Here is a 137,298-nt window from a genome sequence, read left to right as displayed (position 1 = left end):
GTTCCCTGAGGAGCACCCAGTACTGTGGACAGTGTGTAAACATATGTTTTAAGTGTTAACAGTGTGACTTTTCCCCCAAAAGAACAAATCGTGACATGTGAATCCTGCAAACTGCACACTTTCCAGTGGGATTTTTAAAAGTACTCAGCGTCCTGCCACAAAGGAACCTGACTGGTACCACTGCGGGAGGAGCTCAGCTGAGTTTTAGCCCTTTTGAATTTCTCATTTTTTAGTACTGTAGATCTGTAGGCTGAACTACACATTTTTTCCCATACAAACAATTCTCAACAAACAGCCAAACACAATTAGCCCAGGGAACTGACCTTGTTTTTATGATCTCTCTGATTTATAATGTCACAACTAATAATGTACTGGGTTCTAAGCCCCGGCCATTGTTCCGTTCAGTTGATAAAGTATCATCGGCTTGTAATGGTCATTGTTCTAATATCACACTGGGCACAATAACGCTACTGTTCCCTGTCTGCCGCTCCCTGGCCTCTCTGTAAAGTTAAGCTTTATGTAATATGCATGTGGTGAAGCTAATGGTAATATTCTTTGAATGCTGCCTTCGTTTTCAGGTTTTCAGAATACTTGACTGACATTCATGAATTTAACCTCTTAGTGACCTGTTAATTATAACACATAAAATAATACTCATTCTAGAGATGAGGAAATTGGAGGATATAAAACTAGACGTGACTGCATATGACGGCACTCTGAATTTACTGTGCAGCACACTATTAATCCACAAATTTTAAAAGACTTTAGAAGATCTCTCTCTTTTTATAGCACAGGAAACTAAGACAAAATATGCACTTGTTTAGTAATACACAAAAGACCTGTGATAGAACCAAAACTAGACTCGACTAGTGCACTGTTACTCTGCAGCTATCAAGCTGCTGATAAAGCAGAAAGGAAAATGTGTTTTTCCTGGAGTTAGTAGCATATGCGGTATTCGTTCAGTATCAGTACCAGTAGGTATGCAGCATAAAGCTTGACATGGATGAACTGAGCACGTACCCCGTTTCCTAGACAGACTGTGTAGCTTCTGCTCAACTCAGTGCTGCCATAACTAGATTGGTGTTGGAAACTGCAGTATAGGTGCACCCTGTATCAGTGACAAAGCCAGAGGCAGGATGAATCCAAGATTACTGATTAGCAAGCTGCTGTATGATTTCATTTTGGTATCAGTAAGGAGAAAGCAGGCAGTGAATTATCAGTGGTTTCACCCAATTTTCAGTTAAGCCACTCACACCACAAAAATGTTGTTGTTTTTATTTCATATTCAGATGTGAATATTGAGATGTAATGTAACTTTTTGCAGCTTCTCAAGTGATGTTCCAGGTGGTGTTCTTGAAAACTAGCGATTGCGTGCTATGGTTTGGAGATACAGCCTCTGTTTGTTTTTAAACTAGCTGTTGTTTTGTTTGCTAAATAATTACAACTTGCTGTCTTTTTTTACAAAACCTATTGGTGCTTGGTTGTATTCGCATTTGAAAACGGGCTGGACAGCCCAGTTTTCGTTTTGTTTGGCAAATAAAGTGCACAGCCCTGCTTCCTACCTTGCAGAGATGATGAATTATTTTTCACTGGGTTGCTGGAAACTAAAAATGTATTAGGCCATAAAAGCAAATTTTGTCTCAGCATTTAATATTTTGGTCTTTCAGCAGATTTTGTTGTTCTCCTTAGATTGAAAAAATGGTTTACTCACTGATTAGGTACAGGAGAAGCAGCAGTTGACTAATCACTTGATTAGTATGGCATGTCTGATATTTCATGTACTAATTCACACTAAATAGCAGTCTTTTCTATTGGTGTATTAGATCATGATAATTTACTTAAGTCAGCAGCAGTACCTGACCCAAACACAGCAAATCTTAATTGGCGACAAACTAAATCTATAGTTCAAAAATATTTATTAAATAATTTGTTTGAATAATTTACGAACAAACTTCATTTATGGATGGCTAGTGAACTTTCTCAGCTGAGCTTTCTTCTGTTATTCAACATTAGCAAATTAGGTCAAGTTGTCATGGTTTCATAGATACTTGCATATATAAACCCTGAAACACAAAACTTCAAATAGGCTCATAGAAAGGACAGGCATATTAAGTTGGATAGAAATTACAGTTGACTTATGGCACCCATAAGACACTAATGGTCTAACAGCTAAGACTGGTTTGCCTTCCTGAAAGACCTCAGCCTTTCAGATTCAGTAGAGGAATCATTAGGGAAAGTAAATAACCAGAATTTTACCAGCCCGGAATACCAGTCTGCTTCTGGTCTGATTGTGACCAAATAAACACAAAGCTGTCTAAGATTTAGTAGGCTTTTGACATTAGATGAAATAATAAATATATCCTATAGTTCGTGGTGATTTTTTTAAACATATTTTAACAATATAAAATTCTAATGAACATCTGCCATCCACAGTGTACTTGGATGCTAAGGCACAAAAATAGACCTGAAAAATGGTCCCAACTTCAGAGAGCTGATGACCAATGCTAAATGTATTTGTCACTTTTTTATAACTGACCAGCTATTATTATTTGCGTTTGAAAAGGTGTTTATCAGATGTTTCTGTAGAGATACGATAAAAGACAGCCCTCTACACAGCATTTAGTCTTGGAATCTAATCTGACAATCAGTTGGGCACATGATTAACGTCAGCTGATAAATAGTTGGGCACATGATTTGCTTGAATCAAACGTTAGCTAAATACAGAGTGTCATCATAGGTGAAAATAGGTAGAGGAGAGAGTAGACAGCAGTAACAAATGTATGTTGGCATTTTTTTTGCATGTTTTCTGTAAGTACAGAGTGTTTGCTGAAACGGAACGAGCAAGTCAGTTCGATGCCCTCCTAGGCATTACTGTGAATTTGGCCTTTCATCTTCAAAGTACTTTCCAAACATTTATTAATTATCTTTACAACATTCCCTGAGACTAGTAGATAAATATCACCCTGCTTATGAGAAACTGGAACATAAAGGTGGAGTCATTTGTTCGTGGCCACATGGTGAGTCAGCAGTGAATCTAAGATATGCAGAAGTGCCTGGCACCCAGCCTGTTGGTCAGTCGCTGGGATTTAGTCTCTTTCTCAGTCCTTTCTTCCTGTGTGCCAAAGCCTTGCTTTTTTTTCCCTTGCTTTCTTCCCATTTGTCTTCTACTTCCCACAGGCCCCACTGGAGATCAGATCATGTCCATGCTGGCAGGTACAGTCTTGAATTTTCTTTCTTCCCCCATCCTTTCCTACTTAAGTAAATGTCCAGCCTTCTTGTTTTCTTAGGTTCTGTCTTTGGCCTGAGCATTTTAGAGAAAGTAATAAACCTTGAATTGAATGTATCTTGCATTTGTTAATTTGATATATCAGAGCATAATTCTATAATTTTACTAATTAAATGGCTGTACCTAACAAAGCTGAATCACAATAATGAATCTCATGTCTTGAATTAGTTAATGAAATGTCTTCCTTTAAATCTCTTAAGTCTAGGCACCTACACAAAATGTTAAGGAACTGAACCACTTTATTCCAAACAGTGATTCCCACAGCCAATTTCCTCGTATTTTATTATCTAAGGAATAATAATTGTGAAGACAAGCATGGTCCCCCAGACAATTTGGAATGATTCTCACCTTCCTAGTGAGTAGCTCCTTCAGTTACTACTACAACCTGCTATTCACTACAACAGCACAAGCTCATGTATTGTAGAACCCTCGTTTTCTCCTTTCAGACTGCCTTCGAAAAATCAGTCAGGACAAGTTCCTCATGAAGACTCCATCCAAGGGTTCTGATGGCTCCAAGCAATCATCCTGGAGCAAGTTATGTAAGGTCAAACTCGGGCCATCCAAATTGCAACTAAGTGATAGTGTTTCGATTGGTTGGCTGTAGGCTTTTCCAGTGGAAAATGCTGGACACAAAGACTGAAGAATAATTTGGGAAAACTGAATGTGGCTCTCAATCTCCCCAAACCTCAGTTCTTCCACAGTGTAGCTGTAATACCTAGTGCAGAAGCACTGCTGAGTCTCAACGTAGAAATATTGGCAAAGTACTCTTAGGATAACATACAAACCAAAAATTTACCATATTAATAAACACATGCTGTCCTAAAGATTTAGCATGTCTTCAACAGCCTCAGTAAGGTTTTTAGAGAGTAAGAGTTTGATCTGTTTTTCTAAATTTAGACATCTGTTATCATCTGAGATGACAGAGGGTATGCTGTCTGCCACCCAGTTAATACACCAGAAGAACACAGGTCTCTTACAGGACCTATGTTGTATTTGCCGTTTGGGTGTTTCAGATACACAGGGGTCTCTCAAACTAGATGCCTATGTTTAGGCAGCTTATTTTGGCCCTGCGTAGCATGTAGTCACTGTGCAGTTTTTTTAGCTAAATTAATCACCTTTTTGAAACTTGTTATGCACAACAGCATAAACAAAATACTTGTTTTGCAACAGGCGGTACGAAATCGATTGCTGACAGTAAGAATGTGGTCAAAACAGAAAGACTACAGTAGAAAGGAATTCACAAATGAAAAACCTGTGCTCCTCAGGATGGATGTGAATATTGCGTAAATAGACATTAGTTAGAGGTTTAATTGTGTCAATGTTTTCTTTAATAATTATATGTTACAACAACTCTTCTGTGAGTTCACAAGGTTAAATACATCACAACAATGCTTCTGACCATGTCTGACATCCAGAATTGCACCTTCACTTAAGAAACATCCTCTGCCTGTTTATCCTATATAATTTCCCAACCACTTTGGAGCCCTATACTTAATTGACTTTGGCATGGACTCTCATCCTGAAAACACTTGGAAGCATGTGCATAATAAATACTTGACTATTTCTACTGAATACAGCAATGGGCAATTATGTGTTTTTATAGGACTGAAGACATAATTAGTGACCAGCCCATAGATTTAAAAGACTACTTACTTGAAATTTACCTTGAAAAGCAACTTAAGGCAGTCTCTCTTGCAGTGAAGCAAGAGCCCTGCCTCAGCCCCAATTGAGGTCAGGAAAAAAAAAATCAATATACTGTATTAAGAGACAATTTGAAATCCATTGATCTTGCCGTTGCTTTACGTTTTCCATGTGCAAGTGTAGTTTAAGAATATAGCTAATATACAGCTGTTATTTCTAGTACCAGTAATATACAGACTTTGTTACATTTTTTTCTTCTCATAGTTATTTGAAGTTGTTTGAAAATATTTGCTCTTTTTCCTGACACTGATATGGCAGGGAAGGATTCTTGCTAACTCACGTTTGACTCACATGCCAGGCTTCATATGACCAGGACCCCCATGATGTTGCTAACTTTCCATATCAGTTCCCTTAATTTATTAATGTTTGATCTCCTGATGTGCAAAATCTTAAAGAGCTGGTTGTGTTTATTATATTAATTTAACCTTGATTTAAATTGACTTGAATCATGAGCACTGAATGCAGACTTATTTTTTATGAGCAGTTCTTCTGTACTGTCTAGTTATTTACAACCCTTCCCCAAATTCAAATCAACATTGCCTTTTCAAACAAACAGGATCAGTTTTTGACCATTTCTTCTTCACATACACTGACTCTACTTGGTGAATCTGTAATGGGATTTATTTACAGTTCCCCCAGAAAAGAGGTCTACAGCCTCCAGTTTGAGAAATTGAGTGCCGAAGGTGATAAAGTTTCCATGATCATAGAATAATTTAGGTTGGAAGGGACCTCTGGAGGTCACCTAGTCCAATGCCCTGTTCAAAGTAGGTCCCAGAGCGTGTTACTGAGGGACTTGTCCAGTTGTGTATTGGACACCCCCACGATGTTCCAACTTGTGTCTGTTGCCTCTCGTCCTGTTACTGTGCACCTCCGAGAAGAGTCTGGCTCCACCTTCTCTGTATCCTCTGACAGTATGAAGATGTGCCCTGAGCCTTCTGTTCTCTAGTGTGAACAGGCCCTTCTTCCTCAGCCTCTCCTCTTACATGGTGTGCTCCAGCCCCCAACCATCTTGGTGGCCCTTTGCTGAACTCACTCCAATATGTCAATGTCTTTCTTGTCCAGAGGAATCAAAAACTGGTCACGGTACTCTAGATGCAGTCTCACAGGTGCCAAATGGGGGAAAGGATCAATTCGCTGGGCCTGCTGACTACGCTCTTGTTAAGCTTAGGATGCAGTTGGCTGCCTATGCTGCAAGGACACACTGCTTCATGTTCAACTTGTTGAACGTGATTCATGTTCAACTTGTTGTCCACCAGGTCTCCTTGTTGAACTTGATTCATGTTCAGCTTGTTGTCCACCAGGCCTCCCTGATCCATTTCTTCAAAGCTGCTTCTTACATAGCTGTCCCCCAGCCTATACTGTTGAATGGAGTTATTCCATCCCAGATATAAGACTTTGCATTTGCTTCTGATGAACTTTTTCTTGAAACATTGACCACACTTGTTTTTCAAATTTTCAGTGGGCTGAGACTTGATTTTCCTAATTGTTTAAATGTATCACAATTTGGGCCATTGACCATAATTGTTCCATGAAATATTGTACTTTAGCCAGCTATCTTGGTTAGGATAACAGGTCATTCCATCCATTTGGGAGTGCTAGCCATAATGATAGGGTGGAGAAGTATTATAGCAAGGTAACAGCAAGCTATCAGTCATATTTGTGTTTTCTTGTTAGTTTGATTTAAGCTAATGAGCAGATTTGTGCTTAAGATACTGAAAAAAAAGAGCTCTGCAAATACCGTAAGCCACATTTTCAGCTCTGATAGAGCAGTGCTTGCACAAAGCTGAAACTGAGGGCTAAGACCACCGTTGTGGCCAAAGACTCTCTCTTTGAAAAACATCCCGAGGCAGAGGGATTTGTGTCTTGTCACTGAGCACAGCTGCATAAATATGCCGGTGCCAACAAATTCCACGTACCATTTTGGATATTGGGGGGGTCTCCCCAGCAGTATCTCTGTAATATGATTCAGGCCACAGGTGTCATTAATGGAACAGAGAGGGAGTGCTTCCCTTGGTATTACTTTAACTTTCACTTCAGATAGATTAGAAAATTAACATAACAATATTAATATGAATGTTCTTGTTAGAGCCACTATAAAAGAAATTTTAGAGCAAACTTACGTTTTCAGGTTTTCTTCTTAATTTTTCAATTACTTATTAATGCTAAACACCTTTTAAGAAAAGAGCCTGAAGATGGACAAAGTTTTCTATGGGACCAGCTTTACCTGAGTGAAACAATAGTTAGCTGATGTTTATTAGTGTAGTGAAGTCTTATACCATCAGTGACAAGAAGGTATCGGGTCGAGTCCGATGGGTAAACTACTCTTTGAAAGCTAAGGCTAGAATTTACGAGAATTGAAAGCGAAGTAATTGCAGAATGATGGCTAATTACTAGATGAGTTATTATGAATAATCAATACAGCATTAACAACAAAAGATTATATTAATGATATTGCAAAAGAGGAAAAGACTGGCTTATTAATTCTTAATAAGATATGGCAACTTAGTTAATCACTGTCTAACATCAAGTACAGTGAGATGGTATGTGAGGTTTTTCTCATACCTATAAATGCATGCCGGAATCATCTATGCAGGTTTTGCTAAAGATGTATTTGGCTAACTCTCATGCTCCAGTGCAGATTCCTGTTCACATAGGGTGCTATATATGGCTGAAGGGCTTCACCCATATTCATTCATCTGCAAAACTGATGCCAACAAAATTGATGGCTGTTGAGGTGGATGTTATCTGTATAACTGCAGAACAGTTCAAATTAATTATTTTATTTGCTGACATATACTTATTTCATCACGTAATTCAAAGCACTTCTTGTACTTTATGCTTTGCCTTCCAAAAATTACTTTAAAGTTGTGGCTAATGTGAACATAAGTGAACATTGGTCTCCAGAGACAAACATGTTTTTATAAAGACTGTTCTGGGAGACACCCAGAAACACAAATTGATAGTGCAACTGAAGCTGTTCTAAGGGATTTCCCTTTTCCTGCTGTGGGATCACTGATACTACAGGTTGTTCAGTTCAAACTAATGGCAGGTCAAAAGAGGCTTTTATTCCCTGGTTCACTTCTATTCCAAAAAGTCTTTCAAAATTGTCTGAAATCTAGAATTTTTTTTTTTTTTAACTAAACATGTGCCTGAAGTTAAAAATGTGCTTTTAAGTATTTTCTTGGCATAGAATCAGAATAAAATATTGCAGAAGGGTGAACAGAGATGTCAAAATCCAACTGGCTTAACAAGGTCAACCATAATCTTCTACAGGAGTTGTTCAAGAAACAAATGCCTTCTACTTATAACAGGGTTTCTTTTTTAAGGGATACAAATACTGTCCGACTTGCTTTCACGTTTGTTTTTATTGTATGTATCAAAATTCCTGAACATTGAATTAAGAAATAAAGGCAAAATTCATAGGTATTAGAAGGCTGTAGGGAAAATAACAAATCCCAATGGTTTCATATTGCATACTAAAATACAGACAGGAAACAAAATACTGTTTATTAAGCATTGTTGTATTGTTCGGTAACAGAACAATGACACCCTGTAGGAGACAAACTGCAGTAAGTCTAATGAAGAAAACAAACATAATGAGCTTAAATTGCAGATAGGCTGTTATCTTACCCTCCAGACTCATTTCAGTCTCTTCCTCAACACACAGTGTTCCAATTCAAGTCAGTAATTCCCACTCTTGTGAATGAATGTTCAGTATGATACAGGGCGTTTGCAGACCTGCTACTGTTGACATTTGAGTGTGAAACATCCACTTGTTCCTAGTAGATGTGTTGTTTTTCCTTTCTTTTAATTACTTTTTTTCTCATTTGCTACAAGATGCTTTCCTTATTTGTGTTGTAGGTACAGTGTTTTCTTACGACTGAGAAAGATCGGACAAAAGGAGTCTCTTGAAACAAGTTGTCACACATAACGTAGGATTTTAAGCAAGTGGTTTTGCTCACTGGTTAGGCCCTCACTTTTCAGTTACAAACATCTTAGTTTGGGCACGTGAGCACAGAGCTGGTTCAGCCACCAGAGCTGGAGTTTTGTGTAAGCTAAATAATTCTAGCCTCTCTAAATAAACCTCTGAATTCTGGATTTGCTAGAGGTTCTGGATGGTTTTCCTACAGAAGTTTGTCCCAGGAGTCTAGCTCTGGTAATGAAAATGATGATTGTTTCAGGTTAAAATGACTGCAGTCTGTCATCTAGCCCTGAGGGACAGGAGCTGTCACTTTGAAGTCTAAAACAAATCCAATAGGAGCATAACACTATGAGTCTTAGAGAAAGTGGGAGGGAGTAGACGTTTACTTAATGAGGGTTAGTATGTATAGATATTCAGATTGCTTACACGTAAGTGAAATGAACAGTTTTGGGGTAAAAAGCATCTCTTTTGAAAGGAAGCAGGAATCATAAAAAACATGGGAGACTTTTCTCCACCCCATCTCTGTCTGTTTCCCTGTGCAAGTGCATTGCAAACTCTGAACTCTTGAGTGCCAGCTGGTACGGAGATGGTAGTTCTGATAGTTGAATGTGTGGAGTTACGAGCAACAAAGCCACAGCTTTCCATGCCTCAGTCATAGCAGGGGTCAGTTCAGTAAAGGCTTCTGTGCTTCACCAGTCAAAAGATGGCAAATTATATATATATTCTTTCCAGTTTTGCTAGGCCTTGTGTAAGGTAAATGAGTAAAAAACCACTTTGCACACCAAGAGGGGCATCTTAATGAAGAATGGTAACATCATGATAATTAAACTCCATGAAACCTCTCAGCTGAATGTAAGATCTGAGCTTACATGAGAGGTCTCACTATTATTCACACCTCTTTGGTTAAACCATGATGTCATTTGTGGGTATTATTTTGTAAAATTGCTATTGCTCTAGATTCAGAAGCTCTATTACAAGCACAGTGCTTATAGAACCTGCCACTGATGTGGGCAGTTGTTTAAAGCCAAAATATATCCTCTTTTATTTTTCAAGACATGTCTTTCCTGGAAGTGTATCTTTGAATGTTCTTGGCATCATAGTCATGTGCTTACAAATAATGGAAAAATTTTCAGTTGTTTACATCTTGTAGTTGAATTGTTGCCCTCGTTGCCAGACAAGTTAAATAGAACTTTTTTCGTTTATAGGCAGCTGCCTCATTAGAAACGTTTTGAAGGATGTTTCTGTCTTTTGAATGAAATTAAAGTATTTTTAGATTTTAATATGAAACTTAAAAATCCAAAAACCTAATCCAGTAGTTACATTTCTTCACTCAAATAATAACTAGAGAGACGACGTTGATCATAAATTTTTAATAAAGCATAAGGAATTTATCCACTGAAAAACTTTGGCTAGGAAGACTACAACATAAATACGTCTTGTTAATTCCTGTGCATCTCCAGTGAGAGGCTGTAAAGAATTAAGAGATTTCTATTAAGAATAAAATGCCTTTGTGACAGCTACAATAGCAGTAAATAAAAATTCCAAAAGGGTTTTCCTTACATGAAAAAAGAAACAAAACAAAGATAAATTGTGCTATCTAATAATCTGGAAAAGCAGTAATAAAAGAAATGACTAAGCCTTCCCATAGGAAAAGCACAGATGTAGGTAAGAACAGGAAACATCAAGTTATTAAGTAGGAGGCTAGGGCTGGCCTTGCAATAGAAGAGGCTATAGGGTTGCCCACAAACACGGATATTCCAGAGTGGCGGAAAGCCAGGGTTATCTGCATAGCAAAGTTGGCTTGCTGTTGTGGTCAACACTTGGTCAACACTTGCTAACATAATCCAGGGCTTCTGCACATACTGGTTGCTCTTGTAAAGGAAGACGCAAATCCTGTTGAAACTCTTTACCTCTGAAAATTCAGAAGCTATTATTTCCAAATGTAAACATCGATATGGAAGCAGACTTTCTGAATCTAAAGACATCTTTTGGCACCTATGTTCAGGCAAAAGAAGGATCTTGTGTCTCCAAAATCCCACTTTTGTGTCTCCACTTCCACGCTGCCAGTGACAATTAGTCAGACCTGGGCTCAAGTCCACAGCTGGTATGCTGTCCCATTATGTAAATTATTGCTGTAAGACTGCTGAGTCGGGTCTATACCAAGTAAAACTGGTAACTCCTCTCATACAGCTTCTAGCTATTAAACACCTCCCTAAATACATCTGAAATCTGTAAATATTGTGGTGAAAAGACTCCGGTGAGCCAACCAACCTGAAACAAGAGCTGCCTCTTTAAAAATATTCACAAGGGCTTCACAAAGCAATCTAATAGAATCTGGATTTACTGGAGTATTAGTAAAAATATTTGGGACTTTTTTAGCAGCATCTTAGATGTAAAAATCAAAGTGCTCGAGCTACTGTATTAGGTTTAACATCGGTCTTGTAAGGAATGTTCTGTTACTCCCTGTTTGACAGGGAAAGAAACCTGAGCACAGACTTATTTTAATAAGCATCTGGGGATAGGTCATGCAGCAAAGTGGTGGCAAATTCAGCAGACGAACTATGGATTTCCCCTACCCGCCAACTCCACTGCTTTTGGAAGTAGACAAATGCTTCATAAATCAGCTATGGCCTTTTAGCTGTATGTCTAGGACCTCTGGACATTCAGCAGGCAAACTGTTAGGAAAGGTGCTGTTGCTGCCTTCAGATACACCATTCTGGATGGTCGCTACTTGTACCTATTGGTGCAGGTTGACTCTACATCACATGCGCCGTGACTCTGGTATGTCTGGGACATGCATGACCTACAGCATGTGAACTGCATGGCTTATTTGCACGATGCAAATTGTTTGCGTCAGACATTGTGCACTCTGGACAGGCTGACTTTATTGTGTGCAGATCAACTTTACATTGCATGCAATACAACCTTTCACTGACATCCGATAAATTCAAGATCTCACGGACACATTGGATTCACTGTGTATACGCTGGACAGACTATCCATACTTCTGTCTGAGAAATCTCAGAGAGATATGAGAACTATTGCTTTTTAAATTTCAAAGGACGGTAGGTACGTTTTCTTCCCCTTTTCTCATGCCTTAAACATCACAAAAAAGACTCATTGCCCAATAGGAAAAAAATAATGAGGAGGATGATTTCAGCTATATAATCCAAGGCACGCGTGTAAAGCACTGCAAGTATTCCATCAGAAATGGTTATTTAAACTATAATTCATCCAAGTTGTTCCCTAGTAACAAAAAAAGGTCTCACCAGCAGTGCTTTTTCTGGTAACTGTTCCTAGTGTTACTGTATGGAGAGTAAATCTCTTCAGGATCCAGTACCTACAGACTAGCTCAGACCCCAGATCCATCTAGTCCAGTAACCAAACTGTAACAGTGGCCAGAAATGCCACCAGGGACAGGGGTGGAAAAGACGCAAGTCAAATGTGTTGGCCTGCGCGGACCGCTGCAGGCATCTCACAGTGCTTCTCCAGATTGCGTGCCGCCTTACTGCCCAAGATACGAGTAACTTAGACGCTAATCAGAGCCTTACTTCAGAAGAAACCCAAATTATTCAGTGCATCTACTTGCGGAATAGACTGTACAGGTGCAAGCACTGACAGTTAATAGACTTAAAACCAACTAAGTGTCAGTTGATTTTGATATACTGTAGGTTCTTTATTTAATATGGGCTAATAGTGTTTAAAAGGTTAAGTTTTAGGAAAAAGAATTCTCTTTTTATCTGTTAGTAAAGAAGAATACAGTTTAAGCAGTAAGGCTTTATAAGACGAGCCATCAAGAAAATTTCCTCTACTTTTGATGCCAATCTGAGAAAAGATTTTGTGCATTTTCTAAGGAACATACCGCAAGAAGAAACACTTAACTCACCTAGCATAACCAATCCCATTAAAATAGTAATTTTCAGCTTCCTATGTTTATATGAATTTTTATTTCTGTATTACTTTTTCCCAAGGTAGAGTTCCCATTATGCAAAGGATAACCCATGATTCATACATAGAAAGTCATCTAATTAATACAAGAAATACTTTGAACAAGATCACAGGAGTGGCAGAACCAGAACAGGTTATTGGTCTGTTACGTCAGGCATTTGTTTCTGGGGTGGCCTATATACTTGGGAGAAAAAAAAACCAAACCAACCAAAAGGAATTTTACACATATAGGAGGGAACTTTGCCGTGTTACACAATGAAAAAATTATCTCAGCCCTGGCAACCAAGAGCAATCATTATGTTTTCTGAAGCACAAGGGCAGATACTTCTTCATTATTTTCATAGTATCCTGAAGAAACTAGCCTACTGTATGTTTTGACTGGTTTTTAAGTTCTATAAAAATGTAGGTTTTGCTGGTGGTCAATACCAAAAATAGGTCACATGGGGTGCAAAAAACGTATTTACGGTAGGGACCGGATACTTGATCTGAAGCAGACAGCTTGAGCCAGCGCCAAATGAGTGAATGCTGCACCATCGTCAGAACAGAAGGTTCTTTCAGTTCGGTAGCTTAAATTTTGGTACTGTTTTGGTTTTTTTGAAAGCTGTGAAGTGGGAGCACTGTCATTTCCAGGTGTTTAAGCCATAGTCTTGTGACATTTGGTGCTGACCTTAGAACCCCACCTTCTCGATGTATTTGAATATTGAAGAATTTCACATTTTCCAGAAGGTCATAAAACAAGGCGGCAATACAAGAGAGGCAACCCAAACGAAGATGGCTCATGGCCCACCATACCGAAAGCACGTTGTGACGATTTTTAAGCGGGGCCGTGGTTGCTTGGGTCCCGGTACCTGACCGCATGCAGCCGGGGCGGCTGCGGAGGCCGGCGGGGAGGCGGCCCGTCGCGGCCGCGGGGCTGCGCGGCAGCCGCGCCCCGGGAGCGCCGCTGCCGGCGGGCCGGGGCGCGGGCGGTGGCGGGCCGGGGGCTGCCCCCGGGGCGGGCCGGGGCGGGCGGGGGCGGGTCCCGGAGCCCGCAGCCGCCTAGAAAGGGCGGTGCGCGGCGCAGCGCCCAGCCCGAAGCGTCCGCGCCGCCGGCAGTGGCAGCCCCGCAGACCGAGCCGGGCGGCGCTCGGCCCCTCCGCGGCGGAGCGTCCCCAGCCGCCCGCGGCGCATAAGGCTAAGGCTTTCCGACTTCAGCTACAGTGCTAGCTAAGTCGGGGAAGGCAACACGGAGCGAAGCCGCGCGTCCCCCCGCCTCCTCTCGGCATCGGGCTCTGGCAGCGGCTGAGCGGGCCAGCATGGCGCGGGGAGCGGAGCCGGCGGGCGAGCGGCGGTGCTGCGGTCAGTGCGCGGCGGCGGAGGCGGCGGCCGGGCCGCCTCTCGCTCGGTTGCCGGGCGCGGAGTGGGCGCGGGCGAGCGGGGCGCGGGGCGAGCGAGCCAGAGGCCCCGCCGGGGCCGTTGCGCGGTGCCGCCCGCGGGTGGTGGGCCCCGGGCACGGTGGCCGCCGCCCCGAAGCGCGGCGTGTCCCGGCGGCGGCTTCGCTCTGAAAACCGCGTTGGGTTCCTCCCCGGGAGCGAACGGTACCCCGTGTGCACCGAAATGTGGTGGATGTGCCCGAATCTCCTTTAGCATTTGTTTCTTATTTCTCATTTAGGATCTGTGGTTGCCTATTTTACATCCGCAAAGTTTCTTCTTTATCTTGGACATGCACTGTCCACTTGGGTAAGTAAAATATTGGCCTGGTAGGAATAGGATTTTATTAATCTAGCTATGACTTACCTGGACGTTATTGGTACTTCCCCAAAAATCTTCACAAAATAGCACGCCACCACAAAGACAGAGGTCTCATCGCAACACCTTGCTGTTAAAAGTCTTCATAATCTTTACATGATATGTTGCAGTAGATTCAGTTTTCATTAGTGCAGAGTAGTGCGGTACTCAGTTTCCTGAGGGCCTGGTTCTGTACCTTTTTATGCTTTTAAGTAACTACAGAACCAGTGAGACCCCTTATAGAGCAAGTTCTGAGTGAAAGAAATGGAGCATAGTCCGTAGCAGAATGAAAGACAGTCCATTGCAACGTGTATATTGACCTGTATACTTGCTACACTTACTAATGGGAAATACTCCACGGTTACAACAGACCCATTACTGCCACTCATTAGCAAACCTGTTGAGAGTGTCAGGAGATGGCTCTTTCTCTGTCAAAATGTTTGCCTTCTGAAATGCTTCCCTTTTGTACTGAGGTAACTTACTACACCAGTTTTTAATCACTTGAAAGATACTAACAAATCTTAAAATGTGCACTAAAAATAGACAATCTGGGTTTATTCCATATAATAAAATCAAGAATATATGTATCTTATAATATAATCTTAAGTCTTCATCCAATGGCTTGATTCAAAAAGAAGTGGAAAGTTTCCTCCCTAATATTCCCTGTTTTGTCTTTAGTCCTGTGTTTGGACTGGTTTAATGTGTGCTTGTATAGCATTGAACAAATGGCTGATATACAGTTACAAGATTGCATGCCTAACTCTGGCAGCTCCTCGCTTTCACTAACCTGAAAGGTCATATCGACGTTTCTGTTAACAGAAGAAGGCTTGGAGTGGTACCAAACACTTGTTTGGAGAAGTGCAATGTTTTAGCAATTTTTGCGTTAGGAAGAGAGTGTCCAGCAGGTCGAGGGAGGTTATCCTCCCCCTCTACTCTGGCGAGGCCGCATCTGGAGTACTGTGTCCAGTTCTGGGCTCCGTGGTTCAAAAAGACAAGGAACTACTGGAGAGAGTCCAGCGGAGGGCTGATAAGGGGACTGGAGCATCTCTCTTATGAGGAAAGGCTGAGAGAGCTGGGTCTGTTTAGCTTGGAGAAGAGGAGACTGAGAGGGGATCTTACTAATGCTTACAAATATCTTAAGGGTGATCTCCAGAGGTCCCTTCCAACCGCAACCGTTCTGTCATTAATATTACTGAAGGAGCTGGGTGGTGATGTTTCTGTTTGGCTCACTGCTTTTCAGAGGCCAGGGTTGTTACCTGCAACAGCTTTGGTCCGTAATGCCCACAAAGTGCCGAAGTGACAATTCAGCCAGTCCTGCTTACTCCTCCCTGACGAGTGCTTCAAAGCTCGGCAGTGGGACTGCTCTCAGAGTACATGAGTAAAGGTGACAAAGCAGAGTTTGAAAACAATGGTGTCGCACACTTTAACAAACATTAGACTGCAAGACGTCTACTCAGGTGTTTAGCAATATTAATAGTATACTCCTTATTCCAGTATGTTTTCTTTTGTGCTGGAAGTCTTGACTCAACAAACCCCCAACCAAACCTGCTGAAACAACAGAAATATAGTTTATTTTGACAGAATGGAGCGCAGGACTGCACCTTTTCTATCTCCTAAGCTTTAGTGTTCCTGTAGTCTGAATGTTTTTGCTAACGGGAACAATAAACAAGCACTTTAATCTTCAGGCCTCAAAGTAATGTATCATCTTTGTTCTAAAATGGCTATGTCCACAATATAAAACCTGATAGAAACGTGGTTTTGCTGTAATTGAGAGAGCTAATTTGGTTTCTGTGTTACTAAGCCATTCCCAAATACAGAGAGAAGCTGTAAATGATTAAATGTGTCATGTCTCCACAAATGTTCAGATTTGAACAAAGTCTAGACTATGTCTTAGGCTCTTGTTCAGTAGAGCATTTGAATGTGTGCTTGGCCTCGGTCATCTTAATAGGCTGGATTGCACTGCTGAACTGGAGTCTTAGACTGTATGCTGCTGCCTTTATGTTTTTAATTCCTTGTTGTCTATCACTTGGCAGTAAAGAAAGGACAAAGTGACATTGGGTTTGCCTTGTTGGTGCCAGACCTAACGCTTGCCAGGAGGTCAGCTGCAGCTTCCCAGCCTTATCTCTGCCGCTCGGACCTCAGGAGGCCCGTCAGTAGGTGGTAGCCTGGCTACTGCTTAGCTTGCGGGCTTCAGTTCTGAAATGGGATTGTATACATTCAGTCTGAGATGATTACAAGGGTAATTATAATGACAGAAGAGCAAGAACCGTCTTTAAAAGGATGGTGAGGCTAAACAGCTGTAGTTATTTATTTAAAAGAGTTGAAATATACACAGTTTGAGACATTTTAAAGTGGGATTAAGTATATATGATCAAGGCTTTGCCCACTTCTGAAGGCAATATTTACTGTTTAAATTTCAGTAGATCTTAGCTTGAAATTACATAACTGCTCCAAACCTCAGTAATTCACTACTATTGTTCTTCTGTGACACTAATTTATCTTTGCTTGCTCTTTATGGTTTTTAATTCTTGAAAGAAACTCATGCTTCTAGGTTGGAACAGCTTTAGTTACCCCAAAAATTATCTGCGTGGATTGGCCTGATCAAAATACTCTGGGTAAATGTGTTGGATAAGATTGAACAGGGTTCGGAAGCTCCTTAAATGAATTGTATAGCGAAATCATGATCTTACTGGAGTCAAAGGAGTCTTCCTGTGAGTTTCAAGTGAGATCAGTTTTCTCGCTCTGACAGTAGTGGCTGCCACTGACTTTCACTATTTTTTTTTAAAATGCCTTTTTCATCTTGTCAGAATTCAGTTACTGAAACATCTCTGCATAAAGAAAAAAAAAAAAACAAAACACTAAACTTCTGTTATGAAATTTTAATGTGAAAATACTCTTTTGCCTTATTTTTCTAGCTTAATAAACAGTTACCCAGGCTAATTGAAATTTAGTTAATCCACCTGCATATATTTTAAGTGAAATTCAGTAAAGAGGTACCTCAGGTCATATTAAGTGAATGCTAGACTTTGGAAATTCTATCCCTGTGTTTTCATTGCAGGAATACTTTCTATATACTTCTACTAACTGTGGAATACAAGTGGAACATATTTTACAGAGGACTTTAGGTGTCTCTGGAGAGTGAAAATTGGTTTATTATATTCGAGAGGGCACATCTAAGCTTATATTTTATGCTTATATTTGCATTTTTTTCATCGGTTTTAGTTAGAAAAAATACAAAATATCCAGAGTTTTTCCTTGAACAGGTGAAATTTTGTTCTCACATGATTGGTATGTAATTATTTTTCTGCCTATGGTTAAGGAAACAAATATGAATGTTTACACATTACAATGTTTAAAGAAACCTCCTTCAGAGAACTTCAGTAACATTAAAAGGCAAATTCTTTTTGTGTGTGTATGCTACATTGAAGACTTTTATCAAACTGCAGTTATTTTGACCCTCCATATAGCATGCTTTTTATGTATCTTTTGATTGCTGTGGTATATGATATGTTAGATTTGGCAGGCTTTGCTTTTTAAAAATGCTTTTATGTTACACCTCCCCCAGCCCTTTAGAATATTTGAGGTCCTTAGAAATTTGCACTATTTGCTGTATGACATAGCAATTGCTTATTTAACATAAGGCAGCAGAATAAAACAGTTTCATGTTTGGTTTATAAAAGACTAACATTAGTGACCCTTACTAAACAAACTGTGTGCCCTAGAATAGTATGAGTGATTTCTGTTCATCTGCTTTGTTATTGATTGCATAAAGCATTTTCTGTAGTGCATTTCTTGCAATGTTTAAAAATAAAGTGAGATATGATTCCTATCATGTGACAACATAAAAATGTCGATGTATTCATTAGCAAGCCACAGGTCTGTTTGGTAGCAAACCTAAAAATATTTTCAATAGTATGAAAATTACTTCACTTGTGGACATGTTTAGTGTTTTGGGCTTTTTTTTTTTTTTTTACCTGTAATAAGTGGTATCAGAACATGAAAATTTTGTATTCTAAGCACTAGGTTAAATTAGCAATAGGCTAAGTAGGTTGAGCTAGCAGTGGGTTTACAGTAGGTTAAACTAGCTGTGATATTCTACCTCTTAGTAATATGTCAATGCTTAACATTATTAAAAAGAGCTTAAGTCCATTGACTTCAGCAACTTCAGTTAACATTTAGGACACCACCTTCCTTAATTTACCCATGTCTTTCTCGAATTGTATTGTCACTTGCTTTGACTTGACTGGCTCTTGTGTTTTAAAGCAGCATTTAAGCTTTGATCATTTAAGAGCAAATTGCCATCTTGAAAAGTTATTTAAATAGTATCGTTATCAATAAATCTGTTGTTATTGTTTGATCTGTGCTGGAGAATCTGTCAGCTTTCTGAGGCTTGTTGGATGGTAACAGACTTTGTTCTGTAGTATTATAATAGAAAATATCTGGGATTTTTGATGTGGTATTACAAGCCATAATGTTGCACTTGATTAGGACAGGTTATCCTAGTGATACTGCAATAAAATCAATGGTGATAGGATGTAGTCATTAAAAAAAACCAACAAAAACCCGAAACCCCCAAAGCCAACCAACCAAAAACCCACACGCCACCCCTTCATGTGTAACAAACCTTTCTTTTAATACAGACTTTTGTCAGGGCATTAGTAAAATAGTCAACTTGTGTGCTTGCAAAGTGCAAATAGTAATGTTGCGTATGTACTCTCTGTTACTCTTGAAGGGAGATCGTATGTGGCATTTTGCTGTGTCTGTGTTCCTGGTTGAACTGTATGGAAACAGCTTGCTCCTGACTGCAGTCTATGGATTGGTTGTGGCGGGATCAGTTCTTCTCCTGGGAGCCATTATTGGAGACTGGGTGGACAAGAACGCCAGGCTCAAAGGTTAGATGCCTAGAGCTGGTTATTTGCTTAAGGATGGATCAAATTAATGTAAAAAAGATAAAGCTGTTAGAGTCAACTCCTCAAGTCAAATATGAGCACGAGGCTTGCTCGGTTTTGTTAAGAGGGATAGTGTTTTAGGGTGGTAATGATTAGACAAAGATAGTGTCAAAGACAGGAGGAAAACAGTTTTATGTCACAATATGTCCACTACTCAGGCTAAACCTGTACGAGACGTTCAGATGTGCAGAAATGCAAAAGGTAAAAAACACAGCTGCAAGGACTACAGACCAAGGTCTTTATAGTCTAATACTAACATACACTTGCATTATTTGTTGTCTTCTGTCTGGATACAAACATCTTCCACTTAAGTGTAAATATGTACTGCATTTGATTAGCCATATTTTAAATATGTATGCTCTAGTCTGTTTTATAAATAACATGACATCAAGTTCTTCATACACATTTTTACTTTCCAAGAGTTTACCAAATAGCATCACTTCCATGGTATGCTGAAGATGAATTTTAGAGACTCAAGCTAAGTCTTGTTTTTACCCCTTTAAAAATAATGTCAGCATTTAAACAGGTACAGTTTGGGTTTTGATTGAGAAAAGACCTACTTGGGGTGTAAATTAAGAGCTATGAATTGTTAAGAGCTACGAAGTTACATCGGACATTAATTTCTTTCTCTAAGACAATGGAAGATTCAAAATCTAATATGAAGTATAGTTTTACCACTTATACTTTGGGGAGAGAATAGGAAAATACAAATTTTTTAGAGAATCTGTGCATGTTCCTTAATTATAACCTCCTTAAGCTTATAGTTAGCTCATTCTTAAGTTCATAACTGTTGTTCTCTGTTTTGATTTAAAACAGTGGCCCAGACATCCTTGGTTGTACAGAATGCATCTGTCATCCTGTGTGGTATTCTCCTGATGATTGTCTTCTTGTTTAAGACACAGCTTTTGACCTTATACCATGGATGGCTTCTTGTGAGTGCTTGAACTTGTTAACAAGGAATTAACTTACAAAGAAACTGTGGGGAGCATGGGAGACAGATGAATTTTTATTTTTCTCTAGTCTGTTTAGACATTCCTGTGAGCTAAAACTGGCAAATGAAACTTTGAGCTATTGGGGTAAACAGAGGTGATTGTTTTCTGTCAGGAATTGTAAAGTAGACTTGGTCTTGTTTTGTCTGAAGAGTATCACTAAAATGTATGGATTCAAATGTAAAAGTGTCTTTTCTGGTTGTACAGGGTAGAAGTGGAGATCTCCCTTCATCAATTTGCTCACGTTGTAACTTTTTCCCCCCATTTCTCTAGACGATGTGCTATATCCTGGTTATCACAATAGCAAATATTGCCAATTTGGCCAGCACTGCCACAGCGATCACAATTCAAAGGGACTGGATTGTTGTGGTTGCAGGGGAAGACAGAAGCAAGCTGGCAGGTGAATGATGTTGCCTTTTTACTACCTTAAATATCTTACTTTCCAAGCTTGATTTCAGGCTAGAGGTTCACAGACGTCACTACATCTTTGAGTTCCAGATATTAGGAGAAAACAGCAGGTAAAAAGGGCAGCTTTTATTTTCCTCTTCCCTGCTCTGGGATATGCTTACTGAGATTAGAAATTACTGTTGTGATTACAATTCAGTTAGGCATCCCTAAAGTTGTTTTGTCCTCCTTTTAGCCCTACTGCAGCTTTGTCAGGAAAACTTTATTCTTGCTGAACAAATAAACATACACCACACTCTTAAATCAAATAACCAGTGCTTAATAGAAAAGCTATTTAACTTCCAGGCACTTAAAGCCAAGTGTTGCAACACTTTATTTTTAGGTCCCTGGAATGAAACGGAAAACTGTTGCGTAACTGGGCTCCTCACATAGGGATCAAAGAAAGAGGTACATGAGAATGAAGTCCAGAACAGTAAAGGAGGTGGATCAGGAAACTGCCCGTAGGAAATGCTGTGCATGCAGATATATTTGAAATCTTGCAGTTCTTCAGCATTAGATGTCTTAACTCAGAGCTATGAAGACTTTTCTTCAGTTGGAACTGAAAGCTCTGTATTCCTTTGCCATCTGATACCTTTTGGTATTAGACTACAGACTTCATCTTCTTTTTTGCCTAGTAAATATTTTTCCTTCTTTTTCCCCTTTCTTGCACAGTGGCATGGCATTATTAGGAGAGAGAATGAGTTCCCATTCAGATTCTACCCCAGCTTGGTCATGACACTACTTGGATTTGAGAGATTGTTTGGGCTCCTCCCCAAGGATGCATTGAACCTGATTCTTCTTTGCTGGGTGGTACTCCTAGCTGCAAGGCCATTCACCCCAAGGGACGTATGATTGATCTTTGGCTATGCTGCTGCTCTGATTGTAACAGACAGTGTGGGAAGCAGCATTTTTTGTGATGAACTTGGGCAGGCTATGTGGGCTCTGAATCAACCCTATAAGGGGACTTAAGCCCTCCCAGATAGAGGAACTGATACTGAAGTGCAAACAAGGCACAGAGCAGTTTAACATTGCCAAGATATTTATAGCTCACTAAAGTAACTCTGGGACTAAAGTTTTAAGTCTGACACTTGGGGAGTTTAGATACCTTCAGGCCCAGACAGCATTTCAGCTTCTGAACTCTGCTTTTATATGAAGCTGCCTAAATTGTCCATAAAGTTCAGTTTACATGCCAGAGTCCTTTTAGGGATTTGAATCCTATATTGCAGATTTATTCTTGATGTTTATCTCCAATGAAGGAATCTTATTTCCTATCTCATCGAGGAGAGGTTAGTTCTTAAGTAGATGCATTAAAAGTGTCTTGCTTTCATTTCCCAGTACAGAAATTTTCCACCATAGTCTTTTATTTTGACCTTGCAGTGCCTTTCTAGGACATGCCTTTTGTAGAGCGACAGTACAGGTTAACTTTCATTATACATGTGAATCACAAGTAGAAGAATATCATCTATTCTTAAAAGCTTTGAAGTTCTAATGGTTCTCATTAACCTTTCTTCTTGTGTCAGATCTTATTCAGCAAATGATTTCCCTAGTCCCTGTACTACTTACTATGCATGAGATAAGGTACAGACCACACCTGCAGGGAACTTCTGCATGGGAGGCAGTCCTACCTCTGTACTGCTTCATGATCTCAGACAGAATGATGACCGCTTACATTTGGTACTGAAAAATCAGGCAAGAGGTTACTCTAAATTCTCATGCAACTTAATTTAAAAACAAAAAACCACTGAACTAAGCACCTTAGTTCAACAGATCTATCTAAAGGATCTCTTCTAGGCTGAATAGGTTTATGTGTTTAATCATAATGTAATTTGGAGACTGTTGAAGTTCCTTAACTTAAAAAATTAAATGCCAGCATTGACTTTGCAGCAAATACTGTTGTCCATCTCTGCACTGTTACCTTTCTTCAAAAGTGAGCCTTAGTTAGGTAAGTTAATGGAATAGGGAAATAAAAAATTTCCTTGGCTTCCTCTTCTTCACTGTCCTTGATTCATTTTTCCATTCGCTCTTACTTTGTACCTTTCCTGAGTGGAAATATTAGCCTTCTTCAAATAACTCAAAAACCAAAGCTTAATTCTTGGAATTTCTAAAGCCAAAGATAATGCAAGTGTTTAACTTGCTCATCTTAGTTAACCATCAGTCAAATAGTTCATATTGAATTGACTTTGAATTCTAAATAGAATAACGTAAACAGTTCTTTGAATGGAAAGGAGGAATTCTCTGCAGATTCAGAAAAGCAGCTTCATACTGGTATACAGTTTCACTTGCCCTTTAAAAGGTCTAATTTCATAATAGGGCTCTAAATTGGGTTTGGGATGTACTTCTAAGCAGCTTGAAGCCCTTATGTGCAAAACCATTGAGCGTCTAGCAACTTTTAGGGGTGGGATAATGGCACCATTAATTGGAAACTTACAGGAGCCCAGAGGGTGTAATGACACTAAAGCTGGTTAGATTGGGGGGGGGTGAGTCATCCCCTACCAGCAAATGGAAGATGTATTCATGCTAAGAATGGTCTGCGTGTTTTGACCATAAACATCAAAGTGTGGAACAGAAAGGAGTGAGGACTTTGCTCAATAAGTTCTGAGAATGGTTGATGGCAGTTGTAGGCAATGTGACTCTATAAGGAAATTTTAAAGCCATTTCAAAGGTCTGCCGCTATCACAATGGGTACTGTGGTCACCAGTTATTAGAAGTAAATGGAGGAGATTAAGAAATAGTCACCAGTTATTAGAAGTAAATGGAGGAGATTAAGAAATACAGGGTCCAGTATTGGGAGATAGTAGTTGCTAAAATTATCTTTACAGGGAAGAATTCCGCCATATGAGATCCCTCTTAATGTCTGGAGTTGTGCATGCCAGGTTTGAATGTTACAGAGATAGATAGGCTTAGGAGTCCATAACGTCACTAGGATGTAAGGGTAATCTGGTCTCATGACTAACAGTTTTACCTGCAGGAGTACACTTCCACTGTAAACCCAGCATGTGAAACCTGAAAGACCTCATGCAGGCACAAGTGGCAGGGGTAGGAATTTGGCTTACGAACACCTTGGTTGGTCCCAGTAAACTTAAACATTGGAACACTCTAAAGGTGCCTCTGGTTAGCAGTCTTTAACTCCTGCTCCTTCTGGAACCACTTACAGTTGGAGCAAGACTTCGTAGCTTGATGTGTATACATGTCCAATCCACAATTATGTTACTGAATATTTCACTGTAAGTGTTCAGCAATTACTTCATATCATCAAATAATTTCTGACAGATATGAATGCCACAATAAGAAGAATTGATCAGTTGACCAATATCTTGGCCCCAATGGCAGTTGGTCAGATAATGACATTTGGCTCACCGATGATTGGCTGTGGATTCATTTCTGGCTGGAACCTGATGTCGATGTGTGTGGAATATCTGCTGCTCTGGAAGGTTTATCAGAAAACCCCTACTCTGGCTCTCAAATCTGCAAAAGTTGAAGAATCGGAACTGAAACAGCTGAATGTAAAGAAAGGTATTGAAAACACAAAAGGAACTGTTCAGATTCACGGTATATTCACTGTATCAGTCAAACTGAAGTGTTGACTTTTGTCTTCCACAGATGCTGCTTTTAGGCTGTATAGCTTTCTACTCAGTAGCTTGAAGGTTTCAGGTTTTGGATATAGATACCAGAGACTCTCATCTCAGTAACAATACTTTGCGCAGCTATTTGAGGAATCCCATAAAGTGCAGCCAAAGAATGAATTGTCTCCTCTTAATTAATCCTTTAGAGTAAGTCTGCCCTGTTACTTAGGGCTGATTGCGAGGAATGCTCCTATCCATCTATACCATAGCTAATAAGGTGCCCTTTGCTCTGTAGTGTCTACAAGCAGAACAGCCTATGGAGGACTCTTTCTTGCTAACTCATCTCTACTTATGCATAGTATTAATAGGCTTTCAGGAGGCTGTAGAATAGGTGGCAATATTTCCAGTCTGGCATGCTTCAGTGAGTTCCACATACTGCAGGAAATGGTGGAGAAAAAATCTGCTTTGACCTGCTCTGCTTCCTTGACCAAGCTGAACAACTGGGATTTGCAGTGTAATGACTATAAGCAACCTTAAAATTGATATTAACATTACTTTAGATAGTCTTAATATCAGAAATTAAAATTGTTTCAGAAGCAGACTTTTTATTATGAAGTAGTTGAAATGTCAGATACTGGAATACAAAACTTAAGCATTTTCCCATTTTTAAGATAGCAGTATGTGAATATTCCTGAAAGCTCAAGCTGTGGGCTCCCAGCTACAACATGTTGTGTTTGGTTTTGTTTTTTTTTTTTTTAAAGGAAGATTATAAAGAATTCCTGTTCCTTTTTTTTTTTTAAAGCTAGCTACCAATCTGTTCTTTGCTCAATATATAGTGAGATAGGAGGCTGCTATTAAAAGTGCTGAAGAGACATATCTTCTTCCCAGTCAGCAGATCCATTGTGGTAATAGCTGGTCCAGTAAGCTGTTGGACTAGGCTAATGGCAGCCTAGGGGAGGGGAGCAAGATAAAGAGCTTAGAAGGCTCTATGGCTTTGAAACTGACTCTTGAATGCTCCTGAAGAATGAAGCATTTAGCAAATGTCAATATGTAGGAAACATCTCTTAATCTTTGCTCTTGCAGTATTCTGATTTCAGTAGAAGACTTGCATTTTTAAAAGTTGCAGAAACGTCATGTGTCTCGCTGTGCGTGGAGTTTGTTTCAAACTTGACAGTGTAAAAACAGTGCTCCAGCATCCAAACTTTTGTGTAGTTTCTATCCACATTAATCTATATACTGCTGTGGGGTTTTCAGATTTTTGTTTGTGGCCAGTGGAAGTGCCTTTCTCCCATATTAGAGTGAAAATGGAATTGTAGAAAAGCATGGTCTGAGTTTTTTTTTTAAGTCAAGTTTTGAAAGCTTTTGGCTTCGGTAGGCTTCAGCAAGCCTCTCTGCCTTGGTTCTTCTGCCACGATATGAGATATTGACAGATGTTTAAGTATTCTCTACTTTCTGTGGTTAGTGCATTTAAACATATAAGGCTATGTTAGAATGCCAGCTAACGTGGCCATTCATTAAGCAAATAATTTCTTTATGGAAATGGAGCATTCAGTCACAAGTCTATGGAAAAGAAGCAGGATATGCTTCTTCCTACCACAGTTTAATTAAATAAACAGGAGTTTAAATTGATAGGGATTAACTTGATTTGATCTTACTATACAGGTGGGATTTAAGGACACTTTAAAACATTTAAGTAATCGGAGGAAGGTTGATTGCAGAATTTAACTGATGCACTTCTGCAGCAGTGAACTTACTAACTGCAAACAATTGTCTTGCAGTTTACACCCTGCACTTTCCAGGCAGGAGTGTATCTAACAGTTACATTTCTGTTTACAGAGAGTGACGTGAAACCCACTGAAGGAGTGCAGTTAATTGTTGAGAAAGATGTGACTGGCTTTGAGCCCCAACAGGAGAAGGAAGTGAGCTGCGCTGCCCGGATTGCTGAACCTTTCATCACGTTTCGTGATGGATGGGTTGCATACTACAACCAGCCAGTGTTTCTTGCAGGCATGGGTCTTGCATTTCTGTATATGACTGTTCTGGGCTTTGATTGTATTACTACAGGCTATGCATACACTCAGGGTTTGAGTGGCTCTGTGCTAAGCCTTCTGATGGGTGCCTCAGCAGTCACCGGCATCATGGGAACAGTAGCTTTCACTTGGCTTCGTCGCAAATGTGGTCTGGTTCGCACGGGCCTTATTTCTGGAGTTGCTCAATTTGCTTGTCTGGTCTTATGTGCCATCTCCGTATTCATGCCTGGAAGTCCTCTGGATTTGACTGTTTCCCCATTTGCTGACATCAGTGCCAGGCTGTTTGAAAGTGAACCATTACCTACTATAGCATCTCCAGAAGATAAGCCTGAAATGGTTTTTGCAACTGGAATGCCCATCTTGTTAAACGGGTCTACTACTTCTGCTAACAGCGACCCAGAGATGAGTCCTGAGCCTGTGCCTTTAATCTCTGTTAGTCTCCTGTTTGCAGGAGTCATTGCTGCTAGAGTTGGTGAGTATTATGTCTCTATTAAAATTTGATCTATTGACTGCTTTTAATTCTAGAAATTACAGCGCCTGTCAACTAAATACAAATTTGAGTTGAGAATTGTAGGCTACAGTTGAAGTGTTGTATCACATTTCTAAGGCTAATTTGTTACACTTCACATAAAAATGAAATGATCTTGCAGTAGTATCGCCAGTGCAGAGACTGCAGTACTAATTTCTTGCGTATCATATATCACTAGTAGGAAAAAAGTTACCACATTTGGAGATGAATGTAACTTGTTTTTTTGGAATGCTCATCTCTAAATGATCTTCCTTCACAACCAAATAAAACCATTTGTTAATAGGAAACAGACCTAAACAGATCTGCTATGAAAACCTTCGAACTTAGCAGTTTACTGAACTAATCCATTTATTAAATAAATTGTCTAACCTTTAAACTTGTGACCAGTAAAGGGGTTTAGAACAGAAACTTTGATTTGGATGACAGCTTAATTTTTTTGAGGAATTGCTGGTTAGTGTAGTATTAGTATCTGTCAACAGAAGAGGCAGTCAAACACATACATGTAATGAACAGTAATTCTCATCTGTAGAATTTTTGTACTCTTAATTTCTGCAACTTTTGCTGAATTTTGGAGGAAGAAAATACTTGATTCACATGTATTAAGTTTGTTTGCAAGATAAACTTCTAAAACTGAATCATTAATGGACTAAAACAGTGAAGAAGCTTGTGTCAACTGAGACTGCTGTAAATTATGTATTCTGCATAGTTTAAAACATGTTTGATTTTTTTGCAAACATGCAAAATTTAGCAGTTGTAGCTAATGTATGCTGTAAATAGCTGTAAAACAGCTATTTAAATAAGGAACAGATGAACAAAACATTACCTTGATAGATGTGTTGAAGCAAGATGTCACAGGCAAGTTAATGTGTCAAGCTTGTGTGTACTATTTCAGGAAATATTAGTAAAGGGAAAGTAAATAGCTCTTGACTGTCAGTGTGAAATATGTTCTAGCCTGACAAGAGGGTAGCTTGTCCTGCGCGTTTTTGGTAGAAGTGAGTGTTTGCAAGTATGAATTGAGTCGTGCCAGTAATGAAAGCTTACCATGAGAAGCCCAGTTGTATGGATAACTTTTTTCTCTCCATAGGCCTTTGGTCCTTTGATTTGACTGTCACACAGCTGCTCCAAGAAAATGTGGTAGAATCGGAAAGAGGCATCATAAACGGTGTCCAAAACTCCATGAATTATCTTCTTGATTTGCTGCACTTCATCATGGTCATCTTGGCCCCAAACCCTGAAGCTTTTGGCTTATTGGTGCTTATCTCTGTGTCTTTTGTTGCAATGGGCCACATAATGTACTTCAGATTTGCCCAAAAAAGCTTGGGAAGACAACTTTTTGTTTGTTGCACTCCTGATCCCAAAGCAGTTTCTGACAGTTCACCACCTGGTAATACATCTACTGTCTGAAAGGATCCACTTCTCTTACTAACTTGCTACACAAATATCATGGTTAAACACATATACTGCCTTTTGTGGCCCTGTCTAAGGTGTTTCTGTAGAGTTGAATGCATAACTTGGCTGTTTGAGGAAGCTGTCCCAAGACAGCTAAAATTCATCTTACAGTGACCCTGTAAAAATGTTTCATGTTCGGCAGAGGACAACCTAGTTGATCCTGACAGCTGGTGTTTCAAAGGATCCCCACAAGTCATACATCTAGTATCTGATCACAAAAGTAATGTTGAATTCCTGTCGCTTACCCCCACAGTGATACTGTTTAGTGGTTATACATACTCAATTTGTTCATGAATTCCAAACAATTCTTGTGCTCATTGAGCAAAATCAGGGTTTTCTTAGTTGTTTCAGGATAACTTGATGTACAGTATTTGGTTTTGTGATTTTTTTTCCCTGTTTTTCCCTTACATGAACAGTTCTGCCCCGCTATCTTCTCAAATTGGTATGAACATCCTTCTTGGATTCCTGAAGTGGACTTCTAAGTTCCGATGTTTTCGCAGAACACCTTTTTAGTATTCTATCTGTTTTTGTTTAACTTTACAGAAACACCTTTTCTATTTTTTTGCATGTTTCCTTACAAATTAGATGAGTGTTAGGTACAAGATATTGTATTACACTTCTGTTGCACTTCATAAAGTAAAACATAGTCTCATTTTAGCAGAAGCTATTGATGTAACATTATAAAGCATCGCTTTTTTAATGGCAAATGACAGGTCTGTTCAGGTTAGATGTAGCAGGAAGTGCTAAGGTCAGGAGTACTGGTACAGAAAGATAGTTTAGGGCTAACTTAGTTTTTGCCTCAAAGTGCAAGCAGCTTTAGTTTATTTTTGAATGCTATTGTTTGCAGAAACCCAATGAAAGCCTGATGTATTGGAAAAGTATTAGTATTCCAGGCAAAAGAAGTCAAAAAGGGGATTACTTGCATTTATCTGCTTTACACGTATGTGAATTTTGATTTAGTTTGTTCTAAAATACCGCTAAAACAATGAGATGTTGGACTGTGTGGCCCTCTAAAGCATCTTCAGAGCAATGAAGAATGATATATCCCTCTGATCTTCAAGAAGTTCTTGCTTTTTTTTAACCCTGCACGTGTACTAACACAGTACTTCCATAGTCATTAACCCCATGTGCACTTTTGTGGAAACTAGTCTATGCACTTTGCTTTCTCAGTAGAGTTGAACCTGGTGGTGTTCTCAGGTTTCCTGTGGCGTGACAGTATGACTTCTAAACTTAAATCTTTGTAAAATGTTTGTTTGCAAAAGAAGTAGTATGCAAAAACAGACGTCAGCAACTTGTGAAAGGTATCCTCTGTAACTTTTAAGTTTGTTTTTTTTTATTTTAGGTACTGTCCTTCACACAGTCATCTATGTTGCCAGATTTCAACCCTGGAATGTAAGTGTGAACTCCATTGACATTAAAGGCATTACACCAGGGCTGAATCTAGGCCATTCATCTTAAAATTTGTAACGATTATATTGTATATCGAACTAAATAGAATGTAAAAAAACCTCTAGTGGCTTTTGTCTCGGATACAATCTTTCGTAAAAGGAGTGCGAGTGAATGAATGGGAATCCCATGTACAATCCAATGTACTTGTAGCCCTCAGTATTCAATAACTGGATGTAACAATTTTTCTCCTCTAATGGACCAAACCTAATCATTACTGCTATGTTACTGAAAGTTTCTCAGGGATGTTTTCACTAGGTTTCTAAGTGTTTATACTTTGACCAAGCTTTTGGGTTTTGTTTTGATATAATAAAGTAAAATATGTAAATTAGAGTAGTTTTAAAGTTTGTGACTCAATCCTGGGTGTAACTTCTTAAGGAAAAGGGAATTTTGCCATCAGCAGAACTTAAGTCAGAAGACAATAAAACAAGCTTATCTAGATTTGTAGAATAAATATGCCCAAAGGATAGCCTATATAGTATAAGTACACTAGTAAATAGAATACTTCTGATTTGCCAAATACGTGTTCTCATGTGTATCTAATCTAAATTGGGACCAGATTTTAATATTGCTGAATATAAATAAAGGTAGCCCACATGTCCGTGAATGCCTCTATGCTGCACTTTGATGGACATCTGAATGCCACTGCATATATTGGACTCACTGGCCATCAGGGAAAGAAAGCTGAAAATGCACCTTCTTGTGGGCTGCCTATAGCCTACGGAACCCAGTGTGCCTAAAGCTTAATGCTGTAGCACTAAGCACCAGGCATCCCAGAGAGGATGTACTACTGAAGTCTAGAGAGCTCCAAAAACATAGCAGAGCTGGGAGCATACCATGTTCCCATCTGTTCCCAAAGTCTTTTTTTTTTTTTCTTCCCAAGAACAATGTAGTCTTATTTGAATTGAGTAGCAATTTGTTTCATAAGTAGTTCCACTAGATAGTGCAGTCTGGATCTCAAGCCAAAAAAGTAGTATTGGGAGGGGGCTGGACCTTTGTATTTCGTACACATAATGTTGCTAGGATTCATATGTGTAGATAGACAGCTGGAAGGCAAGACAATCCTAAAAGAGAAAGAAGATAGGTGGATGCTAGCTTTAAGAGGAATAAGGATGTCTAAATTGGAAATCTAGTATGTATTGGTCTGAGTCAGATGTCAAAAAATGTATGCTGCTTGAGCACAACCCATGTGTGTATAAGTCTTTAAGATGTACACAGACACCTGTACTGACTAGTGCTTTGAAGCAATGTGGAGCCTGAAGTCTTACGTAGCAGGACTTTCATTAAGTAAGCATTTTTGGCCTTGTATTTATTTATTATTTTTAAATGTATCCAACTTGGATGAAAACTGCCCTTAAAATGTACGCACTAGAAATCAATCTTACCAGAATAGCATATTTTATTATACAACCTTATGCTGGACATAGTATTGATTTATGTATTACTGTTGTTAAAGCTAATGAATAAATTTGCATAAAAATTTATTTGTCCTGTATTACTCAGTTTGTGGGCATCTCGATGTGCTATGTTTAACATGGATCCTGTAGATGAAGGTTTTCCATGCTAATGGGATGGAAACTGCCATGAAGCACAAACAAATAGCATTGAGGAGGAAGCAAACAACAAGTGTGGTAAAAGACATTCAATAACCCTATAGCTCTGTCCTTAGAGAACTGATTTTTCTTTACCATCCACAGTGGTAACTTAAGACACAATAATGGAAGTTGTGGTCTTACAACCTCAGCCCAGGACCAGCATTGGTGATGTAGCAGTTTTGTGTATTGGCTTGCTGAGCAACAGAAAGCAAATGATTTTACCTTCTCAGTCATCTTTTTACCATACTGAATCTGAGATGATGGCCTTCTGTGGCAGCAACCTGTAGGTGAGAACACGAGGTATAAGAGTGGTCACAAATAAATGTGATACTTTTAATATTCTGGGTTTAGTCTTGAGAAGTGCTTCAACTGAGTATTTTATACAGGACTGCTTCTTGTTACATGTATTTAAGATATGCTTGCTTGATGAATTGATCTTTGGAAGAATGCCGTGCTCATTCACTACGATTTCCCTGAACTGATTCCCCTTTGAACTAGAGGTTTTCCTAGAAAAGTACCTTTGTGGGGTGTCCCCAGTTATGTTATTACCATGTTATTCCCCTATGGGAATTAGAATTAGTAGTAGTAATAATTAGTTTTTCCCATGCGGGAATTAGAATGTGGTGAGGTAAAACTACAGGCTTTGTTGCGTGTATCCGATTTGGTAGCATCAGGGTAAGTGTTGTGCCTCTTTAATAGGAGCTACCAGAATGTCAATGCTAAAGTCGGATTACCAGTTTTCATTTTTATGAATGTTTACCTCCTTCACTGCCACTTACTTAGAAAAGTGTTAGAATACTGACTTGAAAACGTAGTTACACTGATCCACCCCTGTAGGTATAACAAAAAAGAATTGTGAATGGTATTGTGTAGTATACTTAATGGATGAAGAACACTTTTTGACTGAAGAAGGCTCTTCACAATTTACCATTTGATGGTTTCACTGGTTTCCCTTATTCAGGTGTTCACATTTTGGCAAGTTCGGAGTTTTCTAAGACCCTGTGGAATTCAATGCTCAGCAACCAAAGGTAGAATGATTGAAGATACCTACCAGTCTTTACTTGCTTGTTGCACTACTTTGCTTACTAGGTAGTTGAGATATCCACCCTGCCTGTAGAAGGCAACATATATTGCATGTTAGATATTTTATTATTTTTCTCTGGAATAGTTAATTGCTTTTATTTTCCAAAGTTTTCTTAAACTGAGCGCTGATGATCGGGGATTGAAAATTGAATCTTGATAAAGGAAAAAGGATAGAGTGAACACAGTCCCTTCAATTTAAACTATTTTCTGTTTCTTTCATGAGAAAACTGTCTCTCAGAAATTCCAAAAGAATAAGTAGGTTCATATTTAGTAGTTTTAAAATACTACGGTTACTGTTGTCTTTGCTTCTACAAAGTATATGGTGTATATGTCCCAGGCTCGCAGAGCTACCTCATTTCCTTCATCAGTTGGCTGAGTGTTCCCTCAGTGGTCACTGTCAAAGATTGCATCTTTTCATGTCAGAGTGTTACGCTCCTCTCCCGCTGGACAGAGGCTTCTTTCAGAGCTTCCTACACAACTAGTTTTCGAAGCATGTATTTAAACTCTTAATCTACAAAGGATCACAATTTGCGGGTAAAGCTTCATAAAGAAACCAAACATTCTGTAACAGAAATGAACAGGCAATTCCAGACTCATTTAAAACAATAATTTCTACTGCTTTTTAGTATTAAAAACCAGCAGATATTACTGAGTCAATGCCAAGTCATAGGCTCTTCTCAACTTTGAAACAATACAAGATTACAAGCAAACCTGAATAATTCAGAGTAAAGATTATTTCTGCTAGAGAAGAATGCAACTAACAGATCTAGCTTTTTTTAAATCTGGCACTGTGGAGATAATAATGCTTTATCATCTGCCTCAAGATTGACCTATTTTCAGGTTCTCCAGGGATATATTGTGCCGTACGCTACATTCACATCTTTCTCAAGTACTTGGTACTAGAGAAGCTAGTAGTAAATATTAGAGTAATAGTCCTTATTATCTTGCCCTTTGTACTCACACGTTCTTTTTCCTGCTTGTGAGTGCTGTTAACTGCATGGTGTAATAATCACTGTAGGATTAAAAGTATTTTATTCCTGGAGTAAGACTATGCCTCTAGCTTCTGCTTGAAATAAGGCAGACTATATTTTGCAAGTCTGAAGGGCAGAAAAAAATTAACAAGGATGTTTGCTTAAAGGCTTGCAAAGTGCACGGACAAAGTGCACACAGTTCAATAATGCTCTTTCAAATACTTCAGCTTGTCCTTGTGCAGGTCAATATTTCTTTCTAGTTAAACTTTATTGCATTTGGTCACAAGAGAAGCATGCAGCCATGTGCTTTCTGCTCTTATTCGAGGTATAGAGTGATGGAGCAATCTGTTTTCACACATGCAGAGTTAAGAGTTCTTAATCCTTTGTAAATGCACGGGAAGTTACTTAACTTATGTTTAGAAAATCTGATTCTCCTCCTTTGGCAGGTAAGGGAAAGAGAATGTACAGTAGATGCTGCTGTTAGAACTTCAGGATGTATCTAAGCATAATTCATTAAGGCCTAAAACCCCCCCAAAATAGCAAAACACTTGTTAAAGCTGTACAGGTTGGCTCAGAAACCGCACCCACTTTGTTCATGGTAAGCCATTGTCCACTTCAGTCAGGAGAAAGGCAATATACAGGATATCCGTATCCCAATGACACCATACCAGACTCTGAAAATAAGTTCTTCCTCGAGCAGCAGAACTAACGAAGCATGGTTTTCTCAATCTACGTGTCCTCGGTCCCTACACACCCACAACTGCAATAACGGTAGCTCCTATTCCTGTCTTGTGTAACCCTAGCTCTTCCATGAGGTCTCCTCGCAGCGCTCCCCTCTCCCCAGTTTTACCAGCAAAGCAGAGCACGTGCTCTGCCTGATCCTCAGGAGCGATGCATGTGCCGTGGGCCCGTGAGCGCCCGGGGACTGATGCGCCAGCTGACAGGACAAACAGCACACACGAGCCTTGTGCTCATGCCAAAGGCTTTTCCCTCTGAGAAGGGAAACAGTTTCAGGCTCCTCTACCCAGCTGCTGATTCTCACAAAACTGTTAATCTTTGAGACCTTTCTTTTTCATTATATTTAGATGGAATTAACCAAGTGGTTCAAAAGATGTTTGCCAGGAAGTGATGGAGGTGGTAGAGAACAGTGTGATTGCGTAAGTCCCGTGTCCTTAGAAAAAATGGGTAAAAATGCGTTATGCCTGTAATGTGATGTGTGATCTGGCTGTATGTCTATTGCCAAGAGCACATCTTAACAAACTGATAAAGTGGTCCAGAAAAAAATAAGATGAAATCCAATGTAGACAAGTGCAAGGCACTACGTTTAGGCAGGACCAGCTGGCTGCTCAAATACTGGATAGGGAACACCTATCTGTTTTTGTAGAAAAGAATTGTGAGGTTAGCACAACAAAGGCAAAACACAAATAACACAAAAAAATAAATGGAAACAGGTCTATAGCATGTATGACTCATTAATTGAATCATACAGGCTGCTGTTCTCTTTGGAATTGGGAAAAATTGAGTACTGCAGCCCATTTTTCCTTCATGTCTGTCTTGAACAGCAGGGCTAATTGGGGAGAAACCAGAAGAGTGCAACAGTTGTAATCAGAGCTGTAGGAAATGAGACAAGAGTGAAAGAATTAGGGTCATTTGGAGACTGAGATGTGATGTGCTAATGATACCTGACTATGTAAAAGGGGATGGGAATAACGTGTAATCTTGCTTGAGAAGACAAGCATTAACAAAGTCAGATTACAGCATGCTTGAAACCCTGGAAGTTGTGGAGTTTCTAATCCTGAATATCTTCAAGGGCAGGTACCATTTTTCCAGCTCTGTTTTTCTCCAATTGCATGTAATTTATTTCTGCAGTTCTTCCAGTTCGGTATTTCCTCTAGAACCACTGCTGAGAGAGTAGACTAGTTCACACTGACTTTTCACACCAGCTAACCACCAGTTAATTGCCCTCCCGAGATCTGTCCAATGGATAGCTCGTCCATCAATAAATATATCTCTTCATTTAATGTCTTAATGTTTGCTTTAAGTTTATAAGCAACCTCTGAATTCCCTATTACAAGCTGTTCTGCATGATTATTAAAGTGTTCAGGCATCTTTTATAAGAAAGCTTTTCTCCTGAGTACTGTCAAAACTCCACAATTACCAGTCAGATTGCACAGAGCAATGATGCAGCAGATCTTCAAAGGGGCGCTGCTGAAGACAGAAAGCTGAAATACGTGGTTGAAAGAACAAGATGGTCAGTGTGAGAATCCTCTTTAATCTTAGAAAGTACAAGTAAAGCAGCTTCAGCACCTTGTCATCTAAGGATCCTTTTTAAGTAGGACACCTAAAGTGAAGAAAACACACAGTCCTCACATTAACATTTTCAATACAGTTCGAACCATTTCAGGTATCTTATACTAAAAGACTCAAACTGATGCCTCTTGATTAATGTTCCTATAATTTCAGCAGAGAGTCTTCTTTAACTAAACAAGGTCTTCTGAATTATTTAGCATGACAGTTAGGAATATTAGGTTTTCCCTCAAGTTATTTTGGTACAGCAGTACAAATATTCCTGTTTTCATTAAGCAGACTTGCCAAAAGTGTTGTCCAAAATGCTCACACGTAATATTCCTGTGCAGAGCCTGCCTGCATTTTATGTACACATATCCTATCCAGTCTGCTTCTTTGAGCTCTTTTAGCTGTCTGTAGCCTGCTGATTTAACTACGAGCTGCAGACCTTAACTTGGAGAATCTGGACCGTGTGTTTTCTGTGGCTGCTCCTAGAAAGGCACATTCTGGTACTAAAACTGCTGAAAAGGTAAATGCAATGTTTGAATTCCTTTATTTCTGGAACCTTCCTTCCCCTGGCTGACCACATGAGACATAAGAACTGACAGGGAGTTATAAAAATATGTGGTCTGTCCAGCTGAGAAAGAGGGAGAAGGAGTTGTCCATGTCAGCAATATTTGTTCAGCTGCTACTGGAGTAAGGCCAGTCAAAGTTACTGTTTACAGTATGAAGTGTGCTGCAGTCCATTTATCTTCTACAGATAACAAAACAAGAAAAAGAGTCCATTCTTTGGGACAGTTATGGCAAAAGTTTCAGAGGAATAAGAATTATTTACTTGAAACTTTAGGAGCTTTTTTTTTTAAAATTTGCTTGGCTGCAATATACTGGTCCATGTCATCCTGTAGTGACCTTGGCGTTGTTCAGCTGTGCCCGAAAGGAGCAAACTGCGACACAGCCAGGAACCAGAGAAACACTAAACAGCCTGTCTGAGCTGCAGAGCTTCCTTGGTGGATGTCAGAGCACAGGCAACTTCATCCATGCAACATTTTCTTTCAAGAGGTTTTCGAATGAGCTGACAGAGCTGCTTCGCAGAAATCCACTGCAAATTTCAGTAGCGTAACCTCAAGGCATTAGTAGACTGAGTGGATGGCATCGGGAACAAACTCCCCTGCAACCCCTGCACACTGTGGGCCCTTTGGAATACAACCGGTTCCTGGAGAGAAACACACAAAATAGTACTAGAAGTAGTATATGCCCATGGAAGGAATGTAAGAAAAAAATTAAATGTTTCTCCCGGGAGAAAAGTTTTGTACAAGAAAGTCTCCTGAATGTCTTTTGAAAAGTTTCTTCCCCATCTGAAATACCAAGAAACTTTATATGTATCGGGAAGCCTTTATTTACTTATTTTTAAGACAGAATATTTCTCTTATTAGATGTCCTCTTATAAAGCAACAGCCATTTTTGTCGTGCACACTTCAAGGACCTTTAACTTCCAGCTTTTTTGCTGCCTTTGCTGTCCCAGGATAGCCTTTCTAGGGATTTTCAGTTGTGAAAGAAGTAGAGTCGTGCTCTGGCTCTTTTGTTGTCTATTATTTTGCTTGCTTTAATTAGTGCCTGAAGCTGGCAGATGATAGCACTAGCCTCCGTACAAAATCCACAATATCTACAAAAGCATAGAATATGGCTCATCTCCTTTAATTCCTTCCTCTGAAGCTGTGTCATTAGGCCCATACGTAGCTGAAAGAGGGAAAAGAAACAGTTCTCCCTCTTCTTGTTTCCTCTGTTTCTTTACTTCTGTGTGACCACGTGGGCACAAGGAGGAACAAATTTTCTGAATAGAGGAATTCAGTGACTAGAGGAATCAGACCTGAGGATGTCTAATCTTTGGATTCACAGCAAAAGCAGCCTGATTAGACAAAAACAGTTTTGTGTTTTTTTTTTCCTTAAGGTGAATGCTTAGGTATGTCCTCCCTCCACAAATAATGAATTCTTATCCAGTTCTGCTTTGCTAACTGAGACTAGATTTTCAGTAACAAAATGGTAACTTGACTTATTTACTTGGGTTATGAACATGGGTTACCAGTTCAAGTTCAGGGCTATAGAGGAACGTACAGTTTCATTTTATCTGCTTAGCTGTGCTAAAATCTAAATGTTGTCTTATCTAAATGGAACAGAGCAAACAGAAGAGACCAAGGCTGATAGCTGGATGTTCAGCAGAAAGCCGTAACTTCAGACTGCTTTTTTCTTTCCCATGTTGCATCTGCTGTCTAGTTGGCATTGCCCACTCGGACATAGGTTAGATGAGTATCAGAGCACGGAAGCAGAAGTGCTAGAAGATCATATTAATAACCTCAATGTTTTCTGGCAATTTTAAGTCCTCTTAAATGTGATAAAGGAATTGAAGTAGAGATCAGCATTCTCCTTAACCCTAGCCACGTACCTCCACATCCACAGAGCTCCAAACTATGGAAGTTGCACCTGTGTGTTCAGGATAGGTGCTGATTTCTGGGTCTGTACATTTCCCATGCATCACCTATTTGCTGAAGATAATTTTGTGTTCATTGACAAATTTGACACCAGAAAAGAGCGATCTAGAGGAGCTGCCCAATCAGTGGCACTTCAGCAGGGTTATCAGTGGTTTTCATGGACTAAGCTTTAGGGTGCAGGCCTTACTTGTAGCCTAGTGCCAGACAAGATGACCAAGGCAGCAGCAACTTTCATTTTTGTAGTTTACTGAATGTGTGCAGCATTACTTGGGATCATACTGAAGCATTACTTGAGGCCATTCTGTGCAGAGCTCCACGGGCTGCTATTATAAATTCCCAGAACCTTCACCTTTGGAAAAGGCAACAAGCAAATGTTGTACCGAATTAATAAAGATATATGTTCAGAGAATGATTTCTTGATGACCATTTTGGTCTGCTAATTCGCTTCATTAAAACACAGAATCACTAACAAAAAATTGCAGTTCTGATCCTCCTGCCAAATAAAACGCTATCAGTATGTTATCCTGCTTCTTATTAGATAAATTAAAACCAACTTAATCATAGTATCTCATTGCCTGTGAAAACTGTTACTGAGTAAAAGCTTAAGCAATAAAATAGGTAGGAATAGCTCACCTCAGTAGTATTGACTGCAATTCTTTCAATGCATTTTTATTCACCTAACTTTGCTTACATCTACGAATAACACTTAAAAAAAAAAGGGAAAGACCAGTTTCTCAAGACCATCCTGAGGAAGTGATACAAGGCATTATTAAATGTGGTTGAGGATGAGTCAGCAATTCTTATCTTGCATCATGCTAAATAAATTATAGCAGAAGTTTGGCTATGATCACAAAACAATAGGATGGGGAAAGTAAACTAATTCTGGAAGCCTTAAGTACAAACGTCTGTTAGAAATGGAAAAGACAGTTCTGACTGGGTTTCACAGGGCAGCGAAGTATGGCTGATAGCAAGAGAGGCATGGGAGAAAGCAGTTTCTTGTAACGGAGTATTTCTCCAGCGCCTGTAGAAGGGTGCATCGGAGAGCTCGGACTGGGATGATACAAGTGTATAAAACATTGAGGAAGCGGGAAGTATGGCAGCCCACCAGGAGCGTGTGACACAGGACACACCGCAGAATGAGATTCATTGGTTTCACATGATTACCTCGTTTCTAGTCATTATTTAAATCCCTGCACCCTTCGGACATTTGATTTATTCAGTGGACGTTCCCATCTTTCCCTGCTCGCTTACCCTGAAGCATCGCTTGTCACACTACGGTAAACCACCTCTAGATCTTACTCCTGCCTCTGAAGTTATCTGGAGTGAGACAGCTCTGTGCCATCCTAATAATACTGACTGAAGGTTAATTAATACAGGTCATTTGTGTCTTGGGCTTGGTGAATGCAGGGGACCGCCATTTCTGGACTCTGATAGTCTCAGTCATTTGCTGTTAAAATCTAAAAAAGTAGGACCGAGAAGCAAAACGTGTTTGTGGATTTCAGGAAGAAGAGCAACCTATCAGGCAGAGACCAGGAGGAATTACCTAATTACAGCTGTGCGGGAGAGTTCAGTGAATTACTTCTGAACTTCTGAGAAATACATAGCACAAAGGTAACTGTAATTGTCATGTGTTGAGGGTCCATTCTGTATAGCAGAAATATATAGCACCAAGTACCTATAACCCCCTGTGCAGTGTGGATACAGCAGACGGCCTGTGCCAGGCAGCTTTGCTAAAGCAGCAAATTAACTCAGCATGTCTCGTCAATGGACCTCATGTGTTCAACCTCCCACAATTTAAAGTTCCGTAAAGGAAACTCTGGAAATACCATCCTCTGCTTTCTGAGTAAACTGCCCTCCACGGAGACTGGAGCGACAGGCTGCCCACACTTCCTGCCTAGAGATTATTTTGCTCTTCAAAGGTGGATTTTATTTGCAAGAAAAATTACATGGTTATCTGTAAGTTACAGACAAAATGCAAGAGCTGCAACTTCAAGTGGCTGTGTCACCACAGACATTTTTCCTACCCCTCCTGTAATGAAAAGTGCATGAGAATGTTTCATTATGTGATACCCAAACTCTTGTATAAAGGTTACAGGGTAGATGGTTAAAGGGTAATATACTTTCTCTTCTTTTAAAAAACAGCAATGTGTTTTAAATGGTCAGATATTACACGGATGGCAGTCAGCCACTGCAGAGAGGTCAAGTCAACCAAAGGGGTGGGAAGTAACACTCCCAGATTGAGCAGAGAAAACTGCAATAATATTTCTTCCCTTCTTCAGCTTCTCTCTACAATTTCTCAGTGCCTGTCCACTGGCAGCTCTGATGAAGGGGCTGCTCTGCATGCCCTCTCTCTCCAGCAGGGCTAACGCTCCCAGGGTGAGGCCAGCAGTAGCCATGCTGCATCAGGGCCAAAGCAAGAGGCCCTGCACACCGGCACAGGGGCCAGAAAGAGGATGAAACTTGTGCTGCTGGAAGAGGGGTGCCCAGCCACCTTGGATGGACTTTGCCAAGTCCATACCAGCAGCCTGCGCTGCACCCTTTCTGCTGATAAACCCAGGACTTCAGTCCAGGGCTCCATCACACCAGGGCAGAAGGAATAAGGGAGGAGGTAATGAGGCACCCAGAGAAACTCAGAGGGCAACTCTTGTCTCTCCTTCTGCCCATGAGACGCCGAAGGCTGGGAGACAGTCATTACAAAGCCTATTAAAGACCATAATTAACTCCAGCTGGAGCTTTTGAACTCAACTTTTTAAAACCTCTCCCTCCTTGTTAAGGCCATTAAACAGCCACCCTTTCTATGACCTCAGAGAGAAGTACTTTCCTCATATTAATTCAGTCTTCCTTAAATGATCAAGAAAGGCTCTTTTCTTCTTCTCACCTTAGGCCTAAGAAATAACTTATGGACCATGTTCTGAGAACATTGCAGTCTCATCAGAGAGGACTACAGCTAAGAGAGGAGTGATACCTACTACCCATCAATGCTATGTAAAAAGGCAAGTAAAGTTTCTTCTAAGGTGTCTCAAACTCGGAAAGCTCACAGAATGCCTTGAAAATGTTTTGGAGACTTTCTTGTTCTGCTAAAAGCTAATGTTGTGAAAAGAAGAACTACTGTAAGAGAAAACATACTTGCTATTCTCTTTCTCTCAAGGAGGCAGAAAAGTTAGGAGAACGCTTGCTTCTTCATCCTTTGTGATCAGCAGCTCTTCAGCAGGCTTTCAACAACAGGGACCATTAATAGCTTGCATGTGCTTTGCCAAATGAAACACTATTTTCGGTATGAGCCTAAGGGCATGATTCAGCAGTTTCCTAGCCAGCAAGTAGTTCAAACCTATCCCAGAGTATTTTAAGACTTGCTATCATGTGTTTCTTAGTAACAGCTTTCCTCTCTCACTTTATCTGTGATTATATGGTAAATCTATTAATGTATCACTCATTAATAAGTGTAGGAGCACATTAGGTTATTTGACTCAGTCAAATGGATACAGTGATCACTAAAGGTATTTCTATTGAATATAACTATCTGTGGCACTCTATAAGATACTTTAATTCTTTTGAGAAAATTAAGTTTGAACTAAAGAGACCTGAAACCCATGAAATATAACCATGGCAGGGTCAACTTGTTTGTGTTGTCCCATGCTACTTTTATGCCACTTTGCACACAGGTAGGAGGATTAGTAATCTTCTCAAGGCTGCTAATACAGAGGAAGCAACTTGTATGTATTTCCTGGATTGGGGTTCTGGTTGCAGTTACTCATTTGACATTGACAACAAAAATATACAATGACCACAGGTCAGCTGTAAGGCTAGAAATTTGAACTGACAGCGTATGTGTGAACATAAGCATAATGAAAAAGATGGGATTCAACTATCTTAAAATATGGGATGTGTGTGTGAGACGCTGTTTAATCTGCAGTCAGGTGTGCGTTACTGTAATTGGCATGCATTGAGGGTTCATTCTGTGTAGCAGAAATACAGCATCATGAGCAGCAAGCAATGTTCTTGCTGCCTTTGCCATAAAAATCTTGATTAGAACTAAAAAGGAAACAAAACTCATGTGATGGACACTTCAGCAATTTATAAATCCCCTTTCTTTATTCACACAGGAATGCTTTGCACAGATCCCCTCTCCCCACTGCCCTGCCATCTTGCTGGGTAGCTGGCTAATGCCATGTGCAGGAGCACTTTCTCCTTCAGCTTCCCTGGAAAGAAGACTAATATGGTGCTTTACTGTTGGAAAGCACTTTGGCCTCCTTGCTACAGTAGCTCACTTGTCCTATAAACTCAGCTTTCACAGCTCCCCCTCAATTTTTCAGACAGAAAATAGGATGCAGCACATCTGATGCCCCCTGACATGCCCACTCCATTCCTTGCACAGAGAGGAAAAGCCTGTGTGTAAGATGCTGCCCCTGGGAGCTTCTACAATCTACAGAGTTGAGAGGTGGCCTGGGCCCAACAAGTGGCCTTCCAGCTCCCCACAGAAGTGACGCAGCAGGGACTGCCCAGCCCGTTTGTAAAGGGCAATTTCCAGTATCTGTGAAATGAAACATGTTCTTCTGGAGGAAAATTTCATGGTATTTCCTTTGCAGGGAGGGGCAGGGAACGAAAGGCAGAAAGAATCCAAGCTGATAGCACAGTGCCCACTGAGAAAGCAAAGAATAATCAGCCCAGTTCTCAGTGGAATTCAGTGATTCCTGTTGTTCCTATGGGAGTTAGGCACCTAAATGCCTTTGCAGATTCAGTTCATGATCTAGAACTAAAGTAAAGTTTCCATCTGGGCAATAAAACTAGATATTGGTTCAGTTACTGAACTGGGGAAAAACATTTCTTGAGAAGGGGAAAAAAAAAAAAAAAGAACCAACATGGGTCTCACTCAACCTCAAACACTTGAATGTTCTTGGCAAAACCAACAAAAAATTAACAACAAAAGAACACACACTCCAAAATATATTTTGGGAAAGCCAAAATATTGAGCTTTATCCAAAGAATGACTTAAAAAACAACATTCTCTAAACAAAAGTAACTCTACAAAGTAGAACATTAAAATGTTTTTAAATGTCAAACCCCAAACAACTTGTTTGTTTTTTTTCACTCAAGTGAAGAGGAAGATCTATTTATTTTGGTTGAAGCTGTTCTGTGACTTAAATGAAATTCACAACAAAGCTTCCTTAATGCTATAGTCCCAGCCTGCTGATTTGTATTTTGGGGGGTACAAGATATAAGAAAATGAAATGGTAAGAATGAATGTTACGTCACGTCAAAGCACCAGAATAGCAACAAACCAAAGAATTAAGAAAACAACCCCCCTCCAAGAATAAATCAGTTGTCCTTTGGCAAAGGTAACTTAGGAAAATGGCTGTTGAAGGTTTTGCGGCTCCTATGTTCACTCAGCTGTTCACAGGCAAGATTAAACGCTTTGGCAGTGAAATGCAAATGTGAGGCATGTCACGTGAGGTTTTTCTCTTGGCTATTTCTGGCAAAGCAGGGCCCTTTAGGTCAAGAGATGAATAAAGCTACCCTATCGGTCAATATGGGGAGGGGGGGGAAGTGTTTATGAGAAGGTATGTTAAAAGAAATCCGTAGTAGCTGGATACCATAGTGAAAGCTGACCTGTAACTACTGGCTTAACACAGTATGAATTAGTAACTTACAAGGCTTTTTTTTTCTGGATTCCTACAGAGTTTACATTTTTGTAAGCAAGTAAAGCCAAATGAAAATATGAAAGCCTTACAGACCTCTGGGCTTGTCAGCCACTATGTAAGGCAAAGTTCAGCCCTCTGCTCTCTGTCGCTGAGGTTCTTGGCAGGCGTGACAAAGCTTTCCTCCTACTACTGCTGGAGCCTTGCCACGGCTGTTTTGAATGTCTCCTTATTTTAGTCTCTGAGAAGCTGACAGAGGACATTTGACATTATACCTGCATCTTTTTTGTGAGGAAAAAACTAAAATTGACTCTTGAAACTGCTGTATTCATGCCTTGAGAAATTCTTGAAGTGTTTGGAACTTCCAATCAAGTTTCAAACAGATGCTTCTATTAAACAGAAATTGGTGCCAAACCAGAGCACTAGTAAAGGTAACGATTTTACAATATCTTGCACTTATTTTAGATTCTTTTAGCAAAGGTGCTCGTGAAATTCCTAGGCAGTGACAGACTTTACTTTCTGTTTTGTTTTGGTTGGGTTTTTTTTTTTTTTGGTTGGTTTTTTTTTTGTTGGTGTGGGTTGTTTTTGTTTTTCCTCCATGTAAGAAAGTCCCTTACCAACACACATCATGCTTCTGGATGAAGATATGACTTGCTTTTACCTACTTTAGTTTTATTCTTCTATGTAAAACATCATGCTACTCAAACTGTACGTGCAGGTGGTTCTATATGCCTGGAAAACCAAATACCCTTTGAAAGCAGGTTCTGAAATAACTTCACCTGGATAACACTGTTTAACGAAAACAGAGAGAAATCTCTACAGGACCTTCCATCATTTAAAAGATAAAACAATATTGCCCTTACCACTCATCTTTCATTTCAGATTCTGAAAATGTTTATTATTAGAATAAGGCAGATATTAACACAAAGGTTGGATGGCACAAATCTGATAAGGCTATTGATTTGAGGCCTAAACCTTTATTTTTCAAGTAAACTTTCATTTTAAACTATTGCAGCGAGCACTTTACACAAATAGATTCCCTGCATGGACTATTGCCTTTAGGAATGAGAAGGAACTAAAAGCATTGCTTGGCTTACTAGTAAAGTATTATTAGAATGACAATTATAGCTGATCACAGAATAACAGTCCCTTTTTCTGACTGCAGACTGTGATTCTTTACTGACATGAGTAGAAGTTCTGCTCACAGGGTAAGGAAATGTGTGTTGTCTACTATAAGACAGGTTTATTACTACTAATATATATTAAATCACAAACCTGAATTCTGATTATCAAGTCACAAAACAGCTGTTGCAGAACACAGTAACGTATCTCCTTAAGTAGGAAACAATTTGTTGCTTTGAGGTAAAATAGTAATAATCCAGTTGTTAGGATTTTTAAATTTTTTGCAAGTTCAAGTTTCTCTTTTAAATTAGGCTTCACATACAAGGAATAATAGGGAACAATCACTAGAATGATCTAAGCTTTATGAACCTAATGGCTCTCCAACTCAAATAATTATTTCTGTCTTTCCCTGTAATAGTGCTTATTATCGGTTCTGTTTCCTGAGTCAGAGAAGCCAGGAAAACTACACAGTTTAAGTTGAGAGATTACAAGTGAAAAATATGCATAGAAGAATTTTTTCTTCAAAACAGCCTAGGGTCTGTTGACTGGCTGATATGTAGGAGTGGACACAAGAAAAAAAAATTATCTGCAATAACCACCACTCTAAAAGAAGCTCTCATGTTTTGAGAACAGATTATTAATCACCCATTGCAGAAAAGCAACAAAAAATTCTCAGATTCTGAAAAACTTCTGCTTAATGACTACCAACAAGGTGGAAATTTCAGCTGTCCTGCTCTGTAACAGAGTGAATACAAAGGTTCTCTATAAACTAGCAGTCAACCAACTTAAAGGTTATGTTAACATTCAAACCTGCTGATCATCTTTAGCTTGATATCCTAGCTTGAGCTTGTTCCTCCCCTGAGCTTCCACCTAAGTAACAGCACTTTAAAAGGATTCGTTAAGAAAAGGCACAGAGCTCCTGTCCACACCTTCACCATTTTCCCCTCTGTCCTCCCTGGAGCACTGCACCTCGAAACACAGCGTGACACAGGGCTCCGTTCTTATGCCACAGTCGTGTCATAGTGTATCTATTACTGGAATTTTTTAAGCTACTTTTGATGGAAAATCAGTAGTCTTCATTATATATTGTTAGGCTTCAAATACTAATTTATTGACAAAATAGTGGAAATACTTCCTTAGAGAGATGCGGGGTACAGTAAAGCATTTCTATGCACACTAAAAAGATGTGGATATGAGGTCAGCGATGTATAAAGTACCATCTGTAGTGTACCAAGTCTATGCTTAATTGAATACAATGAACTTCAACTCAGCCATGAAATATATGTCTTCTATGCAGCCACTGATATGGAAGAAACGTTGTGCTGAAGAGCAGATTCATCTCCTTGTTCAGAGGCTGTGAATAGCAAGGATGCATTAGCCATTGAGGACCCTGCTCCAGTGCATATTGAACATCAGCAAGGCTTACCGTGACTTTTAATACAAGGATCTGTCAACTACAAAACATTACGTCCATGTGAACCAGAAAATTCATGTGGTACCCCTTACCTCAGGATCACTTGTTAGAATATTTGCTATTATTTCTGTACTTAGAAAGACAAGTCATGTTTCTCAGCACAGATATAGCAAATGTACTCATGCTGATACTTGACATTTGGGAGTTTCATTTCCTTGAAGCTCTTCTCTTTCCTCTGTCCTTGGAAAAACAGAAATGCAATTAGGAAGTCAAATTGCTGTCTATTGGTTATCTATGGAAAATTGGCACATTCCTCACATGATCTTTATTTTTGCCTTGAAAAGAGCTAATGTGCTCTTTTGCCTTGCATATGGTCTGGAATGAACCTCTAGCTCCTGTTACATTCTTTCAGAGAAGTTACTTTTTTTTTTCTAGCGTGGGCTAGAAATTAAAAAAAAGACAAGCTTAAAATTGAAGATAAATATTTTATGAGTTGTAAATATATGTCTAATATTAGTTTCAAGTCATTTCAGATGCTAGGATAAGAAGGGATTTTCAAAGGACACTTTAATTAGGAAGTGGTTTTGTAGAATTGGTATTATAAGCCAAAAGTTATTTGTCACATCATAGAGACACTTGCCAGAAACGCAGGGATGACAGGCAGCACCTACGAAATGGCTGCATATTGCTAAGAGGCACTGAGCAGAAAGACGTTGCAAAGATATTCAGATACTTTGAGAGGTGCTTGATGAAAACTTAACTAGAACAGGATAAAATCCAGTAACGTATGTAAAAGCATATAGTCTGTCTGCCTATAAAGCTGTAAGAATGCATTTTCTTACGTGTCATCTGCTAAAGTTAGTCAGGTGTTGTTTCTGCCTTTTGGTGAATGAAAGTTATTTTTCATTCAATTTATACTGCAGCATCAGAAATGCAATTTTAAAGTAAGTCCTGAAAATACTTGGGCCTCTACAGACAGGCAAAGTGGGTTTCTCAGCTAAGTTTTGGTGGTCCTCTCTGCTGGAGAACTACATGTTCAAGGGAAAACGGGTTATGCTATATCAGCTTTTGCTATTTAGTACCAAAACTATAATATGTGCACCATGCATAAGAGTGTGTCCTCGTGTAAGCATACATGTGCTATCAAACTCTAAATGTGCCAAAATTTGAGATTTCGGAAGGGGAAGTTTCTTCAAAAAGGAAACCTTAGCTGTAAATAGTCTATTTTAATAGATCAAAACCTGAATTTAGTGCATTCTGATTCTAGCAATAAGCATGCTCTCTGATTTGCCCTTGGGAGCAATCACATTCATTGTGCTCATGACATGAAAAAATATACAAGAAATAATACTTCTGAGGTTTCACATCCTTACACAATGTAATCAGAAGACCCAGGAGTAGATGTCTGAGCAATGATAGGAGTACTGTGGAGTCGTTTGTTTCCCATGGAAATAATTTGTGACTTCCCACTCTTTACTGCCACGCATCTTCAAAGCGCAAAACCAGCTTGTGTTTTGAGCAGAACAATTATTTGCTTTACATCAAAGTTTTATGTAGTTCTTAATTCAAACTAGGTTTCAAAGGAGTAAAATTAATGCAGGTCTGTGTAACACATGGGTGGTGATGTGTTTTCCGCTCCTAGTACACTTTCTATTGATAGATCTCGGTATACTTTACAAACATTAATAATTCAGCTGCTTGCCAGAAAGAAAATATGGTTTGCTGTTTCAGAATAAGGACAGCTGCTAATTATTGCTAATTCCTTCTACTTTTGCAAAGAATTATAGAAGCAGTCATCGCGACACCTTACCTGCTGTATGACTATAGTGTGATTCTAGTCTGATGTATCTCCAAGTATTTCAGTTTTAAGTATCTGGGTGGTCTAGTCCTATATAGTATAATTTTGCCTCTTGGGATCGTACCCTTGTTGCTGCTTGCATTGTTCCTATGGGTAAGAGTTTAATAAAAACAACCAGCCTGTTGTCTCATGCGTAATGGATTAAGCTGCTGTCTGAACAGGTTGTTTAACATCACGCTTATGGTGTAACTAAAATACTTGGAAAAAAATGAATTAAAACCAGAAATGGGATTACTCATATTATAAAAATCTACATGTTCTGCATATTGTACTGTAAAAGTCTATCAATATAGACAACCGTTGAACATAGACAAGGTTCCATGGTAATCCCAATTTTTTGATCCAAGTCTTAGTCAATATTTATTTCATCCTCAAAATAAGAGTTCAGTGTTAACTAGTAAAAAATATGGACACTAATATTACTACCTTTGTGCTGATTGAATCACAGAATAGCTCAAAGTCTTGTCTTTGATCACTTGTGTAGCTGTACAGCGTTTGCCACTGTGGTGGTGTGACCCTCCTGTGCTGTGGGACTCTTAATTCCGTCGGTGAAAACTGCTGGTTCTGCAGATTATTTGCAGAAAGCCAGTTGTGAACGTTTTGCTTTTGAAATTCACACTCAGTCCGAAAGCTGGGTGAGCTAAATGTTGCTTCTGTTTCCTGAAAAGGTTAAAATGGCTTCAATTTTGTAATGCATTAACACTGAATGATCCATTAGAGCCATTATGTTTGCAGTTCTTTCAAGAAGCTCTATGCCTCCATAGGGAAAGAGATGAGGGTAGTTGTTTTTCAGTATTAGTATTTACCTCTATTATAACCCTTTATTAAAACGCTATTTAACTTGACGTTTTTTTAATGGGGTTGGGTCCTGGTTAGGTTCAAGAACAAAACTAAGACAAAAATCGTTTTCTTTCATACTCTAGTTCCTTGTGGTCAGGAGCTGAGGTAGCAAAAGTATTTTGCTTTCCAGGCTGCCGTTACACTGGTAACAGCAACAGCAGAGATGTACGCTATTGCAGATAAATAACTTTGTTTTCCTGACTGTGTAGCTTAGATGGGCAAAGGCTCCTCTCCGAACAGGGAAACCTCACCCCCCAGCCCCAAACCTCCATCTCAGGCAGAATCCTAGTCAGGTGTAACACCTAAATATCTCCTCTTAGTGTCTAACTACTTGTTATGTGGTGCTGTTAATATTTCTATTTTATATTTTTACTTTAAACCTCAATTTTTTTTTTCTACTTACAGACCCTCAATTCTTTAGCAAGATGCGTTTCTTTCCAGGCCAGTCCAAGAGAGGAGTTTTAGAAAGAGAAATAAAAATGAAGTCTAAGGAGTCCGATTTAGACATTGTGCTTTCTTCTTATCTCTTCAGTTGCCCTTAGACATCTCGGCCTGCCTTCAGACTGACTTTTGTGTTCAGACTGCCATACTTGCTGGAGTCAAATCCAAGGGGAATAACATGAACTCCATTAAGCCCGATGCATAGTCCGATTCTCCCATGTGTCAAACTCCTTAGTGGCTCTGTTTGTCTGAGGGCTAATTTCATAGTAAGGGTCAGAAAAACTCGAAAATTAAAATTGTTTCAGGCAACCAGAGCCTAATGGAAGTCATCACTCCCTTGTTCTCCTTCAGCAGTGAACGGGGTGAATTTGCATGTTCTGCCTTTTTTTTTTTTTTTTTTTTTTCTCCTTTCCTCCCAGACAATGTATTTTCTGTCAGGATGGTTATGTGGTGTGGCTGAGGGTAGAAGAGCTGTTTCCATGCCCAGCCATATGAACATATCTCGTCTCATGAAGGAAGTCAGCTCTCAGGAACTAGAGGAAGGAAATACTTTTCCTGTTTCATATTCGCTCCAAAGACTGCAAAGCAATTTATGTGATTAATCTAACCAAGTTGCCGTTTGTCAGTATGAAAAGAGGTGTGTACGTTGCTAATCTCTGAATGTCTTTCCTCTTTGGAATTCAAGCATGGTATAAAATCCTTGGTATAGGCATATTTTTTAATAGGAAAAATGGTATGTTTTTCCTTCAGTCATATAGTTGGCCATGAGTTCACAAATGGAAAATAAAAGTACTCAGTGAGAGGCATACTTCATGCGTTCTCCATCTCAGATATTTTATAGTTCTTTTCTAAAAAAAGATTTTTGTCTGGAACAAAAGCTGCGCTTTGAGACAGTCTAAAAAATGCTTCAGTGGAGTGAGGCCACACAGCGCAAGGTATACTTTGTGGGAAGTAAATGATTAAGGGTTGGTTTTGTTTCTTGTTTTGGTTCTTTCTGTGGCCCTGGAGGTCTTTGTGGGAATATATTCCAGTGAAACTACAAAACCAGTTCCCTTACTTTATCTGCTGGGTGGTTCGTTCTTTGGCAAATACTTAAAATAAATAGTGTATGAAAACTTAAAGGAAGACCTGAAAAACATGTTAAAAACCGGACATGAGAGCACTAAAATGAAGACAGTGCATTACTCAATAGTTGTTTTGTAGTTTGTGGTTAGTCCAACTGTCCTTTCGCTGCACAACTGTGAAGATTGCTAAGCATGAAAGATCCCCTTTTGTAAACGATCCAAGCCACAACATATTTGCTGTGTCAGCTTTCTCATGGGTTTAGGTACTGGTAGCAGGAGAGAAGTGCTGTGACTTGTGACTGGTTCAATGACCAGATGTTTCTGAAGTAACAGTTAAGGAATAAAAATGACCCTTAAATCATGTGATTTTGATCTGGAGAATATATTCTTGGGATTAAGGCAAAGTTTGGAGTGGTTTTCAGCTTTGATTTACTGAAAGAAAAATTATTTCACATGGAAAAACAAATTTTAAAAAAAGTGAGAAATTAAAACCCACAAAATATTAAAGTAGACTCTAAACTGCTTTGGTGTACTGTCCTCAGTAATATTATTTTTCCTATGTGAGATCAGCATTCTTAGTGTAAATAGTTGTGGATCATGCTTTTAGCTTTAATCTTTGGGATCTATCAGGCCTCAAAACTGTCTAATTTCACATGATAATTTGATTCTGGCACTATTTTTATATTTTCTGAGTCTGTGATCATAAACTGGGATTGCTTTAGTTTCTCCAGAGGTGAAAAATGTTTATATTGAAGCATCACCAGTGTATTTGGAAGCATCGCTGGTTTTTTGGGTTGGTTTTTTTTTTTTTTTTTTTTTTTTTTTTTTGAAAAATAGGCACCTCCAACTGGATATGCAGTAAGAGGCCTTTGTCACCCAGTACAAGATGCCTCTTTTGTTACACGTATCCCTAATCCTTTACATAAATATGGAATAACTTTTTTTTTTCCCCATCTTTCTTAAAAGGCTGTAGGTTTAAAAGCTTTTCAACAGTGTGATACGTGAAACAAGTTTCTCAGCAGGATCCTTAACTTTTTCTAGCAGAGCAGCCTCAGATTGTGCTGATGGTTTCCCAACTGATCCCAAGAAACAAGCCTTTAGTAAGTCCCTGGCGCAAACTGAGACTTTTCAGACAGGGTTGTTTTTTGTTGGTTTTTTTAATCATTCATAACTGCTTATGTTTCACAAATACCTTGATGGCTGAAATATTGTCTAGTGACGTCTCGCACTAGCTTCCTGAAGGATTCAGAAAGTTGATATCAAATTACACTATTTCAGCGCCATGGAGCAAGAGTCCTCATCCTTTTGGTGGCAACCTCACTTTCGGGTTTGTGGACGCATGATATCATTTCTGGGTATGAGCCCTCTCTTAGAATTAAATGGTTTGGGTCTCCTGCTGCATTTACAGGTCTTAGCTCCTTGTTTAGGAACTACTGCAGTAGATAACCACTTTTGCTGCGTGAGTATGTTCGATAATGTGTGTTACTTGGCGACAGTGCAACCCAGGGACATGAGGTAATCTATATCTTTCATGACTCTGAGAACTGGCTCTAGATGTTACCACACCACGATTCATTCCATATGCATAGAGATAGGGAGGTATATTTGTAACAGAAAATGTGAAAAAGCATCTATAGATATGCATTGTTATTTCAAAGCTGTAAATTCTTTTAAGCCACGCAACCTTAGGAAATACAAAGATACAAAGTACAAATATAATTACATGCCTGATTACCTTGAATTGTTGTTATACACTACAAGCGTGAACCAAGAAAGATCATGTATATGTTTGTTCAGTTGAGACTTTTGCTTAGCAAAAGGGTACTATCTGCCCAGCTTTTCCATCTGATTGACCTCGTGGGCTTCAATGGCATTTGTTTGTAATCTTAAGCATGGATGCGAATATGCACAAGTAGCTGAATTGCTGTCCATGTAAGCTTTCTTTTTTGGTAGATCTGGGAACTCGGGTCTTCAGGGAGATAAAGAATGTCATTAAACTTAATAGACTGGTAGCACATGCTTAATCTTTTGGAACCTCTTCAATTGATGTGGTGTTGGAAAACCAGAAGCTCATTCAGAACATGTGGTGCCTACCTCCTTGACGTAAAGTTTCTGCCTCCTCTCCTACCTCCATTTCCTGCTTTCTGAAGGGCTATAGAAGTCTTTGATTTTTGTCAATGTGTATATAAGTAATTTCTAATACATCTGAATTGTCCCAATAAACTAAATTAGTCTAACTTTATGTGCTCTAACTCATGTGGAAGGACTGGGTCTTTTAGTTTGTAACTTTAATATCATTAAAGTTCTGAACAGAGGAAGACTAAGAAAGATTTAGATCTTATTTGGATTGGTAAAAATCAACACACGAGAACAGCATCTGCAATTGTGGGAACAACTTTAAATGTCTGGCAAGGTGAATAGTTTCTCTGACTAGATTTAGTTAATTAGCAGTGTCTCTCAGTCTACTGCTGTGCGTTCCCTGCACGTACAGCTTTGTGTCTAAAGCCAAGGCTTAATTTGGGTGGAATTATTTAGTGCACTAAACTACCATCGTTACAAGCTAAATTTGATTAGAATTACTTTCTTTTTGTCCTTTTAAATAATAGTATCTGCTCCAGCATTTTAGAAAAATTAAACCAAACAAATCATAAATGTTCTGTGTATATCATCTGGTTCTGATTACCTACTTTATTTTATAAAAAGCAGTGGAACTTATTCAGCAAATAAGCGTACAGTCCAGAAACATGGTATTGATTAAAGAGATACATGTTTTGGACTTGCCTGCCATAGAGTTCAGTGGATTCTGGGCATATTGGTGCATTGCAGAGAGTTCCCTGATTTCTCTTGTTAGCACACAGTTGGGAGTTGATATTGCTTAAGCTACGGACAAGGCGAAATGCTGAAAGGAAACAGATTCTTTGCTGTGGAACAGTGCGCTGTATTGTATTTATGGAGTGCTTAACGGATCCTTTTACATTAATTGCAATTTCCATAGAAGAAAGTCAGAAATAAGTGGCTAAAGTATTATAGGAATATAAATTATTACAGGCATGGAATTTAAGGTAAATAAATAGAAGATAGTTTCCTAGTAAATTCTTCTGGCTAAGATGTTCAGAAAAGTAGATGAATTAAAAAAACAAGTAGTCCTAAAAGTTGCATTTCCTCTTTCAAAATGACCAGTTGTTTTCAGAGTGCAACAATGTATGCTATTGAAAGAGTTTAATGGAACAAGTGGTTAGTAAAATCCGTTCAACCAGTGGTATCTGACATCCCAGGAATGACACTTGATAAAAGATATGTTAGGAAATTCTTGTCTTGTTCTACGGAATATACCATTGATATATCAAATTCCTTTAATGATGTACTATGCACGTCTAAAATGTGTACTTCTTTTCCCTTCATCTTTTCATTTGCTCTAGTTGAGCACGGCCGTGGGCTAGTATTATACTAGTAATGAGTGCTGCGTTTCCTTTGAACCATTCTTGGGGCTACAGACAGTGTCTGCATACCTTCTCTAAGCTATTGGGTAGGACTTGTCATGTTTCTCTAAAGAGAATATGCTGTAAATACTAACATCTGCTCATGTATCTATTGGATCTATCAGTAGACTTGCAGGAGGTGGAGTAATGGAGCAAGCCAGAGACACAGCTGTCAGGTTACTTCTACAAGATTTTTCCTCTCTTTTCTCTTGAAAGAGCAGAATTGTAACTGAACTGTGTCCTCTGGAAACTTGAGGCTGAAGGTAGATTTACTGTCAAGAAAACTTTTCAAAGCATTTAACTCGCATTTCGTCTTTTATTTCTGTCCATGATACTTAGATGTACAAATGTGGTGTGCCTTCCCCTCCTTGTTTCCAGATACTGTTGTAATAAAAGATTACATACACAATTAAATTAGTTAAATTCTAATAGTCTACAAATATTTGAAGGATGCTATGAACTTTCTAAACTATTTTTGAGGTTACTCATTACTCCAATCAATTAATGTTTGTTTAAATGCAAACACAGCTGTTTCATATGTTTGTTTGGTTTTTACTACTCTCATGAGGGACTCGGGAAGTGAGCAAACGAAAGACATTGGGTCGACAAACCTTATTTCTTCAAAGCCCATAATCTCAAATGACAAATATTCTTGCTCTCCAAATTGGGGGCAGGGGGAGAGGCAGATGGGAAATTGGCTTGGGTTTTGGTTGGGTTTTTTTCTGATGTTGTCACCTTCTGGTTCGTAACTTACTCTCGATGCCATAAAATGCATAAAACTGAGCTTCCAGTAATTGCTTTTAAGATGGATCTTGTCTCCGTCAGGGTGACAGGAAAATGCACAGACAAGTGTGTTCACAGGGTCCCCTCTGTGCCATTTCTGGGATATGTATTTGGCCTTACAGGCCCTGAGTATAAAAACCCAACAAATTTGCTTTTGACTCTCATCTCTGCTTGTGTCAGCGACCACGCACAAACCCCCCTTTGCCCTGGACGATGTCTGGTCTGTATTTAAGCAGCAGCCACCCCCCATAGCATGAGGCAGGCTTCACCTAGTCAGAAGAAGCAATGGTTGCCTTTTGGGCCACCATAATGTTTGCCCGTGCCTTTCAACCCCTCTATCTGAAATATGCGCAATATAGCCCTATTTCACTATTGCTTTTCAGAAAATAGCACCAGAAATACCCACTTCTTTCGAATCTCTCTCAGTAACACCTTCCTACAGGGCACTTCAGCATTTCCCAATTGTTCAAGTTTTTCCAAAGATTTCTAATATTCCAGTTTTTCTTTCTTTAAATATGTATTTCCTTCATCTTATGCTAATTTTTCTTTATGAACATGAAACACCTAACCTTTTTGATAGTTTGAGCAAGTAGTAACACAGGATTAGCAAACTTGCACAATGGGTTGGTTCACATTTTCTTTGCAGTGTGATCTCATTAATGAACAGTCAAACTGAATTTGGGAAAATGAACACAGGATTAAAAAAGCTGCTTTGTACCTCTCAGATTCTACTTGAGAAATAATTAATGTTGACTGGATCTAATAAAAAGGTAGACTTTTCAATTTATCATTTTAAAATTTATGTTTACTATGAAATTCCTTATTCTTCTAATTTCTTGAGAATTAACAACACCTAAAGATTCTGAGATAATTTCTGTGGGACCCTGCTGATTTCATTCTTCCTAAATTCTATAGATCTGAGCCTATAGCTATTACAAAACTTAAAAGAAAACGACAATTAAAGTGATTATTTCAGTAAAATGTTAAGAAAATTAACCTAATCCCTATTGTTAAGTGGACAGGTTTTTTTCCTATGGAGAAAATAATTAAAACAAATGGCTCATAAAAAGATTTAGTTTTCTGAGGTCTGTCAAGCTGTTCATATTTTAAATTTTATTTAGATCACAGCCATGTTTGCATTAGTCTAGATGTGGTTTCCTAGTAACTCTTGAATCTTTTTAAAAAAGATGTTGAAAACAGCTGTATGGTTTAGATTCCTTAATGAAAGTAGCCTACTTCTATGGTTCAATTCTGTTTTCTCGTTAGTGAGTATTTAGCACATTAAACAGAGCGTAATGGCTTGTTCCACAATTCATGATGGATATCCAGTACCAAGTAGCTGCGAATGCTTCATGTCTATAGCATTTGGTTTGATCAGCAAGGACTTGTGAGTGGGAAAAGCGAGCGTGCTTTGAAAACAACAGAAGTTCACTATTCCTGCCAGGGCTTTGCTTGTGCAAAAGCAAACTGCATTTCAATTGTGAGTACCACAGACAAGATGGCCAGAACTTGATTATATGTGGAAATGAAAACAGAAACAAAAAACAACAGTTCCCAGATGCTATCTATATCTTCCTTTGGAGACCCTTTATTTCTCTGTAAAGCGTGCTCTTTTTTTTTTTTTTTTTTTTAAAAAAAATCCTTGTTTGTTTTAATTTTTATTACTGTGATTATCAATTGGAGGCTTATAGACCTGATAGTTATTTCCTACAGATCTACTGAAGTCTCATAAATTTGTTCTATAATAGTGCTCTTTAGCATCTGCTGTCTGGTTACTTTCATCTGTTTTGACCTCTGTTGTTGTTTTAATTGTTTTCTTAATAGCTTGCTCCAAATTCACGGAACCTAGACCCTTACACCAATAGAAATTTTAAAAAGAAAAAAAAAAACTGTTGCCCACAGTCAAACCTAATCTGTTATATAGTGTTGTTTCCTATTGCGTGATCTGCTGTGTTGCACTTGTAAAATTTTTGAGTTGTCTCTGGTTGAACATCTTTATGCTAATCTGAATTACTGTAACAAAATGATCACAAAATTTTGGTAACTTTTCACGTCCATTTGAAATGGCTGCATGAAGCCTCCTTTCTGCTTTTCCTAATTATTCTTACTTAGAAACAATGATCTAGACTGAATTTGTTAGATTTCTTTTTGTTGAATGTATTTTAAAGTGCATAGGTCAGTGGAGTCTTGATGTGGGCTTCTGGTCCCTGTGCATTAGTGCATGATCAGCTGGATCACTTTCCGTCGCCCAGTACTGCAGGTGGTCAAGCGTATGAGTACAGGGGAAAGGCACAGCGGCCGCCTCTCCGACTTGGCATGATTGACTAGTAGAGAGTTACACAAAAGGAGAGAATTGATTTCTAGGTTGGTTCCATTAGAAAAATGAAACTTCCTGCAATTTCTCTGTGTGTGTCTCCCTCACCTCTCCTCCCCTTCCAAATAACTTTTGAACCCTTTGGTCAGTTTTAAGCCTGTTGGATGAGAGGTTACACTACAGAAACTTAATTGAGATGAGTGGTTTGTAAGAGGAAAGAATCACCACGAGCGTCCCACTGAAGAGGAGCCTGTGGCTTGGCACCAGAGAATTCATATGGAAAAAAGACATCAATGCTCCAGGTAGATGAAAAGTAGCCATTGGAGATCAAGTGAAGCCCAAAGCCACAAAATAATGGGAAAACTAGCAACACTGTGCTGTGCATAGAACCTTTTTTTTTTTCTTTTTCCTAAAGCTTTTAGGCATGCTTCTCTCTCTCTCCCCCCCCCCCCCTTTATTTCTTTCTTTTTTTTTCTTGTCTGTTCCCCTTTGCTGTTCCTTCTCTTGCTGACACTATTCTTGCAATCTGAGAAGGTACCTGTGAGATTCATTCTTGCTTGACTAACAGCGTTAAGCATATAAACTGCTTAAAATATATTTTTCTGAATGTAGGATTTCTGTATTCTACATCATGCAGTTGTATGTGGTATGGAAAAATGTTTTTGAGAACTTTTGAATTTTTTTTTTTTTTTCTTGTAAATAGGCAGGTCTCTCTTTTGAAATGTCCATATTTGAACTGGTAGCCATCTTTAAGTTGAGATCTCAAGCATGGTTCTATTGCTTATTTTAATATATATATATATAGTATATATCTTTGCAGCATTGCTGTGGGGTGTATTGCATTGTTTTACCTCAACTCTGTAAATGACTTGATTTATTACTGAGCTGAGAAAGGGCAGCAGGAAACCTCCACTATTTGTATATCCCAGCCCATCTTTAATTGTTTTGTAAGTAGTTCTACTTACAATGCATTATTAAAAGTTAAAATGTTTTTGGAACGTTCTTTGCTGGTTAAATGGAAAGATACTACTTATTGCTTCCAAGTGATTTGCACTGATGTGCCTTTGGGGTGGTTTTCTGGCTTCATCTAAACCAGTTGATTTAGAAGTGGTTTTTTTCATTTTGCAAGTGACGTGAGTTTTTCTTTCCACTTAGTCCTTGGGATCAGCTAGTGGATTTCACATAGAGAGGAAAGATAAACTGTCACTGTATCCCGAGTCTACTCGCAGAGTATGCAGTCCAGAAATAACATACTGTACTGATTGATGGAGCAAGCACTATGAAAATTTTCCCTTCCTAGCATATGTGATAGTTCTCAGAAATTCAGCTTTCGTTTGCACTATGCCAAGCGAAAAAGGGCCCTTTTCAGTATGGGATATTTCAGGGTTTAAATAGTCTCTTTGTACTAAGAGTATACGCATTCCTTCTTCCCTTTGTTTATACTTTTAATACTTGACCTTCTTTGATTTTGTAATGACATGGGAAATAGAGCAATCTGCAGCCTCTGTCGGTTCACATGGAAAATAAGGAGACTAAAGCGATGTGCTTTGGGACTTGCACTTCATTGTCTTTGCAGCTGTGATCGCAGCAGCGCGCGTGCTCCTGATCGGTCGCAAGACGTATAGCAAAGGTGACAAACCCACTCCAATTCCTCTGCCAAGCCAGGTCTTTGATCTTTTAGTTATCTTTCATACTGGGAAGTCATATTTAACATAATTCCAATGAATCCCCTGAACTTCTTGCTACATTAAGCTTAATTTTCCGAGTGGGAAAGTAAGAGGGCTGTGAAAGATCACTCTGCTTTCCCCCGTATTTCTTCCTTAGAACTAGAACCAACTGCAAGAGACAAGCAGGGCCCTGGGGAAGCTCAAAGCACCAAGGAAACTTAACCCGAACAAAACCTTTTATAGTAGAAGCATTCGACTTTGGTGAAAATTGCATATTGCCTTTGAGTAACAAACTTTACAAGAGTGCCAAGTTACTTTTTCTTTATTATTTGTAAAGTAGGTGGCTAAAAATGAAAGAGATGACATCTCGGATCATGTTGGGAAGTTTGTTTGTTGGCTTGTTTTACCAGTTTGAGGAAGAAATGAAAACTCCTTTGGTCACTAAAGAAAATAAAATAGCCAGGTTATCTGAAGCTTTGATCACAGTCTCAAATCTAAAAATATAATAAACTAAGTAGCACTGCAAACAAACGTAAGTTGAGGCATCAATAACAGAAACTGATAACCAGCTTTATGGCTGAGATAATTTAAATTCTGTGCTATTTTAAAATAAAGGACTTAGCAGTATAAGAAAGCCATTTTGAAAAATCAGCCAAAAAAAAAAAAATCTTGCTTTCCTGGTTAGTACCTTCTGGCTCAAAACCTATTCTTTTGTTCCTGCTCTCATGAAGAAATTAGATGAGTTTATGGCTGCGGTGTCTGTTCTTGAAAGATAAGCCTAATTCTTAGCAATACAGCTGCATCTGTGAAGGTCAACGGAGGACGAAGGTCATAGCTCCAATAATGATACTTCATGTTAAAAAAACCTCATAATTCTTGAATTGATTTCATTTTAGAAGCTAAGAAAAGATTCCCCCTCAACAGTTTAATGCCATGCTAGTATCAAGTTAGAAGCATTTTCTTTGAACTGCAGGCCACTGATTTACTTGAAGTTTTTTTATTTAGCCCATTAGTTTGGGAGAGGAGGAAGAGTGTTTAAGGGGAAACCGGGAGCTGCTGCACTGGAGCTGAGGTGTCTTGTGCATCCCATCAAACACCTCTCAGGAATGCCCTAGGTGTGGTTGTGGCTCTCCTAGCGCAAGGGACAGGCTCTGTGAGAAGAGAGTGGGATTTTGGGTGTGTAACATTAAAACCTCATCGCCTGAGCATACAAAAACCTCCTGAAGAAAAGTCCTTCCCTGTTCTCGGTGGAGCTGTAGTTCTGTGAACATCCTAAACTATGTATTTGTGTATTATCTTGTTTTGTTGTAAGCCAGATTTTCTTTTCCCCCCCCAGCCTAGTTCCCACCAAAGGCAATGACCGCTTGTGTTGGCGCAGGTGATGCAGAAGCGAGCAGCGGATGTTAGCTGGAAGGCAGGAATGCTTCTTTCCATGGTGGCCGCTTACATGTTCAAAGCATTTGAGAAACCTGCAACCTCAGAAACTGCTGATATGCACATTCCCAGAGCTGTGTGGTAACTCTTACAGCCACATTATGTTATTTGCCTAAAGGGCTTCATTTGGCCTATTATGAACAATATTAAGAAGTTCTTTATATGTAGCTTGGAATACCTTCACTTTCAAACCAAACGTACCACTGAGAACACAGTTTATAGCAGCATTTTCAGATTTAGTACTTCATCTTGTTGTTGGTTATATGTCTTTGTGACCCTGGACTATAACGTCAAAGGGTGCTTTGTCAAAGATTTCTGGAAAGTCAGGATTTCGTGCCGAGTTGCTTTACAGTTACACAAATTTCATTCATGATTTCTGCCATCCAATAATGATTTCTTCTTGTGAAGATACTCCGTTGTGACACATTCTCCCCTTTACATGCTAAGTTAGTAAAGTAGTTAAAATCCTGAGCTGTTCAGGGTATTATTTAAATGTCTTTTGCAACCTTAGAGGTGAGTGACCCTGCTGCCCTGGCTAAATTCCAGTTTACATAATTATAATCTACTACTTAACTCCCTGAAGAAATGCTGTGCAGAGGCCAAAACTAATGCCCGCACCGTTTGATCCAAACTGGGGTACCCACAGAGAGTGCAGCCCTGCGGAGATTCCACACCTGAAGCGGTGTTTGCTGTGTAACGCTGCGGCGTTAGCTGGGGTAAAAATTGCCACCTTTACTTCTGCCATCACCAAAAAAAAAGACTGTGGCAGGTACTGAAGGTAATCAACAAGGAATACAAGCCAGAACAGAGAAAGAACAGGCTTTAGGACTATCCGGAAACATTTATCAGTATGGAATGACCCTGAAAAAATTTGCCCCTGAAATTATAATAAATTAGTCAGAACAATATTTGACATGTAAGCAATTAGCCCAAAGAAGGTCTGGAAGATAATTCTGATGCTTCTAAGGCTCTAGAGAAAAGCAAAAAACAAAGGTTAAAGGAGATAGGTAATTTTTTTGTTTAAAGGAAACAGAGTAGCATGCTTTCTTTTTTTTCCTAAAGATTATTATCAAAGAAGTTTACAACAAACATGGAAGAATAGAATAGAAATTTTGCAGGAAAGAAAGATTACTTTTATTAGGAAAAACTGTCACTGTCAGAATAGGTAAACATTGAACAGATTACATAGATCATAGCATGACTTTTATCAGAGGCTTACACAATTAGACAATATCTGTCAGGAATAAGTACACCTCAGTTACTCTGCTTCAGGGCAGAAGGGTGGCCTAGAAGGTCTGTGGAAGTCCCCTTGAGTTATATTTCAAGTTGTTGTTTTCCTCTGTCCTATTCTCTGCTGATTCTAATTCTGGCTGTTACTGCATGCTTTAAAAGGCTCATTGCATTTTGGGATTTGGCAGATTGAAATATCTGAAAGAGGCTCCCTCAAGGTCAGAGAGACAAATGATTGTTAGGCAGAAATACACGTGAAATACAAGATCCAGGTGATGCTAAAACAGGCTGTGCAATTTGCAGGGTTTTTTTTTTTTTCCCTATTCTTTAACAACTGAAAAAAATATAGCCACCCCTTTTTAGTAATACCAGCCTTTAACTTAGCTTTCCTGCCAAGTCTGCCCACCGAGGACCAGGGTGTGTTTTGGAGCTGCTGTTTATTAGTAACCAGTCTGGGACCACGAAATACCAGTGCACAGCAGTGATTTTCAGTCTCTGTCGATCTATGCTTGACTGGAACCAGTGGGTGAAAATTACTGGTCAGCTCTCCTCTGCATTTAGAGCAACATCGATGTGGTGCCCCAGGGAAGCAGCATCTTGGTCAAATCCTGCTGCTGTGATGTATTTCATAAGGCCTTGCCTATCTAGCTGTTTTTCATAGTGCTTTCCATACTGCTGAAGTTTCAGGTCCTTGTGTTTATCTGACTGCTTGTCTGACTGGAAAATCTTGGAAGTAAGCAATTCCCTTGCATGGTCTGTCCCTCAGCCCAAATAAAGCTGTAACTGCTTCCACGAGACTCACTGTTCTGTGATGATGCCTGAGGCACCCCAGAGTTATCAAACACTGACCTCTACATGTTGCAGAGGTATTTTATTACCTGTTGTATTTATCATGTAACTGAAATCATGACATTAACTTCATTTGCTTTCTCTATGGTTTTTTTATGTCAAATCTTTCTGATAAAGAACAAAAAAATCCTTATAAAGAAGCCTTTAAAAGGAAGAAGCAGAAGCCAAAAAAAAATCAAATTAAGATTTGACTTAGGTTAATCACAGTAAATATGGAGAACTTTCATGGCCACTGAGATACACACAAGGTTAAAAAAAAAAATATTGAGGAACAGCAGAAAACAACTGTTTTAAAAATAAAGCATTCTAAAGCAGGCACAGACTGAGTTGCAGCCCTCCTTCTGAATTCTTCATTATATTTCCAATATCCTTCAGAAGACATTTTGGCCACTTTTAGGCCTTCAAATCTACTACTTCAAACTATACCCTCTGATATTGTATAGTTAAGTGATACATAGAAACTAGAGCTGATGTGCGAGAGGCCTACTAAGATGGCTGTCACAAAAACAGACACATCTTCTATGTGGTGCATTTTTCTTGATATTTGGAAAGGTTTCATTATGCTCTGGTACATCTAAGTCCCCTATGCCTAGGAATGTCCATACTCTATGAACACCAGCAAACATGTAGGTATCTATATTCCAGAATGAGGTGTATTAAACCATTTGTCATCTGTCCCAACAGCTAGAGGAGCTTCTGAGGAGGAGACTTGCTACCTACCTGTATACAGCACTACTAAGAACCATCCTGATCTCCCCTGCCAAATCTTGAATTAAGCAGTCTTATTAACAGAAGCTGTTTGCTGCTGTTGCTTTGGCATCAGTAGCCCAGCCTCAGTAGAGGAGATTTTCAGCAGCTTAGCTGTCACTTTGCTAACTGATCACAAGTTAGATAATGAACTCAATTTTACTATTAGCCTTTCAAATAAATTTGCAAGGGGGAAAACCCCACAGGTTAAACATTTTCTAAGGTCACAGAGAATGAGTAATAAACTAGGAACAGAATCAGCTTTTCAAAACTTTAATCCCTTCCCCCAGTTCTCCCTTCTTATGGAAATAAAGGCTGCTAAAATTTATGGCCAAAGGACTTGAAAGATTTTTTTGAAGAATGTTTAATCCACAAAGCTTCAGCTTACAGTATAAAAAACAAGATGTCTCTTTAGAAAGCTGCTATCCAACCGTAGTCCATTTAGAAAGCTGCTATCCAACTGCAGTCCATTTAGAAAGCTGCTATCCAACTGTAGTCCATTTTTCTTATTTTTCGTAGCTCTTTTTCCTGAGATTTAGACAGTTTACATGTCATCTCTCCTAATAACTCCATAGGACTTGTATCTTCTTGTTCCATTTCAGTAACATCTCTTTCCTCATCTGAGTCATCCTCTATTTTTTCACTTTCCATTTCTACTTCATCAGCAACTTCTTCAGCACTGTCAGAGGAAGATAATTGGAAACAACCAGATTAATGACATTAATAGGTACTTTCACATACTATAGGATCACATACTATAGGAGAGAGGTAAGTTATCATGCAAATAACTAAGTAAACATTAGATTTTATTTTTTTAATCTCAGGCTACTTACAAGCTACTATACTTCTCTTGCTATCTCAATTACTAGCCGGTTTTCAAATAGCTGTCCTCTGTTTTAAGTAAACTGAACTAACAAAATATTTTTCTTTCTCCAAATAGAATACATAATGTCAGAACAGGCACATCAGCATTATGTAAAAAGTTACAATCTCACACTCCTACAGGATTAGAAACATTGAATACACTGGTAGATGAGACAATATTCGAGAAGGCCATTCTTCTCTTTCAAATCTGAAAAAGGTCACTTAGTCTTAAAAATTGCTACAATACCTAGAGTGTAACTAGAAAAGAAAAAGGTTTTTGTTTGGTGGTTTTTGTGGTTTTGTTTTTTTTTTTTTAAACATAGGGACGTGCTTAAACTGGCTGCTCCCTTCTGACTTCACAAGTTAAACTTGTGCTGAAGTAGAAAGCATACTTCCAAAGAATTACATAGAACAGTTACCATTTACTATGTGGTAATTAATAATATTAATTCAAATGTCTGTTATATAAATATTTCAGATGTCATTAGGAGTGCCCTGCATGGCAGAACAGTACCAGTCTCCTAAAAATCATCTGTTCAAATACAACTATTTCTCGCTCTCAAAATGTAATGGTGAAACATGTGTAATACATTAAGAATCTATTGCCAAGGAAAATAAAAAATTAATCTATACATTGATATACTCCTCTCATTCTTCAAGAGCCCAATCCTAAAGCCCTTATATGTAACTTTAAATGCTCAGTCATAGTAATTACCAGTGTCAAAGTACAAGCTCTACATGTGCAAATATTTACACAGGCCACTGAACTCCCAAATTCTTCAGTACTGAAACTACATGCAAGTTTCTATATATGCCTTGTATTAGATTTTTGCCAGTGTTTTGTTGATGTGGCAAAAAGAAAGACTTTTAGTTGTGTCATCCAGTAAGAAAGCTAGCAATGCTGGCCAACACAACATAGCAGAACTGCTGTCACGGCAGAACACAATGCGCATGCAAAAACTACTCAAACTGGCGTTTTTTTCTGGGTAAACCCTGGCAGTATAAACCATCCGCTCACTGGTCTTTGCAAATTCAGAATGGCAGCTGATAACAATGACACATTTTCACCTCTGGCTTGGCAGAGTTTCCTATAATACTGCACAAAAAAATGCGAGCATTTAATTGGCTTCAGTGCAAGTGACAGATATTAACCCTAATACAAGACTACAGTCATAACCCCTGTGCCTGCATTCATTTGCTAGAAGCAAACACTGATCTCGGAGAAGCAAGCTACAATACATTAAGTACCTATCAAACTACTCCATTAAATTGGGATTAATGCATTGTAAGACAAGCTTAGCTAGCTGTGTTCACAGTATACACTCATATTTTGTAGCTTAATTAGGAATGAAATTTGAGTTCTAAACAAACTGTTAAGATTAAACCTAAGGACTAACTCATTGGTTTATCTAGAAACCTAAGCCAAGAATTATGCAGGAAGCCGTCATAACATCAAATAAAGTTGAGAATCTGACATATATCCAAAAGTACCAATAAAAACATGAAATCCCTGGAATGAAGTTAAATTCATAACGAACATTTAAGTACCAAAGGCAACATTTTGCGTACGAGCATGTTATGCCAAATAACAACAACAAAAGAGCCTTCAGACTAAACAGCCAGTCCACGTATCTCCCAAAAGTCGAGTTGTTTTAAAAAAATCTTGCCACAATAAAGCGTTCTACTAACATGTCAATAGAAGAATGAAGAGTGTTGGAAAACTGCTTTTACACTTTAAGCAAAGATATACATAATTTAAAATAACTTCAATAACTACGGAGAGTTCTTCAATTTTTCTTACCTTTTGTTCTCTTTGGAGGTGAGCAATGAATTAATAAATATAGGACAAAGGAAGGAAGCAGATGGCAAAACATGTGCTGGAGTGTGCAAAAGCTGAAAAGATAAAACAAACTTTATGAAAGCTTTTGTTTGTCATGATTTTGTTTGTACACTTACTGTAATTACTCCTACCTCTTTGACAGCAGGTGAGTCTTGCTCATGCTTATGACGAACAACTAGTTTTCCAAGGTCTATATCCTCTTGTGATTGCTGACGTCTGTGCTTTCCCAATAGCAAGCTAAATGGGGTCACAGGAAGACTTTCTTCTACTGCCAGCTTGAAAAAGGTGAAAATTTTAAGTAGAATTTTAGTGTCACAAATTAAGTTCTACCTCATTTTGCATTACCAAAATTCAGAATCAACCAGAACTCTACACTCAAATTTAAATCAACTGAGCCATGTGGCTCTTTGTAGTCATTCTCTGCCAGGCACCCTGAGAGAATCCTATACAGAGGTAATAAAACTCTTCAGGATCTGGATCTGGATTCAAGGACACCAGATTTTAGTTGGCTGATGTACCAATTAACTTCCAAATACAGAAGCTGGCGCGCGTGCCAGAAAAACTAAGTATGGCTTTCAGATTCTACTTACAACTAAAAGATCATTTATACCCCAGCATCATCTGCTGAGTGATTTAATTATGCAACTGGAAGCAAAACATGGCAACTTCCCTTCTGGCATTTTCCTAGATCAATATACCTTAATCTGAGTACTGAATTATTCCCCCACCCTCCAAAGAAACTGATTGCTTATAACCACATTCCCATTGGATTTTGTATTAGAAAGATATTAACTTCTACATTGATCTGTTTTATCTAACCAACCAAATCAATCAAGTGCTACTGTTTTATTCTGTTCAGTGGGTTTGAAACGCTTCTTCAACATGAATTTAAAAGATTGAATTTCCTAGACTACTTCTCCACAGAAGTACATACTGGAATATAACTTTGAAATTCGTTCTCACTGATAAGCCGTGATTGACTGAAACTGTTCATCCTCACCAGAAAGCACAGTTCAAGCCACACTCAAAGTTCCAAGTGTTAAAGAAACCAAGATAAGGAAAAAGCTTATCCAAACATCAAGTGGTTATGCTTCATTCGTGTAACCTGAATCCTTTTAGAAAAGTATAATTTTTTGTTCAGGGGAAGTGAGAAAAGGAGGGAGTAGCTTACTACTACCTCTTTTTTTTAAAGGTTTTTACAAACAGCAATTCTGTCAAAAAAAGAAAAAACAAATAGAGATTACTGCCCCTTCAGCTAAGTGCCTATGACTCCATCTAATGATCTGATGTGCATTTTCATGACAGAAGGGAATTTGAATCTGACAAACTAACCACCAATAGAATTTTGAACTGCTCTGTACATCTCTGCCAGTACTTCTGTAAGAGGTACCTGTTTGCTTGACGGTGTAAGTCTTTCTTCTAGAGACTTTGTGCTAAGCGTCATTAGCTCCTAAAATACAGAATGATGTAGCAGAGTTATAGTGTGTAAAACTTGCTTTCCATATTTCCATACCTTACCTACAGAACCTTCCAACTGGCCCAACAGATCTTGTCAGTCCAGTGGAAGAGGCAAACACATCTCTTCCTCTTTACTTTACACCCACATATTACAGGGAAAAGCGAGTATCATACGACACATTTGGATAATGAGCAATAATACAGCTTAAGTGGTTGTTTAAGTTAAATAGCATAGGCAGTGTTCCCAAATTATCTAGTTTCTTGTATGAATGAGGCAGCAGAAACTATCAGCCGTAGAAAACCAGTAAATAATTAATTTTGAACTTAAGCTGTTTTGGCAGTTGAAAGCTTTTAAGAAAAAGAACAAAGCATGGCTTACGCTGCCTTGAAATCACAAAAAGAAACTCTTACGCTCAACAGTAGAACTCTGAATGTAGATATCCATCCACATTCAGGAAAATACTTTTTCCTCAGGAACCACCTGCCAATCACTATTTCTTACTTGCGTATCCGTAAGAAAAAATAGTTGGGATCTTCTTAGCCAAAGGTATTTTTCTGAGCCAATCATTTCAGGTTCATCTCTTGGAACAAAGGCAGCAAGCTGGATCTTTTCTTTACAAAGGTTTCTCTGGATATAGATTGGCCGTGGCTCATTTGGTTTAAACACAAACACTGCAAAACCAAGAATGTCTTCTCTTAAATCATGAAACTCTTACCTTCCTGGATAGCTGTCAAAGCAGCCCTGTGTATCATAGCCAGCAAGAGCTGGAGAGGATTGCCTTTAAGCACTATTTTGTAGGAATTATAATTAGATAACCTTACTGCATAATAGAAGGTACCTTTCATAGTATTCCAATCCAGAGAACATACTTGGAAATTAACTTTTCTGTACAACAGTAGCTCTAGGAAGAGTAATCATAATTTATAGTCAAAGCTCTAAAACATAGCTGTACAGTTCAACCAGTTTTGCATTCAAGAACATTCAAGACCCTCACCCAGAGAACATGGTTAATCCTGTGCTATATCCTGTACCACAAACTAACGGTTGGAAGATGGGGAACCAACATACTTTACTTGATTGCTGCTGTCAGACGTTGCCCAGCTTTCCATGGGTGGAAACACAGACTCAGGTCTGTCTTACGGCTTTCATGGGGCTGAATTCTAAGAAAACCTTTTCTAGAAATTATGCTTTCACAATTTTAAATTCCACTGACTATTACTTGTCAAAGAAGCCTTTGTACTTACAGCTGGACTCTTTTGAGAGCCATGAGACAGCAGCAATATGTTCTGAAAGGGGATCAGGTTGCAGAACTAAGACGTTGAGGTGGGCACTCCATTCCACTGAAAAGCAAACACAGCAACAGCCAGACATGAAGAAAAGGCATTCAGTTCTATCCCACTACTTTGCCAAACAAAAGGTCAAATGGGAACGACACACAGGGCCTTAACCTCTGGAAGAGGTATGCAACTTCACTTATTCCCAAATGAATAAAAATACACAACTATTATCAACTACTTCTACAAATGCAGGAAATACTAGCCGTTATTGTGTTAGCAATCATCTAACTTAGAATTTACTATGTACATAAAGCGCATGCACACTGGACAGGATACTATCTTGACTGAAGTACGAAAATCATTACATTTCCACAGGACATTTTGTAGTGGATCAATCTGCAATCAAACTAGAATTATGTTAAGGTTTCATAGTAAATTTAAGTGTTAAATGTTACCACTCTAGCATACATCTAAGCTGATCTTACATGCACAACTGAGCAGGTTCCAGCAACACAGAAAGCCATAATCAGTGGCACCAATAAGGTACTTGGAACATGTTAGTCTCCCAAAGCAGATGTTCCTACAGAAGTAAAAAGTCAAAACAAAATTAATGACCTTCAGATTTCATCTTTGTTTTTCTATGTAGTAATGATTCATAAGTCACAAAACCATTCAGTTAATTCTGATATTTCAATCAAAAGTTTGCTTTTTGCTTTCACCTCTATGGCATGAAACTTCACGCACAACAACCAGATAGGTCTGGGAGATTTAAAAGCATGCATTTAAAAGTACAAGGATTACATGCTCCTACAACATTCTGAATTCAAGGAGTGATTTTAAGCTCTTAAATAAGTTACAAACCCGTAACTACTAGTAAGCATTCACATTGGGACTGGAAAATAAATTCCATATTTAAAGAATTCCTACTATTGCTCTAAGCACTAGAAAGAGAGGAGTAGTGAAAAAAAAAAATCTTATAGGCTGCTCCAATTGAAGGAAGTGTGTGATTTGTTTTCACTTTAATTTCTCATTCTCTTGTTTGAGAAAAATAGAGCAGCCTTTTGATTTCTGATGCTATAGAACGTTTTCAAAAAAGCTAATAAGGGATGGAATTTCTATATTAAAACATAGCCCTTTGAAGTTATGCAATTAATACAGTCCTAGAGTAACTTATTTCCTTTTAATATAGTATATAGTAAGGGCTACAAAAGGAGCAGCTGCCTGGGAAAAGCTTGCCACTGTGCCAAACTGTCAAGAGAAGTCTTCTCCACAGATACAGTACAGATGTGGCCGACACGCCTCCCACAATTTTCCTGCAGACCAGTTTTAGAATCATGTTTCCCAATTTCTGATCTTAAAGAACCAGTATAAATAAAACAGACTTGATCACACAGAAGAAAAGCTTACAAACATACACACAAAAACATGGAAGCGAAAAATCTCTGTATCTTTCTATGATTCTTTATGTCGGAGTCTTTAGAACATTGTGACCATGCAATGTTTTGCTTTCCATTTTAGGTGTTTCCTGGAAGCGGGTATATGAAGTACCTCTAACATTACTGCAGTAATGACTTTGAGAAGCAAGCTTGAGAAGCAGTTAGAAAAACCTTAGCACTGAAAGAGAATGCTACAGTAGGTTTGTAGCATCCTCCTGTTTCAGAAATTGTTTTGATACAGAGATCTGGCACAGAGATTAAATAGATGAACCAGTGAGGTCACCTATTGCCTTATTTTTTCAAGAGTATCATGAGAAAAATGATACTTTACCTGGATCAGAAACCGCTGTGTATTTGCACAGTCCAGGAAGCTCAATATTAAGGTTGTCCTATTCTCCGAGTCTCTATTTTTTTACCTCTACCATCGACCTATGCCATTTCTCATTGTCCTTAAACAACAGAATGGTATCTAGACCTTCAGGATGTCTTTTATCATGACAGCACACAATAGAGCATGCTGGGATAGTCTGCCAGGCAAATACAGATTTTCCAACAGAGGTCAGCAAGGATCAAGATACATATTTTATAATGCAGATAATAGGGTCAATATGTTTTTATGTTTTATCGATATAATTTCTATTTGTATGCATGCGTACATGCATAAAGCACAAATTTCTTATATTTATACTTCTCAGTACTTTGATTCACCTCTAGATTAATGGGGAAAAAGAGAAGGGCTATTAACACACTACTGTGTGCCCAACAATACATATTTGAGTATGGGAGATACAGGAGTCATAAGCAAGGAAGATGATGAAACTGAAAAGCTTGATCTTAGTATTTTTAACAGTAAGTTACCAGCCACCTAAAAGCCATTTTAGAGTATTTTCTATATGTGAACTTAGGACTGTTAAATTCAATGTTTATATGAACATATAACAAGGTCTTGGGCTACTATGAATTGATTCTTTCTGTTCCAAGAGTTCAAGACATAAAAAGCCAGGTGAAAAACATACCTTATTTTTCCAGGTGGGTGGCAAAATGTACACTTAAGATCCCATGTAACTGAATCCCATACAGTGACAGTTTCTTCAAAGCTAACAGCAAGCAAAGAGCCATCTTCTGAGAAACAACAGTTAGTAGCTTGGTAGTTGTGGTAGCTCCCTACAAAGTCACAGCTCCAGCTCACACTCTGCTGTGCTACAATGAATAAACAAGCTAGTTAATTCAAGTCTATACATGAAGAAAGAAGAATTCAAGTATTTCTGCTGCAAAATAGGCTCAAGAGCAAGAGACTTTTGTTTCAGAAGGCTTACATTTTTAAGGGGTACAGAGAATCTGTCCTGTTCTAGTACAAGAAACATCTAGTAGGTTTTCCATGTGTCCTCAGTTTTGCATCTGAACAGTGAATCCTGCGACTAACATGGTACAATATTCATGTTTACCTTGCCAGCTACGTTAACTGTGCTCTCAAATAGGCAGACATTAGATAAAAGAAAAAAAGATACTTAAGTAGATTCAACATTTAGTGTTCTGAAACATACTGTTCTTTTAAAACTATACCAAGAACACGAGCATTACTAAAAATTTGAACACAGGTTGCATTTGAGTCCAAAGCAGCTCATGGTTTATTTACATAAAGTTTGAGGATCGCAAAGTGACCCGTCAGCATGCTTCCTTGTCTTGGTTAACCTGCCAGTGCATTCAGTTGGGATACCCTTCCCATTGTTGATAACTGGCATAAAATAAACACAAGCAAAGTGACGTACTTACCACATAACATACATTTCCCAGTATAAACAAATTCATACAGCATGCTTTTGAAACATATGGGTAGGATGAGCAAAGAAAGGAAAACAAGTTCACCCTATGCTAAGATAACCTTTATATAATGGCTACGAGTTGATGATTAAAAGAACTGCCTGTAAAAAACAAACCAGAAACACTTCACTACTTTAAACTGCATGGCACCATCTAGAGGCACAGTGAGAGATGTGCTGCAAATAAAAACATGCCAGAGTGTATTCTACGTATGAACTAATTAGTTTACTATATTTGCTGCACAGAAGTCTGAAGCATGTTGAGTCTTTCTACCTGAGCATTCCTACCCTGCCGCCCCTGGGCAAATACACCACAGAAGTCAGCACTACTTTGTACTTTTACACATGCCATGAAACAGAACCCTGTATAGTCACTTAGAAAACAAGCAAGCAAAAAAATTACACACAAAAAACCCTGATGAGGCCAGTCAGCAGATACAAAACGATCTTGTTGAAGGAAACAGACCCCACTAGGTTTCATCCCCAGCCCACACTGTACTCAAGATCAAAGTATCTGCTCATTAAGTTAAGATACAATCTAGGCTTAGAACAATTTACCATCAAAAAATAAAAAAGAAAAATAAACTCTTTCAGACACCATTGAGGGAGTTGCTATTAAGTAAATATATGCATAAATCCTAGTAAATGAATACAAGATTTTGTTTTTCTTCTCATGAGCAGCCACTGTTGAGGAGCAAACAGCTTGGAAAGAGAAGTCAATTTGGCAAAGTAAGTTTGCCAAATGGAAACCTTAGTAGTTGAAAAGTACTTTTGAACACGTTGTCACCTGCCCATGAAAACGCAAACGTGTTACTGAACTGCAAGCAGTTCAGCAAGACCACTACCACATCTATTTGGGAACATGAAAAGATAAGACACCCAACTGGCAGGAAAGTTCCAGCTCACTTAAGTGTGCCTGGCACCATAATAACATTTAAGTAAAAGGAAATTAAGAAGCGCGAAATCTTTTGTATTTCTCATCCAAAGGCATACAGGGTAATATATCCCTCAGATGTTCTGTTTGAAACAAGTGAACATCAGCATGCATTTTGAGAGGGGAAATTTGGTTACCTAAGTATCTTCGAAGTGGATCCTAAATATCCGGTCTAGGATGTTCAAATATCTAACGGGAAGGAAGGCTGTTCAAAAAATAAACTCTGAAGTGGTGGAGCTTCAGAATGGCAAAGCGCTATTATTTTACGCTAAGTCAACTAAAACAGAATAACACGTTTCTGCATCCTACTCCCTTCAGCAGCAGTCTCCAATAAAAAAGAATACCCAGAGTGTCCTGGTTTCAGCTAGGATAGAATTAATTTTCTTCTTCATTGCGGGTATGGGGCTGTGTTTTGGGTTTAGGATGACAACAATGTCGATGATACACTGATGCTTTGGTTCTTGCTAAGTAGTTGCTAAGTGGCCCTCACACCAGTCAAGGACTTTTCAGCTTCCCATGCTCTGCTGGGCGCACACGGGGTGGGGACGGTCTGGGAGGGAGCACAGCCAGGGGAGCTGACCCAGACTGTCCAAGGGGCTATTCCATACCATATGACGTCATTCTCAGTATAGAGCTGGGGGAAGAAGAAGGAAGGGTGGGACATTGGGTGTGATGGCATTTGTCTTCCCCCAAGTAACCGTTATGCGTGATGGAGCCCTGCTTTCCTGGAGATGGCTGAACACCTGCCTGCCGATGGGAAGTAGTGAATGAGTTCCTTGTTTTGCTTTGTCTCCGTGCACGGCTTCTGCTTTGCCTATTTAACTCTTCTATTTTATTTTACTTCAATTATTAAAGTGTTCTTATCTCAACCCACGAGTTTTCTCCCTTTCACCCTTCTGATTCTCTCCCCCATCCCACTGGAGGGGAGTGAGCGAGCGGCTGCGTGGTGCTTAGTTGCCGGCTGGGGTTAAACCACGACACAGAGGAATGACAAAAATCCATTTTCCCAGCATGGAAAAAGCATTACCACAAATAATCCTTTAACCAAATCAACCCAGGCTGCCATTCCCTTCTGCAGCAGGGTCAGCAAGGTCTCTGCTATTTCAGGAACCTCCTATCGATCCATAATACTGCAGAACTAGGAGACAACTCCATCACAAAGGATGGTCGCAATACCCCATGCAACAGCAGAAATAGATAAATGCATGGGACTCGAGGCGTAGTTCTGAAGGGATGAAGTTAGGGTCAGAATTTCTATAGCATGTTAGAAGGTAGCAAGGAAGAGTAAGTTTTGACCATACTTACCCTCCGGATCAGTGTCTTCTACCATCACCCAGACTTTAAACACACAATCTCTGCCAGCTGTTACCAATATCAGAGATTCATCTTCCAGTTCATCCATGTCACGAAAGCACATGTCTGTTATGTGGTCCTCATGGGGCATATTTATTCTAGTATTCAGCTTAAAGCTATAGGAAAAGAAAACGGAAGCTTGCCATTTTATTTCATTTTGAACTTGTGGAATATTTAAGTCTAAGATGATTCTAGAAGGGGCAGGGAGAAGAGGAATCAAAGAAACTTCTGCCTAATTACATAGCTAAATGGTATCACATTTACAGATTGGATTTCCCTAATCACTTCCATACTAAGCAAGGATCACTCAAATATTCAGCCTGGAGTCTGGGCAGTCTTTCCAGTATTCAGACAACCAGTCACATAGCTACTACACAGATCAGCTTTATTTTGCTTTGTTTCTTCTTTAAGAAAATAACAATTTGTAGTCAAAATATTGGGGTTTTTTCTGTAAATAAGAAAATCAGGGAAAGTGTATGAACCAGATGCATATGTTAGCTAACGAAAAATATCAACAATAAAGTCATAACCTTCTGTACCCTAGAAGGACTAATCAATTAATGATGGATTGGACAGAGGCAGGAAAACTGAACAAGCTACAGAACCATTCCATCAAGTCCATGATTTTTAGTACCAAGTAAATAAGTGAATTTAAGTCCCACGGTTAAAATAGCCTGTGTGATTAATAAGTAAATTAGATTCAGAGCAATTATTTCCAATCTGTATTTACTTCAGCTCCGTGTGTTGTTTCAGATGCATGTAGCATGCATGGTAAACTCTCCCTAGGGTCTTCCCTAGAATTTTATTAGTTTATCTGGAAAAACTCTGCCTTTGCAAGACAAGGCCTGTGTAGATATTTGTGCAATACTTTAGATTTTGACACCTAGAAGGCCAGCTCTATTATCATTACCTTTGTGTTTCTTCATCATAGAACCACAGCTTCAACTGTAACTCAGGGTCAGTTACTTCTTCTCTCTCTTCTACTGTTGCTAACCACTTGCCTTGTGCACTAAATGCAACTTTTACCAAGTCAGTTTGGTTTAAGCCTGCCTGATGAATGTATTGTCGTTGCACAATATCCAACTGGAAAACAAGACCAAAATTAAATTTCAAAATTCAAGTGTAGATTTAGAGATATCATTCATAAAACCATGCAGAAAGGATGTTCTGAAAGCACTGATTAGAACTGAGTGGGCTACGGCATAAAAAAAAAAAAAAATGTGGGGAAAGCATAATTAGGGCAAGTACAGTCTACAATAATGCTAAGTGCAGGAAAGAAGGTGGGGGGAAGATATTTTAGAGGGATTTTACCTAGGTATTTTTGACATTTAACAGGAACAGCATGCTGTTCTGAAGTATTTATTCAACTGTCAACATTTAGTTGTGCTTAACAAGTAGAAGAAGTTTGCGACAAAGCTGAAAACATCTCAGCTGAGAATCCAGTTTCGCAGTATAGCTGCTGGTTTTTTTTCTTGTTTGCCATATTAAGTCTTCAAATAAACTCTGATGCATAACTTACTTGATTGAATAAGTTAAAAGTTTTAGTACAAGCCCATCCAACTTACACTGAACAACTGTTGGTCACTTTGGAGACAATAGAACTGCAAGTGGCCAGGCTCTCCATTCAGGACCAAAGCTTTGGTTCTAGGATCAACCACTAGACCAGTCTTGATATCCGTACCTTGAAACAAAAATAAGATGACAAATGACCTAAAATGGGAAGTGACACATTCTGCCCTCTAAGTGGAAGATAAATTTTGTTGCACTTACTTTTGATTAGCCCTTGAATACTTTTGCAAAATCTTAGGTTGCTGTTGATTATTGTAATTCCTGAAAGGCAAAGCAGATAAAGTCTTGCAAAAGGCTTCTGCAATGTAACCACATCTCATGGTGGGGAAGGGACCTTAACCAACTGTACTTAATCCTATAAACATATCTTTCTCAATTTATGACATGCCTACATCAAGCAGAAAGCCAAGTTACAGCAGTCGTCAGGCAAATTCACAGAACTGATGAAAGAGCAAAAGATCACTTCAAGCATCTGTTCCTTCAGATCAATACTGAACTTTTATGCAGTATCTAGTTAACTCATCTGAAATTAACAAAATAAAGCTCATACAGATTTGTATTCCATTTTGCATTAAGTGATACTTAAAATATGTTTTGGCTTACTGTTGTCTGTATGCAAGGTGCAACAGAGTGTGCCATCAGATGACACGGAGATGTACTCAATAGCAGATCCCAAACGAGGAAGGAAATCCCTCTGACAGTCTGATTCATTGTGCCACAGAACTAGAACAGATTCAACTCCACCACTCAGCAAGCCGGTTCCTTTTCCAGTAATGAAAACGCAGTTATACGTTTTGGTTGAGGGGGGAAAAAAAAAAAAAAAAAAAAAAAATCATCAGCATGTGTGTTTACAATGACAGACACACATAGGTTTCTCAAAAACGTTTCTTAAAACTGTCACATACAAAGCAATTATTCCTCATGTCTAGCCTGAGCAATACACATAGATATATTTCTCATTAGTTCACGTTAAATTGCTAGAGAAGCTTGGATTAAGTAACAAGAATTTGTGCCTACAATGCTTTGGGAGTAGCAGATCCCATTACTTTCTGAATCTTTCTGTTAGAATATAGCTGAATTGTTCTCCTTCTATCAGAAGTACTTTGCAGTAAGAAACATCCTAAGGAGAATAGTTCAGATCACATAATTCAGATGAAAGTCAACCGTATTTTTGCCACATTCTACCACACAAGGTAGATATTTGACATTATGAAAGTCAATCAAAATATATCAAAAAATAACACCTGCTTCCATTTTTATTTCAGATGCTTCCTGGACATATTTAAAATTCTAGAAATCAATTGGTTAGTAAGTGGACAAACTCGAACTTCCATTGATTTTTCCCTCCTTGCTGCAACCCATCAACTTTGAAAGTTTGGGGTGTTGTTTTTTTGGTGTTGTGGGGTTTTTTTTTGTTTTTTTTTTTTTTTTTTTGTTTTTTTTTTTTTTTTTTTTTGTTAACTCACCTTCCATAGAAAAAGCTAGATCCATGACAGTATCATGATGCCAGTGCAGTGTGGAAAATGTGTACTCTTTCTTGTGGCAGAAATTCCTCCTATGTGGGGAGGAATAGAACAGTTCTTTAAGCACAACATCAACAAGAGAGCAAACAAAAGGAAATACTGAATTGAGTCAAGTATACCATCCTCTCCTCTAACTTCTAGACTACAGTTTCTCGTATGCTCAAGTGATGCAAAGGGAGGGAAGGAGCCATGCTAGCCGGTGTTTGGTGCCTTCCTGGTGCACACTGCACATCTTAGACACATACTGAGCAACCCAGCACTGCAGAGCGACTTGGCAAGCATATTGTTCTTCACCATGCAATTCCACTAGTGTGCTCTCCCTAAGACTTTACTTGCCCATAAAGAGTCATTTCAGCTGCTCCTGCATTACCTTTTTCAAATACAGTTTAGATTCACAGAGCATAGCTTAACAGGAATATTTTCCCATTTGACATTAAACTGAAGCTGTACCCTGAAGTCAACGTCAGTACTGCAGGTTCGCAGGGCTTGCCATTCTTTGCTCATTATGGCTTCTGAAAATGCCAATGCTAAGGACAAGTTAGGCTGCTTTGCTCAGGTTTCACTTAATTCCTATGGTCACATCACTTTATGGGGTACACAGCTGAATTGAAATGTGCGTACCAGAGGCGAATCTTTCCATCGGCATGGCCAGTTGCAATACAATCCTCTGTAGGATGGCACGCTATGCAAGTGAAGTGATTGTTTCCACTTTTTGTCTTCGTTGCACTTACAGAAAACCTTCAAGAGTTAAGAAAGTAACTTTAATTATATGAATTGGTTTTGGTTGTTTTTTTTTTTTTAAACAAAGCTTCAAAAGGATGAGCTAATGCACATAAAAATAATTCTGACTAGCAGAATTAAACATCTCCAAGTTGTTATAGTTACATGCACCCTCCAAAAAATAGTGACAGACTTATTTTTCTCTTATTTCATTAGTTCTTTGCCTTCAATCAAGCTGAAAGACTTTTCCTTCGTTCTCTCTCTCTACTTCCACGCCCCCTTCTTGCCCCTGCTTTGGCCCTGCCCAAACTATGTCACTTGTTTCAGTCCAGCATCAGCCTAAGCATTTACCTGAAAAAATTACATGCCTGAGCTGAAAAGATAAGCTACCAATGCCACTGCAGCACCTCACTGTCTGCCTCCATGGGAAACTTCTCATATATTGACTACATCCCCTCCAACATAAAACCAAATGGTTGCTCGCAAATATAAACTTATGTGTGCACACATCACCAGGTAACAAACATTTATGATATATCAGACTGAATCAATACCTGACATTTTCATTCTTACCTGTTCAACTGTTTCTGTTTAAAAAAATAAACTTGGAGATTAACATCCTTCACTGATGCCACATATTCACCCTGTTATAGTAAAACAAGAACTTAGGACATACAGATCATGTTCTTATACATGAAAGAAAAAAAAATAATGTTTCACTACAAAGTACTTAAATTGGAGAGAACACAAGCTGATGCTAAGTAAATATTTTCCTATTATAAGTGTCATTGTTTCTTTTTTTTTTTAATAAAGAAAGCATAGGTCTTACACAGATTCATTTAACTTCAGTTTTGTTTCAGTGCTGCTGTGCTTGTATAAAAGGATAAACAGCATATAGTTCCTCTGAGAGGAAAAAAACCCCAGCCAACCAACACCCAACAGAAGAAAAAACCCCCAAAGGTGAATATACTTCTCTTCCAAATGCAATACGCTTTGGTGATGCATCTACACCATCCAAAACCACCGACAATTCCTTGGCTTCCAAATCTTGGCCCGCTGCTTTTGTCAGCTTAACTGAGACCAGCTGGAATGTATCTAACCAAAGAAAAATCTGTTGTCAAAAGGCTTTTACGAACAAGGTTATGTACGCCCCTTACAAAGGAGATTTACAGCCCTTCTACCTTAAAACTAACATGTTAGTACCTTCCAGTATTTTTTGTAAGTTTGAAAAAGTTTGTAATACTTTTCAAAAAATAATTGTTTCAGATATTTTGATGCAAACAATAGTATTGAAGATGGAGGACTAGATACTGGATATCAGTGCAACTGTAAGCAGAAACCAAGCAAAGCCGAATATTTGCTCTTGAAGTGACATTAGTAGCAATGTAGTAAGAATAAGGTCAAGCTATATTTATATTTATTTCACACAAAATTCTAGGAAAAAAATATCTAGGCATGATGCTAAGTCCATTTATGTTAATACTGCTTAAGGTGGAAGAGTAGTCTCAAGTACTGTAGCATACCCTGTATCATGGTAAGCACTGCTTAAAGATTGCATCTACAACATCAGATACATGCACTGTATGCTTCAAAAGTGAAGACAGGCACTCTTCTAGACAAATATTAAAAACATAGACATCATAGAATGAAAACAGAAAAAAGGTACAACATGCAGGATTGCAGACATCTGTCATAGGATTTAAGAAATATTTTCAAAATTAATATATTAAAGCACATTCTTGCAGCATACCATTCACTGACATGACAGTAGCTTAGACATAGAATGACTTAGATGGCAAAGATGATGCTAATCACACTGTACCTCTTTCACCGCTCTTTGGAATTACAACAAACACAGAGTCCTCAGAACTAGCAAGTGCATACAGCGCCAGAAGTTTGGATCCTATAGTGAAAGTCTGAAGAAAAAAAGAGGAGGAGGTCAACAATTATTACACGTGTGTGTATGGTTTTCAACAGTGAATAATGCTAAGTTTTTACAATAAGGAAGACACGTGCTTTAAAGAAACCTTGATGTATTAATTGAAATTCTCAATTCTAAGACAAATAAAAAGACCTTTACTCTATCAAGAACTAATACAAACGTTAAAACAGTACTAATAAAATCTGAGACATCAGATTAACTGAAAAACCTGAAAGTACCTTATCCCTAATACAAAGGAGAAGGCCCACCTATAAGAAAGTGCCTCTATTTAGCAGAAAATGGGAGCAACAGGACAGTCAGCAGCCCACATTGTCAAGCCATCGTGTCAATTCCTATTGGAATATCATGAACTGCAGCACACTCCCTAAGAGCTACACCGGACTCTGAACTGCAGCAAGTAGCAAAGTTAGTATGTCAGTACATGTCCCATCATTTTCCCACAGCAATTCTGCATCACCATGAATTTCACATCCATCGCCACATTCTATTACCGCCATAAATAGATGACTTTCAGGCTGTGTTAATGGCAGAACAACACGTCTCAGACTGACTTGTGACCATTTGTAGTAATAGCTGCAGAAATCCTTATTCTACTACCGGTGGGTCAAGAATAATTTTGACATGTGCTCAACAGGAATAATTCAACATACTTTAATGGGAATCCCATCCATGAAGTCCCACAGCTTAATGCTGCCATCAAGAGAGGAAGAATATAGCTGAGGAGAAAAAAAAATAATACATATGTAAGTTAAAGTAATATATCAAAGCCAGCTTTTACATAAAATCACAACTTAAAAGTCGAAGGATTGATCAATGGAACTGTGATTCTGAGTGGCTGAATCATCAAAAATACAGGACACAGACCAGCTCTGTGCTGCCTTCAAACAAAATGCAATGGAAATACAACACTATTATTCTGGTTTGAAATATACATTTCGTGAAGTGTGAAAGAAACAACAGGTATTTGTGTTTAATCAATTAAGACTACGAGAGTATGCACAGCTATCCATTACGTGAACATCTATTAACATTTGCATCAGACTTCGCATAGATAATATGCAGATGCAGTCCACCTTGGCAAATAATTCTTGTTTATATAAAGGTACCAGAAAAAAACCTAAGCAAACCAAGAGCCAGAGCAGGAGCAGCAGTGAACAGGGAAGGCAGGCTGCCAATAGACAAAGAGCCACTGGGCAATTGCAGGGATTTAGTCAAATCTGCATCCGTACCAGCAAACAGAGAAAGGCAAACACCAATCTCAGTAAATGTTGCTGATTTTCTCACATGTTTCTTTTCCCCCTTTAATAATCACAAAAAAGGAAATTTTGTTGATATTTCCATTTTGCTGTCTTTCCATTCAACGAGTGTAATTCCCATGATGTTTCACAGGTTTTTTTTTTTTTGTAGAAAACATATATAACGTTTACCCTTCCAGGCAGATTTCGGAGAAACATTAGCTCAGCAATGCTATAATCGCTTCCAGGTCGTTCCCAAATTCCAGCCAACCCCCAAACGCCTGGGACAGCCCCCGCAGAAGCACACGAGCTCGGCCGAGAGGGCAGGAGCACCCCCAGCACCCCCCTCAGTCAGACACCCCACTCCCCCACCCCCCAGACCTGCATGTGGTTGTGGGGGTTCAGCTGGATGCCCGTCACCCGGTCGGCGTGGCCCCCCATCACCCGCAGCGTCTCCTCGGTGGCCACGCTGTACATCTTCACGAAGTCGCCAGAGGCGCATAGCAGGTACCTAGAGGGGGGGAAAGCCATTACCCCGCCGCCGCGGGAGAGGGGGCCCAAGTACCCCCCGGGGAGCGGCAGGCCACGGTGACACCAGCCAGCAGCCGTCCCCACTGCAGAGCTCAGGAGCCCCCCACGAGGATGGAAGGCCCCGGCCCCGACCCCGGTCCCGGTCCCGGTCCCACTTGCTTGGAATCGGCGGAGAAGACGGCCCGGGCCCCGTGAAGGGTGCTGCCGCCGCATCGCACCACGCGGAGCGTCGCCGGCGCCACCATCTTCCCTCAGCGGAACCCCCGACCTTTCACCCCCGCCCTGGCGAGCGCGGCCGCTCTCGCCCCGCCCTCCTCCACGACTCTATGGTGCCCGGGCGCCTCGGTAAGTTCCGCCCGCTGCCGACATGGCGGCTGCGGCAGCCTCGTGCCGGCGCTGGTTGGCTCCTCGGCTATGACGCGCTGAGGGCGGGCTGCTCGTGCGTCTCCTCAGGGTGGTCCGCCGTCCGTTAACGGCTGCGTCGGGCGTTCCCCTCAGAGGCGGTGAGTGCGGGAAGCCGGGCCAGTGCTACCGCTGCCCGTGGGGGAGAGTCCGGCCGTCTGCCGAGTCCAGCCCTCCCGCAGAAACTTCCCTTCGCCCTCCCCTGGCCCCGGCCACTCTCCTCCATTCCCACCCTGGAGGGACGGAGGGAGCTCGAGAGCAGCGGTACCGCTCAGCTCTAGCGGTATCGGCCGGCTGGCGCCTACGGGTGCGCGGCACCTCTTGTTCGCTCTAAGTCACCCAAGCACGCAGGCCTTTTCTGGTCCCTGGGGGGTGGCTGCTGAACCGATGCCACCGGGGGTTGCACAGGCTGCCAGGCGACTGCAAGGGAAAGCCCTCTGGTTGGGTCTGGAATTGCGCGGGTATGATGATCTGAGGGGGAAAATACATAATTCCCTTGTTTAAGTGGGCAGAAAAGGCTGAGCAGAAGAACTAGATAGGCATGCTTTGTTAAAACCCCAGTTATTCACTCATTTGGACGAATTGTGAGTTTGCAGCGTTACTGAGGACACAATGTTCTCATGTCTGAAGGAAACTGTCAGAAGAGATCTGAATGTCTGGAATAAGGCATGATTTATGACTTGTGGGCCCTTCGCTTCTGCTTTAGCACAGTAGTTACAATTGTTGCACAGCTGTGTATTTTTGGCTGCTGTCTACACTATTGAAACAATCTCTGGTATGCTTGTAATTGCTTTTTAAACAGTCCCACTTAAAATAACAACAACAGCAACAGGTGTATTCCGGAGGGCTAGTTGTGATCATCCTACTGTAGGCCAAGCTATGTCCTTTTCGTAATTGCTGACTTAATTCTAGTTTGGAGGTTAAGTGAGGATCGTTTGGGGAGAGTAGCACATGCGTTGGAGTATTGTGGTTATAGGGAACTGGGTATGGGTGTGAGAGAGCATACCACATGCAGAAACTTGGCTCCTAATCTCAATGCTTTAACAATTAAACAGTATGCCCTTTCTGGAGCTGAGAGCAGAATTTACAAGTTCTGCCTAAGTACAGTTTTTGAGCTTAACAGCTGTGTCTTGCTGTCATTGTGGTGAACGTTTTAGAAAGTGAAGGCAGACGCGCTCTTATGTTCTTCCTGTGTGGGACAGTATGGCATGACCGAGTTCTGAGCCACAGATCCTGAGTAAAGCCACAGTTCTATCATGGGGGAAAAAGCAAGGTCTCTAGGAGAAGATACTCCCTTTAATTTAATCCACATTAATTATGTGAATGGGAAAAGTCGTCTTATCTCTTGAGTCCAAGCCTACGCTAAATCTGGTGAAGCCTAGTTAAAACCCAGAAACTTGGCCTGTTTAACTTTCTCCTTGGTGAAGGAGAAAGGCAAATACCTTGTGTATCTTAATGCATGTGTTTTTATTATACTGGTGTAATGCACATTTAATTTTATCATTTTAAGAAGTCAGTCATAAGCTTTGACGATAATAAACCATGTAGAACTCAAGACTACGCCCAAACTAGGAGGATAAATATGAGGTCTACTATAGTGATACAATCCAATTCACTGTAATGTTCCATGTTTAGAATAGCACTACTAATATCTTTCGACATCGTTACTTAGAACAATTAGACAGTGCATCTACAGATGAAAAAAACCCCGTATATTGTAACTACCAAATGGTCTTTTGCTACTGAAACCACATTAATTGTAGCTGGATTACTGGGTTCTAATGCTTAAGCGTGGGAAGGAAAATATGAATTAACTTGTGCTGCTGGAAGCAGAGAAACCCAGCGCTGAAAGCAGTGACTGTGCTGTGGGGGAACAGTGTTCTGCACTGGTACTGGTGGCATATGGTTTATTTTATCTATCTTTGCTCCTACCCTATGCTATATGTTCCTTTTCTACACCTTTTTTTTTTTTTTATTTAAACTTTGTACTGACATATTTTTCATCCATTTGAGTGTCTTTCTACTATGATGTTATGAATAAAGAAATTTGATCCTGAAAACCTTGTCTCATGTTTAATGAATGTAAGGTTATGTATACCACTTATGGTCAGGTTCTCACTTCGTGAAACAACTGATCATATTTTCCCAGAGTTTCATTTTAGAAAAGTGTAAAAGATTTTTATATTCAAAGCTAAAATGGTTGCCATAAATTTACTAGCAGTCCTGTGTGGTTAAAAAAAAAAAAATTAAAAAAAAAAAAAAGTTTTGTTCTTGTTTTTTTAAATGCACTTAGCCTTTTAGTTCAGTGTCATAACCTGTATTTTTAAGTGGGGAAAATGTGGCTTGGTGCACAGGTATATAAAGAACCAAAACTTACCTGTAGCAGTTTTGGGGGGTTGAGGTAGTAGGAGATGCTGAAAGTGTCTGGTTTGTGGTATTCAAGTGACTAAGGAGCAAAACTAATGTAACCTGTTGTTTGTTTTCATTTGGTTGAAGTGGGGGCTTTGCATGGTTTTCTGATTTATTTGTTTAAATGTACATTTCCAGTGTATAAAATTCATGTTTGTCTGTGCAAGTCTGAAGAAATTTGCCTTTGTCTCTCCAAAAGTAATGTTTTGATTCAGCAAGAATTCTAGTGCGTTCAGCCTGATGGTTATTTAGGAGGAATTAATTTGTGACTCTTTCAGAAGTGATTTTAAGTACTACAAGGTGTAATTTTTACAACTGTTTGGTTTTTTTATGTATTGCAATGACTGGTCCATGTATTGGCCAGAGATCTGTTTGCATTTGGAATTCACTGTGTGACTGTGTGTTGTGGTTTAACCCCAGCTGGCAGCTAAGCCCCACGCAGCCACTTGCTCACTCCCCTCCAGTGGGATGGGGGAGAGAATCAGAAGGGTAAAAGTGAGAAAACTCGTGGGCTGAGATAAAGACAGTTTAATAGGCAAAGCAAAAGGTGCACGTGCAAGCAAAGCAAAACAAGGAATTCATTCACTACCTCCCATCGGCAGGCAGGTGTGCAGCCATCTCCAGGAAAGCAGGGCTCCATCATGCATAACAGTTACTTGGGAAGACAGACGCCATCACTCCAAACATTCCCCCCCTCCCTTCTTCTTCCCCCAGCTTTATATGCTGAGCATGACGTCATATGGTGTGGAATAGCCCTTTGGTCAGCTGGGGTCAGCTGTCCTGGCTATGTCCCCTCCAAATTTCTTGTGCACCCCCAGCCTGCTCACTGGTGGGCTGGGGTGAGAGGCAGAAAAGGCCTCAACTCTGTGTAAGCACTGCTCAGCAATACCAAAAACATCACTGTATTATCAATGCTGTTTTCAGCACAAATCCAAAACACAGCACAAATCCAAAACCAGCTACTAGGAAGAAAATTAACTCTATCCCAGCCAAAACCAGGACAGGGAATATATTTATTTGAAGGGAAATTACATTGTTTTCCTTTCTGTGGTACATGAAAACTAGCATCTCATTTATTTACTGAAAGAAAATTTAACATGACAGAGATTGCGACTGAGTATGCCATGGGGACACATGCTGTTATGGGAAGCTCCTACAGTGGAGCACATCAGTAGTTTTCTTTTTTAAGCTGGGAAAGCAGCTCTTCCTAGGGAGGAAGAGTGGATTTTAATGAGATCATGTCCCTGTTACAATAACAATTCATAGCTGCTGTGAACACTAGAGTGTGCTAGAAGAACAACTGCAACATTAAGAACTCGGTATGTAAAGCCCAGTATACCAGAAAAGTGGAACGTGCTTGAGCTGTGATGTCCCTTAGAGATCTCTGTTCCAACCCACTCTTGCCATAAACAGCATGCTCGTGGTCTGCTACTGCATCTGCTACAGTCAGAGGGAAGGCTGTGACCTATAGTGACTCCCTTTGTTTCCTTAGCAAGTGTTCAACAGATGATAGCATCTTGCATGAGACCATGAAAACATCATCATCTCATCACAAGGAAAAAACATAAGAAGAATTAAACTGTAAAGGCTCATCTTAATGACTGTTACCATATGCAGTAGTGATCCTGACCAGAAGACCATTGTGCACCGAGGAGTCAGTGATTCACGGCACAATTAACTTGAGCGTGCCCAGGCTGGTGCTGTGCAGCACTGTGCTGCCTGTGCAGCCTGGCCTTCGGGCCTGTCTTGTGTGGCACAAATGCCTTGGCTGCAGGATGAATTTACCCAGCTCGTTGTACCAGAGGAGCCGGCAGGCAGCTCCCACTCAGTACCAGTGGTTATGCCACCTGCGTGGCCTTGCCTTTAGGAATGCAGCAAGAAGTGCTCATGTGAACATCCCTTCTGTTCGGCAGTGGAAATGACCAATAGAGTGGTTGTCTTGTAAGAAAATCCTGTGGTAGGATCTTCATGACTGGAAGGGCAGAATCTCTTCTGTGGAGGGGGCTTGCCCAGCACGCTGCCCGTGGACCGGAGGCCTGTTTGATGCCACATGTTCAGGGGTTCCCACCATCTAGAGGGATTTAAGATTATCTATACTATTCTCTCTTTATAGTGTTAGCCCTTAAAAATAGCTTTGTAAACGATACCTTACAAAGTCTGAGAACCTTTCTTACTGAGATCATAATGGACCAGCACCTCCTGGTGCAGAACATCGTAATGGAACTATTTTAGCTAGTATTTTTTATTTAAAACATATGTAAGTCATTTAAACTAATCATTTTTTCACAGAAGTTTTGTTTTGAGACATCTCTAAATTGAGGGACTAAGTTAGCATATGGCAAGATTGAGTAGAGGCAGGCTTTATAAATGGAAATTTGCATTTTGATAGCGAGTCTGAAGTTGGCCTTTTAAATTGTTTCATCTGTTTGTATGCTTTGGTCTCTGGTAAATTGTGAAACAGAGTAATTAGTATACTTTCAGTTTAATTTTAAATAGTTAATTTTGAATGTACTGTTTTCTTTCAGAGGTTATAAGAATATTTAATACTACAGAGTTCTCAATTATAACATCATCCCATGATAGTTTGATTTTATAAGTTCTTTAAGTATCTTGAAAATATTGGCCAGTAAGTACTCAAATTTGTGAACTATAGTTAGTTTGTCAATAGAGCTGGTTGGAATTTTTGTTACCAACATTTTATGATAAGGAGATATCAGCTACCTAGTAGGGAGGTAATGACACAGTGAGAAGCCTTGCAAGTAAACAGAATGGAGAATTCAGGTTTGAATCTGCCAACATGGATTTCAGTGAAATTTCTTCCCATTTCATGAATCTCTGGATTTTTTATTTTTTTTTTTTAATGGGAAAAAAGGGGATAGGCTTTGTTTTCTGGCCATTTCTAGTAGTTAATAATCTCTTCCTTTTATGGAAATAGAAAAAACTGTAACGTAAAAGGCCAGCAGGCACTCGCCTCATGGTGGTGCGGATGTGCTTGATCCGAGACCTTTTCTCCATTCACTGGATTGTGCCTTTGCCTTTGGAAAAGACATTCTGTGGAGATGCTGTACCAACTGAACTCCATACAAATAGAGCTGTGCTTTTGTATGCAGGTTGTGAATACTCTTCTAGCCTATGTATGGGACATGTATATGGTCCTATGTATGTATTGTCCCATATGGCAGTTTTTAAAAGCTGTGCATCATCTGCATTTTATGCATCTGTATGTGCCTTATACCAATGCAATCATAGAAGAGTCAGGGCTTCATCTGGGCAAGCAAGTGCATGGTTACTAAACTGCCAGGAGTGTCTTCTAGATTGACCCAATAGAGAGAGTGGAGCCAGAGTATTAATCTGCATGCATTTTACAGCTCATTTTTGCTCATTGAAAAATAGATACTATGTATTGTACACTTCTGCGATGGCAATGCCAGTCAAATCCCATTGTTACTAACTGCTTATTACTACCAGCCAGATGCAGAGGTGCAATGGCACCTCTCCGCTATTCTGGTAATGAAAAGAAGCTCTGAAATAAATGAGCATAAGTCCTTCATAATCAGCCATGACACTAAATGACTTTCAGTTACTTTATTGATGAGGCATTGGCTACTGCTGGACATTTTTTCCTTTCCACAAAAATGAAAACAGAGCAATTCTAGCTTCCTAAACAGATGTTGAGTATTCCAAAGATACCCGGGTAAGCAAAGCAGAACCTGCATCTTCAACTTCTTTCTGAACTGAAACTGTTCTGTGCAGAGAATCTGCTATAAAAGGACAGACATACTTGGAGAATATATTATTTTGTGTGAAGATCTTGCCTTGAGGTTTTGTTCTCTTTAAATAGTGGCTGTTAGTAAGCAAGGATACAGTTTGAGAGGAGTGGGGATCAAATGAGCCTCATGAGCTTATTTACCTCAAGCAGCTGCTGAATCCCTAGTGGTTCCTGTTCTATAATGTCTGTGAAGACTTTTTTTTTTCCTTATGACAAGCAAAGGAGGGCAAGCTTTGTCCAGCTAGGGAAGGTGAGTACTGCAATATTTACAAAAAGATTCTGGATTAGAAGGAGAGACTGTCAGTCTTTTAGAAACTCTGTGCTTGTAGTCTAACAAATGTTCACGGCCTTGCCTCTGATACAAACCAGCTGTAATTATGCATTACTGTGTGCAAACAGTGTTCTCTTGCTCTTAGCGTTTCCAACCACAAAGCACCAGATTGTAAGCTTTACTGTTCTCTTTTCATCTGACTTGTGTTACTTCCCTACTACTGGTAATCACTCAGTTTTTTAAATCCCATCCCGTTCCTGTTGAAACCAGCAAGAACAGGGCCCAGCACTGGATTACGTGCCCAGTGACTGGGAGGAAGCAGGCCAAAGAGGCTGGGGTCTTGGTGCAGCTTTTAGTGTCTTTGTGAAAAATCTCGTTGTAAAAACTTGGAACTCGTGGAGAAAAATGGTACTTTTTTGCGTTAGTTCATCAGGATTAACTTTCTGCACTATTTTTTGAGAAGCAATTCAGAAAGTAAGCATAGACTTATTTTTTTTCAGTATTTTCATTAATTCCTTTAAAAATATTCCTAAAGAGAGGTGGTTATCTTTAATGGGAGAGAACTCTGAGAGAGGCCTCAAAGGTTCATAGATAAGATCAATGGGTGTGATGCTTCAGAAGTGGTGAATGTCCTGTCTCAAGTAATATAATACAATGGGTCATGACCCACTTCCCCTCTTCTGATATTGCAATTAGTAGGGTTTACCTGCTTTTTCTGCTCACACACCTATTTCTCATGAGAAATATGTCCTCTGCTTTCTTCCTGCATTTTGCACTGATGTTTCTTTCATGCCTTGGCGTCTGTCTGATACACGTGGGCTGATGCTTGCTGAAGGGTATGTACCTTCTCCTATTTACAGGGCTCCTCTGATTTAAACAATGCCAGCAGAACTCTAGTTTATAAGTATATTCAAACTGAGGTAAAACTCATTTTCCAAGTTATTTCCAAGGGTCAAGTCCAGATGCCTATTGGTAGGGTTTGGGTTTTTCTCTTGCAGCAGCTGGGGAGTGGGTTTTTTGAACAGTTGTACTGAGCTTCATAGCAGGGAAAACTGTTTTGTTGCCAAGTGGTTGTTACCATGATCTCTACTGAAAGAAGGATGTTGGAGGGGGGAGTGAGTCCAAATTTACTGTTTATTTCAGAGTTGTGTGGTGTCTTTTTATGCACAATGTTTTTATTATTCTGAGTAAATGCTGCTGCTTTAAGTAGCAGGAGAAAACCAACATAAACACCTGAAACTGCTCTATTCTGAACGGGGGCTTTTCAGCTATTAGAAACAACAGTCAGTCATCATGGAATAGCTTTGTATTTTAAAGTCTGTTGGACTGATAAGCATAAATTAACAGGAGAATATCTCCTAGCTTACATGCAAGTAGCAGGTTATGTGAATGTGTGAAGTGTGGTTTAGGCACGACACCCTCCAAATTCTCTTCTGCCTAACCCAGACACAGTTGCTCAGTTGTACTGCTGCATGCCTGCTCTTTTCACAATCTTAATTCATAGGCACTAATTCTAACTAAAGGATCTTATAAAATGGTACGCACATATTAATGCATTACATACTTTACATACCCTTTCCCAAAGTTTACTAGAACTTGGCAGCTGGTGCAGCAAAGATTGTCTTTGGGTGTAGGTTCATATTGCCTTTAGCAATTGTTGCTATCGTTTGTGTTGCTGATGTTTTGTAGCTTTTATTGGTCCTTTTTTTCTGGAAACTGTGTGTTGTGTTGGCACGGTGTGCTCCTGATCCACACAGTGTACTCGCGGGGCACTGACAGTAACAAGTTCATAGTAATGAACTCCAGCTGATTTCATGACTTAGCAGGAAGGTATTGTTCCAATGAACTAATAAGTATAGCACCATATTTTTGCAGGCAGAAGTAGCAACATCTTTGCTGCCTTCAAATGATGGCATGTCTTATTGAAGGATCCCAGCATGAGTACTTGCATGAACTTCTGGACTATTTCATGACAGCCTTCAAATGTACTCCTGCAGAAAGAACCTGGGGTGGCTAAAAACCGTGCTTCTGGTCCATCTGGACCAGAACACTGTAAAAGAAACCTACTTTTAGGAGTTACAGAACTGGTGCAGTTTACCAGGTATTTGATACAATTTATAATTAGTTAAATGGAGGTGAGAGAAAACACACTGTGGAATGAAGGCATTTATTTGGGGTACCTTGGTGTTCATGAACACTACGTCAGCCTTCTGTTCCAAATTATACTTAATCGAATTTTGCTCTCTTTCTGTTGGACTAAAATGTCTTGTTTTTATGAATAAACACCTCAGGCTGTACTGTTTTAGGACATCTGGGTCAGTTTATGCCAATTAAAATTCTTTGGACATTGTGGTAAAATTAATGTTAATCTGATTTACCTGGGTTTTGCATACATGTTATTCCTGTGAGAGAGAATCTTCCTGAGACACCTGTTCCTCTAAATCCTTTCCCTCCCAAATTTTTAATTGGAATTATTTGCTTGTTTGTGCTGGTTCCATTTCTGTTTTTCTTTCATTTCCGTGCATTCTCCTATCTTGACTATGTATTTAATTCGTGGCTTGCTCTGCATAAATTAATACAACCTCAAGCTATTATGGCTTCCATGGCAGACTTCAGTTTGACCTTACTACTTCAACTTTTATTCCACCCTCTTTGAAAGTCATTCCTATAAATTCTTGTGATACGTTCTGTGTAGTTTTACTTCAAGAGCCATAGTAGGCTTTGCATTGTCTTTAGTGCTATTCTGCTTGTAAATGGCAATAAAACTGTTAAATGTGTTTATTTTTTCTGAAGCCCATTGTCTTTCCTGTGCTACTGCCACACCTTTCCTGCTTAGAATACTAAACTTTTTCATTTCCAAATTATTTTCTTCCAAATTTCAGTTTTTTGAATAGTTTCTTGATCAATATCAGAGGTAAAGAAACTGGTACTCCCTAGCAAATTCCTCTGTCTCTGAACAAAAACATCCCCAACACATTCCATAAACTCAAGGATAGTGTGTCCTGCTGTTTAATAGGTGTCTAGGTAGCTATAGTCTTTTAATTAGAGTAAGATTCTGCCATTGGCCTACTTTTATCAGTTGTATTGACATATTATGCAGGTATTTCCTATTTCAAAGATGATTAAATAAGATTATATTTGACATTTGTAGATAAATATTTTGCCTCTGCTCTTCGCTAAGACTTGCAGCTGTCATCATTTAGGAGAGCTCATGGTTACTGGCTGTGAAAGGCCAGACAGAGCTCCTGCCAGAGCCATTAAAATCTTCTCTTTGGTCAGCCAGCAGACTAGCTGTTGAGCAATTGAGGCCCTCCCTTCCCCCAGAGACTAGGTATATTGTTACTGCAGTGCTTCCAGTCCCTTCTGTGTGGAGGAGAAAAAGGCATCGGAAATGTTTAGTCTCTTACATGATGGTATAGGAGGAACTAAAGTACTTGGCTAGCAGAGACTAAAGTACTCTGCTAGCAAGGCAGAGAGTTTGTAAGTACTCAGTTTCTGTATAAAATGTGTTGTTTGTTAGCCACATGATGGCTTCTGTGGAATCTGTGCTCTTAAGTAAGTATCAGGTCTGAGGAGCAGGACTGAAGGTTAGTTTGCAGTGTTAAATCATCTTGTCCTAGAGGACGTGTAGCTTTTGAAATATCCAAAATAATCAAGGTTGTCAAAGCAAAATAGCAGAGGTATCTGCAACTGACTTTTTTGGCTAAATTTTCTTCCTCTATTGAGAAATTATGTCTGTAGACAGAAAAAAAAAAATATCCTGAGAGCTCCACAAAAGAGTGGCTGCCAAATACAACAAAGGTTTCCTGTACAAATCTAGAAAGCCAGGCTTCTGTCAGCCTTATGGCAAATGCTGAAATTTCCTTACACCTGCATTTTGTTTGAATGGGTGTGCTTCAGGCCCACAGAAGTAACCAACTGTTAACTATGTGGATTACAAGTTTTCAATTTAGATTTAAAAAAAGGCAAATGGTGTAAGAGAATATCATATTAAATGGTTTGAGTGAAATTTCATACAGTTTACTTTTACTTGGATGCTGCTATTTATTACTAAGAGCCCACAAGGAAAAGAACTGTAGTACTACTGTATTTCTAAACTATTCCCATGGGCAATGCTGCAGGTTCTTCCTATTTGCTGTTACTTGAAGCTGATTGAATGTTAGCAATGAAGGGCAATTTCTGAGTGTCACTCTTATAATGTAACAAGAAGCGTTTTTGTTTCCATCACACTGGCAGACCTTGCTAGTTGTGTAGGGTAGGCAGGTACCTGGCACAAACTGGCTAGTTGGATAATTGTCCTTCTTGTTCTCTTTTTTTGGGTACGTGTGTTGATGCCATAGGAAAGATTTCTCACCCTCTTGTTCCCCATATTGTGGTGGTAAGTCTGTTATGGGTGTGTGCAGGAGGAGTAGCGTTTGATTTATAGGTATGTGGAAGAAACTGAAACATAAGCCAAAATAAAATGGAATAAACATGAAAGTTCTGTAACGAACCCCTCTGTTTGATATGGACTGAAATCAACAAAAATATTTCTCTCTGAAACACACTATCTACACTTCAATTGCAAGCTAGCCTGTTTGCTGCCTTGGAAGTCCAAAGGAAATAAATAAGGTTTATACTTATTTTGTCACACTTTGGATTACTCAGGCTTCCAGTACAGAGCTGCTTTGACCCAGATTGTCCAGATGTCAAAAACAGAGTCACCTGAAACTAAAATGGAATAATCTTGAAAAAAAAAATCACTAAAGCTTTAATTTCCTTTCTTGTTTGTGGATGCATATGTAATAATAATTTTGCTTCAAAACTTCAAGCTGAAAAATAGCTTTTGGTATCTATGAAGCATTTCCTTCAAATGTATTTAATATTTTATGCTAGATTCCTAAGAGGCATGTTAATGTTAGGTACAGAAGGATGAAGAAGAACCTCCTCTCATCAAGGACAAGAGGGAAAACTTTTGTTGAATAGATTAGTTTTTTGTCTCACTGTGATTTTGAAAGCTAGAGGACAGCTGAGTTTTCCAGCAGCAAACGAAGCAATGTATGAAAAATAGGGGGAGAGTCAAGACAGAGAAGCAACACAGTGTGAAGATAGAAATATCAACAGTCTTTTGGCAATATTGAAAAGGCAATAGGTGAACAGAGCATATAAGTGAGGGAACAAATCTCAATGTGATTTTACAGCTTTCTGACTCATTAAGTACGCCAGGAATTCTTAGAAGATCCTGAGCAGAACAGTACATTTGGGGGAAAAAGGTGAGGCTTTTGGAAAAGAGGGAAAGACAGATGTTCAAAGCTGAATGTTGTAAACTATAATTACAGCCTGAAAAGGCAGGCCCTAGGTTGAAACTTTCAAGACTTAACAACAAGGAATGTCTTGATCTGAGAAGACTAAGGTCAAGATACAGAGAAGATATTTATGGAATGTCATCAGCACACCAAGAAGCAGTTTGTACTTGGGGTGGAGAATCAGCAGTACAAAGGACTAGAACGGTGTGAAACTGAATTACTTTCGTTTGACTTTTTTTCTAGGGATGGTAACTGGCTCAGAATTTTGGCAATCTGTGGAGACAGTTAAAGAGATACTATACTGCCAACTGCCCGTGCTGTGCGGGTGAAATCAGAGTTCCTAGTTTTCACCGTTAGCCATAAAGTTACATATAGTCTGAAAAAAGAGAACTTTTAAATGAAACAGTGGAAATTGCCAGCCTAATCTTTCACAGATAACAAAATGAGGAAGTTCCTGGCAGCAAAGGCAGGCCTCTTTTTATCAGGGTCTTTGTATCCCTTCCAAAGGTTTTTCACTAGCAATCTTACTACAGCATGGAGTATGAACATCTCACTTTTCGGTTTGCACTGAATAATCACAGAACCGCATGCAACCATGCCACAGTTCCATCAAAACGGACAAATTACTTATGGTGTAGGTACTGTTTATCCTGAATGGGAGAAGAGAAGGAGGTTTACAGAGGTTTATTTCTATACTGCCTGTGGATGATGCAACTTACACAGCGTAAAGTGGAACTACCTGAGGGAGAGCTTGGTGATAATCCTTTTTAGGAAAGGACCTTGCCACTGGCAGTGTCATGCAGACTGGGAGGATACCAGCCCTTTTTTCCTGAGGCTGTTTTCAGATGCCTTCATTAGGTCACTCCATTAGAAATGGAAGTGCTGGAAATGTTTTGACTGGGAATTATGTCGTGAAAAAGAATGCAGTTTTATTTTATCTATAAAATGGCTTAGTAATTCAAACAGAGAAGTTTACGTAAAAAGTGGGCTACTAAGCATGTGAAACAAGTTTTAAAGTGTGCAGATCAAACTATAAGTGAACTTGATAATAGCATCTTCAATTCTGATGTAAAAGTGGCGTGTGATGAGCATTTTTAATTGTTACTCAGTTCAAATTTTTTCATGTGAAACTCAGTCTTGTATTAAGTTAGATTTTTATCTAGAATTCATTTGGCCTATTTTGCTTGGGACTAATGTTACTGTCTCATGGCACATCTATCTTAACAGATATATTTTCCATGTCATTTTATATGTGATACTGAGGCCCTTCTATTCTTTGAGAGCAACTTTCATAAATGCTGAAGCACGCTATGCTGACTTGCTGAATGTGGCTGTACTTACACACTGCCCCAGAGCTGGGGAAGTCCTGATGACAGTGCCAGAACTGAAGCATTCTCTTGCAGCGGATAGATCTGGCAAGAGGAGGCAAAGACAGGTTGTTTAATAATGCCTATAGTGCATATTACCAAAGTTTGCAGATAGCAGAGACTGGCATCATGATTAATGAGGAGAACGACAGGTTACAGATGCAGGATATTCTGGATCTCTGCATCAAAAGGTAGAAGTCAAATAATGCATATTTCTGTCATGTAGATAGAAACAATTATTGTTGGTACAGGCATACGAGAACAGTCTGGGGAAATGGTGATTGTCTGTAGGAGCTGGAAGTGATGGACCATTAGGTGACTGCGATGAACAGTTGTGTACAGCTGTAGCTAAGAGAACTAACTGGTCCTGGGGAGGACATGGTAATACTTGCATTTTCTTAAGTAACGTTTCCTTCTCAAGTTACTCAGTTTAAATGCATACATTTAGTTTAAAATGTGTTGTTGAAACTAAAACTAAGAGCAGGCATGATGTTGGTAAGGCATATTCTCTCAAGTAACTAGGTTAATATTGACAGAGAAGACCGTTTGCCTGAACCTTGGCAACAGCATTTTCTTGTTTGCCAAGGCAAAAAAAAAATGAAAAGAAAAATCAAAAGACAGTTTTATGTGGTCTAAATTTGTTACAAAGCCTAAATGAGGGAGACAGGAGGAGGGAAGGAAAGTGCTGGACACTCTTTGGCTAGGAGGACTAATGTGAAATGTCTGAAAATGAATGAAGACAGAAAGGAGGTAGAAGAATAACTTCTGCGCAGCTTTCTGGGTTTTTTTGTTTGTTTTTTTGTTGTTGTTGTTGTTTGTTTGTTTTCTTGTTTGTTTGTTTGTTTTGTTTTGTTTTTTTGTCTGGGTTGGCCTTAGAAATCCTGGTTCCTGTTCAAACTGTTAAAGGTATGGAGTTGCTAAAGCAGGGAACCTCAGAGGGATGGATGCTAGTTTAACTGCTCTGCAACTGTCAAGAGCGTGTGACCTTGTTTTTGCTCACCTACAGCTTTCTCTGAGACAGTCTCCTGTGACCCTTACAGGAGCTGTAGAATATGATCAACTTCTGTGACTGCTCTGCACTCCCGCTTGGCAGCTGCCCCGTGCTCTGGCAGCGGGCTGAAGGACAAGCAGGCAGAGGAACAATTTTATCACTTTTTCCACTGAGCTAACTGTTGAGCACCTTATGTTACACACTGGTGTTTAATACATTAGCTCTCAGAACGTGAGTGCAAGGAAGTTATAATTTATGTACAGCAATAGGATATATGTTTAAATATACACTGTGTAGATACTGATAGCTGTTCAATAAATAGTGACCATAGCAGGTGCAGGGGTATTTCAGCTTTAGGAAGAGTACACCTGTGATATATATTAGGGAACCTGCATCAGATCATACTGTTCCCCATTGTTTATTAGTTCACCTTTATCTATTTACATGGTTTCAAAATCCATTCCTCTACTTTCTTTGTGCCAGCTCCTGTTTTTGGATTTAGCGGACAGCCCTGATTGAATGAGTTTACATAAAGTCAGCTCCTAAGTCATCCTCCCCACACTCTGGAAGATGCTTTGGCATACAAAAGAGTGGCTGGAACCTAATAAGTCATACCCAGCTGTTAAGTAAGATTTATGTTGGTCAGTTAATAGAGAACAAAATAGTGGCATTTTCGTTTTGAATGAAAGACTTAGTATTCTGCCTCCCTTTCATGAAATCACAGTGCCCTTCAACTCATTGCCAGCTGTGCTCTTTATTTCCAGGAGACCTTACCATAAGGAAGGAGAATGTTAGGAATAACTTGCCCTTTGCCTAAAGGCTTAACTTTTCTTTTAGGCCTGTCCCCTGGCAAACACAGGATCCGCTTTCCAGAATGTGACTTTTTTTTTTAAAGGAAATAAAATACTAATTACTAACTGGCCAAGCAAGAGGTCTTCAAGACAGTCTTCCATAAAACCTGAATGAATTCCTTCTAGTCCTCTCCACACAATAGTGTTCTTGATTTTAGGAAATTTGAGGGGAGTCTACAGACATTGTGTAGTCAAGAGTCTTGAGACTATGGATTTAATTTTAAGAAAAGTAAAAATCCCCTAAAATCTGAAGCACCAGCCAAAACCTATGGAGAAGCCTGAATTGTGTGCGTTTCCATTCAGCCTTTAGGAATACAGCTGAGACTCAAAAGGATTACTTCTCCAAGACAAATCCTTTTGCTTGGAGATGTATATCACTTCTTGTTCTGTACTGAAACATAAGTGCCAAAATATTCAAACTTTAAAGCGTATGGTATTTAGGTAGGAGAAGGGCAAAGTCTGTATCTCATCCTAAATAAACTAGCTCCTCCTAGGTGTGCATTACTCTGCATTTCCTACATGAAGTCCTTCTGAGGTGAAAGAGATACAGTAGCTGTTAAACAAGAATGGCATTCAGTAGTTGGTAGTTCTCTAGCAGAGAATCTGTTGTGTTCCTTTTGTTATTTTGTGAGTCATAATGAACTATTTGTGAACTGAATAAAGAAACATCAGACTGCTGGGTTTAACTTGCAGGTAAAATTTTGACATGGATGTACATTGGGAGCCTACAGCTACACTGGTTAACGTATATACTTTAACAACATGTATTCTGTAAATGTATTTCTTACCTACATCAGTCATTACATATCCCACCTTCTCTGAGTGGTGAAACTTGTAGTTTACCAGTATTATGCATGTAGATTACTTGGGCATATAAACTGTTCATTAATATTTTAGCTGTAGTTATTTTGAGCATCTTAAAGCCTGATTCTGTTTTCAGCATTTACTCAGAGTGATGTCTAGTAGAACTGACGCTCCCAGAGAGTAAAAGAAGTATCCAGCCCTCGTTATTTTTAAGGTATTGCCTAAACCCATTTCAAAGCCAATTCTTTAGAGGAAAGCAAAGTCATAATTCATCTGCTGAATAGGAATAACTTTTTTCTAGTTATAGCGGAAAAAGTGTTCCATCATGTTGTTAGACCAGCCAAGCAAATCTGTGACACATTATTAATCAAAATAATATATGGGCTTTTAGTAGGAAAAAGAGAAGACTTGTATTCCTACTCAAGGAGGTGTCCTGATGTTTTAGCTATGCCACAAAATAGGTATTTGCATTAGTGACTGTAACAGTAGGGGGGGAATTTGATTGTTGTCTATTTTTTTCTGAGGTCTTATTTGAAAATCAGAATATTTTTATTAGAACATTAGAATATTTTTAGAAAACAAAGATGTGTGCTTATTTTGCATAATCCAGACCCATACAGAATACCTTCCTGTACTGAACAGGGCAAAGCCAGCATCTTCCAAGCACTTAATGTAATGCCATATCAAGTGACACTTGCCAATTCTGAGTTTGGTCACAACCACCTGTCTTCACTAGGAAATATACATGATCCACCTATTTTGAGAACCAGGCTTTAAAATTTAAGATTACAAATACAGATATAAATCTTAATTTTTGGCTCTTTTGTGTTCAATTTGGTGTAGGGGTTTGGTACTCTTAAATATTGTTGAACCCCCCCACGTAGCTCTTTTGACTTCACTGCACTATACAGCAGTTAGCGTTGTAAATTGTGACGTACAACTGGGGTTGATACTGGAGATGACGCCATAAAAGGTGGGGATGGGAGTAACTGGAATCCTCTCAACTGGATTTGCACCTGCAGAATAACAGCAGTAATGCTAGAATAAATGTATTCAGGAGGCAAATTGAAAACAAAAGTAATTTGTACATTGCAAACTTCAGACTAGTTCAGTTGTAAAGGCAGTTTTATGGAATATGCTTGCAAGCAAACACACAGAAGAGAAAGTATAGAAATTTCAGGAGGAGCAACACAGTATACTGCACTGCCATCCTCGTGATGTTGCTTTTTTCATGTTGCAGTGCTCTTCACTAAACTATTTAGATAATCTTTGCAGTTCACAGACTCCATGTGTGAGCACTAAATGTCTTATTTTTTGTAAAGAGGTTTGGGATTTTCCATCAAAATGCTCTTAACACAAATATTTTGCATTCTTGCTTCCATCTGGCTTTGGTCAGTAGTGGGATTATTTTCTCTTAATCCCCTACACTGCTTTCTGAAAATGTGGCATTTTAAAAAGGACACTTAAGTATTAGATACCTAAAAGAATAGCTTTGTTTTGTATTCCTGAGACATTTATTAAAAATAAATGAAAATAGATGTGTCTTATTTGGCCTTTAAGAATGATCATTTTAGCTGATATTTAAATTCTTCTTGATTCAAAGCTCTCAAAATAAAATACAGAATACAAAATATAATTGGTAGTTGAGAGATGCTGAATGCTGATGGAATAAATCTCCTTGACTCCACAGTAGATTCTTTTCAGTTTTCTGTTTTATTTGGTTGTCGTTTCTTGCAAACTTAGCTAGTACTGCTCTAAAAAAAGAATACTGAAAACCAGTCATCTATCTGATCGTTTGAGCTTAATCTCTAAAAAATCTGTACTATCTTGGCTCTTGTCTGTGTTTGTGCCTTTGGCTAATGGGACCAGAACGGTTTAGCTTTGTGTTCTAGGGTCCGTTTTTTAATAACGAACAGCTGGTAAGTTAACAAAGATAACAAAGATCCATGGGCTGCATTATCCAGTTAGTGTTCTCGCCAGTCTCTAGCCATCTTGTTATATGTGACATATAATGGGCAACTTTGCAATCGGTAAGGTGTTTATCGTACTCTAACTCTCTCCAGCGTACCTGGTCAGCACTTACCCCCTGAATAGAAATAACAGTCCAGCAGTAACTTCACTTTATTCTTTGCTGGCTGGAAGTGCTGGAAGGTCTACTACTGATCTGGAGAAGAAATGACAACAGCATTTGTCAAGAGCGGGAAGGCAAAATAAACATGGCCGATGGCTAAACCTTCCCTCATTTTTGTTATTTGGCACTCCTCTAGAAGTGTCTTAGCACTCACTCTCCTTTCTATTGCACAAAATGTTGGATGTTCCCTGGTTAATAGGATTAAGGATGGAATTTGTCATGTGATGCACATGATAATTTCAGCTCAAACTGTGCCTGAACTTTAAGGGTTACTCAGAATTCCTGCTTCAGAGGTGTTCTTTCACCTAATTTACTAAAATCACTGAAGCTACTCAGTTTGTAAGTGAGACAAATAACAACGTCCTCCAGCTGTACCTGTACAGAGACAACTGGAAAAGTCAGGTGATGTTATCAGTCAGTGTCATGCTGTGTTAGTCACTGGCATGTGTCAGCCAGGTAGTAAACCTCTTCATGAGGAAAGTGAAGTTTCCTCTTGTTTGGTTTATTGATTCTTTACAGATACTTTTTTCAGAATATGCAGAAATAAGATTAATTATTGAAGGCTAATCAATAAACTTTTTTAATTCCGAGGCACTGTGGCATCTGAACTGTAGAGGTTAAATTATTCATGCCAAAACAAAATACCCATCCCCAAAAGCAGAAGGAAAAATCACAGTGATATTTGCACATTTGTTAAGAATTGCTGTGTGAAGGTTTCTTTAAAAAAAAAAAAAAAAGTCATTACAGTTTTAGGATGATGAAATAAACTACAGTGTAAAGGCAGTCATCACAGTTTTAGGATATCCTTGCTTTGAAATGTGTTGCTTTAAAAGTATAATTAGATCACTTTGATTTGTGTGTGTTCTGCCTGTGCCAGGTCACCGGCTTTGTACTTTGGTGTAGTTTTTCTCCAGGAAGTGACCAAAGCAAGGAAAAGGAAATACTTCAACCCTAAGTATCTGAAAGCAAGCTTTAGTGACCATGGAGGAAAAGGAGATGGGAGGCTGAAGGAAAATGAAGTAGCATGTTATGTAGTTTGCATTATGGCGTTGGAATGTTCTCAGCTTAATGCACTTACTGGCACTAATTCAGAAAAGTGAGCTCTATAATTTAAACAGTTCTCTGGACCTCTCTGAAGCTTTCCTCCTTCCCTTATGGATATCGGTGCCATGAAACTTTTCTTCAAGTGGGACTTTGTTGACACCTGGAGTCAACAAAGTTATTACCTGGGTTACTGTCTTCTTTTCTTAAACATCGTTCAGGTGTGTGATGTATATAGTTGGCATCACAAGTAGGTGTGCTCCTAAGAAGCTACATCTAAGAAAGTATTATACTAGTCCATCTGTCTCCAAAGATAGATACAACCAGAGGCAGCAAATCATCTGTGCTTGCTAGTACCTTCACTTCTGCTGTCTAGGATATCTTCTGACTACTCTGCTACTGTTGTGTACATCATTACAGTAGTTTAAAGGGGATTGTTTCTGTAAGTGGCTGTAGCGAAAGAAAAATTTTCACTCCTGACTTGACTATTATTTTTGCCTAACGTGTTTGAGATGGATAGGAAGAGAAAGTATATGGGAAGCTCCTACTCCTAGGTAAATTAGCATTGGTGTGTTTCGAACCTTTTTTGAAAAAAACTTTTTTCAGAAAGTTGTCTTAGGGAAAGGTTGCTTTGTTTATACAATACAAGTCAGCCATAAATATTTAAAATTTGTGTTAACAAAACCAAAGATGAGTTGATACGTAGTTTTTTCAAGATCTCTGTTCCTTTTGATTGCTCATTAGAATTCCTTGATTAATATATTTAACAAACTATCTGCATTAAAGATCCATCAGCAGTCCATTCTGACCTGTTAGCTGTCCATGTCCAGGTGTCCCAGATATCATGTGTTGACTTAGCTAATGACACCATGAAATATTTCCGTATGAAAATGTAATTTTTTTGGCTTTTGTTTTCTTGTCATGATTTTCATCATTACTAGCCACTACCTAACCATGAACAGTTCAGAAATGATGAACCGCTGATGCATTTTCTGTCTTTGACTCAGACAGCTTTTCATTGTCAGGCTTGAGAATTTGTAGTTCTTCATCAGCATCCGTTAACGCCTCTGTGGATCGGTAGCGAATGGTGTATTTTTCTTTAACCTGTCATGTGCTTTTGCTTGAGCTGGTGTACTCTGCGTTCTGAGGAAAACTAGATAACTCGTTAACCCTGGTGACTCTTCCACTATAGCAGCTACATTAATTAGCTAGCATCACCTGAGTTCAAAGCACACTTGTGTAGGCCTGTGTATATTTGGGCAAGACCATTGACAGAAATAGCCTTAATAAATGTTTTTTCTAGAATTCTTAGCAATTGCTTCTTGCCGAGAGTTTTAGTACCACATATCTTCTTTTTTAGAAATTCTACTAATCTTCTGATTCATAAATCTAAAGTAAAGCTCTTCTGTATTTATCTGTTCCCTGGCCTTGCTATGACAAAGTGCAGAACCTCGTGTCTATGGCATGTTTTTTTAAGTTAAGAGGAAAGGAAGCATATTCATCAAGCATTTGCCAAAGCATGCCTTTGAATTATTTCTGTCCATCTCTTCTCAAATATGTATGTGCTGTGAAAGGAGTTTTTTGTGCAGGAAAATGGGGTTTTGGCAACTTGTCTTCTGACCAGCATCATCAAGTACACTTTTTAAAAGCTTCTAATCTTTCTTCCCCTTTTGTGCAACATTCCCTAAGAGATTCCATTTTGAAGGAACACTGAATTTTCTTCTGTATTTTAGTCCTAGTTTGATGCCTTATTAAGCTTTTTTCAAGCAGCAGCCTTGTCACTCTTTAATCTTGCGTTACAGTGAATTAAAACAGACCCGCATGATAGAATGTCGGTAGAATAGTACTTTTGCTAAGTATTACTGTTGCATCAATTTATTATGTTTTTATGGCTACAGCTGCAATCAGAGAAAGTCTGGGGGGGAATCTGGTATTCTTGTAATGCTGCACAGTGTTGTTTTTCTGGAGTTTAAATACTCTTAAACTGTCTGTGCTTTTAGTTGTTAAGAATCTACAGCATTTCTCAGTAAAACAGATGCTGTACAACAAAACCCATTTATAAGGTGGTGTAGCTTGCTTCTGCAATCACGTTTCTGGTTTGGATAACAGCTTAAGTTCTAGATGTGTGTGTTTTATATTTTTAATGGGTCTGCTGGAGTGGCAGCCATGACATCAGTCCAAAACAGAGTTACATAGTCACTGGAAAATGCACACTTTGAACTGGCCAGCAGTGAGAGAAAGAAAGAGTGTGTTAGACTGTCAGAGCTTATGCTGTGGAACAGATAAAAGGCCAAGTGTAGCAACTGCCAGTTAAATAATTTCTAAAATAAGCCAGTGGATTTTTTTCAACTGAAAGGTCAGGTTTTCCATAACTCCTCTAATCTTCTAGTTAGAGTTTATGCTTTAGAAACACTACTGCAAAGCAGAGGAAGCAATACATAATCCAAGTTTTATCTCATTAATGGAGTTTTTATTTATATATGTATATAATTTTTACATATATATATATAAGATTTTTTTTAAAAAATCACTATTATTGCAGCATGGGGCACTCTTTATTGTCAATCTGCCTAAGTCTTTGAGACAAGCACTGGTGAATTTATTTCTTAAGCCTCTTTGAAGAGACTTGGGAAATCTGTGGCATCTCAGACACCACTATCAGGTAATGAAAATGGGAGCGACAGAGTCCTAGAGCTGGAGATAACTTCCAAGTGTTGAAGACTTGGCCTCCTGCACATATCTGAAAGTGCTGATGCAGGACAATTGGTGATGTCTCCCCCTCTTTCTCAGCATGGAGTTACCCATGGAGCTCTCAAAACTCTTTTCCAGGAAATTTTTAAATATTTTTTCTTCAATATTAAAATTTAAAGTATTTTATGTGAAAATTATCAAACTGCATCTTAGCTCTGTATACTATCTGTCCTACTGTGATCTGTTCCCATGGCTTCAGTTACAGAAAGGAAGTTGCCTTTGCTTCAGAATTGTGAATAAAGGTGGATAAAGCATTTAACAAAACCCCCTTGCATTTCAGTTTGGAGCTGAAATCTACTTATATCTGAATCAGCTGCGACTTGCTCACATTTTTGTCTGTGCTTACAAAGCTTAGTCCAAGCAGGAGGAAAAAAAAACCCAAAACAAACAACATTTTTCATCTCTACCAGCCTTTGGAACATTCTGTGCTATTTATTACAGCTCTTTCCATCCCCAGTGTATTCAGTGGCAAAAGATTACAGCTAAAAATCTACTGGTTTTGTAATCCCACTTCTGGTTCCAACAAAACTCTCAATACAAACATGAATCCAAACTTTGCCACAGGTTTGTAAAAGGTCAGACATGTGAAAACAATATTAATTTAATAATTGAACTATTCTTTCCTTCAGAACCAGCCTCCAAAGATCTCTTTCAAGTCAGACTTGAGAGCTATGTATTATAAGTCATAGCCTGCTTTCTTGCAAAGTGTAGGATTATAGGGTCCATGACACGTCTTGTGTTTTGCTCACATTAGTGTGGTTTTGCTTTTTGTTAACGGGGCTTTAAGTAGTTTTACTGGCAGAGGAATTATATCAGCTGACAGTGAAATCCCTCAATTTCATTATTAGGAAGCGTGTGTACCTCTGAACTTTATATCAGTGTTCCTAAGTAGTATTTTCTGATTACCATTTCCCCTTCGATGTTTAAATCTTTCATATATTTGGACTGTCATATTCTGCTTGCTTCCTTGGTTTCTCTTACAAGAAACCCTAGAGATATTTTAATTTTTCCTCTATAAACCTTCACTTAGTCAATTTAGTCTTGCTTTTTTCTCTGATTTTTTTTCAGTTTATTTTCTGTTATGCTAGAGCTGAACTGGTTGTGTGATGCTTCCTCAGAAAAAACAGTGGGACTGACAGAAAACTAGTACAATGATTTTACTTTATTGTTTCCCCTTGAAAATTTGGGAAAAAAAATTAGGATTGTCTCATAATATTGGGATTTCCCTGAATGTTCTTTTTTTATATATGCCATATAGGAAGCCCACCACACTTAGCACATAACTAATCACTTGTTGCAAAATTGCAGGAGCGATCTGCAGGTCATCCCATACATCACTGAACAGAAGATGCCTCCATTTCTTAGCTTTTCTTTAAGTGTGTTTTACCATAGAACTAGTGATAGCTTTTTGAGCAAACATTTTAAATTTGGGCTTCAACTATGTACTGTAGTTTCTGGTTTTCATTTTTTTTTCTCATTATTCAGTTGATTTTTTTTCAAAAATACAACAAATTAAGTCTGCTCCTATAATACAGATTTTTAGAGCCTGATGGACCCTATGAACATGAAGTTTCCAAGCAGCCAACAGTTTTTTAAGTGTTCATGCACTGTAGGTTTAACCTTCCTCAGCTTCATATACAGACAAACAAAACTTGGTTGGATACATACCAGCAGCTTTCCGAGACATTAAAATGAAGCAAGCTTTTGAACCTCTTGAATGGGCTGTTGTAGAGTATTTTGCCTTTCTATTCTATTACGCAGCCTTTTGGCTCTGTTGAGGGTTTATTTTCAAACTACAGTTGATTTACCTTATTGCAAGTAACAATAACTTAGTGCTGAGGCACTGTTTCTCTCTCTTTCAAAGTTGCTTCACAAATCATTTGGGTAGATTTGAAGCACAGCAAGACAAAATTTGGAAAAGCTTTGTTATGAGGAATGGAAAGTTGGGTTTCATTTTTGCCCTTAATCGGGGCTATAAAACTACAGGAGGAGAATAAAACTGGATAAACACTAGTAGATATTTCAGAGATTATGTCCAACTGGTTTTGATGCCATAAAAAAAAATAATCCCGGAACCATCTAAAGCTCTTGTCAGTCAAACAAAAATACCCTGAAATTGAACTTCATTGATATTCCTTGGAACTGCATGGACCAGGTATATAGCATAGCAGCTGCCACTGCTTTGTAAATCAGTAAGAACTTTATTTACCCATTGATTTCAAGTATTTATAAAAGTTCATATGTGGATCAATGGAAAGCATTTTCATGGACTTATGTCTGTCCTGTAAATCTTTCTCTAGTATGCCAGCGCTAGCCTATGCTTAGCAGAGGTGCTTATATTTGTTCATATATCACCTTCTGTGCTATCTCCCTTTGCCGTGTTATGACTGTAATTCTGAGTTTGAGGACTTACTAAGTAGTTTTATTGCATGCTTGGTGTTAGCACAACTATTGTACCCTTGCTTATGATGAATCTGCTGTTGAGCTCAGAGTTCATAGAATCATAGAATCATTAAGGTTGGAAAGGACCTCTGAGATCGTCAAGTCCAACCTGTTAACCTAACTGCCTGGTCTGCCCCTAAACCATATCCCTAAGCACCACATCCACACGCCTTTTTGAATACTTCCAGGGACTGTGATTGTACCACTTCCCTGGGCAGTCTGTTCCAATGCCTGACCACCCTTTCGGTGAAGAAGTTTTTCCTAATATCCAACCTAAACCTCCTCTGGCGCAACTTGAGGCCGTTTCCTTTTGTCCTGTCGCTTGTTACCTGGGAGAAGAGACCGATCCCCACCTCGCTACAACCTCCTTTCAGGTCGTTGTAGAGCGCAATAAGGTCTCCCCTCAGCCTCCTCTTCTCCGAACTAAACAACCCCAGCTCCCTCAGCCGCTCCTCATAAGACTTGTGCTCTAGACCAGTGTGTTTGTGAAGTCTCAGCACTGATGCCTGGTCTGGCACTTCACAGCAGTGTATTGCAGGACCATTTCCTCACAAAAATGGATTTACCGCCAGAACCACTGGGTAACTGAATGCTAAACTGCCACCACAATAAATGGTTTTTGAGAAAGAAAAATAATAAGGGGTTTCTAGTAGATCTCTCCATCTGGTTATGCTTATGGTCCTTTTTGACAGTGAAACAACACATAGTGCTCTTATGGTAGAATTTTCCATGACAAAACCTACCAGCAAAGCCTAGGTTTCTACTATTGGAAATTATTACCTGTTTCTAATAAGTAGGCAATTTCAGACAGATAAAATATTCACATTTTTAAAATATTAATTGCACTGAGAAGTCATCTCTGGAGAAGATATGGAGCTTTGAAATGTAGTAGGAGTTAAGAAATCTTTGAGAAGTCTTGTCACAAGCTAGTCCAAGAAAGTCAGTAATTAATAGGACTTAGCTCTGTGGGAGGGCCAGGAAGAAATATGAAGAAGTGTGAATCATATGAAGAAGTATTTTTCTCAAATGTAAGCTGAGTTTCCTAGTGTGTGAAATCATTATTTTTGATATGAGATGAATGCTGTAATAGCTGTGCCTTAGTGTACCAGATACCTGTGGATCTTTTTGGAGTTAGTTTCTGGAGATGTTAATGTTAGATTTTACCCACAAATGCACATAAATTATGAGTTCTTTTGTACAGTAAAACTTCGCAGCAATACCCAGAAACAAGGATTAATATTTTATGAAACTAATATATGTATTGTTGATTTCTCTACTCCCAACTAATTCACTGGAAATGATGGAGAGGAGGTGAAATCCTATAGTATGAAAAAACAAAAAGCCCCCTGGATTTCTTGAATTTTACAGCCATTCGTGAAATCTGCCACCAAGGATCTATCCATGCCGATTTTCAGTAACACAAGGAAAATTATATGGACAAATGCTTACCTGTGTAAACTCTTAGTCCTACTGGAATAAATGGGGCACTGGTAACTTCTACTATATGCAACTATACTCAGATGAGTATCTAGGGGCAGAAGTTACTCTCTAGAATTCTTTGTTTTCAAGCATTAGAGCTGTTGATTGCACTCCCTCTCAGTTGTTACTCAGGATTTGCACATGTGTGAAAAGAATGGGAATAATTGCTTTAATTAAAAAAAAAAAGAAAAAAAAAAAGAAAAAAAAAAAAAAAAATAAAGAAAAAAAAAAGAAAAAAAAAAAAAAGAAGCAGAATTTATTCCAGGGCAATGACTACAGTAACTACAGATTTTCTCCAAAACTCAGTTTGGTGAATTCCCCTCCTATCTCAGGCTTTGTTAGTTATTGAATAATTGACATTTGAATGATTGACATTTTAATGAAAGCTTCATAAATTGACAACAGAAAAATGGTAACGTATCAACTGGGCTGGATAAAGAATTAGGCTGTGCTTACACACCAGATGGTTAGTCTATGCGCATTAATAAACGTGGTATATGAAGTACAAGTTGTTTCTTAAAATCAAAACAAAACCCTTAACTACAAAGCTGTGAACTGCCTGATCTGCAAACCATATGTTGAATCTCTTTGAAGTTTTGTTTTTACAAGCAGCCCAATGGTCTACAAGAGAATTTTTATAGAAACATAATAGAGCAGTAGTGTTTGCTAGTTAAAGTAATATTTCTTAATCTGGATTGGATTTCTTTTTTGATTCTCAATAAAGCTAAGCTGTTTTACTAGGGTCTAGTAGTGGTAAAATAAGTTTTAACTGGTTTGCTAATATCAGAAGTTTATGACGGATCTGTTTACCTGACTGACAAATCACTTCTGTTGTTTTGGTGAAACGTCATTTATATATTTCAGTTTGTTCTGTAGGTGCTTCCCAAGGCAGCCTAAAATGATGTGGAGGTGAAACTTTGTTTTAATCTGTGTTATTTACTTCCAAAGTGACAGTTTTCTGATATGCGTTTGAGAAACCACATATGTATGTGAGATATGGGAAACACAGCTAAATAGTTTTCCCTGCTTCTAATATAAGGAAGTAGAGCTTACCAATTTTTCACAGCCTGGACTGCAATGTCAAAGCAAGCTTAACAACTCTTCTTTTAACTTCCTGTGATGGCATAGTTCATCCACATATTTTAAACTCTCTCCATTGTTTGTAGGAGACCAATGAAGTATTTGTATATTCCGAGAGAAGAAGTATTGATGTCATTCATTAACTGGACTTTGATCACCTCTTGTCATAACTACATAGATTAAGGAGCATCAAGAAACAGTCTCAAAATGCTCACCTTTCTTCAGCCACTAAAATGAATATTCTTTCTCTGAAAACTGGTAAGTAAAAATGTTAAACTTGCAGAGATATATTTAGAATTAAAAAATGAAGTAAATCAAATGGTCAAGTGAGTGCATTAATGTGTGCTGTTAATTTCATTTTCTCTTTTAAGCTATCAAAATGTATATGTGCTTGTGTTGCATGTTGGACCTGAAATCCCTTACAGAAAGACACAATATCTTAAAAATTCCCTCAAAACATACATTAGTGGTGACTGCTGTTGTAATAGGTAGGATTTTCTGTTCTTGTTGCTTCCTAGTATCTCATGGCCACAGAAATTTAATCCAAGTCTCAAAAATCTTTCCTCTTATATTTGTAAATCAAAACCATTTTTTAACAGCAATATGCTTCGAAGTAGTGTGTCTCTGAAATATATCTACACCCTTAATTCATTTAATCCTATGTCAGAGGAACCACATAGATCTCCTAATGCCCAGTTGACTAATTTTTAGTCTAAAGCGTCTTTCAAAATCTGCAGGATTTGAATAAAGGACCTCAAATATGTATCTAATAAAAATATCTATTGTGGCCAAAGGAAATGTCTTTTATCTGTGTTCAAATATTCTCTTCTGACCCACTCTCCTAGGCATCCATTAATTGCAGTATTTTTACAGGTGTTAAAGGGTATGCTTGATTTTTTTTTTTTTTTTTCAAGATCTGAATTAAAACCAAAGAAATCATCAACAGCCTGGTAATTAGTGTGGAAAATAGAAGTGGAATTGTGTCTCTGAACACTTACAAATGTTGAGTATGCTCAAAAAGAATCAGCAACTGAACTTGTCTGGCCTTGTCTTGCTGTAGTCAAATCGTTGTTCTATTGTCCTTAATGCCCCTTCCGTGTATACGTCAATGCCAGGTAGCTTTTTGCTTCCCTGTAATTTATAAACTGCCCTTCAAGTTGGTTTTAAAGATGTTTGCTTGAATTCACGGTATTATATTTTTCCCTCATAAAACACACACTTATAACTCCTTAAAAGTAGTGGATGCTACATCTATGTAACAAGAAAAGTACCATCTGTTGTAGATTACAGAGCAGAACACACATGGTTGAAATAAGGGAAAAAATCCATTGTTTACTAATTTTTTATATTCTGCAACAGATACCGCATGAAACTTAGACCCTTTTTTTCAGGCTTCTGTGTCAAATGTCAGGGAGGAAAGCAGGAGGAATGCATGAATGGTAGTGGCAGAAAATCTAGTGTTGTAGGTCTTATTTCTTGAAGTATGCTAGAAATCTGCTTTCAGAAAGGGCAGCTGTAAAGGGGTAAGGAAAGAAATACTTTCTCTGACTATCTAGGAAGTCAAACCTAGGACAACCCTAGCTATCCTCCACATGTCACTGTTCACATGGATGTAATAAAGGCTTCCAGGTGTGGATACACTCCAGACTTTCATCCCCACCATGCAGCTTACTACTCAATACACCTGTTGCACAGCAGATGATTTTTCCATTGCTTTCAGCAATGAGGTGACATGCATGTTGCCACCGTCAGCCCACCTGTTTTCATGGAAAGTAACAACAAAAGTCTCCACAGCTATTACACTTCCCAAACTACATGAAGGAGCTGTAGGATTTTTTTTTTAATTTGAACATAAGTAGGAAAAAAAACCCCTGTTTCTCCCATATTTTTTTGGTGCAAGTGTAAAGGTGCTTTTTGAAACAAATATTTTACATTGGTGAGCATGCTGTGCCTCTGACTTGAGGGTGCGAAGCTTGTAAGGGCAGCAGACTCTTGGTTTCCCCTGGTAATCTCATGAAGATTTACATGCATTTGTAACAAATTACCCTTGAATGCATCAGGGAATGCATGGGTCCGTTGAGAGAAGGTTTTGGAGGTGCATATCTCTGCATTTTTAGGATCTGTTTTGAATAAGTAGCCAAAGTGAAAATAGCTGCTGCTACATGGCTGCTAAGTAAGTGTCGTGGTTTAACCCTAGCCAGCAACTATGCACCGCACAGCCGCTTGCTCACGCCCCCCCCAGCGGGGTGGGGGAGAAAATTGGAAGGGTGAAAGTCAGAAAAACTCGTGGGTTGAGATAAGAACAGTTTAATAATTGAAGTAAAATGAAATAGAATAGTAGTAGTAATAATAATAATATAATACAAAAATAATATACAAAGCAAGTGATACCCGAAACAATTGCTCACCGCCCACCGACGATGCCCAGCCCGTTCCCAAGCAGCGATCACTTCCCCCCAGCCAGCTCGCCCCAGTTTATATACTGAGCATGACGTCATATGCTATGGAATCGCCCTTTGGCCAGTCTGGGTCAGCTGTCCTGGCTGTGCCCTCTCCCAGCTTCTTGTGCACCGGGCAGAGCATGGGAAGCTGAGAAGTCCTTGACTGGTGTGAGCACTACTTAGCAACAACTAAAACATCAGTGTGTTATCAACATTATTCTCATCCTAAATCCAAAACAGAGCACTATACCAGCTACTAAGAAGAAAATTAACTCTATCCCAGCTGAAACCAGGACAGTAAGGAATCAGCAGAGCTCTAGAAATGAATTTCGAGAACCTAATTTATAAATAAGGCTGAGCAAGGTAGGTGATATAAATAGTAGAGACAGGAGAACAATTTGTCTACATACATTCAACTTCCGAAGGCAGCGTGACTGGGTTTGGGTTTGGCTGTTCTTTTATGATCCCCATGTTCTCATATGGCATTTCAGGCCTGGTCTGACATTCCTGAGTGCCCAAAGCACAAACTTCAGGCAGAGTCGTAAGCCAGCTAGAGGCTTCTGGAAATGCATATAAGGTTGGTTTAAAAGCATTCCAAGCACTTCTTGGAGTTTGAGAGCTGGCTAACCTGCTGTATAGACAGCTGGAGCTATCTTGCTCTAAAACCCATCTAGAACACTGAGAAATGAATGTGTGCATTTTCACGCACATTAATGTGTGGAACAGTTGATACTAAAACGTTACATCTCAGACTAAAATCACATCCCAGTGAAATCCATAGAAAACCAACATTTTTATTGTTTATATTGAGTTCAGGTTTAACTGAAATTGATAAAACTGTGCTTAAAAAATATGCACAGTAGACTGAAGTTGGTCTCAAGAAGCTTATTATAGTTCCTATCAACTTTTTTAGACACCACTTGTGTACTGAGTTTAATAACTTCTTATTCAGAAGTCAGCTGTCCCACTGCAGAAACTACAGAGTGAGCAGCAACACCTGTCTTGCTTTCACAGTGTCTGTGAAGAGTTCTGGTCATTGGTAGTGGAAACTTGAACCTTGCCTTGGCAAGGCCTTCATGCCATTGACTAATAGGAAGGGCAAAAGTTTCACTCTGGCATTGTGCCTCTGCCCTGGGAACAATCCTGTATTGGTCAAAAGTGCAGTGTCCTGGGGCCATCCCCATGCCTGTCACCTTTGCTGTAGCTGTTGGTGAGGGCGCTAGCTGGGACGGTGGCTGATATGATAGGGCTCAGAGACTGCCAGCCCAGCCTGCGAAGGATGCTTGGTGGTTCCAAGCTGCGCTGGATAAGAAAGGTCACACAGAAGTGAAAATTTTGTGCAAGTACCATTGGTAAGAAAGCAGCCTTTTGTGTTGTAGCGGACTTAAGAAGGAGGTAGAAGATGAGTGAACAAGTATTTATTGTGGTAGTTGAGTTCGTGTTACGGTTACCACGATGAGAAGGGTTTGGAGCAGAAGCAAGCTTGGACAGCTTCCGTGAATGGGAATTCTTCAAAGACACAGATGTTTGCTAACGTTACACACAGGATCAATTTAGTATTCATTAAATTTTTAGCTCTTGTAGTAGAGACCGTACTTTTTTTTTCTATTTGAGACCGTACTTTTTTTTTCTATTTGGTTTATTTGAAATCTGAAGACAGTTGAGTGTTAGACCTCGACAGGCCCCAAAACTGAGCATGTTTTGGAAATGCCTGTGGGATAACACGAGCAAGCCCCTTCCTACTTCTTACAGTTGTTTTCCAGAAATCTAGGTTTATAAGGACCTACCAGGAATCCCCCTTGTCCTAACTGTGGGAAGGGTGAGTAAAGGAGAAAAAGGAGGAAAAGAAGGCAACACAAATGAGACCTTAAAGAATGACTACATGGAAGTCTTACAGTCAGACATGATACTATTTACTTCAGTGAGACTCTGCCCAAATCTAAAATTGTGTAATGGTACGTCCTGAATTTCCACTCATACTGGCACAAGAAAAAAATGTATGTGAGATTGCAAGAATATAAAAACAAATGTAAATTTGTAGTTCAATGTTTTATTACTCACTGTTGTGCAATGTTTTGAAACCATAGGGAGGCTTTGTTTTACTATGCCAGAAGATCGTATCACAGAGAACCTGGTTACCCATGCTGATTTCTCATTGTTTATACTTAGTAGTAGATTTAAAGATATGAAAGTCAACAAGCAGTTAGTAAGTAAAGGCATAATTCAAAAAGATGAGGTTTTTTGGCTCTGAGGATGCAACTGCAACATTTTGTAGTTAGACAAGTGGTAAAGCAGCCAGCTGCATCTGCCTGTTTGTAGTGCAGGTCATTAAGTAAGAAAACAAATGATCCATCCTGGTTTAATAAGCGGTTAGTCTGAATGTGAAAATCTGGAAGTGGGACGGAAAATGAATGAAAGAGGACAGATTGAGTCTTCACTGCAATGTAGCATTATTTTAAATTGTAAACTGCATGGTGAGCTTTTGCAGTAGTTGTGGAGACTTTCTCGTTTGCCATTGCTTCTTGCCCAACTGTTTGCTACCGTGCTTGGATTGCTTTAATTCCCCTCCCCCAGTGAATTCATTCTGTCTTATCTATGATCTTGAGAATCAGAGTTTCACTTTGTTTCCACATTTTTTGAGTCACAGTTATTTTTCAAAAGTGATGCAGACTGCTAATGTAGGGCTTGGAGACCATCCATAATTCAAGTACTATCCTTGTAATGGCTGCACACCGAATTCCAAAAGCAGTCAGTAAAATAACGTGCTGTAAACTGTATGCTTTCTATACTTGCTCATATTTTCTTATAGCAGGAGCTGCTGCTTGTTAGGGATTAGAGAACTGAAATGTACCGGCATCTCTTGCAAGCAAGAAAATTGAAAACTTTAGTCACACATCTGCTGAAGTAGCTGTGGTACTTAAAAAAGATCTTGCCTTCTCAGTTAAGATGAAACAAAAACTAATCTGTAACACTTTGACTGACTGACTGACACCAAAGCATACTTCATTTTATTAGTTGTGACATGTTGTTTTACCCCCTTCCCTGCACACACATTCAAAATCCTCAGTACTTTTCTGTTTTTTTCTGTGTAAAATATAGGGCCCTACATAGTTTTGGGATTTCAGTATTTTTCACTGTTTCAATTTAAAAACAAAACAAAACAAAACCCCCACAAGCACAACTGTCCCTCCCAAAACCTCAAAACTGCACATAATGAATGCTTTTCCATTCATGGAACTTGCAGAGCTTATTACTGTTTCCATGTTTTTTAAGGAGGTGGGGTTACAAGAGTTACCCAAAGTGTTCGCTTTGGATGGAGGCTTGGTGCATTTCTCGCAACTGAGCTTTACTCATATAATCACAGATTTCTGAGGCAGTGTTAAACTGGATTTCTTAAGGTAACAGAAACCTCTTTGTTTGAAACCTTCAAATTCTAGAAATACCGAAAGCCCAAGTGCAGTTTAGAAAAAGGAGAAATAAGAAACATCTGGTAAGTTAGGATACTGTCTGCACTGGCACAAAGATGCAATAATAAAAAGACATTTTTTTCCAAGTCTGTTCTTGCAAATAATATTATTACAACAGTCTGCTGGCTGCAGAGTGCCTTATGGGAATGAGAACATGTTGCAAAGCGTTTTGATGCACAGAACAGCTATGCTTTGGAAATAGTTCTCTGCTGGCTAGTTGCATGAGAGAAAAGTGAGGTTGGCTTGTAATTATGGCAGGTTTGTGCATCTTTTATGGACATATTTGAACTAGCAGTTGGTAGCAGAACCAAGTGCCGTGTAAAAGTTTGGTTTCTTATTAGTTAAGACAGTCACTGTACTCTGTTGTAATTGGTTCTTCACAGCATTGGAAAAAGTCACTGGGTTATATTGGGATCATCCTCTCTGGTTTGTCAGCCTGTCTTTCGTATTCCTGGTAGTCATAGGCAGTATCCTGCAAGAAAACAGCCATTACCTGTACATACAAAAAGTGTACCCCAAACCCTAACCATGTGGGACTTATCGATAAGGACTGGGCTGAATGCCCCATTGCCTAGGGCAGTTTGTTCTGGGCAAGTAGCCAAAAGTCCTGGCACAGGGTGATTCCCCAGCCGACAAAATGGGGCATGTAGGGGTGGTAGCAGTGCAAGCAAGGTAAACTCATGCCAGCCACAATTTCAGCATTTACATTCAGAATACAGACAACTGTTGTGCTTTTCTAGTGTGCAAGCTCTGCACATCCTGGCAAAGATAATACTAATACTGTTCTCATAAAACCAGTCAACTCCCTGTTTTATCAGTAGCTAAAATTATTTTGAGATATGACAGCCAATACCACCATTTTGGAAAAAGTGCATTGCAGAAAAAATACTGTGAATGTACTCTCACTTTTTTCTCCTGCCTTTAAGTATATCCTTGGTATTTTTACTGTTTCCTTTCTTTTCCCTATAGTCAACCTCTTTTGGTGCTGAATAGGAGGTGATGATGATTTATCTTAGTGTCAAACTAGCAACTCTTCAGTGAGCTGTAAAGTTGAACCTTTGCCCCAGTGTAAAATGGCTCTGCTGGCACCAGATGTCAGTGTTGGTCTGCGCTGCAAGCTTGGAAGGGCACATCTGTGTGTCCCCCTCTGCACCAGAGGCCGAGCAAGTGCTTCAACAGCTCAAAAGGGTGACAACCTATGGGTGAGCTGACATCGCCTACAACTGAACTGCAGATGAAAAGTGCTATCGAAATGCAATCATTACAATAAATTTATGAACCAAACTCGGATTAGAAAGTGATATCTGGCCTTACAGAACACTGAGAGCACAAAGAGGAACTGGGATGTTTTCTATGCTCTTCCAAACATGATTATCCTCAATCTCTTACAGGCTTCCACTTAATTATTCACTGTTTGGATTCCAGTAACTGAAGAAGCTCAAATGCATGCTAATTTTTTTCTACAAAGCTTTAGATTTATTTAGATTGAATAAAAAAGCCATATTGATAAACTGTAATTACAGGGGTTTTTTTTAATCTACTATGTACAATTATTGTAGAATAAAGCAAGTGTGTTATACAGAGAAGACTTTTCATTTGTTTCCACATGCCTGTAATAGTCTTTAATGTAAACGCTCTTTCTAAATAGACATTGCACTCAGACTCCTGTTACCATTATACACTTCTCGTCCCCAGAACAATTGCAAATCTCTCCAATATTATTCAATATAGGGCTTATGGTTTCAGCAGATTAGCTTCCAACAGACACTTGATACTCATAAGGGACAACTGGACAGCTGATTGGGGTTGTCATGACCTAAACAAACCAAAGATGAAAAGCTTTTTGCCATGCAGAAGGCAGCTTACTTAATAATATTTGAATTTTTTTTAGATGTTGGGAAAACATAACATTACAATTTTTTGCTAAAATTGTGACATTTCACTGTTTGAAAGTGCGCAAATGAAGCAATTCAACCTTTTAGAAGGAATTAAAAAAAAAAGAACAGCTGACTAGCTATGAAATAATTAGACAACTTTTTTAATCTATAGCAAACAGGAGAGAGATATCTTTCAGTTTACATCATTTGGAGTCTTCCTGACTGGTTATAATTTGTTTTGTTGAAAATGATAGGCATTCTTAGGTGTTTGCGCCCAGAGGTCTGAATAATTTTTGTGATAAGCTTGTACTTCAACAAGTTGAGAGGGTTTGAGATGAAGCTTTCTCTGCAAGGAGTCTGGCTAGCATGCCAGATTGTCAGCAACACAAATTACAGTAGACTGGGGACTTCCCGACTGCTCAGTTCCAGAGACCATTTGAGCTCTTCAGGATTGCTTGGTGCTCTGTGCCGAGTCATGTGGTGCTCTGTGCTCCATCTTACTGTGTCTTTATATGTTTTCAGCATGCATAGATAAGTAGATGCAAGGATATGACATATGCCAAAAATAATTTTCTCTTTCATTTTACATGTTTTTAATTATTTCCATACTCTCATCCTTCTGAATAGGACTGTAAATATCTTCATCATGCTAAGATCTTTTATCACATATCTACAGCGAAATATTACAGTTAAAGACCAAGTTGTTCTAGTAATATGTGTGTTTGTCTCACAAGAGTCTATCCAGCTTTGGTTTTGAAAAATTACTTATGAGAAGCAAGCTGAATAACACAGCTGCAGAAGGACAACAGTGGGTTTTGTTGTTTGGTTTTTGTTTGTTTGTTTGTTTGTTTTTCCAAAATGCAAAAAATATTTGATACTGGTTAAATATTACAAATCTTGCTTTTTGATTAAAAGACTTTTTAATAAAATACTTGCTTAAAAAGTAATTTGGTAAATTGTATCAACAAAAGAACAGCCATTTCACTATGACTGCACATCTTCAGTTAATATTCCATCCCTGGAAACATTCAAGGCCAGGCTGGATGGGGCTCTGAGCAACCTGATCTAGTTGAAGATGTCCCTGCTCATTGCAGGGGGGTTGAACTAGATGACCTTTAAAGGTCCCTTCCAACCCAAACTATTCTATGATTCTGTGATTCTATGAAACCAAACTGTTGTAATGTAGCCAGTTCTGGGTATATTTTACCTACAGCTGCCATAACTATACTAGAAGTGCAACCTGTGGAAATCTTCAGAAATTTTGCAGTTATGCTGTGCTGATTGCTTACAGGCAAATTATTTTCACTAGACACTAATTACAAAAAGCAGACTAAAATAATTATATTAGCTTTACCAAGATGCCTTATAACTTAAAGAAATAAATTGTCATTACTGTGAGTTAATAATAGTCCTTGATGTAATGAATAACAAAAATGATGCAAGCTCAACCTGTTGAAGTCGGGGGGGGGGGGGGGGGGAGGGAATTTGGATAAAGTAGGAAGGGACATAGTTTGAGGCTAGTGACCAGAACTGATTTCTGAGTGAGATTCTGTGTTTCACTTTTGGGAGGATTGTAGAGAATTCTTGGCGTGTTATGATCCATGGACTGAAAGAGCTTTTGGCATAACTTCGCCAGCAAAATGTTACTCTGTGTTATGGAAGCTAATGCTGGCTAGCTCTACTTTTAATGGCCATGGCAATGTGATTTCTGGTGCCAGCATATTCTGCCAGTACGGCTGTTAAAGGAAAGCCTTCATACATAATAGTAGAGTCAGAGTTCAGGGTTAGGGATGCTGTTCCTTGGCTGGTGTTGTGAATCCTGATTTAGGATCCTGCCAACTATGCTAATTTGTTGCAAATCCTGAATTTTGAATTTGCTGCTGCATCCAATTGTAGTTTTGTTGGTTTTGTCCTTATTATGTTTATTGCTTATAATCATTCTGTGTATCAGAGTTTGGCAAAAAATGAAACAAATGACATCAATCCAGCATGTAAAATGTATACAATCAACTGATTCTGTATGTAAAATGGTTTATAACTAACATTAATTAGAACACTTAAACTAAGATAATTGAACTCTTACCACTGATCTGCAATACACCACATATTTATGACACAGAGGCAAGAGGTAACCGTACTACCACTCTATGAGTGGATAAAGTGGATCACCTGTAGTCATGGGGTGGAGTGTGACAGGTGCGCTCGACCCCTTGACCAGACTGGTGGTGGTTTGGTGCAGGCTCTGGAAGAGGTAAAGGCCTGAGCCACATCTTTCCCATCGCATGTAATTTGACTATGAGCCAACCACTTTATTCCGTAAATGTGGCAGTCTAAGTGAGCCTTCTTTGAGGTCTCCCTGCTAGGCAGTGTGGCTGCATGGCGGTGATCTCCCCATGAGCTGGGACATTCTCAAGGTTGCTCCTTGAGGCAGAGAGGCATTTTACCAACAGCAGATCTTTGGTAAGCAACCAATATTACATATAACCTTGTAGTATGGTAACTTTGGTTTTGCCCTGGTAACTTTGATTGCATGCTGAATTGATGCTAATGAAACATTACATAAACTTTGCATGTAGACATAAACCTTAGACATAAACCATTGACAAACTCTGAGACTAAGTTTGAACCTAGCCACACCTAGATTCCTCTCTGAGGAAGGAGTTTAGAAAGCAAGGGGGTGCACTCTGAACTTTGTGACTCAACAGGAGGGTCCTCCTTACCCTTTTACATCCCTGGTCTCTCTGTGAATCAGTCTAACTTGAGCTTAACTCAGTTTTCCTTTGTATGTTTCTTCCATGTGGTAACTGAGTGAACCTTGCCACTGAAGTTTGTTAAGTTGCACTTTTACAACATCATATTAAAACCACTTTTGCTGATACCTTTGACGGTGGTTCCTTAAGTGATCTAAATCACTCTTTTATGACAAATTGGCATAGTTGGCAGGATCCTAAATCAGGATTTGTGACGAATTGGCATAGTCAGCAGGATTGTAAATCAGGATTCGTGACAGCTGGGACTCTCAGTTTTGAGGGAAGTATACAAGCTCGTTTGGGGTCATTATAGTTAACCTAAGCAAAGCCTATCTGCAATTGGAATTGCATTCTATGTTTGTCTCTGATCATAGAGGAGCATACAACAAGCAAGATCTTGGGTTATATACATATATCATTTAAATGCTTAAAATGAAGTGTGATCAAAGGTATTGTGGTGTTTAATAGATCTGCATGAATTTTTCTACTATCAATTTGTAAAATTGCATTTTGAAATCACATAAGCTTTTGACCTCTGTGGCATCCTGCAGAAATGACTTCCACAGCTTACCCGTCTGCTGTGTGTAAAGGTCTCTCTTTTGTTTTGAGCATGCCCCTTGATAATTTACTTTCCCCTAATTCTCGTATTTTAAAGACAACTAATTCCCATCTATTTACACTTTAGTACCACTCTCCTTTTTTCTTTTTCAGATTTCTGTCATAGCCCTTCCTTCATTATCTCTTTTCAAGCAAAAAGTCTCTGTATTTGTTTCTCAGATGGGGGCTGTTCTGCACCTCTGGTAATGCTCCTCAGGTTCTATCACTTTGCAGAAAAATGATTTGTTTTCTGCTTCTCCCTAACTCTTCTTAATAGTCTATCTTTTTAACCTTACCAAACAACTGATATTTTTCATAGAACTATGCATGATAACCCCAAAGTCTCTTTTCTGAGTGGAAGTAACTTGTTTAGGTCTATAATTATATATATACTGTGCCTTTTAAATAGGGCCTTCTTTACTTTGTTCATCAATATTGGATTCTGGGGACGATTTGGAATTTGGAAGTCCTTACTCTGATTTTAATTCTAGTGGGGAGGCTTTCAATCCTGACAACACGTTAGGGAGAATCTACTTCCAAACATGACAGTCTAAAATCTGAAAATATCAATTCGTGTCAAAGGACAGAAAGCTAAATGCTTGGAAAACCCTTTCTTTGATGCTAGTTCTGTCAAAAAAGATGTGTTCCTTAACCCAGGTCACACTTGAAGTAGCACTGAATGCTGCTCTCTAGATCCAAGCCTGCTTACTTCTGAGATATAATATAGATAGGTCTGGGTATAATTTTGTTTCCGACAATTCAGAAATCTTGGTACAAATATTACGTGTATACACTAACTTAAAAGATAGTAACCATGCTACCCATAACTGGTTTTACACAGAGGGAGTTACTTTTAGTCACTCTGATTTTATGTTCATAGGCCCTTTGCAACAGGGAAAATGCTTTTGTACTTACATATTCCAGCGCTCAGTTATAATAGTAACAACAAAACATAAACCACTTCAGAGCTGCTGTAATTGCTCCCCAAATTTTTGTATGTTCATCTGTGTTCATCTCCAAGCATATGGCAACTTCATGGTTAAAACTTTGAAACATTATTTAGTGTTTTGCCTTTATCCCAAAAGTGTTATTAAGAGGAAAATGGTATAAGGATGAGAAAATCCCAACACACAGCTTAAACTTTCATCAGTCTCTCTAAATGGCAGCTATTCAGTAGGTAAAGTGGCTGTAGTTTGGGGGAGGGTGGGAAGCAGATGTTTAAAATAGTATTTTACAAACTATAAGTATTTCCCCCCCCCCATCTATCTTCCATTAAACTGAAATTATATTAATTGATCTCTGGTGTGAAAGTATTTATATTCATAAATGAAAGTTGGATTAGGTCCTCAAAGGAGGAAGAATGTGAAGAAAAGCAAAACAGTAACTTTAGCTTAGTAGTACTGAAAAAAAATCTCTTTGGAAAAAGAGAATATCAAGAGCGAGAGAATTGGAGCATTGCTTCAATTGAAAAGAATGCTAAACTAATGTTTATATTAGAATAAATTACTGGATAAAACTAAGAGAAAGTATGAAAACATATCGTCATCTCTGACTCTTTTCTCCTATTACCTTGGAAAACCATGATAATGAATAGTAAAAATGAGAGCTCCATATGCCCTACCATGCGTGCTTTGCTGGTTTGTATTTTTGTTGAAGAAATTCTAATCCATATTATCTGTGATATAAATTAAGGTGTAAAATTTTATGAAAAAGTTGCTTTTCCCCTAATTGAGAATAGAGTAGAGGGAACTCCACATCCCCCTACCAGATCTGAACTCAGAGCAAAAGCTCATGGCCAAAGGACATGAAGGAATGGCAACACTGGGACTCTGGAAAGTATAGAACTGCAGCAGGTGCTATTCGATACTGACATCCTCTAAAGGGAGGACGTGACTAATGATAGACTTGGATTTTTTTTGGTGAGTTTACGTGATGATTTATGTCAGCTTTTTCATATTTGGTTTGTAGAAGTGGGAATTCCAGCAAACTTGAGCTTTTTGGCAAATACCAAGATTTCCTACCTTTTTGGATGGAGGGTAGGACAGGAAAAAACCAACCTCCACAAAAATAAAAAAGGAAGACAAGGGTATATCATGCTATGGACATAGTTACATACATTTTGCAGACTCAAATCAATGACAGCGCAATTCATCTTGCATCCAAAAGCCTGCTTTTCTGCAAGGAAACTATGAAGTGTTTTATCAGTTATAGAGATTGCTTCTGGATGTTCGCCTCCAAATGAATCCTACGTGTACTCCATTTCACAGAACTAATTTAATTAATTTCTAATCAGTGAAGACTTTTTCTCTGACACTCCGTTTTTCAAATGTGTTTCTAGGTTGGAATATGCAGTCTCTGAATAAGAGAGGGTCTAGATATTTGTATTGTCCATTTGGAAGTTATATTTCGTACACAGTTTCATAAACTATTCCTGTGTCAAGGAAGTAATGACTTTGATAATTATATTAAGCAATTAATATTACAGCATTAAAGACTTGGTAAAAGCAATTCTGGTGAAGTCGTTACAGGTGTACAAAGAGAATTGACTAGAAACTTGTAATCTTAGTGTGCAATGCAATGATAACTTTGATGCTTTGATACACAGTAACATCTTAAAACTTTTTTTTTCCCCTTAAAGGTGTCAGCAAATATATCGTAACTCTGTTAAAAGAAACACAAGCATTCCTATTTCTGTCAGGAATTAGCACGTTTGATGCCAATTCTCCAAGAGTGGAAATAGATGTATGACCTTGCAAATGCGTTTGCAGTGAAAGTTTACTACCGTTATCTAATTTCTGAGGTTGTCCTAGAGAACTTAGTGTTTTCTATTTATTTACACACATACAGGATTGCATTTTTCCAGTTCATGTTTCTGGTGCTTTCTGCTTACTTTAAAGTAGAAGGCATTTTAACTGCTCTTCATTTTCCTATTCAACTTGTACTTCAGATGCTCCTACCAAATAGGAATTTTGTCTCATCTAAGTTTTATTAATGAAAGGGAAGTCACAATAAGCTCTAAACTTTACATTTAGGATTATTAATAAAATCTTATCTCCACTTTAAATATGTCTGATAATCCAATCTCTTACTTATTTGTTAACTAATATATTTCTAGCTCACCCACATCTCTTTGCTACCAGTTATGTACGACTTGACTGCTTCTTTGCAGCAAGCCCTCTGCTTTTCCTGAAGCCTGTCATTCATGAAAGCTTTCTGTTTAAAAAAAAAAAAAACACAACACACACAAAAAACAAACACAAAAAACCTAAAAAAACCCCTCATCCCAAACCCAAAACCCCACCTGCTGGCCATCTTTATAACTCGTCAGCCCAGAGATACCTCCAAATATCCAACAATATTTAGCCAGGGGATTAACTCTGAGTGTATATTGCTTATTATCCCATCTGCTTATTACCTTTTAGTTCTGTCTGTAATTTGCAGTCTCATCTGTTGCATGCACTCTCTCTTAGTGTTTCCTATTCTCACCATAATGCTGTTACGATGTAATCTTTAACTGGTACTTCTAAGACCCTCCATAAAATAAAATTAAGTCATCAGTTGTTTAAGTATATTCTGACAGCAGTAACATAAAATATGTTAAAGCTGTAATAACTTGGTTAAAAAATGGAAATACTGGTCTATTTTAGAAATATGTAAAAGCCAAAGTAGCCACAGCATATATTAGAGACTGTTATTCTTGAAGAATTACAACCTGTTAGTGTATTTCTAGCTGTGTAGTAAGACTGCAAATTAAATACTCCATTTACTCGAATTTTCCTGCTTGGTGGTAGTAAGACTAACTGACGTTATGGGAATGGTATTTTAATAATGCTTTGAGAGATGAGGTAATACTTTGATCACTGAAAGGAATTGTCTTTCTGTAAGGATTTTTGTCTTGATTTACTAAAAAAACCTGAAGAGCTCTCATTTGTGTGGTTTTTTTGTGTACTTTTTACAGGGGAAAAAAGTGCAGTGCACAATTTATTTTGTCATCCTCTAATTCAACAACCCTGATCCAAATCCTGTTGAAGTTTAAGAACTTTCTAGCTATTTCTATACATTTCTGCATCAGGTTAAAAAAAAAAACAAAACCTTTTGACTTTCATGTAAGTGGACAACTTATCTCTCAGATCATAAACCTGATCACCGGTGCAAGTCAGTCAGAAGAATGCCCCTTTATAGGCATTGTGCCGTTATCTAGGATTTTCACGCACACTCTTTCTTCTTCTGTGCGAGTAGTGACTGAGTAGGACTCAGCTTTCCAAAGGTGAGGACTAATGACCCTCTTGCTCCCCATTTTTTCCTCAGGGAGCAGAGAGACTTCTTCTTCCTTCCTCAAGGTTCCCCAGCATGGTGTCCTCCTAAGAAAGCAAGCATGAGAAGGATGTTTAGGACACTTCTTTCTCACATTTCCTCCTTTAATAAGTTTTGTGCTTTATTTTCCTTCTACTGGATTTACTCCAAATTTTTCATCGTGAGCACAGAGTTTTACTTAAATCTTACATCTGTTAAATGAATCTATTTGTGTGCAGCAGACTGCTACAATGATTAATATTTCCCATCTTGATGTGGACAGTTGATGCAAAACACAGGATAATATTTTCAAAACTGCACATTTCTAACGAAAATCTTATTAGTATCTTTTCTAGTCAAAAAAGAAGGGCCATGTCTACACTCAAAGTGAGGTTACTTAAAAAGCAGACAGAAAATAGCAGTAAAAGGTCACAGCATTTTCAGAGCATGCATCACTATATGTGCCTCTAAAAAATTCCAGGGTGTGGGTTTTTTCTTTTCTGGAAGAAAATACAGATGTTTGAACTCCACCATTACCCGCAGCACTAGTCATGTTTTCCAGGTTGGCTTCCTAGATGAACTGTGGCTTCCAGTCTATTATATCTCTGGGATTCCTCTTTTACTACATCAACATCTGGCATAGTGATTTTATACAGTTTTGTGATTACTTTCCCCATTTAAAATACATACACCATTAAAAACGTTAAAAGGTGCTGACATGTTATCACACAAAAGGAAAAATGGTTGTGGCTGCAAAATGCCGCCTCTGCTTTAATGTTTAAACACGTAGTTTTAGTCATGGAAGGTTAGAGAGCCTAGTCGTATCTTATCTTTGATTTTTTTTTTTTTTCTCACATCTGAGTCAGAACCTTCATCAAACAATAATCAGTGATAAGACAGGCATCTGAAGCAAGCAGAGAGCTCGCAGTCCGTGAAGCAATGTAGGCATCAAGAAACTTGATGCATCAAACTTGGTGCATCCATCAAAGCTTGGTGACCTTTAGCATGGCTACTGCAGCCCAGCCCTCCCTTTAGCAACACCTAAAAAATGCTGTTGAGATCAGAAGGCTTTCAAAGAAGTAAGTGAAAGCGAATCACGGTTCTTGTTCTTTCTACTTACGGATAAGAAAACAGGTAAATAACCCATGTGTTGCACAAAACTGAGTTTTGAGCATGAAAATGATGCCCATGATGAATTTGAGGCAGACAGGAGAGTGACAAAATCAGCTGACAGAAGGTGACCTCATAGAATTACAGACTTAATCGCTTTTGATCTGGACTTCTGTATGCCATTAGCTTGTGCCACCTAAATTGCAGGCTTTTTTCTTCAGCCTTAGATCACTCATAAATCAAAAAAGACTGAGGTTGTTGCCTTTCTCAGTTCCTCATTTAAAACTGTATTCCTTATATATTTAATTTTATGTGGGAGTAGTGCTTTTTAATGTCATGTAAGGTAATTTCTACTAGTTCTAACCAGTTGATGTCAGAGTTTCTATAATGTGCAGTTCCATGCACTACAGATATAATTAGTAGAGCTTCCAGAGCTGTATCTTCCTATTATGAAAGTGGCTGGGCTGCACACAAAGTCATCTTGCAAGGCTTCAAAGACCAGGAGTTCTGCATGACTTACTCAGAAATAGTCTGAACTGGGTGACTTCTAGGGATACTGGTAAAGAAAACATGCCTCTGCCAGGCAGATTAAGTGCTTACATTTTAAATTATGGAAGACAAAAGTAGTAGCTAGCCAAGGTTTTGTGTTTTAGTTTAATTGCACTTCAACATATTGTATAATTAAGTTAAATCATCTAGAGCCTTAGAGGTAGATTTTTTTATTGATTTAATTTTAAATTAAGACTATATTAAATAAAATTATAAATTCTTGCATTTAACCTAGTTCAGGCTGATCCATAACCTGAAGCAGAAAGGCTGGTTTATCATGTCATCAGATTTTATATTCTACGTTTTTCATTTCATCAAGTAGTCCTACATGTCTGTCTTTTTCACTTGTCTGAAAACAGCAGCTGGAATTTACCACTTCTGTGGAATGAGGGGGGTAGGTAAACTCTGAGTACAGCAGTAAACGTAACACTACTTATATTCCTTCCTAGCAAGGAATACCCACTCATCCTGTAATTCAGAGGGGGATGTCCAAAGCTACTTTCCAACACTCAGTCATGACTCCCAAACACTAAATCTAGATCTTTTCTTTGATAAGAATACATATGAATAAATCAATTAACAAACACATTTAGTAGTCTCGAACTCTCATACCAGTTATGGTATTGTAATGTCTTGCTTCCCTATCAGTGCTTGCATTCTCAAAGGTTTCTGAGTACAGCATTGACTTACTACTGTAGCCACTAACGTTTGCCAGAATTTCTTAACTGTAGTCATCTTTGTAGCTGCAATCATGGCAAAGTCTCTTGTCTTGTGCTCCCCTGAGAGTGCCTCTTATTGGGATTCTTGGAAAATAAATCAGTGACTGTTTCAGCCCACATTCTAACGAGTGGACGACCTCTGTATCCCTTTGGATAGCTCTGTAGTGACTCACAAGTCTTGTCCAATCCTGGCTTTCTTAACATTTTTCCATTCACTTTAGTTGCAGGACAGTGATTTTTCTGCAGTTTAGCTGTAAGAACATGAGGGAATTCTATTTAGCATAACTTAAGTTAGTTGACTGAATCTGTGCTTCTTACTGGGTTCCTCATGTGGCAGTTAATTTCATTTTCCCTGTTATGAGTTTCTGTTTGACAAGTTAGCACTCTGAGCGGCTAGCAGACAGAGCGAGGTATCTCCTGGCTATCGCTTGTCTTTGTGCACGCCAGGCTATGCAGTGTGACCTTTGTCTGGCACTCCATAGATTGCTCCCGTGTTCAGCCTGATGTAATTTATCAGTTTGCACTGATTTTATTTTGGAAAAGAAATTTGGCCACACTGATATGTGGAACTATTTGATCACAAAACCTCTGTGTTACTGTTATGGTTTAATCCAGCAGGCAGCTAAACACCACACAGCCGTTCGCTCACTCCCCTGAAGTGGGATAAGGGAAAGAATCGGAAATAAGGTAAAAACTCCTGGGTTGAGATAAAGACAATTGAACAGGACAGAAAAGGAAAATAATAATAATGATAAAAGAATATACAAAACAAGTGATGCACAATGCATTTGCTCACCACCCGCTGACCAATGCCCAGCCAGTTCCCAAGCAGCGGCCGCACCCCTCCCGGCCAACTCCCCACAGTTTTTTTGTTCAGCATGACGTCATATGGTATGGAATATCCCTTTGGCCAGTTTGGGTCAGCTGTCCTGGCTGTGTCCCCTCCCAGCTTCTGGTGCACCCCTAGCCTCCTCACTGGCAGAGCAGTTTGAGAAGCAGAAAAGTCCTTGACTAGCGTAAGCACTGCTCAGCAACAAGGAAAACATCAGTGTGTTATCAACCTTATTCTCATCCTAAATCCAAAACACAGCCCTATACCAGCTACTAGGAAGAAAATTATCCCAGCCAAAACCAGGACAGTTACACAGTGGGAAGATAGTGATCCGTTTGCAAGAAAGAACGGTCCGAGTAAAGTATGCAGCCAGGACATAAGATTTTTAAAGGTACAGAAAACTAACAGGAATATAGTAGACATAAGATCGAGAGTTAATTCTCATATAGCACTTCCAATAATAACCCTTAATTGAAAACCAGTTACAGAAAATAATGTTTTGTTATGTGTATTCCCTCAGTGCAGATAACAAGACTAGCCAAAGCTGTGGTATTGAGAACTGGAACAAATAGTTTTTTCCCGACAGGAACAGCTGTTACCTTGGAGGCTGTGGGTCAATCCCTACCAGATTTCTATAACTAGGAAGCCATAGCATCAGCATTGGCTCCCCACATTTTGGGGAGGTAATGAATTTCAGTAATATCTTTCTATAAGACAGCTTTGTCCAGTCCATCCAGTGTCCTGTTTCTGTTCAGAGCTTCCATAAACTGTATCTCAGCTTCAAGTACCTTGTAAGTTACTCTAACAAAGAACACGGTTTCTTGTAAAAAGTAAACCTGAGTTTTGTGGTACTCGATCATTTATGACATTTTATTTGTATTTTTCTAAACTTTTGTATTTTTCATAACTTTCGTACTTTGGTAGACAAATAAGCAAAGTCATTAGCTGAGACTTAGAATCATAGGATGGTTAAATCCAGGTTATTAAAGGTATTCATTCATCTTATCTTAAGATTCACGTAAGATGCCTAAGGGCAGATCTTAAAGACATTTCGATAAGAAAATCCTGTTTGTTGAGTGCTTATTTTTTCCCTCTGAAAGAGTTTATAATATGAGAAATGTCAGGTTTAGTTTTGTTCTGGTTTTGAATGCAGCATGAGTGCCATGGCGCTACGTGTAGTTGTTTAGGCTGTACCAGCCACCCGGTCTTTCGTAAAACCTGCCTGGGTCTGTGTGGGCAGTCAGGCTATAGCTGAGTATTTAGCCAGAGTTTCATTTCCTGGCAGGTTTGTGTTTTAGTCCCTTTACTGTTTCTGGCCATAGCCCAGCCTTAGTTGCTGGGCTGTCCTGCCCACGTTGCAGACAAAATCCTGTCAAATAAAACCAGATTTAAGATACTACTGCATTTCATGTAAAACATAATTTCCATCTGCTATGATAAGGGTTTAGCTATCGCAGTGATGGGTTCATTGTGTGATATAAATGCAGCAGGTCTCTAGATCCAAATTCTGAAAGTTGTCCTCCATGCATAAACATGTCTATGCAACAGTCATTACAGAAGCGAAGTTATTTGAAGACAAAATGTGTAATTTTTTTTTAATATAATGTTGTAACTGGAAATTTTATTTTTATCAACAGATTTGATCAACTTGGCAAGAAAGAACTATTTTGATGAAAAAGGCTGGATCTGAGAGAGTCTTTAGATAAGAGTCTTTATTCTGAAAGATTGTATGCAGTAAGTAGCAGAAATATTTTGTGATGCTTATTTTGTTCTTAAAATATTTAAGACTCCATCAGAGTGTGCAATACAAATGCTGTTATAGAGGCCAAGTTACTGATGCTTAATACTGCCAGCTTCTGGAATGGCTAGAACTCAATTTCTGTAAAGGGTTACCTGCCTCACATTGTTAAAATTAATTTGGCTTTTTTTTCCTTTTCCAGTTAAAATTAAATATTTTAACGCTTTTAACAAATTGTTGCTATATAACTTCAGTGAGTGATTCCAAGGGCACCAATGCCTTTCTGTATTTGCGGTACCTACTGCATTCTTCTAGCTTTCACTTCCATAAGAGTCACTGATCTGGAGCACAGCTAAACAGAAACAGCCCTCAAAGGTGGTTAAAAATAAATATCTCAACATTATCTTCAAAATAAAAAGCTGCATTTCATTATCACAGCCAGCACTGAATTTCATGTGTTCCACTATTAAATGAGGCTTTTTATGCTAAATCCTACCCTGTTAAAATTTGCTCTTTTTTAGACACTAGAGGAACTGCAGTTACTTGCGAGACTGTTTTTTCAAATAGGTTAATTTCTTAGCAAACCTATGTCTGAACGGTGTGTCTTCTTAAGAATAACTAACAATGCTAAGAAAGCTTTAAGAAGATACAGCAACCCATTATAGGACAATGTTAATAAAAAAGCTGGCTTTACACCTGCAGCTAATTACATTTCTGTGATTATTTTGCACAGTAGCCAAGATATGGGTGCTTGCTTGTTAGCAAAAAAGAAATCTCAATGACTGCTGTGAATCATCAAGGTTGCTAATGGGTTAATACACAAACCAGGTGGGACTAGGTGGAGTTGAAAAAGTGTGTCAGGCTCTGAAGGAGCTCTTCCACAACAAGTTAAAAGGAGAAACCTTCTGCAGTAGCATGCAGCTGGAGGTTGACTGTAGGTGAGTTGTAGCCTTCACGCAGAGCTTGAGGAAATAATCCTTGAATATGCTGTCTCTGGCCTGGACTCCTAAATGTACAAAATCTTAAAGGAAAGACCAAAGTGAAGTAACTGCCAGGTAGAGAAATTGATCTCTTTTTGTTCCTGAGACATGATTAAACCAGCTTAATTGGTTATGTACTTTGCTTGCCTTAAAACCAAAAAATGAAAGCCAAACAAACCAAAACCAACACCTGAACATCTACACATTAACAAACTTTTTGCGATGTTTATCTTCATAGAGTTCATTTGTGACAAAATGAGGACCTGCAGTTTCAAAACTTTTCTGCCTGTATTTTCCAGAAAAAAAAAAGGTGGATTGATAGACTAGAGTGGTAACAGAAATTGCTAAAACTTTTCCTTTCATCTTGTTAAAATAACCATAAAGAGTTTTCTGCAAGATTCTGCATTTTTTGTGGGATTTCCACTTATATGTTAGGACTGGACCACTTGGTAAAAACTACCAAATCTTCTAGATTCCAGAAATCTGGAGGAATGTGGGTGACGTTGCCACCAGCAAATCAAGATCTTATAATTGAGAATATCAGTTCTAGCCTGGTTTATCTTTATTCTGAACCACCAGAAGGTTAGAAATGGACAGTTCTTAAGGTCTCCTTTGTGTCAAACTTTGAAGCTTATTTTTGTAAAGTAGCAGTGAAAGTTTAGGGGAAGTGTCAGCTATGGTTTTGGATGTTTTTTATAAAGTGATTTATCTTTTTAATCAAGGAGGACTACAACTTTAGGAATTTAAATGTGAAAAAGGAACAGGAAAGTATGGGAACTTGAATTGTGGTACTGGATTTCTTCCTTCTCCATATGAGTTGACGTATGGGGCTGTTTGTGGAAATGTACTGATCATAAATAGCACTGAGCCTTTAATTTTTAAGATTTTTTTTCTGCTGGAGTCATAAAAGAATAAGCTTTCTTGTGGTGGACAAAATACCTTTGCAATTTTTTTTATCTCAAAGGTATATCCAAATATTTCCCCCCCGTCTTCCCCATAGTAGTCAGCTCTGACTCAGACATGCTAATCCAGAGCTGCTATGCTAATATTAGCATAACAAATAATAGCCATAGGGATAAAATGTAAGCTTGCTTCCTTACTCTGCATTAAAACTCATTAGAGGTGTCAGTTACTGCTGTTTAACATAGTGGTTTTACAATGTGGGCGTGTCCAGCAAGGACTTGATTAGTTTTGGTTTTGGTTGGTTTTTTTCTTTTCCCCCTATTAAAGTTTTTGGAAACAGCGGCTCTTGCAGGACAAGACCTGAAGCTTGTGAATCAGGGGTGTGACACACAAAAACACCAGCAAAGAAACCCCACGGGTGAATTTACCATGCCTCTGGGGCTGGTAAATCAGTCAGTATTTTGAAAGAACACTAAGGAATCAGTGGTAAAAACTGTATATATTCAGTAACTGGTAACAATTTTTTTTGATGTGCCAGCATTGACCAATTTTTGAAATGGTGATCTAAAAAGCCTTTTTTGTTTGAGCTTCTACATACAGGCCTGTGTGGCGTTGCTGAACTGCGTTTATCTAGCATAAATAATTTAACGAGTGGAATATTCTGGATCAAATTGACATACCTGTTTATATACAATTTTGTAAGTTACAAAGACATAATTGGACATTTTATATGAGCAGTATCTAAGAATGGTTGTGTTTTATTAATTCTGAAAACAGTAAAGCTTGCACAAATTGTTTGCATTAGCCTTTGAAGTCTGTTTTCTTAACATCTTGAATTCTGCTGTGGCTTCTTGGCTTTGTGACAAAGATGCTATCTTGAATGATAAAAGAATGGTAGCAACTACACTTGAGCCCAGCTGCTTTAGTGAGTCCAGGTTTTGGTATATGGTCCTTATGGCTTCCACAGAAACCGTAATTTCAAATTAGTAACGATGAAGGAGTCTTGTTTGTAACATCACTCGTAATATAATGCTTGCAACTTCTGCCTGATAGAAAGTTTGTAGGGTTGAACTCGTATGAATTAGTTCTGTATTTCTTCTATATAGAACAGAAAATTCCAAACTTTATGGTCATAAAGTTTGAATTCATGTTCTTCTATCCCCTCTCTCCCTGCATTGGAATTCTAACTAACAGGCACGTAAAGCATTGCAGTAAGTCACCGTGGGATTGATGTTTTTCCATGCTGCACAGATGTGTGGGGTTTTTCTTAGCTGTGATTCTCATCAGGTAGTTTGGACTCTTTACTAAGTTATGTAGCAGAGGAGAAAAGGGAAGAGGCTTGTGAAAAGGAAGAAATCTCAGTTTAAGACCAAATAATAAATGGGAAAGAAGAGCAACTTTTTTATCTTTTTAGAAAATCTATTTTTTCACTTAACCATTTCACTCATATTTGTTAGGCTGTAAGCATGGTTTTTGCATTCTCTGATGTAATATTTTATGGAAAAATCCTATAAAATATGATAGAAATCAGGTTTGGTTTTGGGAAATTTTATTCTAAAAAATTATGGTTTTTTGGAAATAGATGATTATTATTTCTGAAGCATGTCTGAATTCCACTGGGTTTTATGAGGAAGATTTTCACAGCTGTATAGTGAGGTATTCCCATTCAAATTCAACTGTAGTTGAACGCTGAACTCCTATTCTTTGCAAACTTCCCAGAGTACCTCCGAGTATTGGGAAAGGGCTGCATAGCTCCCTGCGTGCTTGTGCGATGACTGCCGCATTAGGAATGCAGCTTTGTTTGTGGCTTCTGAAAGCATTAGACATGAAAACGCATAATAAAATGTGGTGAAGGATCTAAAACTATTTAGAGAATTAGGCTGATGAAAAAGTATGGAAGAAGCTGTAAGGAGAAGTATAGACCAAAAAAAACCCCAACAACAAAAAAACCTCCAAACTACCTAAAATGCTGACATCGTTGTTCTATAGTTTTAATAAAAAAAATAAATAAATACACCCTCCCTCAAAAAAAAAAACAACACAAAACCAAACCTGAAGTTCTATAGTGTTGTAAAACCACATTATGCTGTTTTGAATGTGAAGCGGGAAGCTCCAAGTAGCCAAATCTTGCATTCCCCCATGTCAGACCTTTAATAAACTTGTAAGCAGACAAAATATGCTTCCTAAGAGTCTGAGGTACAATTGCTCTTTTTAGATTAAGTTAACAAACCAACAATTTTGCCTGTATTTGGGGTTCCAGCTTCACAGGGGGTTGAACCCTAAACAACATATTTCTCTGAACATCCCTGGAAAAGTGAGATTTAATAGATGTTTTAAACTATATTTTTTTGGGGGTGGAAAAATTGAATAAATACTCACCCCTGTAGGATGAGAAGATTGCATACTGCAAAATTAGAACTATGGCGACCACAGAGGGGAATGCAGTGGCAAAGACAGTGTCAAATCCCAAAGAAGCACTTCCCCCACTCCTCCTCTTGACTGGGGTATGGGAACTGTTGTAGCCTTGTAATGCTTATTCGCTTACTGTGTGAAATTTGCTGACAACTAACTTTATAGCCATCAGAAGAAAAAGTGTAAAAAGGCATTTGTAAATTACTTCAATTCCCTGCTTATGTACTAGGTATTAGCAATTTAACTCTCCGAGTTAAACTGTAAATTACGTGCCTTTAATGTAACACATTGAAAACCCATATGGGTAGTGGTCTCAGTTTTTTCTGATGCCTGGTACTTTGCCCTAGCTCGTGTTTCCATATATACTCTAGAGATGAGTAAAAGGTCACCTTTGCCTTAGTCTACGAAAAGCTGCATGGAGCATCACTTTGGTATGCTAGACAAAGACCTATCTATGTATTATGTAGTGGAAAGTATATGGAAGGAAATTAATATTGTGGGTATGACTCCCCTTCTGCTGGGTCTCAGCAGTAGTTCCAGGTTATTGCTGTGCAGAAATGCTGTATGCTACTGCTTTGTGGTAGCACCAGCTGGAGTTCTTAGGGGCTGGTGGAGGGGAAACTTCAAGGCTCCCATGCAGATCTGGAGTATTGCTTTATAAAAGCAGTAGGAAAATGCAGTCATCTCACACCAAGTAAAATAGTAATGAAGGAACCGTAACAACAAAAACATTTGCAGTATCTGCCTGCCTGGTCCTCTTTGCTACTCTTCACCTGCCCTTCTGAGCACCTGGTAGCAGTCAGTGCTTTTGGGTTTTGTTGTTTGTGCAACTGCTGCACTGCTACTCACATTCTGATTAGCTCACTGAGAAGAAAAAAAAAAAAACAAAACTGCCAGAAATTAAGACGCGCAGTTCCCACAGACAATAAGAGTGGAGTGTAAAAGTGAGGACTGGAGAAGATTTTCAGAATTCCTGTCCTGACCTCTTTAGTGCTTTATCTGAACTTGTTATCTGAATTTTCTTTCAGCAGTTTGGGCAACGGTTGACTTATGAGACATGCACTTCTCATCTAAAGCTGCACTGAAGTAACGAACGTGTAGGATAGGATTTGCTTTTGTGATGGAATTATAAAAATAGCACTGTCTGGAAGCAATTTGAAGAGTTCCTGCAACATGTACTGTACACTATAAAGGCTTTCTGATTTGGAAAGTATTTTCTACTCCATCAGGCTTAACCCTTTGGTAACTGTAGACGTGTAGCAGTTGACATGTTATATAGGGCGATGTGATCTAAGTGTACTGTCAAGTAGGGCATAAGGTTGAGAAATGATAAAGTCAGAGATACTGGTGTTCCAAGGATGTGAGGATAAATTATAGATATAATTAGCATATTGCATATTAAAAGTCATAAATGTATTTTTTTTGCTAAATATTATATACATATAAAGTGTATTTATATGTATGGATAGATTGAAATACACATGTTCTTCACACTCTAGATACATTTTTCATTAATATTAACTGGATTTGCAGTCTAGAAAATATTTGTATTCAAACTGTTAGCAAACACTGTTCCAAGAGAAAATTTTCTTTACAGAAAGCTTTTTGTAAATTGAAAATGTCTTGCTGTTTATACATAACCATGTGCACAAAAGTGACATTACAGATCAGTTGTTTTACAAAAAGAAACGTGACCTGGAAAAGATTGCCGTGGTTTGTGAAAAAGTATTTTCTATTTTGTAGATGCAAAATATTTTGCTGTATTTTTTCCTTCCTTTCCATTGGGAAAGAAGTGATATGTCTCATAGTGATAGATTTCATCAGCTAAGGGGCTTTTACAGAATTTTTAGAGCATAGGAAAGGCTGCATAACAGAGATGTGTAAAACAGCATTTGCAAGCAGTTTGTGGCCAGCTCTAGCTGCAAACTTCCATCTGTGCCCAGCAATGTCGCCTCTCGTAACAAGACTGAAAGGACTAGGTGCTTTCTTTAAAGCTTTGGTTTCTAATTTGAATTTTTAATATAAGCAAAAGATGCATCTTGCTTGGGGTAGCTGATAAGATTATTGTTCTTAGCTATGTGCTGTCTGCCCTGCTCCTGAATTGAATTTAAATCCATTGCAATTTCCCTCGTAGCTTTTAAAGAAAAGTAAACTGTTGGTTTGCATTGCCTTAAAATGCTGTTGTGTGAATTGTGCCAGTTGAGGAGATGACTGGTGAAGATTTCAGTTGCCCCTGCAGTGGGGGACAGCCAAGCAGCTGGGGCCACTGCCTCAGCAGTTATCCCAAGCCAAGTCATTTGTCCTTGCGCTCAGCGAGCTACAGCCTATTTCTCCTTTCAAGTATACCTTGGATTTTAACGTACAACATTTGCTATGCCTTTTTCCTTATCCCTGCATTCAAATCATAAATTCAAGGCAGCTGAGGCAGGCAGAGTGTTCCTGCGGGGCTGGTGTGGGGAAGGGGAGCTGCAGGCAGTGCAAGCACTCCGGGCACAGCACAGCATGGAGCGGGAATGGCTGCGGAGAAGTTTATTACACCTCTGAACAATCTACTTTGAGGAGGAAATCTTTCTCCATTGAGATGTTGGTTGCCTATGGGATCAGATAGATGGTCTTCAGCTGAAAAGCAGAAGGCAGAAAACCACTGTATATTATAACAGAGCAAGTTGGAGGGTTTCAGGTTATATGAGCAGGAAAACACATACTTCTGGAGGAACGTATCTTAACTTATTTTGTAACCTCTGCTTAGCAGCTAAGGGAGAAAGTGGGTGCTTGCTCCAAGCTCACACCCACTCAGGACATGCCTTTTGTTGTAATCTGAGGAGCTCATGAAATAACCATTTACTCTGTAGCAGTTTTCCATGTGAACTGAAAGAATAACTCAGCTTTACGATTACAGCTATTACTTTAATCGAGTTTCAAAGTTGAGTTCCAAAAAGGTCTATGTTTAGTCTCCAACGAGTGAGAAATAAGTTTGCTAGTCTTACTGCAAACTCTCATCTTTTCCAAATAATTTCTGTGAAGCAAAAGATGTGCCTAAGCAGTTGAGATGGCAGTAGCGTATGCTACACTTTGGCTATGACTGGAATTTCCAGAGAAGTGCTCTGTGCACACAAATGAGGCTGAACATCCTTTCACATGCCCATGAAAAAGCGGGATAACAGAAGAAATCAGTGTCCCCTGGGTCTGGGCTACCTGCTTAGAGACACATGTGTGTAACCCTAATAGCTGTCCTTTAATAGCTTTAGCATGTGATATGCAAGTTCTCTGGCTGCTTTTCAGAAGAGAAGGGTTGGTAACTGCAGTGCCCTGGCCAGATTCCAGCAGGGAACTCCAGAACTCCATCTGCTGAACTCCCTCCCACGGTTACAGATGGGTAACACTCTTGCCTAAATAAAGCATCCACCCACTACAGACTCTCTCGTGTGCGTAAGTAGATGCACTGTGCACAGGTTCGGTGACTTCATGTCTGTATTGAAGTAATCTCTTTATTGTGGTAGCACAGCAGCTTCTCGTTGTGTGTTACATTATGACATGGATGTTTGACCCCACTAAATTTTCTGAAATGTGGAATTCTCCCCCCTGCCCCCCCCCCCGCCTCATCTTTGAGTAGGTCTTTTCTCAGAATTTGATGGGGAATTGATTGTATATGTACCTGAGGGATAATGGATCAACAGATATTTTGGCTTTGGAGAAAATTTTTACTCTCTGTCAAGTTCAATACTGAGGAGG

At 38.9% G+C, this 137,298-nt stretch overlaps 2 protein-coding genes and 1 long non-coding RNA gene across 3 annotated transcripts; 2 read left to right on the top strand and 1 right to left on the bottom strand.

Annotated features, from left to right (window-relative positions):
* Window positions 1-13,918: 13,918 nt before the first annotated feature.
* On the top strand, window positions 13,919-31,507 carry SLC40A1 (solute carrier family 40 member 1). Its single transcript, XM_087733566.1, has 8 exons — window positions 13,919-14,195; window positions 14,509-14,576; window positions 19,357-19,516; window positions 20,390-20,505; window positions 20,836-20,962; window positions 24,277-24,519; window positions 26,406-27,071; window positions 28,213-31,507. Exons 1-8 carry the CDS (start codon window positions 14,153-14,155, stop codon window positions 28,530-28,532), a joined length of 1,743 nt encoding a protein of 580 aa, XP_087589692.1. The 5' UTR covers window positions 13,919-14,152; the 3' UTR covers window positions 28,533-31,507.
* Window positions 31,508-61,612: 30,105 nt separating this feature from the next.
* Window positions 61,613-82,115, bottom strand: WDR75 (WD repeat domain 75). The gene is made up of 21 exons (XM_087733610.1): window positions 81,985-82,115; window positions 81,676-81,805; window positions 80,710-80,775; window positions 79,940-80,033; window positions 79,088-79,212; window positions 78,691-78,761; window positions 78,019-78,135; window positions 77,341-77,429; window positions 76,478-76,636; window positions 76,076-76,135; window positions 75,871-75,986; window positions 75,216-75,388; window positions 74,258-74,421; window positions 71,215-71,398; window positions 69,248-69,342; window positions 68,730-68,825; window positions 67,987-68,156; window positions 67,417-67,476; window positions 66,158-66,301; window positions 65,988-66,079; window positions 61,613-64,001 (listed from the first exon to the last, which is right to left on the bottom strand). Exons 1-21 carry the CDS (start codon window positions 82,068-82,070, stop codon window positions 63,794-63,796), a joined length of 2,499 nt encoding a protein of 832 aa, XP_087589736.1. The 5' UTR covers window positions 82,071-82,115; the 3' UTR covers window positions 61,613-63,793.
* An 84-nt stretch (window positions 82,116-82,199) lies between these two features.
* On the top strand, window positions 82,200-129,266 carry LOC148052296 (uncharacterized). Its single transcript, XR_015699066.1, has 3 exons — window positions 82,200-82,328; window positions 108,985-109,156; window positions 129,171-129,266. It is a non-coding gene; the product is annotated as an uncharacterized LOC148052296 (long non-coding RNA).
* The last annotated feature ends 8,032 nt before the right edge of the window (window positions 129,267-137,298 follow it).

Source organism: Nipponia nippon, unplaced genomic scaffold, assembly GCF_047370975.1.
Source record: "Nipponia nippon isolate SJK-2023a ecotype South Korea unplaced genomic scaffold, ASM4737097v1 scaffold_5, whole genome shotgun sequence".
Lineage (NCBI taxonomy): Eukaryota > Metazoa > Chordata > Aves > Pelecaniformes > Threskiornithidae > Nipponia > Nipponia nippon.
This window is presented reverse-complemented; position numbering and strand designations above follow the sequence as displayed.

Excerpts from the sequence above, each read along its gene's own strand:
- SLC40A1 (XM_087733566.1), top strand. The coding sequence starts at position 14,153 with ATGGCGCGGGGAGCGGAGCCGGCGGGCGAGCGGCGGTGCTGCG. Across the intron at positions 14,577-19,356 it reads GACATGCACTGTCCACTTGG|GGAGATCGTATGTGGCATTT; the intron begins GTAAGTAAAATA and ends TTACTCTTGAAG. Across the intron at positions 20,506-20,835 it reads TATACCATGGATGGCTTCTT|ACGATGTGCTATATCCTGGT; the intron begins GTGAGTGCTTGA and ends CCATTTCTCTAG.
- WDR75 (XM_087733610.1), bottom strand. The coding sequence starts at position 82,070 with ATGGTGGCGCCGGCGACGCTCCGCGTGGTGCGATGCGGCGGCAGCACC. Across the intron at positions 81,806-81,984 it reads GTCTTCTCCGCCGATTCCAA|GTACCTGCTATGCGCCTCTG; the intron begins GCAAGTGGGACC and ends CCCCCCCTCTAG. Across the intron at positions 75,987-76,075 it reads TATTCAAGGGCTAATCAAAA|GTACGGATATCAAGACTGGT; the intron begins GTAAGTGCAACA and ends TTTTGTTTCAAG.